Below are 144,179 nucleotides of genomic sequence, written 5' to 3' on the forward strand. Positions count from 1 at the left end.
TTTTTGTAATACATTCTCTGAGCACGTAATCAATCTATACATGCTCAGTAATTATATCACTTCTATTTACATCATCTGGAGCCGCTGTGCTCATTTTCCTAAACTCTTTAGGATAATGTTTTTGTTTAATTAACATAAAAGTAAACTATCAGAATTACTGCAGTTCGAGGAGACAGATTTTGGGCTGCTAGGCCATCTGCTCTTCTTCTACGTGCCGAGTAATAAACTCTTTCTCTCTTTGAAACCCCAGTGTCTTAGGAATTGGTAATTGAGGCGTTGGGCAAAAGAATCCACCACCTTTGTCCAGTAACACTGTTAAACACATCATTCAGCTTTTCTTCTTGCTCCCCAGGTTTCTACAAATCTATACCCCAGTTTTGAAGCAAAGTAAAAAACTGCTGAGAATATTCATCATTAAGATTCTTCCTTTGCTTGTGTTGCGTTTCCACACATGTTCAATTTTCTGATTACTGGTATTCAGCAAAGCCTTGGTGTTTGTTTCAAATCTTTTTTTCTCTTTGCAAGAAGAGATTTTATAATTTTCCAATCTTTACAACATAGTCTGCATTTCACGCACCATCTCCCACACCCACTTCTCCAACCGTCCCTGCAGATGGTCTATTTGCCCCATGCTTATCAATTACTGGAGACCTTTCTTCTGCGGCCTTCTTCTCTGCACCAGTGGCATCTTTTCTCTCTTCTCTCCTACATCCAGGTGCTCCTCTCACCGCCTCCTCCTTGCTGGCTTCCCAGATTTCCTCAAACCCATCGAGGGACGCCTGCCCCAGCCCCCCACCCGGAGTCACCTTAGGTGTGGAGATAAACCTGTTGCTCTCACATTGGAGACCTAGAGGAGGTGGTTCTCTGGGTTAAAAAGCAGCTCTGGGCTTCGCTCCCGGGCCCCACTGTAAGCCCACCCTCCAGGGCGGTGGCCCCTTGCCCGCCACCAACCCACGCCCCCCCACCCCATTCCTTTTTTTTTTTTCAAATATTAATGCTTTTCCTTTGCTTCTTCTTCTTCTTTTTTTTTTTTTTTTTTTACATTGGCAGGCACTGGGAATCAAACCAATGTCTCCAGCATGGCAGGCAAGAACTCTGCCTGCTGAGCCACTGTGGCCCGCCCCCCATTCCTTTTTAAAGATCAGCTAGGGCTACACATAACTTTTAAAAGTTTCTGTTTCCTTTATCCACTTAATACCTTCTACATTGCAGTTATAATCCTGGCTCTCCTACTTTCTGTGTGACTTTAAACGAGTTACTTAATCTCTCAGAGCCTGTTTTCTCATCTAAAAATGGGGGGGGGGGGGGGAATGGTAATAATAGTACCCGATGCTCAGAGTTAATGTAAGTGAGCAGCTTGAGTCATCTCCAGAGCCACCATGCACCACACGCACCATACATAAGCACACACACACCACACTCACAAACCACACTGTTCTCGTCCACCAAAGCTGCCAGAATGCAACTCACTGGAGACGGATTGGCTTTTAATAAAAGGGGATTTACTTAGTTAAAAAATGCATAATTCTTCAGAGGAAAGGCAGTAACTAAGGTTCTTTCTTACTTGGGAAGGCTCAGGGTAATCTCTGCTGGCCTTCTCTCCAGGCCTCCGGGTTCCAACAACTTTCCCCGGGGCGATTCCTTTCTGCATCTTCAAAGGCCTGGGCTGAGCTGAGATGAGGTATGCCGAGCTGCTTGGGCTGTGCTACACTGGGTCTCTCATTTAAGCACCAGCCAATTAACTCAAACACCATTCATTGCAGCAGGCACGCCTCCTAGCCGACTGCAGATGTCATCAGCGACAGATGAGGTTCACACACCATTGGCTCATGTCCACAACAATAGAACTAGGCGCCTTCACCTGGCCAAGTTGACACCTGAACCTAACTACCACACACAAAAAACACATATACTGCACACCAGATCTACACCCCACACCACACACAAACCACACACCATACACATACCATGCAGACCAGATACTCCACACCACACACACACACTTATACATGTAGTCACCACACACAATACTCACTCCCCCCACACACAGTTCATATACCACACACTCTTGAAACAGATCACTATTCACCCTTACTATGTACTCTGCTCTTTTCTGTCCATTTTATTTAATTTTTTTTTCCTTTTTTTGCTAATGCTGTCAGGAGAGGAGAGGGGAGAAGAGGGAGCCCCACATAGCACATAGTAAGGAAAGGTGTTGAATTGCAGGTGTGTGAACGTGCAGGCTGGGGCATAACTCTTCCTCAGGTGTCAAACCAGCTATTAAATAGGTGGAACTGTAAATACAGGGCAGAGAGAATCAATGATGTCCAGTGATTCAGATGCCGAAGTACCAAGTAGAGTTGAGAAACTCTAGAAACTACAGTTTTCACCTTGCTGTAGTAAGAGAAACATCCAAAGCTCATAGCCCGAGACTGAGTCTGCCAGATGATGACTCCGTGGGAGCTGCAACAGTTTGTTCATCTCCACCAGTTGTTTCCTGGTTAATATTCAGTCCCATCGATCATTCCCACTCTTCAAGAAGGCCCTCTTAACAATTCACTTTAGAGGCCCCCAGACCACAGTAATTCCGTTTCTCACGTCAAAACCAGTAAGGTGGCCCCTGCTCAACTCCTATGGGAACTCCTCTTCTGGAATTTTCCTCAAAGCTGCAACTCTTTGCATGGAGTCCTCTTAAAGGTATCAGGAGTTTTCTGAGCAATGGCAGTATCATCAGAAAACCCAATGTTGGTTGGATTTCTTAAAAAAAAAAAATTCCCCCTGAACTAAAGCTAAGTATTCTTAATTCGATCATTTTTTTCTGATTGATATGATTTACATGGAAATTCTACCAAAATTATAAAATAAAATTTTATTTAAATATATTTTAATCAATTGCCTTTGTTAGAAAGAATGACGTTTTTGAAATGGTACTGCCCTAGTAAATCCAGGAAGGGGAGTCACCATATATGACTATATTACAGTGTACTCTCACAGACATACAGACAGACAGACCTACCCTGGCTCTCTTCATCACTTATTTCTCCACTCACTCTAACCTGGCTTGCACCCCTCATCCACACCCCACTGGCTTCATTGTGGCTAAGACCTTTGCTGACCTTCAGGCTGTAAAATGCATCAAAAACATTTGGGTTCTCTGCTTGACCACTCAGCAGCGCTCACTGCAATTGTCCATCCTCTTCTCCTAAAAGTATCCTCTTCTCTTGGCTTCTGTTTGACACTGAACATTCCCAGTATTTCTTCTTGTCTGCCTGGCCACTTCTCAGATTCCTTTGCCAGTTCCTCTTCCTCTACAAAATCTCAATGTTGAGATTCTGTCCTAGACCCTTTTCTCTTTGCATTCTGTGCTCCCTTTGGGTCACAGGCTCTCAAGGGGAGGGGGCATGGAAGAATGAGGCAGACACTTGGTGGCTGGGGGCCAGGGACAGCAAACATGGAGTAATAACACCATAGAACCAGCCACCCCTGTTTCCGTTTCCTGGGATGCTTGAGAAAATATCATGAAATGAGTCAACTTAAACAACAGGAATTTATTAGCTTATGGTTCAGAGGTTAAGCCCAAATCAAGGCATCATCAAGGCAATGCTTTCTCCCTGAAGTCTGTGGCATTCTGGAGCTGGCTGCCAGTGATCCTTGGTCCTTAACTTGTCACGTGGCAAGGCACTTGGAGGTGTCCCCTGGCCTCTCCCATCTCTTCGGGGTTCCATTGATGTTTAGCTTTTGGCTACTCCATCTGTGGCGTTATCTCTGTGTGTCTCAATTTCACTCTGCAATAAGGGACTCCAGTAATAGGCTTAAGACCCATACTAATTGAGGTGGCCACACCTTCACTGAAGTAACCTCAGCAAAAGGTCCTACTTACAATGGGTTCACACCCACAGAAATGAATTAACTTTAAGATTGTGCCTTTTTCTGGAGTACAAACAGTTCCAAACCACCACAACCCCCAAATACCAATACCCTCCCCTCCCCCTTTCCGCAACGAGAAACCCCAAAACCTCATGCTCTCCCATGAATTCTCCTACCATCTACATGCCAAGGACTCCACAGCTTCCCATCCACTTCACTTAGACATCCAACAGGCACATCAAATTCAGGCCACCCTCTTCTCTTCAACTCTGTCTCTCCCAGGGGTCCTTGCTCAGGGCTTGGCATCTCCATTGAGTCAAGTGCTCAAGCCAAGGAATTCATTTTTATACCTCTCTTTCCACTGTCTATCCAATCGCCAAGCCCTACCGGGTCCAGTTCCTAATTATTTCCAGAACCCACCTGCTTTTCTCCACATACACTACCGGCCCCCTAACCCCCGCCACCATGATTTCATTGCAACCAGATCATCTTCTAAAACAGCAACTCTGATTCCATCACTCTCTTCCTTCAACTCTCCATTGGCTGCCCAGTCCTCTCAGAGTAAAGCCCTGAATCCTTAGCACTGCCTATGTGGAAGATTCCATAAGCTGTCTCATCAGCCTGCCTCTCCAGCATCACTCACCCCTTTGCTAATTTTTCTCCAGCTACCTTGGCTTCCTGTCAGCTCCTTGACGGCTCCATGCCCCTTCTCACCTCGCAGTCTTGGCATATGCCCTTCTCTCTGTCTGAAGCCCTCTTACCCATTCACCCCCACCCTCCCCATGCTAGTGTCTGACATTTCAAAAGGATCCATTCAAAAGCCACTTCCACCAGAAAGCCCTCCCCAATGCCCCTAACTACTGGTAATGCTCATCCTCTGTAGAACTGATCACAATTACCCCAAATTACCTCATGTAAAACTCTTCATTTACTGTCTGTCTTCACTGCTCTGTGAACTCCTCTATGGGGACATGGAACGAGCCAACTTCCTTCACTATGGGTTCTGTGGCGCCCAGCAGAGTATCTGGCACAAATTTTGCACTTGGCAAATACTTACTAAATACATTCAGATTCTGAATCAGCGAGACCCCTGATTCCCCCATGATAAACACAGGGGGAAATTGATAAAATTATGAGCTGCCCCTGGGGTGTGACTGCTGTGAAGGGGGCATGGGTGGGACTCATGCGCTGGCTATGAAAGGAATAAAACTGAAAGGAAACTGTAGGCTACTGCCCTTGCTTCTCCCCACATCAAGGCCAGGAACAAATAGTGCTGTTCCGCAATGATGCTGACTCTGACCACTGATTTTATCAGGGATAAAACCCAAGAATCTCAGAAGTTTTGTGCTCATGAGCTGCTGAAAAGACTGCTAGTTGTGAGGAAACAAACCCCGTGCAGTGGCTTCCCCACTCTGATACCTCCCCTTCCAAACCCTCAGCCCAAGAGAATCAAAGGAGTGTGTCCTTCTAAACTGCTTTTCTCTGGAGGAAAGGATGGAGAGCTGACCTAAAAATGTTGGTTCCCCGGGGGAGGAGAGATTGAAGGTGGCAATGTATGAGAGCTCCTCTTGCTCTACATCCTAACCAACACTTGTTATTTTCTGTTTTGTTTTGTTTTTTCTAATAATAGCCATCTTAGTAGATGTGAAAGTGTTATCTAATGGTAGTTTTAATTTGCATGTATTTAATGGTTAATGGTGTTGAGCATGTTTTCACATACTTACTGGCCATATGAATATCTTCTTTGGAGAAATGCTATTCTAACCCTTGGCCCATACTTCAACTGGGTTGTTTGTCTTTTGTTGTTGAGTTGTAGGAGTTCTTTATATATTTTGGATTTTAAACCCTTATCAGATTTATGGTTTCCAAATATTTTCTCCCATTCTGTATGTAGTCTCTTCACTTTCTTGATAATGTCCTTTGCTGCATGAATGTTTTAAATTTTGATCAAGTGTGTTTTATCTATTTTCCTTTTGTCGCTTTTACTTTTGGTACAAAATCTAAAAATCCATTACATTTAATTTGCCAATCTCTGCCTTTTAATAGGCATTTTAATCCTTCAGCATTTAAAGTAATAAATGAGAAAGAAGGATTTACTTTTGTCATTTTGCTATTTGTTTTCTGTATGCCTTGTTGTTTCTTCCGCACCTACCACATTATTGCCTTTTTAAAAATGTAGTTGCTTTTTTGTAGTGTGCCATTTTCATTCCCTTTTTCTTTCATTTTCTCTATATATTTTAGTTATTTTTCTTAGTGTTTACCTTCGTAATTACCATGAACATTTAATTTCGTTGTAAATTAAACTAATAACATTAAACTAATAACAACCTAGTTCAACTAGTACTAACCTAGTTTCAGTAGTATATAAACTCTCTACTCCTATATCTCCATCCCTCTCCCTTTATATTGTCATTGTCTCAGATTATATTTTTATTCATTTCATGTCCATTAACACAGATTTTAATTTTTTTAATATATATTTGCCTATAAACATCACATGTCCGGGGGAAGTCATTACAAACCAAAAGTACAATAATGCAGGATTTTATATTTACCTATGTGGTTACTTTTACCAATGTTTTTTATTTCTTCTTTGGCTTTGAGTTACTGTCTAGTGTACTTTAATTTCAGCTTAAGGGACTCCCTTTAGTATTCCTTGTCAGGAACTTTTTCTGGCATTATACTCTTTCAGCTTTTGTTTATCTGTAAATGTCTTAATTTCATCTTCATTTTTGAAAGGTAAGTTTGCCAGATATAGAATTCTTGGTTGACAGGGTTTTTTTTTTCTTTTAGGACTTGAAATATGCAATCTCACTATCTTCTGGCTTCCATGTTTTCTGATGTGAAATCTGCTATTAATCTTATTGGGATCCCTTATGTATGACAAGTCAATTCTCTCTTGCTGCTTTCAAAATGTATTTGCCTTTAGATTTTGACAATTTGCTATAATGTGTCATGGTGTAGATCTCTTAGAGTTTATCCTGCTTGGAGTTCATTGATTTTCATAATGTTATATTCATTGTTTTTCATCAGAGTTAGGGAGTTTTTGGCCATTGTTTATTCAAATACATTTTCTGCGCCTTTCTCTCTTTCTTGTCCTTCTGGGACTCCAATGATGTGTCTATCGGTGCACTTGATTGTGTCCCAAAGGTCTTTCAGGCTCTGTTCATTTTTATTATTTTTTTCTTTGTGTTCCTCATACTGGATAATTTCAATTGTCTTGTCTACAAGTTCACTGGTCCTTTCTTCTGCTTGTTCATATGTGCTCTTGAATCCATCTAATGAGCTTTTTTCATTTTAGTTACTGTACTCTATAGCTCCAAAATTCTGATGTGGTTCCTTTTCTCCATTTTTAAATTTTTAAAAACTTTTTTGTTGTATAATATAACATATATACAAAGTAAAGAAATAAAAAAGCAATAGTTTTCAAAGCACTCTTCAACAAGTAGTTACAGGACAGATCCCAGAGTTTGTAATGGGCTATCATACCATAATCTCAGATTTTTCCTTCTAGTTGCTCCAGAATATAGGAGGCTAGAAAGCTTATATGTCTTTATCACCACCTTTTTCCTTTCTTTTTTGTGAAAATGACATATATACAAAACAGCCATAAATTTCAAAGCACAGCACCACTGTTAGTTGTAGAACGTATTTCAGAGTTTGACATGGGTTACAATTACACAATTTTAGGTTTTTACTTCTAGCTGCCATAAGATATTGCAAACTAAAAGAGATATCAATTTAATAATTCAGCAATCATATTCACTTGTTAAATCCCATCTTCTCTGTATTACTCCACCATCAGCTTTGATCTTTCTATTCCTCTCTTTAGGGGTGTTTGGGCTTTGGCCATTCTAACTTTTTCATGTTGGAAGGGTCTGTCACTAATATGGGGCAGGGAGATGGAACTATCTGATGTTCTAGAGAGGCTGTGTCTCTATGTTTCAAAACTTATTTGGTCCAGGGACCCATCTGGATGTTGTATGTTTCTGGAAAGTTAACTAGTGCATGGAACCCTTGTGGAATCTTATATATTGCCCTAGGTGCTCCTTAGGATTGGCTGGCATGGTCCTGTTTGGGGGTTGGCAGGTTATGATAAGTAGCAATGTCTAACTGAAGCTTGCATAAGTGCAACCTCCAGAGTAGCCTCACAACTCTATTTGAACTCTCTCTGCTACTGATATCTTAGTTATACTTCTTTTCCCCCTTTTGGTCAGAATGAAATTGTTGATCCTGTGGTGCAGGGCCAAATTCATCCTTGGGAATCATCTCCCATGTAACCAGTGAGACTTTCACCCCTGGATGTCATGTTCCACGTAATGGGGAGGGCAATGATTTCACTCGCAGAGTTGGGCTTAGAGAGAGGCCACATCTGAGCAACAAAAGAGGTCCTCCCGAAGTAACCCTTAGACATACCTATAGGTAGTCTAAACTTCTCTGCTACCTACATAAGCTTCACAAGAGTAAGCCTCAAGATCAAGGGTATGGCCTACTGATTTGGGTGTCCCTAAAGTTTGACACAGTATCAGGGGATTCCCCTGATGATAAGGTTTAATAGTTTCATATTTTTTCTCCCATCCCACAAGGGACTTTGCCAATACTTTTTAATTATCTGCTTACTATACTCTAGGATGTATCCAGGCATTATAATAATCTATTCAGGATTAATGGACCTCTTCCTTATTCTGGGCTCCCTGTGTTTCAATTGTTCAAATGAGCTATATAGATAGACTGAGTTAGATTATGTGCTACAGGGAATTTCAGTTCCAGACCAAACAAAACTTTCTTCCTTTGGTCTCAAAGAGTATGTGTGGTTCTAAAATATAGACATTGTCTTTCTTACCCCTGTGTTCTGAATTATATTAACCCCAACCCGATTAGCTTCAATCTCATCCCTAAAATCAGGTTCAGAATATCAGGTCTCAAAACTCATCTAATGAGTTTTTTTTTTTTCATTTTGGTTACTGTATTTTGCAGCTCCATAACTCTGATGTGGTTCTTTTCTTTTCTTTTTCTTTTTTCTCTTTTTTTAAAATAATTTCCATTTCATTATTTTGTTTAGACATTTTCCTAATTTATTTAATTCTCTGTATATGGATTCATTTAGCACGTTGAACATATTTAAGACAGTTCATTTAAAGCCTTTGACTAATAATTCTAATGTATGAGCTTCCTCAGGGAAGCTTTTTTCCAGTGAATGAGTTGTACTTTGCTATTTCTCTCTGTGTTTTAATTATTTGTTGAGAAGTGGATGTATTAATCAGGTTCTCTAGGGAAACAGAACCAACAGGAGTTATCTTTAAATATTATGAGAGTTTATAAAATTGTCTCACATGAGTGTGGGGAATGCACAAGTCCAAATTCTGTAGCGCTGACTACAAGCCAGGAACTCTGATGAAGGTTTTCAGTGAATTCCCCAGGAGAAGCTGGCTGACTGAAGTAGAGATAGAAATTCTCTCTTCTGACTGCTGAAATCATCTTTTCTCCTTTGAAAGGCTTCAACTGATTGAATGAGATACTTCTCAATGTTGAAGGCAAACTCCTCAGTTGATTCCAGATGTAATCAGTGATAGATACAATCAATTTACTGATGAAATATCCTCATAGTAGCAATCAATCCAATGCTTGCCTGACCAAAAAACTGGGCACTATAACCTGACCAAGTTGACACATGAATCCAACCATCACACTAGACATTCAAGTATTCTGTTGTTATAACTCTGGAAATCTAGTTTGCCCACTCCTCTGACATTGCTAGCTTTTGGTGGTGGTGGTTATTCTTCTTGCTGAGGGCTGAAGTCATCAAGGTTTGTGACTTTTCAAAACTCTTTTGGTTCCCAAATGGGAAACAGAAAGAAAAGAGGAAAAAAATAGGTACTGCTTCTTTAAGACTCCTGTGCTGCTTTTGCCTGAGGGAGGTTGGAACAATGGCCACCCTCAGAGCCCTTCAGCAACCTAAAATAGCTGATGCAAAGCAGTGATCAGACCACAGAGCCCTGGATTTTGGAGGATTATGTCCTGACAATCTACCCTGACACCATCAAGCTACAACCAGGAGCCTGGGCTTCAGTCCTCACCACTTCTACCTTGGGGTTGGGAGGTGAAGCATAGAAATCACTACACAGAGGGCGAAATTCACCAATATTTATCACTATTTACCAGCCTGTCCCTCCAGCTCTTCCCAGGATGCTATACAGTGTACCACTAGACTCCAGAGTTTCAAAATAGTTGACTCAGACAGTTTCTGCCAGCTCAATATTTGTTTTGGTGGAGGGACTTATTCCTGGAGCTTCCCTACTCTGCCATCTTCCAATCCCCCTCCAAATTTTAAATTTGCTAGTAGCCACATTTAAAAAGAAACAGATGAAATTAATTTCAATAATATATTTTACTTAGTCCACTATGTCAAAAATATGATTTCAACATATATTCAGCAAAAAAAAAAAGATTGTTCTGGAGATAGTCTTCTCTAATAAAACCACCCAAATTACTGCTGTTTGGAGAGACAGATTTTGGGCTGTTTGGCCATCCGCTCTCCTACTATGTGCCTAGTAGTAAGCTCTTTCTCTCTTCGAAACCATGGTGTCTCAGGAATTGGTTATTGAGCATGTCAGGCAAAAGAATTCATGGCCTTTGTCCAGTAGCAATTTGGCAACCCAGATAGGATGAATGCCTGAATCTCTGGAGACCCAGCAGAGCAGGTAAGACGGGTAACCAAGCTTTTTGTGGCCACTGGAATGAATTTAGTCTAGAGGCTCAGAAACCAGGGTTTCTCTGTTCTGCCGGCACTCCAGAGACTTTTGGCACCTTGCAAAGCTTCAAAGAGAGAAACCGTTTGCAGTTGCACATCCGGACATCTGACTGGATGAGCGGGTCATCAGCATAAAAGTGGATCGGGGAATAAATAGATCAGCGTCCTGCTTCCAGAACCATCCACCTTGCTCTGACCTCTACAATTCTGATTTGGGTACCATACTGTACAGGGTTTGAAGCCCTGGCCTAATCCAACAATTGGCTGGTGTTTAATGAAATTAAGTAGGCCTATTGAAGTGTTACCTTGTGTGTTACCTAGGTATTGGTTGTTAAATTGGTGTGATAAGTGTTTTATATCTGTTTAATTGTTTAATTGATGTGTTCAGTGTGTGTTCTGTACAGGATGTGAGGTGCTGGCCTACATTTGTCTGTTGACTATACTTCTAAAAATGAGTAATCCAACAATTAATTGGTATTTAATGATGTCAAGTAAGCCTGTTTAAATGCTAGCCAGTGTGTTACCTGGTTATAGTAAGAGTTGATAATTGTAGTAAGTGTTTAAGTCCTGTTTGTTAGCTAGTGTGTTCAATCTAGTTATTAATTGCCATGTTCCTGCATTTGTATTGGTCAAATGTTCCTAACTAGTTATTGATTATGGAAATTCTTTTGAAAAGGGAACCATTGGGCTGTATTGAAAATTGAAAAGATTTTGGTTATGAGTTGTACAAAAAAGTTTTTTTCTGTAACATAATCTGGCCTCAATATGATTTAAAATGAAAATACTACCCTTATAAAGTTAAAGATATTACAGTTAGAATCCTTTTGCAAAAAAGGTAGAAATGGGATGAGATAAGGCATTCAATCCTTTACTTGTCCCTCTCAAAATTATTTCTGTGTTTCTGCTTTTTGTGTAACTAATTTTCTATTCATGTCTGTATGCATTTTCAATATATATTCTCATACCTCCAGATGGTAATAGCAAATTAATAAGAAAATTCTTAAAGAGCTTTATTTGAACTGCTTAGAAATAATTAGGTGCCTGATATAAATATACAAATTGGTAATTCTGAAGTAAAAGAGTAAAAAGAGAGAAAAAAACTAAAAAGCAAGATTCAAAACCTTGGTTTTGTAATTTCTGTAAACAAATCTGGACATTAGAAAGAAACTGCTCCTGAAATTTCCTTAAGGCAGCAGAAAATTGCCAAAGGGCTTCCTCTGGAAAAAGCAGAGAACTTTTCCAATTGTTCTGGTCATAGCTTTTGGTAAAATAGATCTGATAATTGAAATAGCAGACAGATAAGAAATGACCTAAGAAGTCCTCATAGAAGAAACGACACTTGCAAGACCTTTAAATAAGAATGCAGCATTTAATAAATAGAACTCTGAACTAGTTTTTATTAACCATAACTTAATTTTGTAAACTAACATATTCCTGGTATTATTTAGCGTTTGAAAATAGTGTTGAGAAAAAACTTGAGATTTTTTTCTGGATATAAATACCTTAAATATAAAAAAATTATATTTCAAACTTGGGGCTTTCCTGACCTCTGAAGGTAGTGCTGAATTAGACTAAGAGATTTTAGGCATATTTTAAAGTAATCATTTGTGTGCTCTAAGTATAAAGTATATAAATGCCTGGCTGTGTTCCAAACCCAAGCATAAATTTCTTCCTTCTTCCATTATTTTGTAGTATCTTTCCCCCTTCCTGAATACTGCTTTTGGAGGGAAGTATGCAGGTTCAAACGCTTTGTGGATTTTGTTTGTTTAATATTGTATTAGGGCTCTCTAGAGAAACAGAATCAACAGGGAACACTTGCGAATATAAAATTTATGAAAGTGTCTCACGTGACCATAGGAACGCAGAGTCCAAAATCCACAGGGCAGGCTGCGAAGCCAATGACTCCAATGGCCTGGATGAACTCCACAGGAGAGGCTCACCAGCCAAAGCAGGAATGGAACCTGTCTCCTCTGAGTCCTCCTTAAAAGGCTTCCCATGATTGGATTTAGCATCACTAATTGCAGAAGACACTCCCCTTCGGCTGATTACAAATGGAATCAGCTGTGGATGTAGCTGACATGATCATGACCTAATCCTATGAAATGTCCTCATTGCAACAGACAGGCCAGCGCTTGCCCAATCAGATGAACAGGTACCACAACTTGGCCAAGTTGACACCTGTCCCTAACCATGACAAATATATATTTCAAAAAAAAGAAAGCTTTTGTGTTAAGCCGGGTATTTATACAAAACTAAAGTTTCGTTTTCTCCCTGTTAAAATAATGTGGATTGTTAGTCTGCTCTGAATGTCGTTTTTAAAAAAAGCTTTTCATAATCATCCTAGTACTCTGTCTACAAAACAAAGATCTCACATCAGAATAATATTCTTGGCCTTCTGTATTTCAGAAGACAAGTTTTCTCACTGTTAAAGAAAACCAAAACTCTCCCCCAAAGTTTTCCACAGTACCCCTTGAAGGTAAGATTGCCCCTACTGAAAACCCCTTTCTTCTGCAGTTCTCACCCTCTCCACTGGACCTCCAGCCTGAGCCCCACCTCCCACCTAGAGCTCAAGTCCAACTCTCTAAACACACATCTTAGTCCTTTGGCTAGAATCCCTTATCCTGAACCTCTCATTTTTCTGCCACATCAGCCTACACCCCAGAGCCATTCATCGTTACTTCCCTTATCCTACACCAAAATCTTGAGCATTCTCACTACCCCTTATTCTTTTGCTGACTTTATCATACTCACCTTCACCCCTTCCCAATTTCCAAAGCCAATCAGAAGGGCATTATTACTCTATGATCAAGCAATTAATCAGAATTAAATGAATCTAATCTGAGGTCTAAACCCAAAAAGGTTCAGTAAATATTGTTTGCAAACAATGTAATCCTCACTCTTCCTGACCACATCTACCCAGGGGATAGACAGGAAGGGGTGTAGACAGCAGCCAAAATGATTTTGGCAACAGTCTTGGCTTCTGCCCTCTCACCCAGAGAAAGTATTAGAATTCCAAGACCAGATTCTCTCCTTGCCAGAATCACAGCTTTTCTGAACCTAAAAGTACAGGTTGCAAAGCCTCTCTAGACTTGCAAGGTTTTATGAGTTCTCCAAGACATTTGTCTTTCCGTTTCTTGCAGCTTTCCCACTGTGGGAAGCCGACTGAGTTCTCCCTGTTTGAGAAGGGAAAATCCTTGAGTGCTATACTAAGAAAAAAAAACACTGGGGCTCTCTCACAACCGTCTAGGGGCCTAAGATCAAACTGTGGCACATTGATCGGCCCTAGGTAGCCCCCTATGAGCTGCCTTCTTGGGTTTCTCCCTGGACAAACAGGATCTTCTGGGAATCCATCAGTTCCCCATGCCCAAAGATTTCCCAGTGGATGCCCATGGGCCACTGGGACACCCAAGGTAAGAAACGTGTGAAAACAGTTGGTGAGGTTGGGTGCTTTGTTTTTCTTGTCATTTGGTGAATCTACATTCGTGCAGTATCTCACTAGATGAGATTCAATTAAGCATATTCAAAATTAGTGCATTGCCTCAATTCGAAGTCTCAAGAGGCTTCACGAAATACTTGCTCCATCCGCATGTTTCGATGAGAACTGGCCCAAATCTCCTCACTGCCTTTCTTCTTTTCTTTCAAGCACTGGCTGCACCTGTTTTTCAAGCAAGCTTGGGGGGATGGTCAGATTTCATAGAGCTTCAGTAACCCTAGAACCCTGAACTTTCCCCACAAGAAGATTGGAAGTGTTAGGGTGAAAGAGGAAGGAAATGAGTAATTCTGAGAACCAGAGATGAGAAAAAGGGTCACGTGCCTATATTGGCATTGGTCACGGGTGATGGAGGCTTTTTCTCCATCACAGAAGAGCAGGAACTTGTCAAGAGGGCAACACCCTGAGCTATTAGGAAAGACATCCTGCAGCTGAGCTGGAATAAGCAACCCATCCCTGCCCTGGGCTGAGGAAAGCAGCTGCAGGAAAGATATGGTCAAACCATAATTTGGGGTTTCTCAGTGAGTTTGGGTGAGAACCCATAACTGATCACGGGCATATGCATCTAGAACCTCAGCCAGGACCTGCCAAGAGGGAGCTGGATCTGAGCATTTGATCTCAGAAATAAACTTTACCCATGAGTTGTCGAGACCAGACACCAGTCCCAGACCCCACCTAATCTGGTGCTCTTTCCACTGCTCCCAGGAGAGTAGAAAGGTGGGGATATGGATTTTATGGAGGGGAGGATCAAACCCACACCCGGTAAGATAAGCTTTCACTGAGTCACTTTCCATTCTGAAGACATTGATAAACAAAACTGTTCCACATCTAGAATGTCCTTTCCCCACAAACCTTCACAGCCCACCCCACACACCTCATTCTTAGCAGACATGTACTTCCTGCAAAAAGTAAAAGCTTTCAGATAGGAACTCTCCTAGTTTCTGCCTCCAAATCTACCCCTCTCTCTGCCTTGCTTCTTCCTGTTACCAAGGACAAAATGCCCCTGCTTCATCCTGGACTACCCCCCCCCACCCAAGATGGCAAGGACATTGCCTTCACCCCTCCCCTCCCCATTATCAACTTCTCACCATCTGTGGGGTCATTCTCAATGGATTGTAAACATGCATGACAATGCCCCATCTTCAAAATACCCACCCCTGTCCCCACGACCTGTTCTGATTACCACCCCATTTCTCTGCTCACTTTCTCAACAAAACGTCTTCAAACTTGCTTTCTTTCCCTCCTCACCTCCCTTTCCCCGCCCCCCCAACGTACTCGCTCTGCATTAATTTCCTATTTCTGCTGTGAACAAACTGTGATGGTTAGGTTCTGGTGTCAACTTGGCCAAATGATGATGCCCAGTTGTCTGGTCAGGCAAGCACTGGCCTGACTGTTGCTGCAAGGATATTTTGTGGCTAGCTGATAAACCAAAGGCTGGTGTATTAAATTATCAGTAAGTTGACCGCATCTGTGGCTGATTACATCTGCGATCAACTAAGGCATGTCTCCCACCAACAGGATAATCCAATCAGGTGAAGACTTTTAAAGAAGAGAGACTTTTTCACTACTTCTTCAGCCAGCAAGCCTCTCCTGTGGTGTTTGTCCAGACTCTTCATCAGAGCTGCCAGCTTCACAGTCTGCGTTATGGATTTGGGACTCTTCCGTTCTCACAGTTGCATGAGACACCTTTATGAATCTCCTATTTACAGATCTCTCCTTTTGGTTCTGTTTCTCTAGAGAACCCTGACTAATACACAAACTATCACCAACGTGGTGGCTTAAAACAACACAAATACATTAACTTGCAGATCTAAAGATCTAGAAACCTAAAATCAGTGTGTCCACAGGACTGTGTTTCTTCTGGAGACTCCAGGCGAGAATCCATTTCCTTGCCTTTTCTCACTTTTGGAAGCCACCAGCCATTCCTCAGCTCATAACGCCATCCTCTATCTTCAAAGCCAGCAGTGTAGCATTGTCCTGTACCTCTCTGACCTCTGTGTTCATCCTGACATCTTCTTTCCCTGACTCTGACCCTCCTGCCTCCCTCTTATAAGAGCCTTGTGACTGCACTGGGTCCCCTTGGAAAATGCAGGTAATCTTCCCATCTCAAGATCTTTATCTTAATCACCTATGCAAAGTGATAACATATTCAGAGGTTCCAAGAGTAGAATATGGACATCATTGGGAGGGTCATTATTCAGCCTCCCCCACTTTCTAACTGGGCTTCCATTAGAACAGTTCTTGCCAAGAGGTCACTGGCAGCCTCTGGGTCCCTGTAGTTACTGCCCTCCTTTTTCTTGACCCATCAGCCATATTCAGTTCAGTGGACCACTCCCTCCCCCTTGAGAAATTCTCTTCTTTTGGATTCCATGACATCCGATCTTTTGGTTTTCTCCCTTCCAACTGACCATTTGCCTCAATCTCTCTGCCTCACTTCTCTGCAGGCTCTCTAAGCATTGGCATCACCCAAGGCCCAGCCCTCAGCCCTCTTCTCCATCTACTTCTTGGGTGAACCTATGCAGCAATGGTCTAACATTTCACCTCTACAATGATGATGAGAAAATGTATAACTCCAGCTCAGACCTTTCCCCTGAAGCTCAAAATTGCATTCCTTTGTATGTCTTCATAAACTAAAAGCTGAACTAACAACACAAAGTACTTTTTCCTGAATCATTTTCTGGTGCCCAATCACCCCTGAATATTTTAGCATTTATTTCTCATCCTGTTCATGTTCTGACACCCCCTTATGGGCTTCACGACTCCCCATCTCCCACTGGCATGGGCACCTACCTTACTCTGTCCCACCTGGTGGCTTTAGAGCTCTCTCCTTGCCTCCTTAGCTCTCTCTCCACCAAGCATCAATAGGCATCTCACACTTAACTCTACAGAACACAATGTTTAGTTTCCATCCTTCACCCCAGTTAATTGTTGTTCTAGTTTGCTAGCTGCCAGAATGCAATATACCACAAACAGAATGGCTTTTTAAAAGGGGAATTTAATAAGTTGCTAGTTTGCAGTTCCAAGTCTGAGAAAATGTCCCAATTAAAACAAGTCTATAGAAATGGCCAATCAAAGGCATCCATCCAGGGAAAGATACCTTGGTTCAAGAAGGCCGATGAAGTTCAGGGTTTCTCTCTCAAGTGAGAAGGCATATGGCGAACAAAGTCAGGGCTTCTCTCTCAGCTGGGAGGGCACATGGCAGACACAGCATCATGTGCTAGCTTTCTTTCCTGTCTTCCTATTTCACGAAGCTCCCCGGGAGGCGTTTTCCTTCTTCATCTCCAAAGGTCACTGGCTAGTGGGCCCTCTGCTTCTCATGGCTATGTCGTTCTTCTCTGGTTCTCTCTGAATCTCCTATTCTTCAAAATGTTTCCTCTTTTATAAGACTTAAGAAACTAATCAAGACCCACCCAAATGAGTGGAGACATGTCGTCACCTAATCCAGTTTAACAACCACTCTCGATTACATCACATCTCCAGGGAGATGATCTAATTACAGTTTCAAACATACAGTACTGAATAGAGATTAGAAAAAACTGCTGCCTTTACAAAATGGGATTAAGATTAAAACATGGCTTTTCTAGGGGACATACATCCTTCCAAACCAGCACAATTGTCTTTTCAAGTTAATTGATGGCAGCACCATCTAGTCCAATGCTTAAGCCTGCTCAGAGAATCAACGTGACACCATGGGGCCTCTTTCCATTCCTTCCTTGACTGGTTGCTGCCCTATGGCCTTTTAGACTCCAGCATCTGCTCTTCTTCCAGCCTGGCCCTCTTGGAACTCTTGACTCCTGAACTGGCTCCTATTTTCAGGTCTTGCCCAGATTTTAGCTCAGGGAGGCCCTTCCTGACCTATCCAACTAAGTGGCTCTCCAAAGCACTCTCTAGCATACCACCTGGTTACTTTGTCTTCAGGTCACTATGAATTCTAATTTACTTATCCGTTTTGGGTCTACACATCCCTGCACCAATGGGATGTAAGACCCACAAGAGCAGGGTCTTGGCCTGGGTTGTAAACTGTGCTATCTCCAGTTCCTACGGAGGTGCTCAGTATAGGCAGGAGCTTGAATATTTACCAAGAAAATGAACGCATGTGCATTTGTTTGTTTTCTATTTTTCTGAAAAAGTCCATTTTAAAGTTTATATTAACGTTAACATTAGAATGGAAGATTAACATAGTTATGATTTCCCTTATAACCTATACTTTTTTTTATTATTCTACAGTCTTGGAGCTAACCTCTAGGGTGATCAATACCCCAAACATTTAGCTGTCCTAGGCATCATTTTATGTTCCTTCTTACCTGTATCAAACCAAACCAATACTCATACTGAGTTCTGGGTTGCAGAAGAGAATTTATTTTTTGCACCTGTCTGTGGGTCTTTGTCCATAAATTGTGCATTTGTCTTTAACCATTTTCCTGATCATGTGAGCAAACAATTTACTGTAGAAAATTTACAAAGTGAAAAGAAAATAAAAATCACCCAGACTCTCACCTGATCTTTAATCATAGATAAAGTTAACATTCTGGTATGTACATATATTGGCAAGCATATAGCACAAGCATATAGCACATGGAGTTTTGCACCCTTTCAGGGACATTTCTGCATCTTCTCTGAAACTAGTGCAGAAAATATTTTCAGTGTTGGGTGCCTTTTGTAAGGCCCAGGGCCTTGCCATTGGTTCCTATTAAAGACTTGCAGAGCTGTTAGGAGTTCTGTGCCCCCTTGACCACTGAGGCCGAAATTGATCATGACAAACATTCTTGCGCTTATTGTATGAGAGGGGAGAGGGGCCAAACAATGTTTGTTGACGTCATGGATGATAACTTTCTTTGTTTCCATCTATAAAAAGTATAAGCCATCCTCTCCGTCCCTTATTTCAGATGCCAGAAAGCTCAAAGCTGAATTGAATGCCCGTTTAAAGAACCTACGTGGTTAGTGCATTTTTTCCTTTCCCCTCAAAACGATTTTTATATGTCCATTTTAGTAACTGCGATGGTTAGACGGGACACACAATTTACCGAACGCAACCTCATATTCAATTTTGAAGTTGACAGAGAATAAATAATAAGTAAACAGATAAGTAAAGGGATAATGAGGAATTCTGTCCTTCCTCTCCATTTCCTCTCACTCCCACATCGATAGGCAGCGTGTGGAAGAAAGACTTAGGGGCAAGGGGGAGAGAACCAGCATTTCTGATTCTGATGGAGAAATTCTCTTCTTTTGGGTTCCATGACATCCGATCTTTTGGTTTTCTCCCTTTCAACTGGCCATTTGCCTCACTTCTCTGCAGGATCTCTAAACATTGGCATCATCCAGGGCCAGGAGGGGACCCAGGAGGGAACCCATTCATTCATTCACTCATTATTCATTCAATCATTCATTCCACACATTTTTCTTGAGTGTCTTCTAAGTGCCAGGCAACGTTCTAGCCGCTAAGGATACCGCATTAAACAAAACAGCCTCCAATCCCTTATCCCGTCTCTCTTTAGAGTTTACAACGTGGTTGGGAGGCAGAGAGGGGACGATAAATGTAAGCAAATTACAGGATGCGTTATCCCCGCCCCCGGCCCGCCCCCGCGCAGGCCCCGCCCCTTGCCCCGCCTCCTGGCCCGCCCCTCTGCCGCTTTCCTCCAGCTCCGCTCTGAGGCCGGCCGTGGGCGCGCGCTCCCGCGCTGGGGACTTTCCCCACCGGGTCTCCGAGGAATCCCCGCGCGACCGAGTCCCCGCGCCTTCCCGCGCCGAGTCCGACAGCCGCCATCGGCCGCTGTGCTGGCGTCTGCTCGAGGCGGGTCTCTCTCGGCCGGCGCTCGTCCGGGGGCCGTCAGCCGCGCGCATCCTGGTGGCGAGCGCCGCGGGGGCGCCGAGGGGCGGCCGCAGAGCCGGGGCTCGGGGTTGGGCCCGAGGCCAGCCATTGTGCTCGGAGCGGCGGAGCGAAGCTGCGGAGGTAAGATGGGGACGGCGGGAGGGGACCGCTAGCGCCCGCGGACAATGGGGCACAACGCCGCCTCCCCACAGCCGCTTCCCGGAACCCTTCTCCCGGTTCTCCTCCGGGACCTCCTCCCCTCCTGCTCAGAGGGTTTGGCTCGCAAGCCGCTGACCCCCTCCCGGGGGCCGCCTCAGCACCCAAACCCTCTCGTAGCCCTCCGGAGGGGGCAATTCGGGGCGCCCGCTGACTGACCCCCCCCAACGCCGGCCCGAGCGCCCTCTATTCATCACCTTCTTTCTTTGCGCCCAGCCCTGCGCCCCCCACGCCTACTGCACCCGGGATACCCGGACGCTCGGGCACGTGCCGCGCGCTGCGGTGCGTGAGGGGCGCTGTCGTTTGAGGGTCAGCTTCCTCAAGATCCGTTTTGCCTGCAAAACTGAGTTATCAGCTTCAGCCACGGGTTCAGGGTGTGGGGGGAGGTTCTCCATCCTGCCACCCAGGAATGCCCCCTCGCGCTGTGTTTTATCATACCTGGTTTTCGCGCTGCAGAGGGTCACCGGGGCAAGCGGGGCTGGAACGCCCAACGTCCACCGAGATTGACTGCCTGGAAGCTGGAGGGGTGGGGGACAAGGGGACAGCACCGCGGAAGCAGAGGGATGAACCCCTGTCCTGGGTGGGAAGCGAACGGGGAATTAGGTTTGAGTAGAGCATTAACCTTGAGCAAATCAATCAGTTAATCACTGAACTGTCAACCCACATGTTTGGCCAGAGATGGCTTTATTGAGAAACACAGGGCATCCCCCTCCTTTTTTTTTTTTGATTTTAACATTTGTTTTTGTTTGTTTGTTTTTGTTTTCTTGCTTTTGTTTAGCAAAAGGTCTGAGGAACTAAGATAACAGGCCTGACTTGTAGTAGGAGGTACAGGGGCTGGCCCAGGGGTCCTGTGGTGACCCCCTCCCGTAGCAACATGCTAACTGATTTAGGGACTAAGACCCTCAAGGCTGTCTCTTGTCCCACTGCCTGGCCAGGGTTGCCAAGTACCCCCCATCCTACTCCCTGCAACAGCCAGTCCTCCTGTTCAGCCTTGGGGGATGGGGAGGGGAGGGGAGGGAGGGCATCCCAAAATCTGTGCGGAGGAAAACTTGAAGTGACAAAATGCAATTGGATGGGACTGATAAGGCTTGGTCTGCTTGTTCCCATACGGTTAGCTGTCACTGTGTAGTTGTTTTGCAAATTTAAATCTTCAAAAATTTGCATGACTCTATCTTTATTGTATTTCTTATTAAGTTTTTTGTGTATTTTTAAAAGGTGGATGTGCTCTGACACATGGTGATTTCTCTTAAAAAAAAAAAAAAGTTGGAATAGGGACCTTAACCTGAGAGGTAGGTGCTGTCTAAAGCAGTAAACCTTTTATTAAAACATATATTCCATTCCTCCCTCTTGCACACACAGAACCATTTTGAACTCATTTTCCAGTTGCATGTATAAACCTTTAAACAGTTGGGCAGTCAATGGTATATTTTCTTCCAGTTCTTACATGTTCTGTTCCACCAGTATTCCCTTAGCTATCATCATATTTTATCAAAACTAAAACGCCTTTGGTAAAAAGATGCACTTTTACTTCATATGAACAAGTAAGACAAAACGCGGTCGATTATGCTATGACATGCCTTATGATTTCAGAGATACCCAAGCATGGAAAGGAAATGTGCATTTTATAGTCTGTGACGTAGTCTGACCCAGAGCAGAGCTTGGCAGTACTTTGCCCTAGGGTGATATTGATACTGATGAAAAGTCAACATGCTTGCGGTTTGAGGACATTGACCAATCCTGTGACACTGCGGTTTCAAAGAGGAAAAGAGCTTATTTTGCAAAGTGTGGTACAAGGAGAACAGGAAGCTTGTGAGCCTCCACTTGTATCCCAGAACTGGAGAGAATCTGAGTTTTATCATACTCTAACAAGGCAGGTTTAGGATAATGAATATAATGGCTTGAGATAACTGAAGTTAGTGATAGTATAATTATTGAGCAGGCACAGATTGACTACATGCTATTTTAGTTTGCTAAAGCTGTCAGAATGCAACACAACAGAAATGGATCAGCTTTTAATAAGGGGATTTATTTAGTTAAATATTTACAGTTCTTCAGAGGAAAGGCAGCTAGCTTTCATCTGAGTTTCTCTGTCACATGGGAAGGCACATGGCGATGTCTGCTGGCCCTCTCTCCTGGCTTCTAGTGTCCTGTGGCCTTCCCGGAGGCCTTTCTGTATCTCCAAATGTCTGGACTGAGCTGAGCTGAGCTGAGCTAAGCTAAGCTATGCTATGAGTGCTGAGATGTGGTATGCTGAGCTGATGAGCTCCTTCTGACCTCTCTCTTTTAAGCCTACAGCTGATTAAATTAGACCGCACTCATATGGAAGGCACTCTCCCTAGCTAACCACAAACGTAATCAGCCATAGATGAATTTTACATACTGATGAGTTAAGTCCATAGAAACAGAACAACAGGGCATCATCACTTGGGCAAGTTGACACCTGAACCTAGCTACCACACCTACTTCGTCACAGAATATATGTAAGAAAATGACGGTGTTAACATGATGATATTAGTGTAATGATAGATAAAGGTCGCCGACAGTTTAAGGTTTTATCTGTTGTGCATGTCAGGTGGGTCAATTCAGGTTAGTACTAGCTTTGTCTGGCAAGATAGTCTAGGAATTGGGGTGACTTAGTTTGAGCTGACTTCAGTTCCTTTGTTAACAAATATTAAGGGGCTGCCTATGTGATCATAAGACTTCAAAGTTGAAAAACAGGATATAGGGGGACAAGCAGGGCCAGTCGTGGGCTAGCATGAAGCTTTACAGTTATAAAGTAAAGATTATACGGTTACACAATAAAGCATCATCCTGAAAGTATCGCAGCATCTGGGTTGCATTTCAGGGAGTTATGATAGTAACAGATACTTGCTTCTGGCTGCATCAAACGTTTACAGGCATCTAGGTTATAGTTCAGTGGGTTTCAGTAGTTTTGGGTATTTGCTTTTGGCTATTCTATAATTTACCAGAAAGTGAGAAAGCATTTATATAATGAGGTAGTAACTAAAATCATTTAACTCTTAACTCTTGATTACAGCATGCACTCCAGGGAAAGAATAAAGGAAAAGTAGTTAGAAGAGAAGTTGCAGAGGTAGAGAAAAGAGAAGACAAAAGAGAGTGAGGGAGGATGGGGTAGTCCCAAGTTTCTGAAAATTTCTGACTATGGTTGTGCCACAAGCCAGGGTTTTACAAACTTGTGCCTAGGAGAGTCATTCTGAGGGTTTTTTTTCCTTTTAATATATTTAAAATTATAATGTCCACAACCACCAGAAATTATATTGGTGAGTCAGAATACTTGAAGGTTCTCCCTAGTAAATAGGAAAGAGGCAAACTGAATTTTACCATATTAGCTTTTCCCCTTTTTCTGACGAAGAAGTACAGGAGCAAGGAAAGGAGAGATGATTAAGAAGAGGAATGCCAGCAGGGCTGTCTGGGAGCAGGAAAAGCCCACGGCTAAACCAGAATTGGGTAAATGATCCAAAGCCCAGTGGCAGGATGAGGAGGTAGGGTGGGGTGGGATTGCAGGTTTCGCCTTACCCCTCCAACAGGCCTAGTGAATCTGTACTCTGAACATTTACCAGAAATCTCAGGGACAATGCAGGGTCCAGGTATACTGAGGAAGCCTGCATCCTGCTGTTTTGCTTCCTCCACCCAGCTCTCCTAACCCCCTGCCACCATCTAACACCATCACTCAGGCCAAAGAAACTACTGTCTTTATCCAAAACCCACTGAAGTAAGATACAGTTATACTTCACTATACAGTGAAGTGAAAAGGAGGTTTTCACTTCACTGTAGCACGGTAGCAAATGACTAACCAAGCATGAGCAAGGTGGGCAGAAATGGACATTAAAAAAGAAAAGGAGGGTAAAGCCCCAGAGAAGCTGAGAAAAAAGGACACACCCATAGAAGATGAGAGAGGAAACCACCGAAGCCAGAAGCTGAAAGCAGAGAAACCTGGGAGTGAAGGGCCAGCAGACACTGGCCATGTGCCTTCCCTTGTGACAAAGGAGTCCCAGACGCCAGCGGCCTTTCTTCAGAGAAGACTGTAAGTGTTTCAAGTCAACATGGTACATTGTTGACTTACATTATTAAGACTACATCCAGACTTCCGGGAAGATGGCGGGATAGGAAAAACCATGTTCACAGACCATCCAGTTAGTGCCGAGAGCCTTGCTGGTTTGAAAGAATTTCTGTACCCTGTTTTAATCCTAATCAGTCTTGTGGGAGCAACCGTTTGTTCTGATCCCTATTCAGTACTACAGGTTGGAAACTTGATTAGGTTATCTGCACAGAGTTGTGACTCAATGAATTGGGTATTAAACTTGATTAGATGGAGACATGTCTCCGTCCATTCTACGTGGGTCTTGATTAGTTTACTGGAATCCTATTAAAAAAAAAAAAAGGAGACATTTTGGAGAGAGTTCCTTGTAAGAACAAGGAGAGAGCTGCAGAACCATTAGAGAACCACAGAATCCACCAGCCAGCAACCTTTGGAGATGAAGGAAAATGCTATAGGGGAACTTCATGAAGCAAGAGGCCTGGAGAGGGAGGTAGTTGATGTCACCATGTTCGCCATGTGCCTTTCCAGTGGAGACAGAAACCCTGAGCTTTATTGGCCTTCTTGAACCAACATGTCTTTTCCTGGATGCCTTAGATTGGACATTTTTATAGACTTGCTTTTATTGGAACATTTTCTCAGCCTTCAAATTGTAAACTAGCAAATTCCCCTTTTTAAAAGCCACTCCATTTCTGGTATATTGCATTCTGGCAGCTAACAAAGTAGAACAGAGCCTAACATTCCCCTTTCCAAACAGAAGTCTGGAGCCCATCAGAGTGCACGGACAGGGAAGCTGGAACCAGGAAGTAAGCCAAGCCACACTCCTTAAACGTGCCACACCCACGTACACCACTGCCAATGAACCCCCATATCCCACGCCCTGTCCCTATACACCCCACACACCATAGCCCCACCCCACACAGCCCATGCACACAAGCCCCGTCCCCTGGCACCCCAAGCACCCCAGTCCAACTGCCTTACAACCCACACAACCACACTCAGCCCCGCACACATGTGCCTATCCATACCCCGCCCCATGCACGTGCACATCTACACCCTGACCCCCAACCCTGCGCACACATGCACCCACGCCCAGGACCACCCGTGCCCTGCACATACACACACACATATACATATCCCATGCCCCACCCCCCCATGTTCACATGCAGATCCCATGTTCACACCCCCTATGTCCCTGTGCTTGCACGAACCCATGCCATACCACCTTTTGACCCACGCTTTTGTGTATCTGCACCTCACACCCACACCTCCCTGCTCCCCACCCACCCATGTCCCAAACTCTGTGCCCCAATCCCCACGACTGACTCCCACCCGCCACAGGCGCAGTTGTGCCCTGCCCGCACTCCCCCCCATGCACCTAGACTCTGCCCTTCTGCTCCCCCACGCACCTGCACAGCCCATGTGATACCACCCGCGTGCCCTACCTCTGTGCCCTCTGTGCCGTGTCCCACCCCTGTGCTTTGACACCTGCCCATGCTATATCCTGCCCCCATGGCCTCCATGTCACCTCCTCACAACCCTGTGCCTCACATCCCCACCCACCAGCATAGTGCCCCCACCTGGTGCCTAGCACCGTGCCAAGCTCTGACATTGTGCTGCTGTGTCCCACCCCATGCCCTGCACCCTACCCCATGCTCATCCCCCAAATACTAAATCTTAAATTACTGAGGGAAATCAACTTGCAAAGTAACTCTTTCAAGATAAATAAATGCCTCGAAGGCAACAGAAAATCACAAAGCATATGAAGATGCAAACAGATACAGCCAAACCTAATGACCAAATTAAAACACCAGAGGAGACACAGACTTTGAAACAACTGATCAAAGATGTACAAAGATGAACAAAGATGTTCATACAACTCTAAATAATTTCAGTGGATTGGCTAGTGACATAAAGGAGATCAAGAAAACACTAGAAGAGCAGAAAGAAAAATTTGAAAGAATAAATAGAAAAATAGCAGATATCACCAAGATGAAAGAGACTGTAGACCAAATAAATGATACTGTGAATACACACAACTGCAGATTTAAAGCTGCAGAAGAAAGAATAAGTAACCTGGAGGACAGGACAATTTATTTCAAATGCGCAAAATAACATGACAAAAAAAGATGGAATAATTAGAATTGAATTTCAGGGAAATGATGGACAACATGAAGCACACAATCTAAGAATCATCAATGTGTCAAAAGAAGAGAAAAGTGCTAGGAAGATTAATTGAGGAGATAATGGGGGAAAACTTCCCAACCATATAAAGGACATAAATATGCAAATCAGAGAAGCTCAGTTGTCATGGTCAGGTTCATGTGTCAGTTTGGCCAAGTGGAGGTACCTGTTTGGTTGGGCAAGTGCTGGCCTGTCTGTTGCAATGAGGACATTTCATAGAATTAGATCACGATCACATCAGCTGCATCCACAGCCGATTCCATTTGTAATCAGCTACGGGGAGTGTCTTCTGCAATGAGTGATGCTCAGTCTAATCATTGGAAGCCTTTTAAGGAGAATTCAGAAGAGACAGGGTCTGTTCCTGCCTTGGCTGGCAACCCTCTCCTGTGGAGTTCGTTCAGACCCTCCATCCAAATCGTCGGCTTCACAGCCTGCCCTGTGGATTTTGGACTCTGCATTCCCATGGTCACGTGTGACACTTTTATAAATTTTATTGTGACACTTTTATAAATTTTATATTTGCAAGTGTTCCCTGTTGATTCTGTTTCTCTAGAGAACCCTAATACACCAGTGAACCCCAAATAGAATATATCCAAATAGGCCTACTCCAAGACACATACTAATCAGTCTGTTAAATGTCAAAGAGAAGCAGAAAATTCTGAAAATGGCGAGAGAAAAGCAATCTACTACATAGAAGGCGCAAAACACAGAAGACTGAGTTTAGACTACTAAACAGGCACCCTGGAAGCAAGAAGGCAATGGTATGATATATTTAGAATCCTAGACAAGAAAGTTTTCAAGCCAAGAATTCATTATCCAGCCAAATTGGCCTCCAGAAGTGAGGGAGAGATTCATATTTTCACAGACAAAAAAGAAAAGGAAAAGAAAAGAACCACAAAGCTCAAAGATGGGAAAATTTAAAAATAGAGATGAAAAGAGATTATAAATCTAAAGGAATAAATTGAAGACAGTGAAAACAAATTACCAAAAGGAAGTGAGTTCAAAGAAGGAACAGAATAGATACTGCTAGAATTTAAAATGTTTAGTAGAGCAAAGGCTTGATTTAAGCCCAGTTAATGCAGATTAAGACAAAGATTAAGCTAATTAGAAATAATCTAATCTGGAAGACAGAAGCAATCAGACATTAAGATAATGTGATGGTTTGAAGTTATATGGGCCCCAGAAGATCATGTTCTTAAAGCTAGTCCATTCCTGTAGACATAAACTTGTTGTGGTTGGAACCTTTTGATTAGGTTATTTCAATTGCGGCATGCCCCAGGTGAGTCTTCATCCTCTTATTGGAGTCCTTTATAAGAGGATGAAACAGAGAAACACCCAGAAGCTCAGAAAGAATGCCACATACAGAGGAACCAGGCGCTGAGAGCAGTGGGGGCTGGAAGAGAAGGGAAAGACCAGCAGACACCGGTCATGTGCCTTGCTGTATGGCAGAGGAGTCAGGGTCGCGGCCAGCCTTTCATCAGGAAGAAAGTATCATCAAGCTGGTTTTAGACTTTGCCAATGCAATGCTAAATCCCAGAAGATAATGGTTCTGAGGGAAGACTTCCAAGGAAAAGCAGTTCCTCCCAAGGGGTTATTTCACCCAGCCAAGAGGTCATTTAGTTGAAAGTCAAAAAGCAGATCTTTTCAAAAATGAAAGAACAAAAGAAATCAGCACCTATAAGCCCCTTCTGGGGGTAAAAAGCTGCTGGATAACAAAATCCAGCAAGGTAAGAGAGAAATCTAAATGAAGAATTCAGGAATGGAGAGCTTGTGATTTAAAAAAAAGTCTGTTGGTGAGGATTTACTTTGTTTAAATGGGCAATTAATTACAAGGCATCTATGCAAATTGGGGGTTGACTACAGTGGGATTGTTATAAACAGACACAAAAATACAGAAAAAAAAGGAAAGGGAGAGAAAGATGGATGGAAATGTTAGTGCTAATTTTTCTCATTTTTCAAAACATGGAATCAGTAAGTATGGTTTACATTAAAATGTGCTATGAACGTTAATTACTCTGACTTAGTGTTTATAAGTCCCCTTTTTTAAAAAACCTTAGAGGAATATTTCAGGAACTTATTTCTCGTGAAGAAAGAAAAAAATATTTCAATTTCAACAATTCCTTGAGCTTCACTTCAGCTTTTTATCATGTAAAATTAAATTTAGACAGAAACACTGTCTATATATTATGCACAGAAAGAATCTCTGACATTCAGGTCACCTGATGTTAATGATGGAATTGCCTGGATACTGGGATTTGCACTTTTACACCTTGTTTTAATATTTTTGAATGAGCGTTGTGCTGGTTTTAAGCTGTTAGGTGCCCAGAAGGGCCTAATCCAGTCTTCTGGGGGCAGACTTGTTGTAGGGTGGAATCTTTTGATTAGGTTGTTTCCATGGCGATGTAATGCACCCAGTTGTGGGTGGGACCTTTTGACTAGTTGGAGTTGTGACCCTGCCCATTCAAGGGGAGTCTTAATTAGCTTACTGGACTCCTTTTAGAGGAGAACATTTTAGAGACGGCTCAGATATAGATGTATGGAGAGGCTTGGAGAACCCACAGGGAGATCAGAGAAATGAGAACAAGACATAGACATTTGGAGATGCTAAGCTGAGAGATGAAATCGAGAGTTTGCTCTGGAAAGGCTAGGGGAGGGCCCACAGAAGCTCAGAGGGGAGGCCACTGGAACCAGGAGCTGAAAGCAACAGAAGCAGGGGCCAGCAGACATCACCATGTGCCTTTCCACGTGACAGAGAAACCTGGAAGTGATCAGCCTTTCTGGAGTGAAGGCATACCCTTGTTGATGCCTTAATTTGGACATTTTTATGGCCAATTTTTATTCATAATTTAATAAAATCCCCTTCATAAAAGCCGATCCATTTCTGGGATATTGCATTCTGGCAGCATTAACAAACCGAAACAAGCATGTAGAAGAATTTTTATAGAAACAACAAATATATCTGGAAAATAAACCAGAAGCAAATAGGTGAAGATGTTAATGATTGATTCTGGATGGTAGAAATAAAAATAATGATTACTTTCTTCTTTGTACTTTTTTTGTATTTTTAAAACTTTCTGGGAAAATATATAACTTATGCATATCATATTTATGAATCCAGTTTTTTCGTTCTTCATTGACTATGATGTGTCTGGCATCAGGCTGTGCTGAGTAAAAGAAAAGACAAAGTCATGCTCCACGCCTGTGGGGCAGCAAGGACCCTGAGGGAGGCATGTCTGTCTGTTGAAGCATTGACATTCAGAATAGAATCCCTTCACCCAGGTGCCCCCATTTGAGCTGGGACATGACAATCAGTAGTGTTTCCAAGACTGTAAATGGCAAGGCAAGTCCTCAGAAGGAGACCCCAAGAATGGAGAGAGCCAGAGCAGGGGGTGACATGTGGGCTGAGCTCAGACACATGTGCGACAGGAACTTGAAGTAAAGTTGGAAAGACCAGTGACAGCCTTGAATTCAGCCTGAAGAGTGGGTGCATTTGTTAGGAGTTGGTGAGCTACAGACAGGATTGGCTACATAATGTGTGGTGCCAGAGCAGAATGGAAATGCAGAGCCCCTTGTTCCAAAAAAAAAAAAAAAAAAGGCTGCTGTGAAAGATACCAAAACATGAAGCCTTTTCTTTTCTCTCACAGTATCTCCTTGTGATGATGTCTTCCTCATTTAACCTTTAACGTCATTCTAAGCAAGGAGAAAATAAAATTTTAAGTTTTATTTAAATGTATTGCATGTATGAATGTATTGCTCATATTGTGCAATGCCAGCTTTATATACAAATTTAAGAGCTTTTAATTCGTAGGTGGTTTTGCTAAAACTGTGCGATTTATTTTTCTGTGGCTCAGCTCTGAAGGGTGCCACCAACCAGCCTGAAACAAACTCAAGCCAGACTGGGAAAGTTGGGAGGAGGAAGAGAGACTCCCCTACCCCAGGACAGACACACCCCAAGAGACCACGCCCCCAGGCTTAGTACAGATCCGCCCAGGCCCTCTGCCCTTGTGCCTTGGTGCACACATGCACTTAGCCCAACAGGTGCCAGCTTCCCCCTGCTGCTAGCCACACCACACACCAGCCAGAAGTAGGCTCTGGAGAGATCAAGCCAGGCATTGCCCTTTCCCAAGGGACACAGCATCCCAGCCCACTGTATATACCTGAGGGTCTTTAAACCTCTTCCCCACGCACCCTAGGTAACTGGATTTGGGATAGGCAAAAGGCTTACCCCCACTAAAATACAACCTCCAGCCAGCCAGCCACAGGACAAGCCCAGGCACTGCCAGCCCATGGCAAGGAAGGCCCCACCAAGCCCCTCCTGGGGCCATAGCTGGGCATGAATGCCAGACCCCAACCCTCCCTGTGCCTGCACCCGGGAAGGCAACAGTGGAATGTGGGATTCTCCTGCCCCTGTGGTGCCAGACAGGGGACAGGGAGCAGGCTGCCAAGAAGCCATCCTGGGGAGAAAGGGGAGGGCTGAACAAGATCATTTGTGACCTGAGCTGCTCAAGCCCCAGCACTTGCTCCATTGTCCCATCAGATTTTGCTAATAAAACACAAGTTCAGAGATACAATTAAGAATTTAAAGATGGCAATGGTGGAGCATTAAACCAAGCACAGGGCCATTCTGTGTGCTGGGCCTTGTGCAGCTGCATGGTCTCATGCCCATTGTTTTATTCTCTTAGGCTGCTCCAGCAGGTACCAGCTTAAACAGTGGGAATTTATGAGCTTACCGTTTTGAGGCTGGGAAAATGTCCTAATTAAGACATGATCAGGGTGATGCTTTTTTCCCGAAGATTGGCTGCTGGCGGGTTTGGGTTTCTCTGCCACATGACAAGGCACGTGGTGGCACCTCCTGGTCTCTCCCTTCTCTTCTGGGTTTTGTTAATTTCAGCTTCTTGCCTCTGTGGCCTTCTCTCTCTGTGTCTGAATTTTACTCTCTTACAAAGGACTCCAATAAAATGGTTAAGACCCATTCTTCTTGATGTGTAACACACCTTAACTGAAGTAACCTCATCACACCTTAACTGAAGTAACCTCATCAAAAAGTTCTACTTAGAATGGGTTCATACCTATAGAAATGGATTAAGTTTAAGCATTGTTTTTTGTTTGGCGGGTGGAGGTGGGGCAGATACGTACAGCTTCAAACCACACCCATGAAGCCAACTCTGGCTGCATAGATGGATAGTAGGAAGCAATGCTCTAAGACAACGTTTTGTGATCAGGGAGAATTCAGAGGAGCTCCATTAACAACACCAGGCAGGATGCCAAGACTGGAAATTAGTTTTTCCAGGCAAGAAAGAATCTAGTTATCAGACATCTGGTGAGAAGGAGTGTATGAGTCACAGGGAACAGAACAAGGGCAGGAGGCATTTCCTAACCCAGAGGGTACAGTGGAATTTCTAGAGAATGTGTGTGTGTGTGCTTATCTGCATATATATACTTGGCTGCTGGAGGGCTGAATGTTGCTGCAGTTACAGACCAAAGGCAGAGATGTACGCCATCAGAGATAAACAGAGGGACCAAAGCCACAGAGAAAGACATCCATACAAGGGAGTCACCATGATGTGGTGTTCCGTATCTACAAACACCCAGAATCTAAGGGAGTACATGCAAACACGCTGCCTTGGAATAGCGATAGGAAATGACATCACATGTCACAGGCACAGTGGCACATATATCTAAATGGTTACAGTACTGTGGAATGGTTTGTAGGAAAAGGTGTCTCAGTGAGTCATGGGAGTAGAGTACAGTAAGGATATAGATTTTTACTTGGAATCTCTTGCATTTTTCTAAAATACCTTGCCTGGGACCTGCTTCCATATCAGTCAAGAGGACTTTTGGGGGGGATTTGGCTTTTTTTTTTTCTCAGTTAGAGAACTTGTGAGTTTATAGAACAATCATGCATAAATTACAGGATTCCCATATACTGCCCTATTATTAACACCTTGCATTGGTGTGGAACATTTGTTACAACTGAGGAAAGTTCATTTTTATATTTGTATTTTTTTATTGCGATATCTTCACACACGTACAGTCCACCCAGAGTATTCGGTCAGTGGCAGATAATTGTGTACTCATCACATGATCATTTTTAGAAAATATACATCACTCCAGAAAAAGAAATAAAAGAAAAAATAAAAACCCATACATTCCATACCCCTTTGCCACTCCTCTCATTGACCACTAGTATTACAATCTACCCCATTTTTTTTAACTCATATTTTTTTGTCTTTATTTTTTGCTTATTTGTGCATGCCCTGGATAAAGGGAGCAGTGGCCACAAGGTTTTCACAGTCACACAGTCATATTGTAAAAGCTGCGGTTTGTTACAGTCGTCTTCAGGAACACAGTTCAGCAGCAGTTTCAGGTACTTCCCTCCAGCCACTCCAGTACACCATAAACTAAAAAGGGCTATCAGTATAATGCAGAAGAATAACCTCCAGGATAATCTCTCAGCTCTATTTGAAATCTCTCAGCCACTGAAACTTTATTTTGTCTCATTTATCTCTTAACCCTTTTGGTCAAGGTTTTCTCAAGCCTAGAATGCCAGGTCCCAGCTCATCCCCGGTAGTCCTGCCCCACATTGCCAGGGAGATTTACACCCCGGGAGTCATGTCCCATGTAGGGGGAAGGCCAGTGAGTTCATCTGCCAAGTTGACTTAGGCCACATCAGAGCAGCAAAAGAGGTTCTCTGGCGGCAACTCTTTTTGATTTTCTCAAAGAACCAACTTCTGGTTTTGTTGATTTTCCTTGGTTGTTTTCCTGTCTTCAATTTCATTTGTGTTTGTTCTAATCTTTATTATTTCTTTCCTTTTGCTTGCTTTGGGGTTAGTTTGCTGTTCTCTCTCTAGTTTTTCCAAGTGAACAGTAAATTCCTCGATTTTTGCTCTTTCTTCTTTCTTAATATAGGCATTTAAGGCAATAAATTTCCCTCATAGCTCTGTCTTTGCTGCATCTCATATATTTTGATGTGTTGTGTTTTCATTTTCCTTGAGATAATTTGCTGATTTCTCTTTTAATTTTTTCCTTGACCCACTAATTGTTTGAGTGTGTTGTTTAGCCTCCATATATTTTGAATTTTCTGGCACTCCGCCTGTTATTGATTTCCAACTTCATTCCGCTATGATCCGAGAAAGTATTTATTTATTTATTTTTTTACATCAATATTTTATTCACTCTTTAATGGTCCATTCTCATGATTATGGAATCATCCCCAATAATCTACGGGCTACAAAACTGCAATACTCGCCTTTCTTTATTTTATTTATTATGTCAAGTCTGTGCTGCTACTCTGGAACCAGATTATAATATGCTATATCCATGTTATTCAAAAAATATACTCACTGCTACTTGGTGGCAAAAATAGTCCATTGATATTTCGAGGTTTGCTGTGATAAAAGATACAACTGATCTTCACACAACCAAGAGGTTGAGTTTCCCAGAAACATGAAATGCTGCAGTTTTGCTGCATTTCCATGTGTCTAAATCTGCAAAGTGGATCTAAACATTTCCCCTCTCTCCATAATGAGCACACAGTGTCACTGCCAAGGGCCTCTTCACAGTGTCGGAATCGGCACTGGGAACCCTCTTATAGTCAGGCGTGAACAGGTCAAACCCAAGTGGGAAAACTTTTCGTCATTGCAGAGAACAGTAAATAGATCTTTACACATAAGTAGTTTCAAAAGTACCTGGGGGTGCACGGGTAGTTCAGTGGTTAGAATGCCCGCCTTTCATGCGGGACTGGGGTTCAATTCCTGGTCCATGCACTCCCCCACCCCCCCCACAAAAGTGCCTGGAACTCTTAACATCTACCTTTCACCCCCTTTTTTCCTTATTCTCTTCTCTTTCACTTCTATTTTCTTCTTTCCTGTTGTAAAATTTACACTACTCTGTCAAGAAAAACTATGGCCCTACCGATGAGGATTTTTATTCCCTATAAAGAAAGATGGGAAATTTGCCTTCATAGCTGGAGGTAGGCCTGCAAATTCTGTTAAGTACTTTGTGGCAGCCAAGGTAGACTCACACTGGGTGTCTTTCATCTTTGGAGCATGCTAGAATACCGACACATTTGTCAGAGAAGAAAGTCTTTCTTGTAGTTTTAAATTCTGTAACTCTACATACCAGGGTCTGGTAGAAACTCCTTGGTGTCTCTTAAGGTTCAAGAGAATCGGGCAAAGCTGCCGGCTGCTACCAGCAGAGGAGGAGTCCAGTTTAAAGCTCTGAAATGGTCTTGTGCTAATTCCTGGACTTGGACTCCTCTCTTTCTGCCAGATACCTTGCACTAGGCGCTGATGAAACTTGTTCTGGAGAGATGGTTTGCCTTGCTGCTACTATTCAAAGGGCAAGTGGAATGTTTTGGAAGGTGATCCGTTCTCAGAAATGACAGAATGTTGAACCTACAAAATTCCGTGGCAGTTTGGAAAATGAGAGTTGATAGCTGTGAGGGTTATTTGTCAGCTCTTTAAGACCCATGAGACAACTGGCTTTTCAAGATTCCCCTGGTTGAACAAAGTCGCTCGTGCTTGACTATAAAATAATAAGTTTCTTGTCCCAGTATCTCACACCCAGAATCAGGTGATTTTATGTTTCTTGTTTGTTTTGTACTTTTTTTTCATTTTTGTGTTTTCATCTTGATGTTATTTAATTTTCAAAAATATCATCGGTTACTAGGCAAAGCACACACCGAGAAACGGATCCTGAATTTTCATGGCCATCTGAACCCCAAGGGAAAACACGCGGGCGGCTCACACAGGTGACTCACCCGGGGCCCGGCCCGAGAAAGTATTTTGAATGATTTCAGTCTTTTAAAATTTATTGAGACTTGCTTTGTGACCCAGCATATGGTCTGTCTTTGAGAATGATCCATGAGCACTTGAGAAAAAGGTGTATCCTGCTATTGTGGGGTGTAATGTTCTGAAAATGTTAACTCCAGTTAATTTATTAATATTATTCAAATTATGTTTCACGATTGACCCTGTGTCTAGATATTCTATCCATTGAAGAGAGCAAGGAATTGAAGTCTCCAGCCATTATGGTAGAAGTGTCTATTTCTCCCTTCAGTGTTTTCAGAGTTTGCCTCATGTATTTTGGAGCACTATGGCTCGGTGCATAATTGTGATTGTTATGTCTTCTTGTTGAATTGCTCCTTTTATTAATACATGTTCTAGTTTGCTAGCTGCCGGAATGCAACATGCCTGAGATGGATTGGCTTTTAATAAAAGGGGATTTATTTATTAGTTCTTCAGAGGAAAGGCAGCTAACTTTCAACTGAGGTTCTTTCTTATGTGGGAAGGCACAGGGTGATCTCTGCTGACCTTCTCTCCAGGCCTCTGGATTCCAACATCTTTCCCCGGGGTGATTCCTTTCTGCATCCCCAAAGGCCTGGGCTGAGCAGCGAGTGCTGAGATGAGGTATGCTTAGCTGCCTGGGCTGTGCTACGTTGAACTCTCTCATTTAAGCACCAGCCAATTAAATCAAACATCATTCATTGCAGCAGGCATGCCTCCTAGCCGACTACAGATGTCATCAGCAACAGATGAGCTTCACGTGCCATTGGCTCATGTCCACAGTAATAGAACTGGGCACCTTCACCTAGCTAAGTTGACAAATGAATCTAACTACCACAACACATTAATGTCCTTCTTTGTCTCTTTTAATTGTTTTACAGTTGAAGTCTAATTTGTCAGATATTAATATAGCTACTACTGCTCTTTTTTTAATTGTTGTTTGCATGAAGTATCTTTTCCTAACCTTTCTCTATCTGTCTTTGTCCTTGGGTCTAAAATGAGTCTCCTATTGACAGCATATGGATGGGTCCTGTTTTTTAATCCATTCTGCCAGTCTGTGTCTTTTCATTGGGGAGTTTATTCCATTAACATTTAGTGTTATTACTGTAAAGGCAGTACTTTCTTCTATATTTTGCCTTTTAGATATTATATGTCATATTTAGTTTTAGTTTTTTTTTCACAGTACTGATAGTCGTTTCTACACTCTTCTCCAGACCTCTCTCTGCTGCCTTTTCCTTTCTGTCTGTAGTGCTCCCTTTTGTATTTCTTGCAGAGCTAGTCTCTTGATCACAAATTCTCTCAGTGATTGTTTGTCTTAAAATGTTTTAATCTCCCCCTCATTTTTGAAGGTCAGTTTTGCTGAATATAGAATTTTTGGTTGCCAGTCTTTCTCTTTTTGAGTCTTATATCATACCACTGCTTTCTCCCCTCCGTTGTTTCTGCTGAGAAATCCACACATAGTCTTATTGGGCTTCCCTTGTATGTGATGGATTGCTTTCCTCTTGCTGCTTTCAAAATTCTCTTAATCTTTGACATCTGACTGTCTGATTAGTGGCTTGGAGTATATCTATTTGGATATATTCTGTTTGGGGTACTCTGCACTTCTTGGATATGTAATTTTATATTTTTCATAAGAGATGAGAAATTTTCAGTGATTATTCCCTCCATTAGTCTTTCTACACCTTTGTCCTTTTCTTCTCCTTCTGGGATACCCACAACATGTATATTCATGTGCTTCATGTTGTCACTCGATTCCCTGAGAGCCTGCTCATATTTTTCCATTCTTTTCCGTATATTTTCTTTTGAGTGTTGGATTTCAGATTTCCAGTCCTCTAGTTCACTAATCTTTTCTTCTGTCTCTTCAAAGCTATTGTTGTAGGTTTCCATTGTTGGTTTTTTTTCTTCATTTCTTCTACTGTGCCTTTCATTCCCATAAGCTCTATAATTTGTTTTTCAAACTTTTGATTTCTTCTTTTTGTTCACCCAGTGCCTTCTTTAAATCCTCCCTCAATTCGCTGATTTGCTTTTTGATGAGATTTTCCACGTCTGTTCAAACTTCTTAAATTAGTTGTTTTGACTCCTGTATCTCATTTGAATTGTTGGTTTGTTCCTTTGACTGGGCCATATCTTTGATTTTCCTAGTATGACTTGTTATTTTTTGCTAGTATCTGAGCATTTGATTTCCTTAATTAGGATTTTTTTCAGATTTTTCCCAGACCAGACTGGCCTCCTTTCAGGAGGAAAGAGTCGCTTGCATCAGTTTTCACTGAGGGTGAGACTTTCCTATAAAGCCTCTAGACTCTGTGCTTTTCCTATCCTGCCCAGTATGTGATGCTTGTCTACCCATGGCTTCACACCATCATAAAGTGGTGTGGTGCCTATAACTTCAGCAGACTCTTCCTGCTTTTTTATCCATTCTGCCAATCTCTGCCTTTTGACAGAAGAGTTTAATCCATTTACATTTAAAGTCACTACTGATAATGCAGGACTTTTGCCATGTTGCTATTTAGTCTTTGTAAGCCTTATACCTTTTTCATCCCTCAGTTCTGTTATTGCCTACTTTCATATTTCTTTCTTTTTTTTTTTTTTTTTAATTGTACCACATTGAGTCCCGTCTCATTTCTTTCCGGATATGTTTTTCACATATTTTCCTTGGGGTTACCATGGAGTTAAAATTTAACATCCTAAATATGTAACAGTCATAGTTGACTTGATACCAACTTGTCTGCAACAGCATATGCATATATTACTCCTATACCCCTTCATCCCCCCCAAGGTTTTTGTACTTGTTAGAAATTTTATGTTTGTACATTGCTTGTCCAAAATCATGACTTTTCATTACATTTTATGCATTATTTGCATTTAACTCTGAAAGGAAGTGAGAAATGGAGTTACATACCAAAAAAATATGATACACTAAAACGTGATGTTATGCTTACCCAAATGGTTACCTTTACTGGAGATCTTTATTTCTTTATGTCACTTTGGATCCCTGTCTATTGTCCTTTCCCTTTAATCTGAAGAGCTCCCTTTAGCATTTGTTTTAGTTTGCTAATGCTGCCAGAAGGCAATATACTAGAAACAAAATAACTTTTATAAAGGATATTTCTTCAGTTACAAATTTGCTGATTTGGGAAGGCACCTCTGCTGGGTTTCTCTTCAGGCTTCTGGGTTCAAACATTTTTCCCCAGATTGTATCCTTTCTTCACAGAACTGAAGCTGAGCTGGCTCTGAGCTTTAAGCTGTGTTGCTGCTGGGCTCTGCTGAGCTATACTGAGCTCTCTTCTGACCTTTCTCTTTCAAATCTCCAGCTAATTAAATTAAACCTCACTGATTGCAGAAGGTGGTCCCCTTAGCCTGATGCAGATTTAATCAGCCATAGGTGAATTGCTCGTGATTTAAGTCCACAACAACAGAACAGTTGGGCACTACAACCTGGCCAAGTTGACACCTGAGCCAAACTACCGCAGTTTTACTTGTAGGGCAGGTAATGAACTCTCTCAGCTTTCGTTTTCCCTCATTTTTTGAAAGAAATTCTTGCCAAATATAAAATTCTTGGTTGGCAGTTATTTCCTTTCAGCACTTTTAAGTATTTCAACCCACTGCCTTGTTGCCTCCATGGTTTCTAATGAGAAATAGACATTTGACCTAATATGATGACCTTGTACAGAACACGTTGCTTTTATCTTTCAGCTTTCAGAACTTTCTCTTTGTCCTTTGTAATTGACAGTTTCAGCCGTATGTGACGGGATGTATTTTCTTTAAGTTTATCCTGTTTGGTGTTCTCTGAGCTTCGTGGATATACATATTCATGTTTTTTGCTAAGTATGGGAAGTTTTCTGTCATTTATTTTTATTTCTTTGAATATTCGTCCTTCCCCTTTTTCTCTTCCTTCTCCTCCTAGAAGACCCATAATGCATATACTGGTACACTTAATGATCCTAGGGACTCTTAGGCTATTTTGCTTTGTATAATTCTTTTTCTTTCTGCCTCTCAGACTGACCCATTTCAAATTTCTTGTCTTAACATTCTCTGATTCTTTCTTCTGCCAATTCCATTCTGCTGTTGAAACTTCCTGGGAATTTTTCATTTTGGTTATTGTGGTCTTTAACTTCAATAGTTCTTTTTAATTCCTCTTTAAAATTAATATCTCTATTGACATTCTCATATTTTTCTTTCATTGTTTTCCTGATATCTTTTAGTCCTTCCTCTGTATTTTCCTTCATCTCCTTGAGCATTTCAAGGATCGTTTTTTAAGAAGTCTTTACCCAGTATGTCTACATTTTAGTCTTCTGTGTTGGTGTTTTCTGGATTTTTGTCCTCTTTCTTTGGGTAGACCATCATTTTCCATTTCTTTGTTTGTCTCATAATGTTTTGCACCCTGCAATTTTTTTTTTTTTTTTTTTTTTTTGCATGGACAGGCTCTGGGAAACCCTGCACATTCTAATATTTTTAGATGTAAACTCTGGGATTTATTTACTGAGACTTGTGTTTCTTGATTTGTAACCAGCTGATAATAAGGGAGAAATCTCTGCCTTATAAACAGAGATGAACGCAAAGTGCACTGTCCTCGCTGCCTTTTCTGGGTCTGTGCTTGTTGTGGCTTGTGCAACTTAGTGGCCTGGGAGCTCCCCTGTCTACAGGAGTTTGAATGCCCCCCTCTGCGTTCCAGGAACAGACCTTATCCCTCTCCTGGATGTTCCCCTGCTGGACTTCAAGCAGGAAAGCCCTTTCCCTGTCTGCCTCAATTGTTTCTTCTTTTTATACTTTTAGATTTCAAGATCTTTATTAAACCTGAACACTGGTTTCTTTGGTATCTTTTTTTTTTCCGCTCTACATATATAATCAGTAATTCACAATATCATCACATAGTTGTATATTCATCATCATGATCATTTCTTAGAACATTTGCATTAATCCAGAAAACGAAATAAAAAGACCTCAGAAAAGAATTCATACATACCGTACCCCTTACCCCTCCCTTTCATTAATCACTAGCATTTGAATCTGAATTTATTTTAACATTTGCTCCCCCCTATTATTTAATTTAATTTTATTCCATATGTTTTACTCGTCTATTGAGAAGGTAGATAAAAGAAGCATCAGACACAAGTTTTTCACAATCACACAGTCACATTGCGAAAGCTACATCATCTTCAACAAACATGGCTACTGGAACACAGCTCTACATTTTCAGGCAGTTCCCTCCAGCCTCTCCATTACATCTTGACTAAAAAGGTGATATCTATTTAATGCATAAGACGGAGAGAGCAGTGAGTTTGCTTGTTGTGTTGGTTGAGGGAGAGGCCACATCTGAGCAACAAAAGGGGTTGCTGTTGGGGGTGACTCTTAGGCCTCATTTTAAGTAGGCTTGACCTATCCTTTGTGGGGGTAAGTTTCATATGAACAAACCCCAAGTTTAGGGGCTTGAGCCTGTTGGCTTTGGTTGTCCTCACTGCTTGTGAGAATATCAAGAATTCAGCTTGGGGAAGTTGAACTTTCCCCCTTTCTCACCATTCCCCAAATGGGACTTTGCAAATACTTTTTTATTCACTGTTCCAATCACTCTAGGATTTATTGGGGCGTCACTCTGTACAAACCAACAAAGTCTCATGCCCCACTCAAGGTTCCATGTACTTATGGTGTCCAGTTAAGCTGTCTACATAAGTTATATTAGGAACTGCACTACTCAAAATATAAATTTTGTACCAAATAAACACTTTTTGCTTTAGTCTCACACATAAGTTAAAATTTTAAAATATTAATTACCATCTATTTTCAACACCCTGCAGTAATGACATTTCTTTGTTATTCATGTAAAAATATTTTTTAAATTTGTACATTTAGTCACTGTTCTAGTTTGCTAACTGCCGGAATGCAATATACCAGAAACAGAATGACTTTTAAAAAGGAGAACTTATTAAGTTGCTAGTTTACAGTTCTAAGGCCGAGAAAATATCTCAGTTAATGCAAGTCTATTGAAATGTCCAATTTAAGGCATCCAGGGAAAGATACCTTGGTTCAAGAAGACCAATGATATTCAACGTCTCTCTCTCAGCTGGAAGAGCACATGATGAACATAGTGGCATCTGCTGGCTTTCTCGTGGCGCTACCAAAAAAAAGGGACTCTCTCCAAAATGTTTCCTCTTTTGAAGGATTCCAGTAAGCAACTCCACCTTCAATGGGTGGAGACATACCTCCATGGAAATCATCTAATCAAAAGTTACCACCCACAGTTGGGTGGGTCACATCTCCATGCAAACAATCAAAATGCTCCCACCTAGCAATATTGAATGAGATTAAAGGACATAGCTTTTCTGGGGTCCACCACAGATTCAAACTGGCACAGTCACTATCATTGTACACTCTAGGCATTCTTAGATTATATCATCTCAGTCTTTATCATCTATCTTTCTTTCTGATTTCATTTGTGCCCCCAGCCCACCTCCCTCTCTCATTCTCACATTCAGCTTCCTAGGATTTTAACATAATTGTATTACAATTAGGTAGTATTGTGCTATCCATTTCTGAGTTTTTATAATCAGTCCTGTTGCATAATCTGTATCCCTTCAGCTCCAGTTACCCAATATCTTCCCTATTTCTATCTCCTGATGGTCTCCTTTTACCAGTGAAATTCTCCAAGTTTATTCACTAATGTCAGTTCATATCAGTGAGACCATACAGTATTTGACCTTTTGTTTCTGACTGATCTCACTCAGCACAATGTCCTTAAGGTCCATGCATGTTGTTACATACTTCATAACTTTATTCTGTCTTAAAGCTGCATAATATTCCATCATATGTATATACCACAGTTTGTTTAGCCACTCATCTGTTGATGAACATTTTGGCTGTTTCCATCTCTTCACAATTGTAAATAATGCTGCTGTAAACGTTTGTGTGCAAATGTCCATTTGTGTCCTTGCCCTCAGGTCCTCGGAGTAGATACCTAACAATGGTATTGCCTGGTCATATGGCAATTCTTTGATGCACAGAAGTGTTTAATTTTGAGTAGTTCCCATTTATTTATTTATTTCTTCACTGCTCGTGCTTTGGGTATAAGGTCTAGGAAACCGTCTCCTACTATAAGATTTATAAGATATTTCCCTACATTTTCTTCTAACAGTTTTATGGTCTTAGATCTAATGTTTAGGTCTTTCATCCATTTTGAGTTAATTTTTGTATAGGGTGTGAGATATGGATCCTCTTTCATTCTTTTGCATATGGATATCCATTTCTCTAGGCACCATTTATTGAAGAGACTGTTCTGTCCCAGATGAGTTGGCTTGACTGCCTTATCAAAGATCAGTTGTTGTAGAAAGACAGCCTACACAATGGGAGACAATATTTGGAAACGACATATCAGATAAAGGTCTAGTATCCAGAATTTATAAAGAGACTGTTCAACTCAACAACGAAAAGACAGCCAATCCAATTACAAAATGGGAAAAAGGCTTGAACAGACACTTCTCAGAAGAGGAAATACAAATGGCCAAAAGGCACATGAAGAGATGCTCAATGTCCCTGGCCATTAGAGAAATGCAGATCAAAACCACAATGAGATATCATCTCACACCCACCAGAATGGCCATTATCAACAAAACAGAAAATGACAAGTGCTGGAGAGGATGTGGAGAAAGAGGCACACTTATCCACTGTTGGTGGAAATGTCAAATGGTGCAACCATTGTGGAAGACAGTTTGGCGGTTCCTCAAAAAGCTGAATATAGAATTGCCATATGACCCAGGAATACCATTGCTAGGTATCTGCTCAAAGGACTTAAGGGCAAAGACACAAACGGACATTTGCACACCAATTTTTATAGCAGCATTATTTACAATTGCAAAGAGATGGAAACAGCCAAAATGTCCATCAACAGACGAGTGGCTAAACAAACTGTGGTATTTACATACGATGGAATATTATGCAGCTCTAAGACAGAATAAACTTATGAAGCATGTAAGAACATGGATGGACCTAGAGAACATTATGCTGAGTGAAACTAGCCAAAAACTAAAGGACAAATACTGTATGGTCTCACTGATATGAACCAACATTAGTGAATAAGCTTGGAATATGTCATTGGTAACAGAGACCATCAGGAGATAGAAATAGGGTAAGATAATGGGTAATTGGAGCTGAAGGGATACAGACTGTGCAACAGGACTGGATACAAAAACTCAGAAATGGACAGCACAATACTACCTAATTGTATAGTAATTATGTTAAAACATTGAATGAAGCTGCATGTGAGGTATAGGTTTTTGTTTTTGTTTTTGTTTTTTTCTTTCTATTGTCATTTTATTTCTTATTCTGTTGTCTTTTTATTTCTTTTTCTAAATCGATGCAAATGTACTAAGAAATGATGAATATGCAACTATGTGATGATATTAAGAATTACTGATTGTATATGTAGAATGGAATGATTTCTAAATGTTTTGTTAGTTAATTTTTTTTAATTAATAAAAAAAAAAAAGATCAGTTGTCCATAGATGAGAGGGTTTATATCTGAACACTCTATTCTATTCCATTGGTCAGTATATCTACCTTTATGTCAGTACCATGCTGTTTTGACCACTGTAGCTTCATAATATGCCCTAAAATCAGGTAGCATGAGACTTCTGGCTTCATTTTTTTTTCCTCAGGGTACTTTTAGCTATTCAGGGCACCCTGCCCTTCCAGATAAATTTTGTTATTGGTTTTTCTATTTCTGAAAAGTAAGTCTTTGGGATTTTAATTGTTATTGCATTGAATCTGTAAATCAATTTAGGTAGAATTGACATCTTAACTATATTTAGTCTTCCAATCTATGAACATGGTATGCCCTTCCATCTATTTAGATCTTCTGTGATTTCTTTTAACAATTTCTTGTAATTTTTCTTTGTGTAAGTCTTTCATCTCTTTAGTTAGATTTATTCCTATTTTATTCTTTTGGTTGCAACTGTAAATGGAATTTTTTTCTTGATTTCCCCCTCAGATTGTTCATTACTAGTATATAGAAACACTGCAGATTTTTGAGTGTTGATCTTATACTCTGCCACTTTTCTGTACTCATTAGCTCCAGCAGTTTTGCTGTGGGTTTTTTTGGAGTTTTCAACATATAGTATCATATCATCTGCAAACAGTAAGAGTTTTACTTCTTCCTTTCCAATTTTGATGCCTTGTTTCTTTTTCTTGTCTAATTGCTCTGGCTAGAACTTCCAACACAATGTTGAATAACAGTGGTGATAGTGTACATCTTTGTCTTGTTTCTGATCTTAGGGGGAAAGTTTTCAGTTTTTCTCCATTGAAGATGATGTTAGCAGTGGGTTTTTCATATATTACCTTTATGATGTTGAGGAAGTTCCCTTCTGTTCCTATTCTTTGAAGTGTTTTCAACAGGAAAGGATGTTGAATTTTGTCAGATGCCTTTTCTGCATCGATTGAGATGATCATGGGGGTTTTCTGCTTTGATTTGTTGATATGGTGTATTACATTAATTAATTTTCTTATGTTGAACCATCCTTGCATACCCGGGATGAATCCTACCTGGTCATGGTGTATACTTCTTTTAATGTGCTGCTGGATTCAATTTGCAAGAATTTTGTTGAGGATTTTTGCATCTATGTTCATTAGAGAGATTGGTCTGTAGTTTTCTTTTTTGTAATATCTTTGTCTGGTTTTGGTATGAGGGTGATGTTGGCTCTGTAGAATGAGTTAGGTAGCTTTCCGTCCTCTTCAGTTTTTTTGAAGAGTTTGAGCAGAATTGGTACTAATTCTGTCTGGAATGTTTGGTAGAATTCACATGTGAAGCCATCTGGTCCTGGACTTTTCTTTTTGGGGAGCTTCTTAATGACTGATTCAGTTTCTTTGCTTGTGATTGGTTTGCTGAGGTCTTCAATTTCTTCTCGAGTCACTGTTGGTTGTTCATACCTTTCTAGAAAGTTGTCCATTTCATCTACATTGTCGTATTTATTAGCATAAAGTTGTTCATAGTATCGTCTCATTGCTTCCTTTATTTCTGTGGGGTCAGGGTCTCCTCTTCTATTTCTGATTTTATTTATTTGCATCCTCTCTTTTCTTCTTTTTGTCAGCCTCACTAAGGGCCCATCAGTCTTACTGATTTTCTCATAGAACCAACTTCTGGTTTTGTTGATTTTCTCAATTGTTTTCATGTTCTCAATTTCATTTTTCTGCTCTAATCTTCATTATTTCTTTCGTTTTGCTTGCTCTGGGGTTAGTTTGCTGTTCTTTCTCTAGTTCTTCCAAGTGGACAGTTAATTCCTCAATTTTTGCCCTTTCTTCTTTTTTGATATAGGCATTTAAGGCAATAAATTTCCCTCAGCACTGCCTTTGCTGCATCCCATTAGTTTTGATATGTTGTGTTTTCATTTTCATTTGCCTCGAGATATTTACTGATTTCTCTTGTAATTTCTTCCTTGACCCACCGGTTGTTTAAGGGTGTGTTATTGAGCCTCCACATATTTGTGAATTTTCTGGCACTCTGCCTATTATTGATTTCCAACTTTTTTTTTCCTTTATCTTTTTATATTTATTGAGACTTGCTTTGTGATCCAGCATATGGTCTGCCTTTAGAATGATCCATGAGCACTTCAGAAAGAGGTATATCCTACTGTTGTGGGGTGTAATGTTCTATAAATCTCTGTTAAGTCTAGCTCATTTATTGTACTATTCAAATTCTCTGTTTCTTTATTGATCCTCTAGATGTCCTGTCCATTGATGAGAGTGTGGAATTGAAGTCTCCAACTATTATGGTAGATGTGTCTTTTTCTCTTTTCAGTGTTTGCCTCATGTATTTTGGAGCATTCTGGCTCAGTGCATAAATATTTATGATTGTTATGTCTTGTTGTTGAATTGTTCCTTTTATTAATACATAGTGTCCTTCATTGTCTGTTTTAACTGTTTTACATTTGAGGTCTAATTTGTTGGATATTAATATAGCTACTCCTGCTCTTTTTTGATTGTTATTTGCATGAAATATGTTTTCCCAACCTTTCACTTTCAACCTATGTTTATCCTTAGGTCTAAGATGTGTTTCCTGTAGACAGCATATAGATGGGCTCTGTTTTTTAATCCATTCTGCCAGTCTGTGTCTTTTGATTGGGCAGTTAGTACTTTCTTCTACCATTTTGCCTTTTGGATTTTATATGTCCTATCTAATTTTTGTTCTTTTTACCTTTACTGATAGTCTTCATTTCTACGCTCTTCTCCACACCTCTCTCACCTGTCTTTTTGTATCTGTCTTTAGTGCTCCATTTAGTATTTCTTGCAGAGCTGGTCTCTTGGTCACAAATTCTCTCAGTGAATTTTTTGTCTGAAAATGTTTTAATTTCTCCCTCATTTTTGAAAGACAGTTTTACTGGATATAGAATTCTTGGTTGGCAGTTTTTCTCTTTTAGTAATTTCAGTGTATCATCCCACTGTCTTCTCGCCTCCATGGTTTCTGCTGAGAAATCTATGCATAGTCTTATTGGGCTTCCCTTGTATGTGATGGATTGCTTTTCTCTTGTTTTTTTAAGATTCTCTCTTTCTCTTTGACCTCTGACATTCTGATTAGTAAGTGTCTTGGAGTATGTCTATTTGGATCTATTCTCTCTGGGGTACGCTGCACTTCTTGGATCTGTAATTTTAAGTCTTTCATAAGAGTTGGGAAATTTTCAGTAATAATTTCCTCCATTAGTTTTTCTCCACCTTTTCCCTTCTCTTCTTCTTCTGGGAAACCCACAACACGTATATTGTGCACTTCATGTTGTCATTCAATTCCGAGTCCCTACTCATATTTTTCCCTTATTTTCCCTGTATTTTCTTTTGCTTGTAGGATTTCAGATGTTCCATCCTCCAGTTCACTAATCCTATCTTTTGCCTCCTGAAATCTGACATTGTCGGTGTTCTAGTTTGCTAGCTGCTGGAATGCAACACACCAGAGACAGATTGGCTTTTAATAAAAGGGGATTTATTTTGTTGGTTCTTCAGAGGAAAGGCAGCTAACTTTCCACTGAGGTTCTTTCTTACGTGGAAGGCACAGGATGGTCTCTGCTGGTCTTCTCTCCAGGCCCCTGGGTTCCAACAACTTTCCCCGGGGTGATTTCTTTCTCCATCTCTCTGGGGTACGTTGCACTTCTTGGATCTGTAATTTTAAGTCTTTCATAAGAGTTGGGAAATTTTCAGTAATAATTTCCTCCATTAGTTTTTCTCTACCTTTTCCCTTCTCTTCTTCTTCTGGGAAACCCACAACACGTATATTGTGCACTTCATGTTGTCATTCAATTCCGAGTCCCTACTCATATTTTTCCCTTATTTTCCCTGTATTTTCTTTTGCTTGTAGGATTTCAGATGTTCCATCCTCCAGTTCACTAATCCTATCTTTTGCCTCCTGAAATCTGACATTGTAGGTTTCCATTGTTTTTTTCATCTCTTCTGCTGTGCTTTTCATTCCCATAAGTTCTGTGATTTGTTTTTTCAGACTTTTGATTTCTTCTTTTTGTTCATTCCTTGCCTTCTTTATATCCTCCCTCAATTCATTGATTTGATTTTTGATGAGGTTTTCTATGTCTGTTTGAACATTCTGAATTAATTGTTTCAACTCCTGTATCTCATTTGAATTGTTGGTTTGTTCCTTTGACTGGGCCATATCTTCAGTTTTCCTAGTATGATTCGTTATTTTTTGCTGGCATCTAGGCATTTAATTACCTTAATTAGTTTATTCTGGAGATTGTTTTCACTTCTTTTACCTAGGATTTTCTTGCTGGATGACTTTGTGGTCTATCTGTTCTTTGACATTCAGTTCAGTTTATTCTGGACCACTAGCTTAGGTTTTGTTAAACAGATCAGAATGTTTCAGTTCTTGTTTTCTTTTTTCTTGACCTGCCTGTATGGTGCCTTTTCCGCCCACCCTTTTGGGGGGGTCTACTTAGGTATTATAGATCCCAGCCAGATTTTCCCAGACCAAGCTGGCCTCCTGTCAGGAGGAAAGAGTCACCTGTGTCAGTTTTCCCTGAGGGTGAGACCCAGCAGGTTGAAAGACTTTCCCATGAAGTCTCTGGACTCTGTGTTTTTCTTATCCTGCCCATTATGTGGTGCTTTTCTCCCTGCAGGTCCCACCTGCATAAGGTGATGTGGTACCTTTAACTTTGGCAGACTCCCTGCTGGGGGCACGATGGAGACAAAGGAGAGGTTGTAGGCTGGCTTTAATCACTTCAAATTTCCAAAGCCTTGAGTCTGAATTCCTTGAAGGAAGGAATCCACCTGAGCTGGGCCCCACCCCTCTCCTGGGGAAGACACAGGCTCCGGACAGGCTCAAACATTGTTTCTGCCTATGCCTGCGGCAGTTGCAGCCTGACAAGTCCTGCTGCTGTATCCAGAGGCAGTCCAGCCTTTGTAGAAACACAGCCACAAAAAAGAAAGAGAAAAATCCTTCTCAGTGCAGGACCCCTGTTCCTCAGGTTTGCCAATCAAGAGCATAAGTTGGTATGTTGCTTTGTGTACCTTCAGATCCTGTGTGCCCCCTTGTTTCCTTCAGGGTCCAGACCCTTTCAAGTGTTATGTGCTTATCTGATCCAAAAAACCTCCGTTTTTTTTTTTTTTTTCTTTTTCCGTCAGCCCTGCCCCCTCATTGCAGGGGCAAAAATCAGCAACATCTGCTATGACCAGGTTTAGCTGAGCTGGGGGCCTATTTTTAGTAGTCAGAATTTGTGAATTAATTCAACAATTGAAGCTTAGTTGTCCTCAGACCCTGCTGCTGGTAAAGTCCCTTTCCTGTCCCCTCTGGGAAGCAGCCTGTCGGGGAGGGGCGCTGGCCGCCGCAGCTTGAGGAACTCACGGTTCTGGGGGGGCTTGCAGCCATTCCAGTTGGTCCAGACTGAGGTATGCTGTGTGTCCGGTCACCGATGTGGCCCCAGCAGTTGTTCTGTGCTGTTCCTGGCTATTTAGTAGTTGTTAGGGAGGACAAACGAAACCCCACACCTCGCTAAGCCACCATCTTGGCACTCTCTCAGTTGTTTCTTACTGCTTTTATTGTCTCAAGCTACTTTGCCTGGAGGGCAAATTCCGGGATGTAGGGCACACTGGAAAGGAATTTCCCAAGTCAGTCTTTAGCAGCTGAAACAAGGCCAGTGTGCTAATTTGAAACTGTTTTGTTCCCCAGAAAAGCCATTTGCTTTCAATCCTTATCCAATTATGTGGGGCTAGACCTATTGTTTAGGGTGGAACCTTTGATTCGATTGTTTCCATGGAGATTGATCCAATCAATTGTGGGTGTGGCCTTTTGATTAGATGGGCACGTGACTCCGCCCATCAAGATGAGTCTCTGTTGGTTTCCCTAAAAGGACTGCCCCCTGCCCAACCCAGGTCTTTGGGAAGTACATTTATATGTCCCTTTCTTGCACCAAAAAGCTACACCAGGGGTTGGACCCCACTGCTGCCTGCCACAAGAGAGGGAGGTAGGCTCCAGTAACCACCACACTGAGAAGGCAGTTTACTAATATTTACTGTAATTTACCAGCCTCTTCCTCCCACTCTTCCCTGGATACTCTACAGTGAGCCACTGGGCTCTGGAGTCTCTTAATCGTTGGTTCAGATGGTTCCTGCCTGTTTAATAGTTGTTTTAGTGGAAAGACTGATTCCTGGAGCTTCCTACTCTGCCATCTTCCTACTCTCCCCTTTTCAAGAGGACTTTTTATTGTTTTTCATTTGACTTGAGGCTAGATGCTGCCCCAGTGTTTAGAGGACAGGACATCCAGAATCTATTGGGTCTAGTCACTTGTGTGGGGATGTGAGGTCTGTGTGAGAGAAGGAATAAGACTTAAATTCTTCTCAGGGCGGGCCATGGTGGCTCAGTGTCATAGTTCTCACGTGCCATGCTGGAGACCCGGGTTCGACTCCCAGTGCCTGCCCATGCAAAAAAAAAAAAAAAATTCTTCTTAAAGAGTTCCTTTTTCATCTTGGAGTGAGGGAGGCTTTCAAACTGTGACTCAGAATCCTGAAACTAGAAAAGATATCTTGAAATCTGAAAACATAAAACTCAGCCCTTCTGCATGCTTAAATCAAAACAGTATAAGCAAATCAAAAAATAAGGGGAAAAAAGTAGGAAGAAAAAAATATATGATTCATATCACAGAGAAAGGGCCAGTTTCCTTCATATTCAAAAGCGCCTACAAACCAGTGGCAAAAAGACCAACAACTTAGTAGAAAAATGGGCAAAGAGGTCAGAGAGTTACAAGGCAAGGAAAGATAAAGGGCTTTTAAATATAGGAAAAGATACTCCATCTTAGAATAAAATAAGTGCAAATTAAATTAGCCTGAGATATATTTTTTTCACCTATGAATTTGATAAAAAAAATCTAAGAATTTGATGTCCTTTGTGGATGAGGCTATGGGGAAGCAGTGATTATGATACATTGCAGGTGGGTTTGTGACTTGGTATAGCCCCTAGGATGGGTGCTTTGGCAGTTTCTATCATAATTACAAATGCATGTCCCTTTGTGCCAGTTCTCTTCTGCTTGCCTCTCCAGACCTGCCTCCCACCTTCTCCCCGCCTTTGTTCTGGGAGCCTGTCCTGTTTGCACAGAACTGCCAGCACCCTTTCCCTGTGGTGTCTTGTGGACTTTGGCCAATGGGGAGCCTCAAGTAAGAGAAGGAAGGGAGGACTGAGAGGTTATTTATTCCTTAGGCCCCTCCCTGCATGGTCGCCTGGGGCTGATTATGTCTTTCAGTGCCCCATCCTCAGTTTCCTCCTTCAGGATTCTTCTGAGTTCCAGTATCAGCTCCTTCCCCCTTTCCCCTTTAAGTCCAGGTAGAAGCAGCCCCATCATTGTCAGCTCAACCTACTACATTCTCCCTTGTGGTTTTCCCTACAAGCTCACCCATTTGTGAATAGCCCCTTGACTAAAGCTTCTTCCAAATACCCTAAATTCAGTGCACTGTTTCCTGCCGGGACCCTGACTGGTACACCCTTTGCCTGGCATCCCTATTTATGGAAAGTTTCCCTACACTCACACTTGCACATGTGCTGGAAGAGACATGTCCAAGGTTATTCATGGTAGGAAAGATTGAAAACAATTCAAATGTCCACCAGTAGGGCACCAGTTAATTAAGTGATAGTGTATCCATAGAGTGGGATACTGTGCAGCTATTTTAAAAATATAAAAACAAGGAAATTCGCTCTGATGTATAAAGATTTCCCCAATATATTTTTAAGTAATAAAAGCAGAGGTAGAACAGGGAATAGTATGTGCTATTTTTTCTTTGGTAAAGGGGGGAAATATAAGATTATATATTTGTGGGGTTTTTTATGTTTAAAGAACTTCTGAAGAATTTATAAAAAACTAATAAAGATAATTTCCTAAAGGGAATGAGATTTGCCACTTTAGTTTTTTGTTTGTTTAAATTTTTTTAACCAAGAGGATATATTACCTGCTTAAAAGGTTAAACTTAAGAATTTCTCCCTAAAGAAGGAATTGGTCCAAGAAGCCAAGGTGAGGTTGCTGTTAGCACTGGGGTAAAGGGTGAGTTGGAGAAGCCAGAAGAAGCCGGGAACCAGGAATTCCTCTGTTTCCTGCCCTTCCCATCTTGTCTTTGCCTGTTCTTATCTTTGCAGTTTAGACACTTCAGAATTGTAATCCTCTAATGTTGGTTTCCTTTCAGATGTGAAAATAAAGCAATGACTGAAAATAACAAAAATGCTTTTAAGCCAGAAGGCCTCAGCCATCAAACCATTTACTTTGTATCCCTGGGGTAAGTGCTACTTTTAAATCATAGCTCTGGTGGAAAATAGTTCTCATCAGAGAGTCCTGTTGGGGAGCAGTGAGCTGATTTCCTAGAGTTAGATGGAATATGGATGGAAGCCTGTGCTGGTGGTTTGGATTCAATATGGGTTGCTGCCCTATTGTTAATTTAAGAAAAATAAACAAATAAACAGGAATGATAATGATGGGAAATATCCTCTTATGTAATTTGAAGAATAAGTTCTCTTGATACTCTCACTGTAACCCAGGGTGGAGTTTATCATTCTACTCCTGTATTTGGGAAGAGGCCAAACCCCTTATCTCCTACCAGATCCCATCAAACCGAAAAGTTAATCCTGAATAACAGTTCCAGGCCTTCATTTATTGCCAAGTTTTTCCTGCAGTCCCATTCATCAGTGCCTTTACTCGACCTTCCTTCTGATTCCATTTCAGTGTCTTCACATCATCTGTTCCAGGGTTTATAAGGAGACCCATGAGTGTGTTAGATGGGTGGTCTCTGCCAACTCAATGCTAGCACCCCACCCCCAGGCATTGTGACAACCGGAAAACAATACCTCTCTACCTGCACCCTCCCCAAGGAGTTGAGAACCACCAAATCCCATCACCAACACCCTTTCCTTCTTCCTGCCCACTGCCCTTGATAAATGTCTTTATCCCCAGAGTTCACAACATGCTTGTTCATACTCTGAGAAATTTTCCAGATGGATGACTGCTTTTCAGGATAGTCCCTCAATCAGCCTAACTTCCGTTGTGAGTGCCAGCGCTCAAATGGATCTTATTTTGGATCCAGTCTTTGGGCCGTGTGCGGCTGGTACCCTGTTTATAGGACCATTTACTTGAGCATTTTTTTTAAGTGCCAGAAAATCTCATCCTAGATCCATACATGTGTATAAAAGAACCCCAGACTCAGAGCCATGATTAGAGGTTGAATCCAGAGAAAACATTGTCACTTTTCTAATGTGTTTTTCTTCTCCCTAGTGTATATCAGCCTTCTGTTTGGTACTTCATATGCTTTGACTGGTAAGAGATTTTCTTGGTTTGACTAAGTGTTGTATAAGGATCAGAGTGTTGGGGTGGCTATTCAGAAGACCATATGGGAAATTTAATTTCTGATCAGTTGCTCATTATATCTGGAATCCTTTCTCAAATACTCTGTAAAAGGAGCTAAAACTGGCCGACTCTGATTTCTACATGTCTTGTAAAACTTGTGGGAAATGAACACTAGAGATCATTTTAAAACTCCTTAAAAGAATGTTCAACTCTTAATATTCTACTAATAGAAGGGTAAGGAGAGATAGGCTATGCTAAACACAAAAGGATCCAGGAATCCTTTCTCTTTAATTTGCATTCCACCATCTGTTGCTACCAGATAAGGGAAAATAATGTTCTTAATTAAACTTCTTATATAAATCTATCCAAAAAACTTCATTAAATGGGCTACTAAGCACTGGGCGGGGGGGTTAAGAGTTAGCAACCAAGAAACAGGCCTAAGTCTTAACATTAGGAAACTCGGATGATCTTTAAAAACCTAGCCTATGTTTTGTTACTGTGACAGCATTGAATTATGTATTTGAATGTGGTTAAAAGGGGAAATAAGAAAAAAATTAACTTAACCATATAAGGTAGAATTTGGCAAGTATACCTTTAGAGACTCATCTGCCTCAGCCACTTTCCAGCTGCAGAACCTTTCATCCCTTGACTTTTCAATTTCAACGTCTGTATAATGGGTCTACTAATAGTACCGTCCTCAGCATTGTAGGGATAATGTACCTAAGAAGTGCCCATGTGGGCACTAATTATTGCCCCCTCACCCCCACTGTGATGCGGCAGTAAGTTCTGTGGGGAATTCAGAGGAGAGGAAGCTTGCAGTGGGCTGAGCTGCATCAGGAGAGCTTCCTGGTAGAGTTGGGAGTTGAGTTGAGAAAATTGGGGTGCAGGGATACCCAGGATTACATGGGTTATTTTGGTCCAGTGCTCTGCTGATGGTCAGAGGTAACTGGGTGAGTCCCTCTGTCCAAATTCTGTTTACAGATGGCCAAGGTCCTGCCCCTCAGCTTGCCTCCCCTGATAATGCGTTCTTCTTTAATTAATTGTTATAGCTGATTTCGTGTACAGTAGAACCATTTCCTTCCCACATTTCTAAGACTCCCGGAGCTCCTGGGAAGGCTTCTGTGCTAGAGAGGCCTGGGTTCCTGATTCCAGGGCACAGACTGAACGATAGCCAAAATACAACATTTGATTTCAAATGTCAATGTTCTTGTGTTTTGTTTTCCTTCCCCTTCCCTGTTTTCTTTATGTTTTTCAGATGAAGCTTGCATTTTCAAGGTGACGTTAAAAAATTTCCGACTGATCTTATCCTGGGAGTTAAAAAACCATTCCATTGTGCCAACTCACTATACATTATGGTACACAGTTATGAGGTTGGTTCAACATTTCATTTTTTCTCTTCCTGCACCTATCAGCCTTTCTGTTATGTGGGGAGTGAAGGAGGAGATCATCTTACTTGTGATACACTAAACATTTTTGCTTTTTCTGTCTCCTCGTCTTCCCCTTTCCCCCTCCCCTCTTCCTTCTGTCCACTTCCTCCCCCCTCCTCTTCTTTTATGCAGAAATTTAAAGGTCATAGACAAAATGCCCATCCAGTTTTTTGGTGTGTTTTTTTTTTTTTATTATTGATTTTATTCTACTTCTTTGTTTGATTCTTCCCATTGCAGAAATTTTTCTGCAAAAACAAATTGCACATGGTTTTATTTGCCGTAATTTGATAGCACTTTCTGAAATACGGAAGGGCAAGTTTCCCTTTCTTGAGTTTTCACTTTTAGAATTCTGGCTATTCTCACAGAATGCCAAAAAAAAGTCTCACATTTCTTTTTTAATGTACCACATTTTGTTTATCTGTTCATATGCTGCTGGGCATTTTCCAGCTTTTAGCTGCTGTGAACAATGCTTCTGTAAATATTGGATAAGTATCTATTTATGACTCTCTTTTTACTTTCTTTGGGTATATACCTCGAAGTGGAATTGCCAGATCATAAGATAATTCTATATTTAATGTTTTGTAGTACCATTATAATCCTTTCCACAGTGGCTGCACCATTTTACATTCCTACCAGCAGTGCCCTAGGGTTCTAGTTTCTCCACATCGTCTCCAACATTTGTTATTTTCCATTTCTTTTAGATAATAGGCTTCCTTGTAGAAGTGAAAAAGTATCTCATTGTAGTTTTAATTTGCATTTCCCTCATGGCTGATGATGTTGAGCATCTTTTATGTGTTTGTTAGCCATTTATGTATCTTCTTTGGAGAAATGTCTATTCATGTCCATTGTCCACTTTTTCATTGGATTGTTTGTCTTTTGGGGTATTGTACTGTGAGTTCTTTATATATTCTGAATTTAAGCCCTTACATGATATATGTTTAACAGATAACTTTGTCCTATTCTGTAGGTTGTCTTCTCACTTTCTTGATAATTTCCTTCAAGGCAGTCCAGACTTGGATAGACGGTGTTCAAATTCTGGCTTTGTCATGAATCAGCTGTGACATTGAGCACAGATCTCAGATTCTCTAAGCCAATATCTCCTACCTAGGTGTGGCTATAAAGATAAATAACATAATAGATGGAGCTTTCTTTGACTTTCTAAGCCAATATCTCCTACCTAGGTGTGGCTTTAAGATAAATAAGGTAATAGATGGAACCTTCTTTGACTTTCTTCTTTCTACAGTCATCCTCACATGTCCTAGTTTTAATCCATTAGCCCTCGGAGCATCCTTTTGTTGATTGTTTATTTGGCTTCTAACTGTTGCTGATCCTAGTGACAGTCCCATTGAAGTTCGTCTTTGGTGTCTGCAAAGTCTTAAAATTTCTCTCACCATTGCACGGTCACATGTGTCCCCCATGTACCTTTCTGGGACTCAGGAGATCATATGTCTGTGTTCTTCCTAAAATAGCACAAGCAGGGCTGACTTAGGGCTGGATGTTGTGGTCCTCAGCCAGGAAGGGAGTGGGTTTTAAGGAATGCATTCATAATTGTCCTTCGGGACAAGGAGATCTAGGACCCCTACCAGTAAAGCCCAAGTTTTGTTCATTTGTTCATTCAGCCACTCATTCATTCATCTAGCCAATGTTTACTGCACACCAACTAATATGCCAAGAGATGCTGCCATGAGCACAAATACCCTTCTGGAGCTGACATTCTGAATGTAGGCAGAGACCTCAATAAACAAGTAAAAATATAATGTGGCAGGTAGTGGTAAACACTGTGAAGAAAAATAAAGAGGGGCCAATGTGTAGGGGGTATGGGTGGGTGCTATTTTACATAAAGTAATAAAGGGAATTGAATTGTTTCTGTGTTATCTGAGCAGAGTCCTAGAGGAAATGGGAGAGGGAATTTTGTAGATAACTGTGACTCTCATTCCATAAATGCTGAAGTTTTTCCGTCTCCGTTTCCAAGTAGTCCAGAAGATATGCAGATTGTTGAGCACTGCACAAATATCACGAGACCGTTATGTGACCTCACCGATGTGTGGGAACAGGTGCCCGAGACCTACATCCCCAGTGTTGTAGGATTCAAAGGGAGCACACAGTTGGTCACTTGCGGATACAGTTTTTTCCTGACAATGGACGGTGAGTTGGTCTCTGTTTATCTCCATCCTCTCCTCCTCATGATCTTCACCATGTGCTAATCAGGCCAGGTCAGCAAAGGTGTTTCAGACTCAAAGCTAAGTACAACTCCTGGTCCTGCCTCTCCCTCCCTCTGCAAATGTGAATTCATTACTCTGCTTCTCTGAGCCTCAGTTTTCTCATCTGAAACCATAACCCATACTTTGTGAGTTGTTACACCATGCCTGTGTAGGGCAGGCATTCAGAAAGGAGGAGCCAGTGGTCTTCTGTTTGTTTCACAGCCTGATAGGAAGTGGGGGGTCCAGCTCAGGTCACCTGTGTCCAAGCTGCCACAACCCCTTCAGCCAATGTTTTCCTTAATCCTACAACTCCATCCCCAAGTCATAAGCCATGGGTCTCGTTCCCATGAACCTGCAAGCTTAGAGGAGGAAGCCCGGAGCCTGGGATTCCATCTGCCTCTTCTTTTTGCTGCCGAAATTGCGTTCAGCTGCCTAAGGCCCTTGCGTTTAACAGCTCCAGGGCAATTGCTAACCCTCAACCAGGCTGTGTACCTTTCTCTCTGTGTGTATAGGAATATAAATATATAAACACAAAATTTGGCATTTTAAATGTTATTAAGTATACAATTCAGTGGAATTAATTGCTTTTACAATATTACCCTACCTTCCCCACCTTCCGTTATTAAAACTTTTCACCACCCAGAACAGCAACTCTGTTCCCATTAACCAACACTTCCCCATCCTGTCAGCCCCTGGTGATCTCTGATATTCTGTCTGTGAATCTGCTTCTTCTAGATATTGCATAGAAGTGGAATCATACAATATTGGCCCCTTTGTGCCTGGCTCATTTCACTTTGCATAGTGCCTTCCAGGTTTATCCCTGCTGGATCGTGTATCACAACAGCATTCTTACTAAAGGCCGAATAGCATTACATTATGGATATGCCACATATGTTTAGCCATTCCTCTGTTGATAGACACTTGGGTTGTCCCCACCCTTTTGCTATTGTGAATAAAGCTACTGTGATCAGTGGTCTACAAACATCTGTTTGAGTTTCAATTTTCAGAAATCGGGTTTATACCTAGGAGTAGTATCGCCAGGTCATATGGTACGTCTGTGTTTTGCCTTTTGAGGAATGCCAAAATGTTTCCACAGCAGCTGTACCATTTTACAGTCCCACCAGAAATGCATAGGAATTCCAGTTGCTTCACATCCTCGCCAGCAGGTGTTATTTATTTTTTAAATAATAATCATCTTGGTGGGTGTGAAGTGGTATCTCATGGAGATTTTGATTTGCAGGCTCCATTACATTTGTTCAGTTTCCTAATAAGCAGCCTGTTTTCTAAAGAAAGATGCCGCTTCAGCTCCCTATTGTGTGTGTGTGTATATATATATATATAAAAAATTCTTTTTTATATATATATATATAAAAGAATGATAGTGACAACCAAATTCCCTACAGTTCGGTCACTTATGATATTTGCTGGAATTCCCTCAAAAAGGAAAGAAAAGTACAATTTATAGATCATGGCATTCATACTATTAAAGAAAGTATATTAAAGTAATAATGAGATTGTGCTTTTTGTTAATCAAAATGGAAACTATTAAAAACACATAAATGCCCAGGTTTCAGGAGAAGGCAGAGAGTGTGATTTGGTACCACCTTTCTGAAGGTCTCTAACAGTATATAGTAAAATCCTTAATATGTCTCTCCTCTCTTCCAGAATTCCTCTGTAGTTATTATTTTTCTTAAATAATTAAGGACAAATGCAAAGATTTAGCTTCAAGAGTACTCACTGACACATTGATCATATTCAGACAAATTAGAGACAGTCTCAATATTTAAAACAGTGAGTCTGGGAAGTCATGGTATAGCCATGACTTCAAAAATGAAGATAGAGATTAGGGCTCTGCAAACTTTCTCTAAAAGGCCAGATAAAAAACATTTTACACTTTGCAAGCTACATATGACCTTTATCACATATTCTTCATTTTTTTTTTACAACTCTTTAAAAAATGGAAGCCATTTTTAACTCCCAAGTTGTGCAGAAATCCAACCTGCAGGCTATAGTTTGCCTGGCCTTGACATAGATGAGTAGTTATTGATATGTTAATGTAATATGCAGAATGTATGGGTAAAAGTGATTCTGTTTTAGTTTTTATATTTATTTGTAAGTAGATGATTAACCACATTCAGGGAGAATTTTATATCTGCATTTTCTAATGTTTCTATAATGATTATGTATTATTATTCTAGTATGGGGGAAGAGGGAGAGTCAGTTTTAATTTTGTGTTTAGAATACAGCCTGAAAATTGGGAAAGTTACTAACTTCCATCCCAGTATTTGTCGTCTATTCCTTGGGGTGATATTAAACAAATTACTTCATTTTTTATTGTTCTTAGTTTTTCACCAGCACAGTAGAAGAGCATATATTAAACTTGGTTAAAAAGAAATAGCTACAGCAAATTAGAGTTGTGTCATGACAGTGGGAGGCATTATCATTATGCAATCATTGGCTGACGTTGGAGTTTGTATCTGATTTTATTTTTAAACAGTGTCTTTTGAACCACCAGAGTTTGAAATTGTTGGTTATACACACCATCTGAATGTGATAGTGAAATTTCCACCCATTACTCCTAAGATGATAGATTATTTACTGCTTGTCATTGAAGAACACTCAGAAGAGATTGTTAAGAAGGTAAGTGGCCTCTGGTGTTAGAATCAAAACAGCCCAGAGTTGGTAAGGAATGCCCCTGACTCCCTTGCCTTCAAAATATATATATATGTTTGTAGCTGTACGATTAAAAACTAAAAGGTCTGGGCTTCAGTGCAGTCGAACTTTAGGAAAGAAGTCATCACATTTCATTCATTGCAAAAATGTTCACTTCATCCGGCAGCACAGTCGTTATTAGAAGAATAAATTATGTGCACAGCATCAGAGGACATGCAGGAAAGAGGGAGGTTTGTAGTGTGGACAGGAGAGCAGCCAAGTGCACAAGCCAAGGCAAGCGTTTCTTCGAAAGGAGTGGTTTGGCTGAGCAGCACATCTAATGCATCTGTCTCTGCCCCTCCAGCACTTATGACAAGGGAAGTGGTTCTTTCTGGCTCCTCTTTCCCCGCCTGGTTTCCTTGAAGGATCAAACTAAATGTCAATAACCTTGGACCAATCTTGCTGTCAGGCAGACCTGGACCTTCAATGTCTTGATCTCTCCTTGCCTCGGAATGCTGGAATGAGCAGAAATGGACAAACTGCACTCACCTGCTGTGCCAGCAATTGGCTTGCCTGGCCTTTTGCCATTATAAGGCCCTTGCAGCTGTACCGACCCCCAGGATATCATGGGCAGGGGTGTTTCAGCCAGGGAGCATAGGAAGACCAGAAGCCCTGAGGCTGGAGTGGGCCTCGTGGAACTGGAAAATAGCAGGGAGGGATGGCTGGGAGTGGACAATGGGGAGAGTAGGAGGAAGCGACTGGGCCAGATCAGGTAGGGGTTCTAGGGGTCCACAGTCCCCGGAAAGCACAGGGAACTCCCCTGCAGGACGTTGGGTAGTAGAGGGGCGTCATCTGAGCAAACACTAAGGGTCATCTTGGCTGCTGTGTTAAGAGCAGACACTAGGGGACAAAGGCAGAAGTAGAGAGACCAGTTAAGAGGCTACTGCTATAATCCAGGTGAAAGGTGGTGGTGGTGGGAAGTAATCAAGCTCTGCATTTGTTTTGCAAGTAGAGCCAACAATATTTTTGGATGGATTAGGGTGTGCAGTGAAGGAGAGGGTGAGGACTTACAGCTGCAGTGCTTTCAGCCTGGGCTGCTGGATGGACAGAGCTGCTGCTAACTGAAATGGGGAGACTGAATGGGGGCTGGGGGTGGTATCAGTAGTTCCTTTTTGGGGCAGGTTGAGTGTGAAATGCCTGGGAGGCATCCAGGAGGAGATATTGAGCAGAGTCTGGAATTCAGGGGAGAACTCAGAGCCAGGGAGTTGTCCCTGGGGAGTCCTTGGCTTCTTGGTGTGTTCTGAATGCCATGAGAATAGTGAGACCACCAAGAAGTGAGTGTGCAGAGAGGAGAGGAGGTTTCCAGGATGATGGGCTTGGAACACACCAAAATTTGAAGATGTAGTAAATGAAGAAGAAACAGCAAAAAAACAAAAACTGAGAAGGGGCAACCGACTTGGTAGGAGGAGAACCAGGTACGAGCAGTGTCCTGGAAAAAGTTCCAGAAGGAGAGAGTGCTCTCTGGGACCAAATGCTGTAAACGGGACAAATTAGATGAGGGCTACAAACTGATTTTTGGATTTAGTGAACTGGAAGTCGTGACCTTGATAAGAGTGGTTTGGGTGAAATGCTTGGGCAAAGACCTGCTTGGATTCAGGAGAGTCAGGGAGAAGGAAAATAAGGGACAGGAAGGAGAGCTGATGCTTCGAAGGGACTTTTCTATCAAGAAGAAGAGGGTCTTGCTGGAGTAGCTGGAGGCGATGATGGAGTCGAGGGGGGCATTTTTTAAGATGGGAGAACGGACAGCACGTCCACGTGCAGTCGGCTCTGTGGGGAGGGGGAGGGGCAGGTGCTGAGTGCTAGGTGCTGGGTGCTAGGTCCGTGTTCCAGCAGTGAGAGCAGGCGACAGTGGATGGGAGCCTGTGAGCACCCGGAGGAGGTGACAGGGGCTTGGAGCAGGACAATGCATCCCTTGGCACAGAAGAGGAGGCAGAGTTTGCAGACACAGATGCATTTTGGAGGGTGGGTGCCTGGCGGGAATTTCCATTTTCCTGGTGAAAGAGGAAGCAGGATTTCTAACTCACTCAGGTCCGGAATTCCCTGTTCTGACCCCTGGCCAGGTCTGTAGTTCCACTGCAAGGCAAGTATTGTAGTTTGCTAGCTGCAAGAATGCAATATACCAGAAACAGAATGGCTTTTTAAAAGGGGAATTTAATGAGTTGGTAGTTTACAGTTTTAAGGCCCAGAGAATGTCCCAATTAAAACAAGTCTATAGAAATGTCCAATCAAAGGCATCCATCCAGGGAAAGATACCTTGGTTCAAGAAGGCTGATGAAGTTCAGGGTTTCTCTCTCATCCCAAGAAGGCCCATGGTGAACACAGTCACAGTTTCTCCCTCATGGGAAGGGCACATGGTGAGCACAGCATCATCTGCTAGCTTTCTCTCCTGGCTTCCTCTTTCATCAAGCTACCCGGGAGGCATTTTCTTCTTCATCTCCAAAGCGCTGGCTGATGGACCTTCTGCTTCGTGGTGCTGCAGCATTCTCTGCTCTCTCCGAATCTCTTTTATTCTCTAAAATGTTTCCTCTTATAGGACTCCAGAAACTCATCAAGACCCACCCAAATGGGTGGAGACATGTCATCACCTAATCCAGTTTGACGACCACTCTTGATTAAATCACATCTCCAGGGAGATGATCTGATTACAGTTTCAAGCATACAGTATTTAATAAGGATTATTTTGCCTTTAAGAAATGGAATTTAGATTAAAACATGGCTTTTCTAGAGGACATACTTCCTTTCAAATCAGGACAGTAGGTGACCTCCTACCAGGACACTGTGGCCTGTGCCTGTCTCTAATCTTCACTACTTCCTTTCCATGCATGAGCTATTAGGTTGTTGGGTTTATAAATGATTCCTCTTCCTTCCACATAGAAACTTGCAGAAAATCATTGAAGAAGGACTAAAAGCCAAATTTATGAACTGCTAATAAGAAGATATTTTGAAAGCTATTAACATTATATAAAAGTATAACTCATGATATAACTTTCCAGTCATCTCTTTAATTCCAAAACAGGACAAAGCAACATGGAAAAGAAGAGGCAAAGGTGTATTAGGCAAGAAAACAAGAAACCTAGACATCTGCCTAAATTCTGTCACAGGCAAGCTGTGTGATCTCAGGGAAGTTACTTGACCTCTCTGAGCTGCAGTTGCCTCATCTGTAGAACAGGAATACTGCCTACCTTGCTGGCTGTTTTGATAATCAAATAAGTTAGCGTGTATGAAAGTACCTAAGGAAGTGTAAAGTAAGCACATATCTTTAATGAAATGAGATAATCTTGAAAAATAACAGCATGGAACCCTTTCCTCCTCTTTGGAACTGTTTTTCCTCATTTGTAAAATGAAGATATTAGACCCGATTCAATGGTTTAAAAATATGTGTGTGTGAGTATATGAATGTACTTGTACCTATAGTTTTGTGGTAAGTTGCTTGCCCAAAATGACTTATAAATATTCTTCCTTGCCTAGCCTATGATATTTCTGTCCCTTTTTAAAATTTGAAGACAAATCCCCCAAAAGACTCTTAGGGCCTACCTCTGAATGAAGTTTTCACTAAACGTGTTTTTTATTTTTACTCATTATTTTTACAGCATAACCTCCAAATAAATAGAAACATCACTGGAAATTTCAGCTATGTCCTGGACAAGTTAATTCCAAACACAAACTACTGTGTATCTGTTTATTTTGAGCCTAGAGACCAGGAAACAATTAAAAAATCTCCCTTAAAATGTACTGTCCTTCAACCTGGCGGGGAATCAGGTATGTTAAGTTTTTGAAAATTCATGTTTTGCTTTTACTCTGAGAGAAAGCTTATTTAAACAAAAGAATCCTAAAGGTATGCATGCTAAAGGTATTTCTTCCAATAAAGGCACATCACAGGGGCTGTTTTCTGCTAGTCAGTCCGTACGAGATGGCAGAGTAACTTAAGGATATATTATCCCACCCTAGGAGCAATCAGATATCTATCTTTATAAGGTCAGAAATCCTGAGAGGATGCAAGCGTAGTTCAGTGGTAGAATTCTCACTTGCCAAGTGGAAGACCCGGGTTCCAGGTTTGATTCCTGGCCCATGCACTTCCCCACAAACAAACAAACAGCAACAAAAAATTCAAGAAATGGTGCCGCAATAATAGGATACTCACATGGAAAAAGAATGAAATGTGACCCCACCATACAAAAAAAAAATATATTAGAAAGGGAAACTTGCCAACATGGACGAGCTAGCTGAAGAAGCCCTTCTGTTTCAAAGGTAACAGAAGGAAACAGCCTAATCCCAGACTTTCTGCCGTATGAAGATACCTGTCTGCAGTGAGAACCATCAAGCTTACGAACATTCACTACTGTTTAGTTTCTCACTGTCTTAGTTGGCCAGCTGCTATGATACATACCACGCGCTGGTTGGCTTAAGAACAGGAATTTATCGTCTCTCAGTTTTGGAGGCTAAAAGTCCAAAATCAAGGCGTGGAGAGGGCCATTCTTTCTCCCTGTAACTGGAGCTCTGGTGCTGGCTTGCTGCGACCCCTGGATTCCTTGTCTGCACCTCCGCCTCTCTCCTTATATCTGTTCTTCTGGCTTCCTCTGGCTTCTGGCTCCTCCACATGACCTTCTCTCTATAAGGCTCCAGTGTATACGGGCAATTCAGTTGACTACACCTTAACCAATAGTAACATCCTCTAGAGGTCCTGTTTACAATTAAATTCACACCCACAGGAACACAGAGTCAGGTTAAGAACATGTGTTTTGTTGAGGTACATGATTCGTTCTGCCACACTCAGAAAGTAACTAGGTCTCCAGCTATTCACCAAAAGTGAACATCCTTAAAAATCTCCCCCAAAAATGCGCTTCTGAATTTCTCAACCCCAGTGGATATTGCTATATTAGATCTTAGCCAAAAGATTGAAAAGGGAAATTTCTTTTTTTTTTTATTTATTTTAACCTTTGTTCCCCCTATTATTTATTTTTTATCCATATTTTTTACTCATCTATCCATACCATAGATAAAAGGAGCATCAGACACAGATTTTTAGATCACACAGTCACATTGCAAAAGGCATATCATTATATAATCATCTTCAAGAAACATGGCTACTGGAACACAGCTCTACAGTTTCCCTCTATCCACTCTAATGCACCATAAACTAAAAAGGGAATATCTGTATAATGTGTAAGAATAACCTCCAGGATAACCTCTCAGCTGTCTTTGAAATCTCTTCAGCCACTGATACTATTTTGTCTCATTTCTTTCTTCCCCCTTTTGGTCAAGATTTTCTCAACCCCTTGATCCACATCCCATCTCATCCGGGGATTGCTGTCCCACATTGTCAGGAAGATTTACACCCCTGGGAGTCATGTCCCATGTAGAGGGGGAGGGCAGTGAGTTCACTTGCCATGTCAGCTTAAAGAGAGAGAGAGGCCACATCTGAGCAACAAAAGAGGGTCTCTGGGGGTGACTCTTAGGCCTGATTTTAAGTAGGCTTAGCCTGTCCTTTTAGGAATAACTTTCATAGGGGTGACCCCTAAGATCGAGGGCTCATCCTATTGATTTAGTTGCCCCCATTGCTTGTGAGAATATCAGAAATTCTCTAAATAGGGAAGTTGGATATTTCCTTCTTTCTCCCCATCTCTTCAAGGAGACTTTGCAAATACTTCATTATTCACTGTCCACATCTCTCTGGGGTGTATCAGTTCATCACCCTAACATGGACGAACCAACACAATCTCATGCCCTATTCAAGATTCCATGTACTTATGGTGTTAACTAAACTGACCATACAAGTTAAATTAGGAAATGCAGTACCCAAAATATACAAACTGAGCTTTGTATATTTTTTTGTATATTGTATATTGTAATATACATTGTATATTGTAATATACAAACAGCTCAGTATCTCAGAATTTAGAATTAACAGTTACATTTCCTAAATATATGACTGCTCTAAGAGCTTACAATCTAGGACCCTTAACAATACACCCCAACCTGGTAATCCATGCTCTTGTATTTAATGCACCAAATTTTTATATTATACTTAGTGCGTATGATTGAAGCATGATGATATTTGTCTTTTTGTTTCTGACATTTCATTCAACATATGGCTCTTAAGGTTCATTCATCTAGTTGCATGCTTCACAACTTCATTCCTTCTTGTGGCCACTCAGTCGTCCCTTGTATGTGTGCACCATAGTTCCCCTTTCCATTCCTTATTCATTGTACCCTTAGGCCACCTCCATTCGTTGTGAGTCACGAACACTGCCCCCAGAACCACCAGTGTGCAAATGTCCAATCGTGTCCCGCTCAGTTCTTCCGGGTATACACTGAGCAGTGGGGTTCCAGGGTCATAGGGCAACCCCACCCCTAGCATCCTGTGGAACCATGGAGCACTGATACTGAGTAAGGGAAGTTTACAAGAAAGCATCTGCTGGAGGGTGGAGGTTGAGTAAGGGGGTTTGCAGACAGACCGATTTTAAAGGAAAAAGGATCTCAGCCTTCTGGCTTAAGTTAGTTTTCATTAAATATGGACACATCTTAGACTGCCTGTGGGCTCCTGATGCCTGTAGGACTTAGAAAAAGGTTAACTCCAACAGTATTGCAAGAAAATATCCAGTGAGTATTGTGACATGACCGGCAGTGGCTTGCTGAAACTCCCACAAGATGCAGCAGACTCCAGAGGTTCCTTGGAGGTTAACACGGTCCGTGACAAGGCAGTGGCCACCTCCCCCCTTCTTTACTTCACTGTCACTTCGGCTTTACTTAGTGTGAACACATCATTTTGCGTTTTAAGTCAACTTCCATTCTTTTATCTTTACCCGAGACAGTGCAGGTACCCCTCATTACCCAAATACTTGAGATCCAGATTTTTGCTGCTTCCTAATGGAATGAAGATGACGTGAGACCATGGAGGCCATTGTGACATGGGACCCCTCGGAGGGTTTTGAGCAGGGAGTCTCCTTGTGATCCCACCTGTATGCTGCGAGCTGGGGGCCAGGTGCCCACCAGGCTATACCCCTCAAAGTCCCGGTGGGAGGTGGGGGTACAGAGGGTCCACCGAGGGAGCAGTTAATGGGCTCCAGAAGGCTGACATTAGTCGTCAATCAGCTTTTTGACAGTTATTTTTATTTCCCATTAAAGCTCATAGTAACCAGAGATGACTTGCCTCGTTGCTCGGCCCTCTGCTTGTGAAGTTCCCTACATCTTGTTTAAAAAATCTAAACAGTAAATCTGGAGAAAGACGTTTGTCCAAATTCAAATTCTGAAGTCACAATCTAGTGTTCCCCTTGCCAGGCTGGGTGGATCTTTTCTAAACAAGATGGGTGATCGATGGTGATAACATCCAATTATAACTTCTGAGTTGAAATGATAGAAGGCTTTCTGTCTTTTCAGATTGGAATATTTTAAAATAGCATGCATGCACTAGGGTAGCTTTCTGGAAACTTAACAACCTCCAGATGGGTACCTCAACCAGAAAAATCCTGAAACCTAGAGGGCCCAGCCTCTCCAGAATCAACTAATTCCATCCCCCTATCCTGTATTATCAACTACTCCTTCCAACATGAAAAAATTAGAATTTTTTACCCCTCGAGAGTGACAGAAGATCAAAGGTGATGGTGGAGTTATACAAGAGAAGGCCAGGTTTAACAAGTGACTATGATTGCTAAATCAGTATATTGATGTTTCTTTTAGTTTCCAGTACCTTAGAGCAGCTAGAAATAAAAGCCTAAATTTGTGAAATTGTAACCTATACCAAACTCTGAAATGTGTTCTACAACTGATTGTTGCGATGTACTTTGAAATTCATTGCTTTTTAATTCTCGTGGAAGAACTCTCAGACTCATGAGAATACTGCAAGTTGAGAAGCATTTTCGTGGCTTGTTATCTGTAATTTACCGAATGTGGTTTGTGGGATGCTAAATAGATTATATATGGTCTTCTGGACTTATTCTTTAAGAAGCTGAACACCAGAATGAGTCAGAATCTCAATATCACATTGTTGCTTTTCCAAATAAATCATTTTGGTTTACCGTGTCTCTTGCAGGAGAGTAGGAATTTTGTGTCATAAAGGTACATCTTTATGTGATCTGATTCCTTAATCTGCCAGTCCCTTAGCCACTCTTGCTGGGGATGGTTGGGTTCATCGATCCTTGGTTATTTTACAGCACAGGGGTCTTTACTGATGTTTTCTCTGTTCTCTCCTTAACCTTCTAAAGACTTTTTAAGAATACATAATCTATTTTTATTTTCTTTTTTTCTCTTCTGTATCTATTTTGGCTGAGGCCATGGTCACAGGATTAAGAAAGATCTTTTTAGGAACGTTAGTTACATAGCCACCAACTTCTTCTTGGTCTGTTCAGAAAAAAAAAAAAGCTATTTTCAACCAGAAGTTTGAAATTTTCCAAAAGGAACTTTGCCAGAAAACTGAGGGGACCTTGTAATAGGAATAACCATTTGTTTCTACAGGGTCCTGATTTCTAGCCTGGCTGAGCTCCAGCTGCAGAATGACCCATTTGCATTTTTTCAGGCAGATTTCCGTTTTCTACTTCTGCCTGCCATGCATACTGACACGTGGCTGTTGAGCATTTGAAATACACTGGTGTGACTGGGGAACTGAGTTCTTAATCTGATTTAATTTACATTCATTTAAATTTAAATAGCTGCGCATGGGTGTAACTACTCTATTGGAATCAGGTTGTAAAATATAATTTTAAGTCAAAAGAAATGTACTTCAGAAACTTAGTATCATTTTTATTGTATATCATATATGTGTGTGTATGTGTGGACTATTCTCCATTCTTTTGTATTTAATAATAAAACTGGTTTTTCAAACCTTTGTTTCCTTAGTACCTTCTGCCACCAAACTGATATGATTGATTCCTATCTGTTATTATTTATTGAATTTATGTTAAATAAATAATTTAATTTCTCACCAACAGAGTCATCTGAATCTGGCAAAGTAGGAGGAATAATTACTGTGTTTTTAATAGCATCTGTCTTCATAAGCAGCTTAATAATACTGAAACGGATTGGTTATATATGCTTAAGAAATGATTTCCCCAAAGCTTGGGTATGTAGTGTTTTTTTTTTTTATTTCTATCTTTGTATTTTATTTTAACTTCAGAATTTTTATTGTACATTTAAGCATTTTCACAGAAGAAAGTCCTGTTTTCTAAAAGCACCAAGGGTTGTATTTCATCCCTATAAGCATATGTTTTGTGGTTATAAGTGTGTGCACACATTTCATGTTCTCTTTTTGTTCTTTGTCCACATATTATTTTTAATGATCACATGGTATTTCATTACTATTAATGTATCATTTTTTCCCTTAACTATTTCCCAGCAGTAGGGTATTGGGGTTGATTTCTTTTTCTTTCCTTTTCCTTTCTTATGTTCTTTTGGTCATTCTCATAGTGCAATGAGCATTTTAATATACATTATCTTCTTATTTTGGACTCCTTCTTGGGACATATACAGAAAGTAGATTTACCTTATGAAAAGATACTATCAAGGAGCAGATTTCTAATGCCAGTGACATTATAAGTGTATACATTTCTCCAAAGCCCTGCTGACAGTAGAATTAATTATTGTTACTACTTGGTTCATTTATTATGTATATAATGTCCCCCACGTAGTTGCTCTTATGTGAGTTGCTTTGATTATTAGTAAAACCAACCACTTTTCTTGTCTTCATTTCTTCTTCCTGAGGCACACGCTTTCTGTTCAGAGCCTTTGACCTCTCGTTCAGGTCTGGGTACTGACCTTGTATATATTTCTTTTTCTGTTGGTGGGGGGTGGGCATGGATGGTCCGGGAAGCGAACCCGGGTCTTCTGCATGGAGGGCGGCATTCTACCACTGAACCACTGCCTGACCTTTTATGTTTCTAAAACCTCTTCATGTCTTTTACCTCAGCTGCTTCTACCCATCATTTATCATTTTTTCTCTCCTACTGCTTTCTTTTTTTCTACTGGTTTTATAATTTTTCGTTCAGAAATATCTCATTTTTCTCTTTGAACTCATTCACCCTATTCTGTTATCTCCTATATTTTCAATATTTAACTATCCCTTCAGAGTTGATAAAATTGCACTCTTCTTGTTTTTATTTGGAAAATTTAATTACATTTAGTATTTGAACCTAACTGGCATTGGAGTTTGTGTCGTGAGTTGTGAATGGCTCTGTGTTGGGTTTTGTCCACATCATGATCCCTATCTTAGGAGAATGGATGTTATTATCCATCCGTGTAACATATCTTTTAGAATCTCACAAAAAATCTTTTCTGTTATGTTCAATTGCACGTTTACTTTGGGCCTCCATTCCTCTCCTCTGTCTGCTAGTCATTGCTTTTGCTTTGAGATCTTAGGTTAATCCCACTCTAACCCATTTCTCTTTATGGTCTTGAGATATAACGACCTTTAGGACCATACCTATTCCCTCCTTGGAACTTTTCCCATCTGGGCTACCCCCCAGCCCCCAGGTCTCCCCTAATTTCTGCCCTTCTCTGGGTGAGTCCATACTAAATGCTAATGGCAATTATTCCCTTTGTTGTGTTAAAACCCAAATAATAAGAGGAGGTGTTGTTATCTTGTGTCTCTTTTTGGCAGCAAATGACCCTAGTATTTGAATTGTTACTCTGAGGTGGGCCAGGGTGGCTCAGCATTGGAGCCACCGTGCCTGAGACCCAGGTTTGATTCCTGGTGCTTGCCCATGCAAAAAAAAAACAAAAATTGTTACTCTGTGTTTAAAAGCTGTAGGAATGTTAGAACACTTTAGACCCATTGTGTTTGTGTATGTGTTTAATCAAAAAGAGCCATTAGAATTTTTAATGGCATCTTTTTTTTCCCCTTCATTTATCAAATATTTATTGAGCATCTAATGTGTGCCAACATGCTCTAGGTGCTAGAGACATAGAAGTGAACAACAAAAAGAAACATCCTTATAGAACTTAAAGTCTGAGCTTGGGGCAGGGAGAGAGTAGGAACAGTGATTTTATTATTTATTTAAGTAAATAATTCTAACGAATCTACAGATAAGTTATTAGGATTAACAAGAAAGTTTAGCAAAGTTGTTACATCCAAATCAGTATGCAAATGATTGCATTTTAATATACTAGCAATATTCAATTTAGAAAATAAACATGAAATTGCTTTTCAACATCCAAGAAATAAATTATACAAGTCGTAGATACAGTCTGTGAGTTTCCTAAGCTGAACACACCCATGTAACTCTTACTTAGATCAAAAAAGAGAACATGACCAGCCCCCCACCCTCACCCCCAGTTCCTCTCCTGCTACCTTCTAGTCACTACCCCTCACCAAAGGTAACCACTGGCCTGATTCCTGACACTGTAGATCAATTTTACCTGGAATTATATAGTTTTTTGTTTTTTTTTTTAAAGAAGAAGATACCATTACAATAGTAACAAAAATATTATAAAAGTATCCAACGAATAATTCTAAGAGCAGATGTACAAGTCCTTTATAGATAAAATTATTAAACCTTATTGACAGGCTTTAGCAAAGACCTGATCAGATGAGGAGCCCAAAAACAGACCACCAGAAATGAAACTTGACATGTGACAGAGCAAGTACTGCAAATCACTGGAAAGGATAGGCTAGTCAACAAATGCCATCTGTATGGGGAGAGGCAATAGAATGAAATTAGATCCCTACCTCACACTGTACATAAAAAAAAATCATTCACGTCAAATTACAGACTGTAGTGTGAAAGGCAAAACTGTAAACGTTTTAGCAAGTAATATGGGAGATTCTCTATGACTTTGGGATAAAGAAGATTGTCTTCAAAGACAAAAAGCAAAAACTGTGAAGGCAAAACAATGATAAGTTCTCTTACCTTAAAATTAAGACTTTCTTTTCATCAAATGTCATCGTAAATAGATTAAAATGCTAAACCACAAGATGGGAGAAAATATATGTAACTTAAATAATCAGCAAACCATTTGTGCCCAGAAATTATAAAGAAGTCCTATGACTCAATAAAAAAAGATGAACAACCCAGTAGAGAAATCTATTGAGAAAATTGTTTGAAAATTATTTACTATATTTGAAAATTGTTTGCTAATTTTGTGTTCATTGCATGTATTCACATGCATTTTTCAAAGTGAATTAGTTCTCTAATTCTTAATAAATAATTATCTTGTTATTTTCCCTAAAATCTTATTTAGGGCTTTTACATTTACACTAATAAATGAGATTGGCTGAAAACTTTCTTTTCTGGTGGTCGTCTTATCTCATTAAATTAATTGGCAAGCCTGTTCCTTCAGTCTCTATTTTGAAGTGATGTAATGTAGAGACAATTTGTTGTCAGGAGGCTTGATAATTTTCTCTCATTAATGTATTAAGTCCAGATGCCTTTTTTGTTGTCATGCTTTGGAAATTTTATTATTTCTTCCTTGTTATTTACCTATTGAACTTCTCTATTTCTTATTGTGTCTTTCTTATATTTTGTAATTTTGTAAGTCACATCCATTTAATTTGATTATCAAATTTATTAATCTGATCCATAAAGTTGTTTCTTTCTCATCTGCCACTGTTTCTTATTTACAATTTTTCTGATTTTCAAGTTTGTGCTTTGTTTAATCTTTTTATCAATTAAAGCAAAGGTTTATCTGTTTTTTTTAGTCTCTTTGATCCCTAGTTGGTAAACTACTCTCATTATTTTGTAGTTTGTAGTAAATTTATTTCCTTTTTTCTACCTTTGTTCAGTTTCTGATCATTGTATTTATTTTCTTGATATTTTAAGTTTAATCCATAGTTTCTCTTTTTCTTTTTTAATAGTATAGGCTTTTAAACCAATAACCTTAAAATCCTAAGTCCAACTCTTTTTCAATGCCGTATTACACCCAGATATATAAATCTTGGTTTGCCACTTTGGGAATGCCAGACTTGTTCAATTATGTCCAAAGCTTGTTGACAAAGTACTTTCTGCTCTTAAAATTCTTATAAGACCCCATTACCCCAAACACCCTAAAACCCCTTTCCTTTTACACCTCTCTTTCTCCCCAAATATGTACGGTTTCAGTGTTGCTGAAGCAAGTAACTCTTTCCATAGTCCATGGGCACGCTCTCCAAGGTTGGGCCTGTGGAGACTCGGGGAAGAACCAGATTTGTCAGTGTCAGACCTGTGTGGCCACAGGATAGTAGGGGGAGGATGATGCTGGTGGCAGTTCAAGGTCTGTGAAAGGAACCTCCTCACTGTTGGTCATTGGGTCAGTCTGGGAACAGGGTCCTCCAGCTCTCCCCTTTCCTTCCGCAATCCCCAGAGTGAAAATCAGCCTGCCTCATTTTCCTGAAGGCATTTCGTACAAGGGCTGAGAAGGAGAACCCTGGTCTCCTCTTCTCATTCCTGACCCTATGCCTTGTAGAAATCTTCACATCTTTAAGGTCCTCCAGATCTGGAGACAGACATTTCCCTGGCCTCTGGCCCCATTGGAATAAGCTCCCTAGAGCCTTTCCTCACCCACAGTTCCTTGACACCTCTGAAGAAAGTCCTGGCACCTAAGGAAGAGATGTTTATTTGGTGCTAAATTTTTATTTTGGGTTGCATATTATATAATTAACTTGTATGGGCAGCTTATTCAAATGCCATGATTACATGGAATCTTGAATAAGGCATGAGATCTTGTTGGTTTGTACAGATTAGTGTGTTGCCCCCATACATCCAGAGTAATTTGGGCAGAGAATAAAAAAGTATTTGCAAAGTCTGCTTGCAGGACTGCGGAGAAAGGAGAAAATATTCAACTTCCCCATCTGGGAAATTCTTGATATTCTTGCAAGCAGTGAGGACAACCAAACCAATAGGCTGAACTCTTGATCTTGGAGTTCACCCCTGTGAAACTTACTCCTGCAAAGGAGAAGCTAAGCTTACATGCCTAAGAGTCACCCACAGAGAACCTCTTTTGTTGCTCAGATGTGGCCTTTCTCTCTAAGTCACCTTGGCAAGTGAACCCACTGCCCTCCCCTCTATGTAGGACATAATTCCCTGGGATGTAAATCTCCCTGGTAATGTGGGACAGGATTCCTGGGGATGAGCCAGTACCTGACATCATGGGATTGAGAAAGCCTTCTTGACCAAAAGGGGGAAGGGAGAAATGAGACAAAGTTTCAGTGGCTGAGAAGTTTCAGCAGAGTCGAGAGGTTATACTAGAGGTTATTCTTAGGCATTGTACAGATATCCCTTTTTAGTTTGTGGTGTATTGGGGTGGCTAGAGGGAAGTACCTGAAACTGTTGAACTGGTTACTTTAAGAATCAAGTAACCTTGATTCTTAAAGACAATTGTATAACTATATAACTTTTACAATGTGACCATGTGATTGTGAAGACCTTGTGTCTAATGCTCCCTTTATCCAAGGTGTTGACAGATGAGTAAAAAATAAGGACAAAAAATAAATAATAGGGGGCAGATAAGGGGTAAAATAAATTGGGTAGAATGAAATGCTAGTGGTCAGTGAGAGGGAGGGTAAGGGGTATATGATGTATGGGTTTTTCTTTTTTTATTTTTCTGGAGTGACACAAATGTTCTAAAAATGATCGTGATAATGAATATACAACTGTGTGATGATCTTGTGAGCCATTGATTGTATACATTGGATGGACTGTATGTGTGTGAAGATATCTCAGTAAAAATATTTCTTTAAAAAAGAATGTCTTGGCAGTCAGAACTGAAAAACCCCAGTCTAAACAGGTAGCTTTCCCCAACATCCAAGAAGGTTCTGCCACTTACTGTTCATCCATCTTGGGCAAGTTTCTTAACCTGACTGTACCTCATTTTCTCATCATAGAAAGCAGGGATAAGAATAGTAAGCCTACTTCATAGAGTGTTGTGCCTGTGCTAATATGTGTAAAGCACTAAGAACAGTGTCTGGTAAATTTTAAGCACGATTCAAAATACTATTTTTGTTATTATCATCATCACCACAACCTCATTGTCCTGCAGTGAGTCTTATTAAGTTTTACTGTGTAAAAAATAATGAGCAAAAACTTGTCATTGTTACAACCTTATTTATTTATTTATTTATTATATTTTTTTTAAGAATTTTTCTAACAAGTCAGCCTGGATATTTCCCGGACTGCCGTCGTCGGAAGCCGTGGATGTGGTGGAAGTCATCGACGTCACCAGAAAGAAGAAGGTGTGGGATTATAATTACAGCGATGAGAGTGGCAGCGACGACGAAGCAGCTCCTGACGCAGGCACGAGTGGCTACACCAGGCACAGACTAACGGGCAGGGCTCCCAGTCCGGCCTCTGCCACCTCGTCCACCTTTGTGGAGCCCGAGTTCTCAGACCCCGATGCTGGGGATGCCGAGCCTCCCGAGGGTGAGGCTGAGCCCCTGCTGGCCACAGCGTCTGAGCCAGGTTCCCAGCAGTCGGAAGGCACCCGTGAGCCCTATCAGAGGAGAGAGAGTCCGCTCCAGGACCCCTGTTCTGAGAAGGACAGCAGTGCCACCGAGGGACCCAGGGACAGAGTTATCTTCAATGTGGATTTAAACTCTGTGTGTATCAGGGTCCCCGATGATAATGATTCACAAGTCCCACCAATGTTACCGTCTCTTCCAGAGGAGACCATCGGCTCAGAGGGTCCCAATGAAACGGAACCAGGCCTTCTGATGCCCAGTGAGGAAGGGACCTCTGCAGAGTGCCAGTGGCCTGAAGAGCCATCCGATCAAAGCGACTCTTCCGAGTCGGATGTTGACCTGGGGGACGGTTACATAATGAGATGAGTCCAAAATTATTTAATGGCCTGGGACTCAAAAGTGCCTACGAGATTTTCACTCCGTTACCCTTACTTGGTCACGTGTGGTCTGGAAGCGTTCTCTAAGGGAAGGAGTAGAAAACTATAGTAACTGCCTCAGCTTTTTCTGGCAACATCAACCATGCAAATTCCCAGCGTGGAGGAGAGAGGAGGTGGGAGACCTAGTATCATCCGGGACACTGTTTACATGTTCAAAGTGACACACTTTGAAGGGAAATTTTGCAGTCAATTCCCTTGTACTCTAAAGCACTAACCAAGGTATGGGCACCATGCTTCCCAGAACAAGCATCCCTGTGGGTTTCAAGGGCGGGCCCAGGCCGTGTGATAATTCTGGGAAGTAGTTAAAGCAGGCCAGGATGGGGCGTGGGGAGAGAAAAGGAAACAACTCAGCAGGAGGAGTCAACAGTGTTTCACAAGCAGAGCTCCTCAGCTGTCTGTCCCGGCAGGGTCAAGGAAAGCCACAAAGCCAGCAAAAAAAAGAGGAGGGGAGGAGAGGGCAGTTGGAGAGCAAAGGAAGGCATGCCCACACAGACATATAAGTAGTTGGAAGCAGGCCAGCAGTGTTTCAATGAATGAACCTTGGGGACCTTCCAGATGTCATATTGTATCTACTCTACTCAGAATTCAACTTCGACCCATCTTCCAGCCTTCCGCAGGTCCAGTGGGAGAGACACACACACACACACACACACACACACGTAACTAGGACCAGCCAGACAACTAGTAGAGATAGGAGAGAAGAACAGAATCTCAGTGCCATATTTTAACATTAAAAAAAAAAAAGCAAGAGAACAAAGGTCCGAGGGCTTCAAGGTCTTTAGAAGAAATACGGCATAAAAATGCTGGAATCCCATTTAACAATTTGAGAAGTGCTGCTGTGTGTGTTGATTCCACACATCCTACATGCAAATGACAGTTCTTGTGAATCAGGATGGCGGAAGGAGGGGGCGGGACAGGAACATGTGAAGAATGCCATGTGGCAGATAGGAGAAGCAGGATTTGGAGGTCTGACCCAACTGCTGTGTGACCCTGGGTGCTTTGCTTGGTCTCTCTGAGCCCCAGTTTCTTCATCTGTGAAATCTGGAGACTAGCCTAGATAATCTCCAAGATTCTATGCTCCTAAGAGAACTATGAGAATATACAGGACTAAAAAACTCAGGGGAAGGTGCTGCAACTCTGAGAGGCTGCCACAATGAATAAAGATACAAGACTCTCCTGTCTGGCTCCCCTGGCCCCAAGAGCTCATTTCTCAGACCTTTCTTCTGGGATCATTCAAAAGGGGGGAAACAAAAAGTATATGTCCTAATTCAAGGACTTTAAATTGATTGCTTTTATAATTGCTCTAAAATAACTCAGATGAGAGGGCCGTTGTAGGGAGGCCTTTCTCAATGTATCTCTCAAATTTGGAAAGATTTCCAAATTTGGTGGGGATAACCTCTTTATGATTGCTTTTATATGTCTTTGTGTTTTTCTACATATGTATTTTTTAAATGGCTAGAGATTAGTAAAGTTAATACGAAAAAAGTACTTTTGAATTCTAATCCAGTGATGCTCTTCAGAGTTGCTTCCCATTAGAGTATTTACACGCAGCAGATTGGGGTTCTGGGGTATCCTGGTGCCAAGCTCCCTCTACCCCTGCCCTCCCCGGGCCTGCAGGAGCCAAGGGGACAGTACCCCGCCCCCTGTGCTCACAGTTCTCAGGGAGTGTCCCGTGAGTCAGGTCCCGCCACCCCGTGCAGTCATTGTACACTACCTTCCTCTGGGTTTCCCAGCTTCACCACAAGGAGAAAATTAACCTCTCTCAACAGCCTTGTTGAGAAATTACTGCTAAGTAAACGAGTTGGTTTTTTGTTTATCCCTGGGCAGAGGGAGGAGAGTAAAGACCACCTCAAACTGGGTTTGTTAGCCGAGTGCTTTCAAATCATTCTATATGGGGAGAGGGGGTTCTAGAAGCACCGTAAACGTTCATTGGAGAAAACTTGGGAAATATTAAACGGTACTAAAAAAAAGTTCAAAATTTAAAAACCCAACCACCTTCCATAATTCTGCCATCCAGATACAAGCCCCAGGTGGGCGTTTTACTTTATGTATTTTCCTGTGGGTTCCCTTCAAAGCCTGATATCTTTTTATTTTATGCTGTGTGGTGGGGGTCACTTCATTCTTTCCCTGTGAACGCCCCAGTATCGCAGCACCTTTTGTTTTGTTTTCTTTCGAGTGCATGGGCCAGAATCCAACCGGGTCCCTGGCATGGCAGGTGAAAATTCTACCACTGAACTACCGATGCACCCTCGAAGCCTGTATTTAATATTTGGGGGGCCGCATCCGGTGAGCACTTTCGCAACCAGGCTGGTCTTGGGGGATTTCTGCTCCCCAACCGGAAGCGGGAGGCCTCCGGGTCTTGGTGGCGGCCAGCGGCCTACTACGCCCAGGGGCGGGGCCACGGCGAGGGGCGGGGCCACGGCCAGCGGCCTACTACGCCCTGGGGCGGGGCCACGGCCTGCTCTGCCCCCGGTGGCGGCTTCCAGAAGGCGGGGTGGGGCGCCCCAGCGGCCTGGGGCCAATTGCGGCCATGGCGGGGAGCCTCGGGGGCTGGCTGGGCAGCTGCCTGCTGCTGACAGGTGAGGCGGCCGCGGGGAGGGGGCGGGGCGGGGCTCCCGGGGGCGCTCTCCAGCCTTGCCTGCCCGGTGCACGTCCCGCCCGCGGCGCACGGCGGGGGTGGGCTGGAGGCCGAGGCCGAGGCCCTCCGCTTGGGGCCGGGCGGCTTGGGGGCCGTCCTCTAGTGGGATCCCAAAGGCGTGTCAGAGCGCCAGGTCGAGAGCGGGGCCTCTGGGCAGGAGTGGTCAGTCGCCCAGTCGGAGGTTCCAACCCATACCCGGGTCACAGGCTGGACACTGTTCTCCGCTGGGGCCGACTCCCAGCGACTCTTTATCCTCCTCCCCCCCCCCCCACTTCCGCAGCGCCCCCTTGAAGTCTGTGGGGACTCAGGACGTTGTTTTCCTGAGAGGCCCGAAGCATCGTCCGCCGTGGCTGTCATCAGACCCTCCTGGCGGCCCGCCGCTGCACCCAGAAAGCTCGGTCCCATCCCAGCATCCCTGCCCCAAGGCCGCCTCCGGGCGTCCACTCCACTTCTCTGCCTCCCCACCCCCCACCCCAGCCAGACTTCCCGGCAGAAGAGTCCAGACCCCCGGCTCTCCACACCTTACCGCCAAGTCCTCAGCTCCCCCAAATCTGAATTCTGTCGCCGAGCTCCGCAGCTGCAAAGCCTGTGAAACGTTTACTGACCTCCTCTTAGCAGTCAGGGGTCAAAGAACACGTTTGACTACCTTCCCTCCCCACCCCAACCTTACCCCCTTTTCTTTCTGATTCTCTTTCAGAAGAGCGCAGGCTACCGGTCTTCCTCTGGGATCCTCCTGTCCCACTTCTCTAAATAGCAACATTCCTCCCCAGCCCTCTCTTCCCCTGCCCTGTCCCCTTGGGGGGGCAGCAGAACCCTCCCTTTAAATACCAGCTCTGAGCCCATAACTCGCACCTTTACATCTCTGTTGGCAGTGATAGACAGATGATGGTTTATTATACTCTTTTCTCTACTTTTATGCAGATTTGAAATTTTCTGTTATAATGAAAAAAAAGGTTTAAAATAATTTCTCCTTCTTGCTCAGATCTCCCCTCTGCTTGGGCTCATTGCCCAGCTGTCTTCCTGACAACCTTACTTGAACCTCTCTCCAGCATCTCAAACTTAAGAGGGTTACAATGGGACCAGGGGCTTAGCCTAGAAATGGATACTAGCCTCCACTTCTCCACATCAAATTTATCAGAAAGTCTAGTGTTTATACTTCTAAAAATATACTAAAATCCATTTCCACCACTCTCCTGCCTCACCTTTGCACCGCCACCTAAGTTCCCTCATCTGTCCCCACTTCACTCTTGCTCCCCAGTAATTTCTTCATATGGCTCTTCAAATAAAATCCAGCTGACAAGGCTGGACCTGATATGCCCCCTATCTCCCTCTCCAATATTGTCTCATGTCTCTCTCCCCAGCCACCCATATGACATTTTAAGACAAATGGTGGGTGGGGTGATTTTCTCAGGCATCCTTTTTAAGGAAAATGTTGCCAGTTACTTTTATTTTTACAGCATTGGCAATGGTGCCTCCTCCTGAAAATGTCAGAATGAACTCCGTCAATTTCAAGAACATTCTACAGTGGGAGTCACCTGCTTTTCCCAAAGGGAATCTGACTTACACAGCTCAGTACCAAAGGTGGGTTCTTGGCAGGAGGGCCCCGGAGGATGGGTGACCCCGACCCTGGGCTGGACCCCAGCAGAGGTTCTGACTTCTGTTGACCATGTGAGCATGGCAGGAACCTCCCCCCTGGCCTTTTTCCATCTGCCCAGAAGTTCTTGTATCATCTTTTCCTTTTTATTTTTTTCTTGGGATGGTGGTTTCTGATTTGAGGAATGATCACAGGGCTGCTGGTAGATGTAAGCATTTTATCACGAATATGTGGATCAACCAGCCACAGTGCAGAACAAAACTCACTTGCAATAATTTATGTTTTTGAAGAGAAAATATGTAGAAGTAGTAGAATTGCTAGAAGTCAACAGTTTTGTATCTGGAAACTGTCCTAGAAAACTGAGCTTTGCAAAGCAGTTAAGAAGGTTCTGGATGGCTCACCTCTATCTACTTAGCAGCAAGCCCCAGTGCCGTGGGAGTGTAGAGAATTTGCATAGTAGGTGTTCAGTGACTCTGTTGCTACATGCAATATTCTGTGTTGATCATTTGCATTTCTCTAGGGGTCTAAAGACAGCTACACATGTCAGGTGCTGTTCCCTCATGAGAGTGAGTCTCTTAAGTCACTCCTGATACCGCATGCTGAAACTGAAAGTAAGGCAGCTACTGGCTGTTAAAGACTCAGTTCTCTGAAACCAGCAGAGGCTTATGAAGAAAGGGTGTCACCAACAAGTCATCTCAGTGGTGGGATGATTTCCCCGTACCTACCCTGCCTGTCCTTCTTTACCTGTGCCTTGTGAAGGAAGTCCGTGCCAGAGTTTCCTTGGCAGCCTGCCACCTGGACTGCCAGTGACACACCTTTATAGCAAGAGGCCAAAGCCTGATGAGCCAGGAGACCTGTTTACTTTGATTCAGAAGCATGCAAAGAGGGACACACCTACTACATTTAGAAGGAAAGGTGGCTTCCTCATCCCACTGGGCCCATACTCCCTCTCATGCACCTTCTATTTTATAAACTTACCTCCAAGACCTGCTAAGTCAGAAAAGAAACAGAAAGATAAATAGAACAGTCTCTGTCCACGGGTGTCTGTGTTTGTTTTATTTAATGTCTTAGTTTGAAGTCCTTCCAAGCTAACAGAACATTTCAAAATTTCGAATATGGTACACAGAACTTCCAGTCTGTGTTCACTTCACCAATTTCTAATGTTTGCTTTGTATTCATTCTCTACCTCTCAGACGTCATGCCCTTTGCCCCTTAATAATTCAGTGTGTATTTCATAGGGACAAAGATGATAATTTACATCACATAGTACAGTTATCAAATTCATTAACTTTAACATTGGTACAATATGGTTAGCCCCTTAGTCATATTCGTTTTGTCAGCTGTCTGAGGGATCCAATCCAGGATCACATATTGCATTTGGTTGTCGTGTCTCTTTAGGCCACTTTAATGTAGAACAGATACACGTGACCCCTTTTTTTTCTTTCTTTTTCAACCGGATCATTTTTGATAAATACAGGCCAATTATTTCATAGAATACGTCTCAATTTTAGGTTTCTCTGATGTTTTCTCATGGAATAAGAGCCAGGTGATACATTTTTTAGTTTCGTACTACTCCAATAACATTAGGCCATCTCAAGATATCACATTTGGAGACACATGATGGTCCTTTGCCCATAATGATGATAATATTGGTCACTTAAATAAGGGGTTGCCCAGTTCCTTCACTGAATATTTTTTTTTCTTGGGCAATTGATAAGTAATTTGTGGGGAGATGCTGAGGCTATGTCTTATTCTTTATAATACTTCCTCAACCTAACTTAAGTAGCCATTGATGAGTTTTACCTAAATCAATTTTTACTATCATGGTTGCAAAATAATGATTTTCCAACTCTTATCATTCCTTCCACGTTTCTTAGTCAACATTCTGCTGGAAGGAAGCACATTCTTCCTCTCCCCTTTATTTATTTAGCTATTTACTGACAATAAGGATTCATGGAATCTTATTCTAGGCAGTGGGTTATAATCTGTTCTTGTCCTTTTTTATCTTTTTGTTCAAATTGTACCAGATTTGGCCCGAGGAAACATCTTCAAGCCAATATGCCATCATTTTTTTTAGTACGTCCTTACTTGGTGGCATTAGGTGTTCCAGCATCCTATACCTTTCCACCTTGGCTCTGGAATAAGCCCTTTCTCCAAAGAACCCAGTTTTTACTGGGACATTGTATTTAGAAACCAGGGTCAGGAAGCTATTTGTGCTCATTGCTAATGGGATGTCACTTTTTCTAGGTCCCCAGGAGTCTTCCTTGAGTTCCCCCATTCCAGATTGTATGTCCCACAGAGGGATGACTTAGGCTCCCAGTTACATTTGGACAATTACTCATTTGCTTGATCTTACAGTACAAACAAAACAGTTTCGGAATTACTATACCCAGAATTTTAGAATTCTTCTTCCTGTATTTCTGTGAAAAACAAACCTACTAAGGGAGTTCAAGAGTTGTTAGCAATTTTTTGTCTTTAGACTGAGAGGTTAAAGTTAATTTTCTATGATACTTTGGATGAGTTCCCTCTTTTTCCATTCATGGTACTTATTCTATGAATTTGAAATAGCTGGGTTTAATTATTTCTGTTTACATTTGGGGGTTTTCTCCCCAACCTCACTGATTTAATTTAATTTATTTTTTTTATGTAGAACATTAACGTAATTCCAAAGTCCAAACTGTGCACAGATGTTTACTCAGGGTTGTCTCACTCCCATCTCTATCCCCTTCCACCCCATTCTCCCCTCCCAAACCTCCTGTAGGTAGCCAACTTCATGAGTTTATAATGTATCCTTTCTGTGTCGTGTGTGTGTGTGTTTTACTAAACTGAGCAGATACACCTATGTTTCCTTATTTCTCATTTCCTACCGAAAAGGTAGCGTAATAGATATATTTTTTATATTTTACTTTTTTTTAATTATCTATATATCCTGGAAATCAGTCCATAACAGTTCATAGAGAATATCCTCTTTTTTTTTTTTTACAGCTGCTTAGTAGTCTCTTGGGTATGTGTGTCAGAGTATATTCAACCAATACCCTGTGTTGCCCAGATGTTTTCACTGGTGGAGTAGGGCTCTGGTTAATCCCCTGCACCAATTGGTAAGGATACTAGAAGATTTGAGGGGTGTCATTCTGTGACTTCTTTTTGTCCTGAGGTGTATTTTGTAGTGCTGGTTGGTTGTTATTTAATCTCTGTGTGTTCTTCACTCAGACTTGATCGTTCCAGAGACCTCACTATGGAAAACTAACTTCTCACTCTATCTGCCTGTGGTTTATTTTCTGTTGCTTCAGGCCTGTATCTTTGCTGTTATGATAGAGGGAGTTGGTTTTCAGAGTTCATCTTTGAGATGAGAGTTTATGGTGACTTCGTGGGGTAGGAGACAGTTATGAACTGTCTACTTACCATAGCCTGGGTTCCCGTGGTTTCCTTGGCATAAAAGTACAGATCCAGCATGGCTTGTACCAGAGAAGACATGGCACGCGCTGGGTGTGTCCTTTGGTCTCTGAATATCTCATTGTTCTTAGGTGGTTCCATAAAATACTTGTTTAGAATTTATACCAAACAGTGGCATAGCAGAAAACTCCCTCTGTATGTGCGTGGGCATGGCCAAAGGCAGAAAGCACTCTTGAGGGTAAATTGGCTACTTTAATATGGAAACGTTTAGAAAAAAAACAACTATATGCAAATATGTGGAGTGAATCGTATTATCTATTTCATGGGAAGAAAAATATTTTAATGCAATGAAAATGATCAAGTGAAAATGAAGGTATTGCATGACGACTTGCGATGTTCTCTGGTTCCAGCCAGTCATGGCATTCTTTTAAGTAAAAGAAATGGCCACATGTGAGAAAAAACCCTTAATGAAATGACCCTTGAATTTTCCATTTATAGGATGTTTAACAGCCATGAAGAGTTCATTGATTGTAGAAACATTTATGTGGTGGTGGGGCGGGGGGGGTGGGGGGTGGTGGTGGAGCAGATTGTAAAATAGTGTGATCCCAATGACTTGTCTCTACATTTTCTGAGGGATTGTTCTGAGCATCACTATAAATGGGGTGAGATGTGAGCCTAGAACAATGGGCTCTGAAGTCAAACAAATAGGGCAAATTATAGTTCCTTCCTGGGGTTGTTTTGCACATTCAGTGATAAGGCACACTGATGCAAAAGTGCTCAATAAATGTTGGCTTTTATTCTTATAACCATCATCTTTTTTTTTTTTAACTTTTTTTATTGTATAATATAACATATATACAAAGCAAAGAAATAAAAAAGCAATGGTTTTCAAAGTACTCTTCAGCAAGTGGTTACAGGACAGATCCCAGAGTTTGTCATGGGCTACCATACGATCTTCTCATATCTTTCCTTTTAGCTGCTCCAGAATATAGGAGGCTAGAGGGCTTAAATACTTTTTTTATCATCACAATTGACTTTTTTCCTTCTTTTTTTTTGTGAACAATCATATATACAAAAAAGCTATAAATTTGCAAGCACAGCATCACAGTTAGTTGTAGAACACATTTCAGAGTTTGACATGGGTTACAATTTCACAATTTTAGGTTTTTACTTCTAGCTGCTAAAAAATTTCACAATTTTAGGTTTTTACTTCTAGCTGCTCTAAAATACTGGAGACTAAAAGAGATAACAATTTAATGATTCTGCATTCATATTCATTTGTTAAATCCTATCTTCTCTGTATAACTCCACTATCACCTTTGATCTTTCCGTACGTCTCTTTAGGGATGTTTGGGCTATGGCAGTTCTAAATTTTTGATATTGGGAGGGTCTGTCACTAATATAGGGTAGGAAAATGGAACTGTCTGATGTTCTGGAGAGGCTGGGCTAGTTTTCAGGACTTATCTGGCCCAGGGACCCATCTGGAGGTTGTAGGTTCCTGGAAAGTTATTCTAGTGCATGGAACCATTTTGAATCTTATATATAGCCCTAGGTGTTCCTTTAGGATTGACTGCAATGTCAATTCTGGTTGGGGGTTGACAGGTTATGATAGGTAGCAAAGTCTACCTGAAGCTTGTGTAAGAGCCACCTCCAGAGTAGCTTCTCGACTCTATTTGAACTCTCTCTGCCACTGCTTAGAGAGACTGAGGCCTCATCTGAGGAACAACAGAGGTCCTCCAGAAGTAACTCTTAGGCATGCCTATAGGTAGTCTAAGCTTCTCCGTATAAGCTTCACAAGAGTAAGCCTCATGATCGAGGGCATGGCCTATCGATTTGGATATCCTAAAGTTTGACACAGTATTAGGGGATTCCCTAATGGTAAGGTTTAATATTCCATATTCTTTCTCCCCTCCCTCAGGGGACTTTGCCAATACCTTTTAATTATCTGCTTAATATACTCTAGGATGTTTCCAGGCATTACTGTAATCTACATAGAATTAAAGGACCTCTTTCTTTTTCTTTGCTTCCTGTATCACCATCATCTTTACCATCGCCTCCAGGGGCAGCTAAATTAGGAGGGGTCTTTGGCATCAAATGAGGAGGGCACACTTGGGAACCACTCAGATAGACTCCTCACGCTTTGCAGGTTGAGTGCCTTGGCTTCCTTAGGTGAGGTGGAGCTAATTAAGGCTGTTGTGAGCTTAAGCTAGCAAGATGGAATTAGCTTAGCACTCGTTGGGTTCTCCAGAAAGTCATTTATTTTCTTCTCCCCTTTCTGGTTGCTGCCATCCTCTCTTCGGTAGTTGGTGTTGCGGGCTAGAGATCTGGGAACAATGTATCATTTCATAATTTCCTCCAGAGTGATTGCAACTATAGTTATTTAGAGGATATTGTTTGAAATTATTGTAGTATACTTATTTTGGGTAATTTGTATGTGTCAGTATTTCCCAGACTGTGTTCCACTGCTCTTAGAAATACACAATCAAGGCACAAAGCTTTCTTGGTCAAATATGTGGATTACTAAACTCCTTTATGGAGAAGCCCATGTTCATTAGGAAATTACAGTCTCTGAGCAGATCTCTAACAAAGAAACCTACTTAACTATGTTTAAACCAGTTTGTGTCAAAATTATTTAACCACGGGGTAGATTATTTTTGAAACACTTTATAATATCTCAAGGATCTTAGGGTTGTGTGGAGGACAGTTTGGAAAATGCTGATATAAGTACTTTTTTTCTCCACCAAAATGAGTGGTTAAGAACTGGCTTGATTTTTCCCTCATTGCACCCACCTTTGGTAGGAGTAAATACCTGTCAGCCTCAAAGGGACTGGAGTTGGAAACCTCAAGATTTTATTTTTCTGATTTTGTAGCTATCGGGGATTCCAAGACACATGCAAGAGTGCTGCCTTGACGGAATGTGACTTCTCAAGTCTTTCCAAATACGGTGACCACACCTTGCGTGTCAGGTCTGAATTTGCAGATGAGCACTCAGACTGGGTCAACATCACCTTTTCTCCTGTGGATGACAGTAAGCCATTTTTTTTTCCTCATTTGATTATGATGTTGTCATCTTGCCTAAGAGTTTTTCCCCCACTGCTTAGTCAATCAACAAGAAATTTTTGAGCAGTGATGAAGTTTATAAGGAGCTTAGGCAATAGAATAAAGAGGGCTGTGACCTTAAAGAAGTTCATGGGAGTGACCAGAAAGGAAAGGTATAGCAGCAATAAAGTAATTAGATATAAATTTAATAACTTTAGTGAGTTATTGAGAGTTCTTTCATAACTTTAATGAGTTAGTGAGAATGAGTTGAGGCCAGCATTATTTACAGGAAGAATTAGAGGATCAATGTCATCAATTTTCTGGGAGAGATTTGATTCAAAATATGACCTAATATGACTTCATAGGCAGAAGGTTATTCTAGGTAGCTGTCCACCTTGGGTGATAGTTTGGAGACAGAAAGACCAGATGCAAATAGCCATCTTGCCCAAAGCAAAGGATGGAAAAGATTGGGTATAGCATGAGCTGATGGCACATGGGTTAGGCTGACTGGTAAGCATCAAAAACAGTGTCCCCAGGTTAGAGCTGTAAGGTCATGGGACCCTCCGGAGGTCATGAGATAAACATAATTAGAATGTTAGGAATTGAAAATGAATTAGACCACCATAGAGCAATTGAGAAAGTGAAGAGGGCAAGGGATTTCCAGACCCTCATTAACAAAAAAAGTACAGCCCTCCAAAGGGTGAGCAGAAGTCAGTACCAGAAGGAATGTCTCCATATGAGGAGGGGTCTTTATACCCAGGGTCCCCTGCTCTGGGCCACTGTGGCTCCCACTGTTGCACCCCTGGTGCTGGGGCACAGCCTTCAGCCAAGCAGCTTCCAAAACAGGACGCAACACGAGAGGTCAGGCTCAGATCATTTTATTATGCTGCACAGCAGGGCACAAAGCTTTGCAGGTGCCCTTGCAAGTTGGGACCAAGAAGGTACAAACAGCTGCAGATTTTATACATAGCAGGATGTGGAAACATCCAGTTAAGGCATCGTGGACCAATCATAAGGCAAGTTAGAAACGAACCCATAATTGGGGCTAGCTGTAGACATATTGTTATTGATTTATTGACCTTTATACTGTGTATGTGTGAGGGACTTTCCAGCTGGTGTACATGTCTGCCTTGCTTGGGGTCGATGGCTGCCAACTGGTTATGGCTCGTTTTGATAGCCTGTTGTAGGCTCCACACAATTTCACCTTCCCTGGTTGAGAGTGAGGCTAGGGTACCCACTTCCCTTTCCTAATTCTGTCCATGCTTGGTCAAAAACTCTTATTTCTGGAATCAGAAATTATCAACTCATATTAACTTTTATAAAAGTATCCTCATAAAAACTAAGAAAAAGTGAACATAAAAAATACACGCAGCTCAACTTAACAATAGCCAAACTTCCAAAACATCGTTTTGAAATGATCAGATATCTGATCCTATAATTGACAACTGGCATACCTGGTCCTGACTGGTTCCAAATCCTATTTTACGTCCCATCTAAGGAGTTTGCTTTAGAAACTGAGGTACAAAGTGTTCAAGCGGCTTCCCCAAATGTCACACAGGTGATGAGTGGCAGACCTGGGATTTATACCCAGGAAGCTGTGTTCATGCTCTTAGCCACCATTACCCTATATCACCTCTTAAAGTTTGTAATTTTAATGATAGAAAAGAGCTTTAGGATGTTATGCTGGACCTATTTACCCTTGCTTTGGAAAAAATCTGATAGGTTTTATTGTCTGGTTTTAAACTACTAGCAGATTAGAAATGGGATAGATTTCTCGAGGCATTAGCAACCCCAGAAAAGTGACAGCAGCCACAGAAGAATATAGGATATAACTCGGACAGCACTGTTACCAGTTCAGCAATTACTGTGGAGCACCTGTGATGCACTGGATACTACTGTTAGCACTGAACAGCACAAAATCCTGCCCTTATGACGTATATACTCTAATGGGGAAAACGCTTGTCTTTGTTTTGTGGATACTATGACAAATACCACAAAATGGGCTGAGCAACAACAGGAATTTATTAGCTCATAATTTCAGAAGCTAGAAGGCTTGCTTTTTCCTGGGATTGGAAGCATCCTGGCTAGCTGGCAGTTCCTTGGGTTCGTTGGCTTTCCCATCACATGGTGATGTCCTCTCCTTTCTCTTCAGTTTGCTTCCGGCTCATCTCTGTGGGTTTCTCTGTTATAAGGCTTTCAGTACTAGTGATTAAGACCCATTCTGATTCATTTGGCTTTAAATTAATATAACATCTTCAAAAGGTCCTTTTTACAATGGGTTCACACTCACAGAATAGGATTAAGAATATATTTTTTCCTGGGGTACATAATTCAACTACTACAACAGGTAATAAACAAATATATACGTATTTTATGACAGAGAGTGACTGTGACTGTCAAAAATAAAGCAAGATAATAGGGCAGAAAGTTCTGGGAACTGCTGTTAAGTGACAGTCTCTCTGAGGAAGTGATGTCTGAACAGAGACCCAAATAAAATGAAGAGGCCAGTTACATGAATATATGAGTAAAGAACGTTCAGGAGGGGGACAGCTTTAGACTTTGTAAGAGCAGTGTATAAGGCTAATTATATATGTTAAATATTTAAGGGCAGCCTCGAAAAGTAATATCAGTATCATCTGTATCTTCCAACCCAGCAAAATAAACAAAAACGAAATTTTAAAAATTCCATACAACAGAGAGCAAAAATGAAGAGAAGAGAAAGAGAGAAATAATTTTTACAGGAAACACAAAATAATGTGGTTGTAATAATTCCAAATATATCAGATATCTCAATAAATATAAATGGACTATATTCAATAAAGACAAAGAACACCAGATTTTTTTCAAAGAAAAAACCTAGCTATCCTCTTTAGCTGTATGAGTCATAACAATTGTATATCAAAGAACAGCAGTGTACTTCAATAGATTACTTGTTTTGTACAACTAAGAAATATAATGTTGAAGTGAAATTTTTTAAATATGATTTTTTAATTTCTCATTTTGCTTTGTTTTCATTCTTAGCCATTATTGGGCCTCCTGGAATGCAAATAAAAACACTTGCTGATTCTCTACATATGCGATTCTTAGCCCCCCAAATTGAAAATGAACCTGAAACATGGACCATGAAGAATATTTATAACTCATGGGCTTATAATGTGCAATATTGGAAAAATGGCACAGATGAAAAGGTAAGCTTGGATATTCTTATGCATTTCAGATTTAGGCTCCCATGTTCTTCACTCAGTATTGGTCTGAGGCCATGATGATGGAGAGAGAAGGCAAGGAGGTTTTTCCAGGCAAGATCTTCTAAGGTGACAGTACCTTATGGCCCAGAGAATTTAAGGCCTGATCTTCTGAAAGGTAAAAGCTCTCTAATCTGAAGGATGACCAGTATCTCTGGCTCAGGTTCAGGCTTCCCAGATCCCTAAGAGGAATGTGTAGAGCAGACTTCCAGGGTCCTAGTAGCACAGTGAAAGCAGGGCTTTCTCTCCCTGAGGGAAAATTGCAAAAGGAGGCGGAACTGAGTGAGCAGCTGGCTGGGGGAATTTGCATCTGCTGAATAACTACTATTTCAAAGCATCAACCCCTGGGCCCTACACCATGAATCAACCAAGGCCAAGGTCAAGGTAGCACCACCTTCAGAAGCTGGATGAACAGTGTCGCATTTTATCTTCCTAATAACTGCCCTACTTTTTCCCATTGTTCAGGAAACAATTGCTTTAAAAACATTAGCTTGGAGTCAAAAGCTCTGGTTGGAATTCTTCTCTGCCGCATGTAGTTCCAGTCACATTTGTGACTTCAGTCTCTTCAAGCCTAGAAAATCGCATAATAACCTACTTCATTAATAAAATGGGGACAATAACCTACTTTGTAGGATTATGGGAATTTAATGACATAATAAAAGAAAATACACTTGTCCCATTGCCTGGATCAGTATCTGTGATCAATTCATGAGGTTCCCTTCCACTTATGTAGACATGCTATGGCTATTTTCATTTGCCTATGATTAAGTTTTAATCTTATCCTTAATGCTTTGGGCCTGAAAGCTGTTCATGGCCCTAACTTGACTTACATATATATCATGTAAGCTGGGTGACATACATGTTTTCTCTTCCACATTAATTGATCTTCTCACTTCATTTTCAAGCATTTGGAGGCAGGGGCCACCCATGTTAATTGTTTTAGGAATGATGTGACTAGATTTATATATACATACTAAATAACCCTGAAAAAAACTCAAGATTTTTTTGCCCCTAAAATGCTCCATTAACTGATAGACTATCTGCTTTCTTCACAGAATAGATGATTTTGCTATGTTAAGACCCCAGAAAATGTATGCCTGGAAGGCATTACAGAATAATCAATTTAATAATCATGTTTCAAGTATAGGTATCTCTGCTAAACCCTGAGAAACATTAACATAGTCAGATAACTGCCCTCAAGTTATTGGCAGTACACCCTAACTCAGGACCCAATTCCCTAGTTTCCATGCCTGAGTGCCTCATGGGCCATGCATGAAATGTGAAAAACATTTTATATTTAGTTTCTTATCTAGAGTATGGCCCAGCCTGGGCAGCTAGTTACACATTTGTTCTCTCACTTCAGCCTCAGCTGTGTGAACCTGCAGAATGATCCACAATTCCTCCTTTCTGATACTTGAAATGGCACCATTACTATTTTTAGAATAGTAGTTCTTCCTGAGAGGACTCCATATTAGATCTCTGAAATAGCACCAAAGAATTTTGGGAATTCCATTTCTTCCTGATGGGAGAAAGTGATAAGATCAAGCCAGAAGGTGTCCCAAAGTGAAAAAGGAGTAGAAAAGACAATGAAAGGGAACTTGAGGAGGTGTCCCTTCGCTTCTCTGCCACCGTCTTCTCTGCTTGCTGTTTATAGGTTGACCTCTGACTTTAGTCTGTGGGGAGAAAAATAGCATTGTAAGGCTTTAGAGGCATTAGATTTCTAGAAAGCTAGGGTTTTAAAAAGTGTGTTTATGAGAATTTACATGATAATCTCCAGTGTATTCAGTAGCTATAATCCAGTTATTGCCTTCAGTGAATTTAGCTTCTCATACAATAAAGGAATATGGGCAAGACATCAACAATCCCAACCTCCAAAGAAGGATAACCAGCTATAAAAAGTAAAAACAAACAAACAAAAGAGTCCATGCTCTCTTTCTGATTTAAGCTGCTATTCACATAACAAATTTTACATAGGATTCTTCTATAACAATGTTGGAAATATGGGCAGTATACACTCTTTAATTTCCTTTATTTTGCTAGGAATGACTTTAGTTTCTCAGATTCAGGGATATATTATCAATTATATTATAATTATATCTTATATTCAAGATAAATAAAATGAGTCAGTAATGCCAGGCCCCGGAGACAGAATATGGTTCTTGTCCTTGAAGTGAGAAAGGGCTTCCCCAGGAGGGCAGCTGAGGTACAAGGGCAGAACTCATGTGCTCCTGAGTTAGAGGAAAATCACACGGAGTCTAATGCATATGACCCATTTATTTTTTTAAAAAAGGAAGTGGTGGTGTTTGTGTGTCGTTTAAACTAGAGAATTCAGGAAATGAGCTAGTTTATCAGAATCACAGTCAGTATTTTACCAGTCCCTAAGAACCATGGTGAAAATGAATTTAGGATGAGCTTCTGCCTCCTGTTCCTTCCGCGTTTAAGCATGCAGCAGAGATTATAACTGGTAGGTGTGAAACTAAATGATGTCACCCCTCACCACAGAGACATTTTCTTATTTTCGTCTTTGCTGCTAGTTTCAGATTACTTCCCAGTATGACTTTGAGGTACTAAGAAATTTGGAGCCATGGACAACATATTGTGTTCAAGTTCAAGGATTTCTTCCTGATCGGAACAGAACTGGGGAATGGAGTCAGCCTGTGTGTGAGCAAACAACCAGTGATGGTGAGTCATGAGAGACACAATTGGTGACTCTTCCTTCCATGAGCATTTTAAGTACATGGTAGACACCCCAGAGCATTAGGAGTGAAAGCTCCTTAGACATCATCACATCCAGCTCAAACTCCAACCTAGTTCAGAAATCTGCATCACCCCGACATATTTCTGTCAGCCCTGATTGATCAGCTTCATTTTGGGGAGGAGATTACCGCCTTTGGAGGCAGCTCATTCCATGCCCTTAGACCAAAGGGATTGATGGAAACATTTTCCATTGAATAAGCCAAGATCTGCTTCCAAGAGCCAACCACAGTTGTTCTCATGCCATCCTCTCAGGCTCCATGGAGAAATAGTCTTCTCATTCTTCCCAGCACCACCAAGTAAAGGCTGAGCCCTGTCACACTCCCTTCAGCCTTTCCTTCTCAGGCCTCAAGCTTCCAGTTCCTTCTAACACATGACAGCACAGGAAGTTTGGAAACCTTTACTGCAGCCTTTAGGGTCCCTCTTAAAATGTGGTACCAGGACCTAAACATAGTCATTCACATATGCAAACTGCAGTGTCTAGCAGAACGCCTTAGTACCTGACGTTCCACATGTGGACCTCAGCATCAAGCAACACCTCCAGGTCATTTCAATTTATGTCTCTTCTCTCTCACACTTTATGTCATGAAGGCTTAATGCAAGGCTAAACATTTAACATCTGCTCAATTTTTTTTTTGTTAGTTTTGATTCATTTCTTACTTGTCAAGTTTTTCTTGAATATTGATGTTTGCTGTGGAACCTATTTATTGTCCAACTTTAGCTTTGTCTTATCTACTTATTTGCTAGGAAAAACTAAAGGATCCTTATCCAGTTGGTCACTTAAAATGTTGATGTGCTCTAGGACACACCTTCCTTTAGACAGCTTGACTAGTGGTTAAACTGGTCACCAATCCATCTAAATAAAGTGTGCTATTATATAAGCGATTTTGTTTTGTTGTCCACAAAGTCATCCACAGGTTTGTTAAACCCTGCCTTCTCTATATAACTCCACCATCACCTTTGATCTTTCTATCCCATTCCTTAGGAGTATTTGGGCTATGGCCATTCTAACTTTTTCATGTTGGAAGAGGCTGTCAGTAAATATGGGGTAGGGAGATGAAACTAGCTGATGTTCTGGAGAGGCTGGGCCCTCTAGGGTTCAGGACTTATTTGGTCCAGGGACCCATCTGGAGGGTGTAGGTTTCTGGAAAGTTACCCTAGTGTATGGAATCTTGGTAGAATCTTAAATATTACCCTAGGTGTTCTTTAGGATTGGCTGGAATGGTTTGGTTGGAGTTTGGCAAGTTATGATAGGTAGCAATGTCTAACTGAAGCTTGAGTAAGAGTGACTTCTCGATGCTATTTGAACTCTCTCAGCCACTGATACTTTATTAGTTACACTTCTTTTCCCCCTTTTGGTCAGGATGGAATTGTTGATGCCACAGTGCTAGGGCCAGGCTGGGCGGGACCTTTTGATTGTTCCATGGCAACGTGAGCAGAACAAAGAGACTCACTGTTACACTGTGAGTAGGTAGAGTGAATCAGAGATCTTGCTTCTTGCTTCTTATTCTTTTAATGCATATTAGCAATAATAGCAGGACCCAAACTCTGAGGAAGATGGGAAAACGGTGACACCCATTGGCAACCCTTGTACCCTTGGGCCACTTTTTGTTTTTCTTCCCAAATGCCTTCTGATGAACAAATAAGCCCTGAGTTCAGGGATTGCCATTGGATTGTGATGGTTAGAATGGTGTTAAGATCTCTGTGACTGAACCCATGTGGAACAGGAACACAGCACATTCCATTATCTTTGCAGAATCGATACCCTCCTGGATCGTCGCTGTTATCCTCATGGCCTCGGTGTTCGTGGTCTTCCTACTGCTCCTGGGCTGTTTTGCCTTGATGTGGTGCATTTATAAGAAGACAAAATATATCTTCTCACCTGGGAATTCTCTACCGCAGCACCTGAAAGAGGTAGGTAACATGTAGTAAGATAGGGTTTGGAAAATCCTGATTGGAATGAGTTTTCCTTTTTGAGTCTCCTTTTTTTTTTTTTTGGTGGAGAATTACACATGTCTTGCATGCTGGTTCATCCCCTTGGATTTTGCCCACTTCAGGGAAGCCTGAGGTCAAGGAACAGCCCTAAGGAAGGAGGCAGAGGAGGCAAAGGTTTGTTCCAGAAGCTGTCCTTCTCACCTGGACTCTAACTCTCCTCTGGCCGTTTCTGCCCAAAGCCTCAGGTCCTCATGGAGCAAAGGTAGTAGTTCTGGTACAGGAAAGGAAAAAGCAGAACTCAGAGTGGAGAAGATTAGAAAGCAGAAACTTTATGATGAGAGGAGGAACAGGTGCATTTTCAGTTTGAGAATATTTAAGAGTGATTGAAATTCAGGGACAGACAGGTAGCCTAAACTTTAGGAAAGCTATTTTCAAGAATTTAGAAAGAAGAAAGGACATATGTGTCTAGAGACTATAGGACTAAAGAGGCCATAAGAAATAGGATTCTGGAAAGACATTAAAACTAGAAAATATGCCAAGCCCGGACCCAAAAAGACTTATCTTTGGTCTGATTCCCTAGGAAAACAGGCTCTAAGATGGAGATTTACATTCAGAAGGCTTAATGGGCAGTACCCCTGGGAATAATAGCTATAAAGGAATGAAGGGGACAGGTTTGGGCAGAGAGATGGGTTGAGCTGTGACACTGCCATGACAGAGGCATCAGCCAACCCCAGGGTGCGCTCTGGAGCTGGGATGGCCCTTTGGAGTCATGCAAGATGAGGTAAGGGGGCCAGGCTTTGGAACACCGTATTCCCCAGTGATTGGATGTGGGCTCTCTGGAAGGGGCCATAGCAGAGGGTGTCAGGTGAAATTTCTGGAGACTAAACTGTAAGACATCAGCAGCCAATGCTCCCACTAGCTAGGAGAGTGAGTGCCTCGTTCCTGAAGGAAGATCTAGGTGGCAAACCACAGTATCCACTACAGTCCATCCCTTGTACTACTTGGATACACTAGAAGCAGCTCTTTCAGGATTAGAATTGATCTTTTCCTGATGAAAGTTACAAGAGGAAGGTTAGTGGAACAAACTCCAAGCCCCGCCACTGCAGCTGGCATCCCTCTGCTATCCATTCTGGATTCCCCTCTTCCTTGGCTAGCCTCTGCTGGCATGGGCAGCCTACCTGATCCTGATATTTGAGCTCTGGCCCACCATGCCAGGTGATGGCTGATACCTGGTCCATTTCCATCAGGATTGGGCATGGGGACTGTCATGAGATGCCCAGTGGCCCATTGGGTGCCTGACATTATGGAACAGCAGCCTTGTCTCCTCTGATGATCAGGGTCAGTGGCCTCTGCCAGTGTGGTAACAACTTTCCTTGCCTACTAATTTCTTGACATATAGAGTCTAAAGTGGGGAGATGGCAGCTATCGCTCCAATGGGTCTCTTACTGGGTCTCTGCTAAAAACACTCCACCTCTGGGAACCCTCCAGGCGAGGCATCAGCAGACTTTTTCTTAAAGGGCCCAATAGTAAATATTTTAAGCTTTGCAGGCCAGGAGATAAAATTAAGACATTATTTATATAGGTGCTTCTGTAAGCATTTTTAGTATAATCATTTAGAAATCTTGACTCATAGGCCATAACAAAATAAGCAGTGGGCCAAATGTGGGCCATGGGCCATAATTTGCCTATTCCTGACTTACAAAATCTCACATTGCATGGACAGGAAGCACAGATTCCCCAAGTGGGTCATTGAGAATGATGCTAATCAGGGTCCTTCCTACTCCAGCCTTTGGTTCCTGAACACATGTATTCTACTACTGGGGACACAGCATCACATGATGGTCACTGATTTCAGGTACAGACTAAGTACTAGAAGGCTATGCCCCATACTCACAGGGTATTATTTCAAGCTGGCACTTCATCTGCACTCTCAACAGGCTATTCCATTATTCTGCCAGGCTTGGCAGCTTCTGGATGGGGCAGTGTGGTAGGATTGGTGGACCCCACAGGCATGTGCCCATTCCTTTGCTATGATTGGGTCTCTTGGTCTGACATAATGTGGTGAAGTCATATACAATGGAGCAAACACTCTCTAAGGACTCAGCAGGGCTTGCTGAGGCCCTGCAGGACAGTAACAGTAGACCATTCCTGAATTAAGGGTCAATTCCAGTCAAGATACATCACTGCCCCTTCCAGAGTGCAAGTGGCATGATATAATCAACTCACCATCATATGGCTGGTTGGTCTCCTTGGCGGACAGTGTCCTTTGGGGATTGGGGCACAGCACTGATCTCATGGCAAGTAGGAGCCCCTGCTCCAGGGCCCAGGCATCTCCTCCATCCTGGCTATCATGGCTACTCTGTTCTTGAGCCCATGGTCCACACACCAGGCACCAGAGTTTCTGGACAACATCAACTGGCTGAGATATCCTGAATTCCCATCTGTTTAGTTCCCCTTCCTGGGAGTTAACATGTGACACAAAGGGCAGGCCACAGTGGCTCAGCAGGCAGGAATGCTTGCTTGCGATGCCAGAGGACCCGGGTTCAATTCCCGGTACCTGCCCATGTGAGAGAATAAAAAAGTGACACAAAGATCTCTACATTTGAAGCCCCTCCCATAGCTCCATCCATGTGCCTCTTCCTCAGACTTTCTTGTCTCTTATCTTCTAGTCTTTCTTCTTCCAGGCCTCTGACCAGCCAGCCTTGCCATTAGCCACTGCCTGGGATTCAAGGATAGCTTGACCTCAGGCCACTTCTCCTTGCACATAAAGTGGGGGCCGCCAAGTTGGGGCTACTAGAGTGCAGCAGTGAGCCATTTCAGCTTTGTACCCACATCACCATGCTAACCTCCTTGGGAACCAAGTTTGGCCTTTCCCTCCTTTTTCAGCTGGTCATAAGGACCCTGACCCCTACATGATCATAGATATGAACAGAGGAGGCCCTGTTGCCACCATGGTAGCTCAAGCCCTCTTCTCCTGCAGCTGACCATGCCCTCTGACCCAGGCTGAGGGCCACTGGGTCTGACACACTGTATTATGAGCAATTCTGGTGGCAGGGCCACCTGTTATCCCATGGTCATAGGCTTTGTCTCTACCACCCGTGATCCCATGGTCATAGGCTTTGTCTCTGCCAGGTCCCATAGCACTTCAGGAGCCATTTTTTAAATGGGGCATAATTCTTCACTGCAGATGACCTCCCCTGGCCCCACGACTCAAGGGGTCTGTATTGTGAGTCTCCTGTTAGGGTTTGCCATCAACCCCACCCAGTATCTCTTCTCACCACCATTACTTGAAGGATGTTAGTTATACAAGCTGTTCTGTGTTCATCAGACTTGGCCAGCATGTTGTTATTGGTAGATAATGTCAGGCCTTTGTGCCCCCACATCAGCCAATCATGAGAAGTGGTAGATCTTGCATCAGCACCAGTACCTTCTTCAGAGCCCTTTCCTGCTCTGCCCCCCACTCAAAGCTGGCAGTCCTCTGGATCCATCATTAAATGCATTGGAGCAGTATTCTTGAGTGTGAAATATGCTGCCTCCAGAATCCAGAGAGGCCGACCAAGCATAGTGATTCCTTTTAGTGTTGGGAGCACAGGATAATTTGACCTGGGGGAACTATTCCTGCCATGCCCTACTTCATGGATCCTCCAAAACTTCAATCATATGGGCAACCCCTGAATCTTGGTAGGGTGGGTTTCCCACCCTCTGATATGCACATGTCTTACTAAGGCTTCTGAAGTGCTTACCACTTATTATTCTTCCAGTCCTAGTAATATTGTTATTGACAGGTAGTGTCAGGCCTTTTGCACTGACCTGTCAATTGATACAGGCTGACCCTGGGAAAAGCATGTAGTCCCTCACGGTGAGAGACTCACTGTGAGCCAATACTGCTGCCAGTGTTCCTGGAAGCTGGGGCATGAGTGTCTCTGCCATGAAGGAGGATCTAGACAGCACAGCACAGCATCCACTAAGGATAGAATATGGGACATATGATAAGTGTTTCAGAGTGCTAAGAACCTTCTAAAAAGGAGTGCCAGCCAGATGGCAGCTCCAGAATGAGCTAAGACATGAATCTAGAGGTGAGCCTTTGAGAAACCACAATAGCAGCAAAGAGGGAAAGCCCTTCGCATTGGTTGGAAGGTATATCGTTAACTGAGAACCAAGAGGAGGCACAACTATTCACCCTGCTAGTTTTCTCTTATTTAGAGAAGTTGTGGGTTTACAGAACAATCGTGCATAAAATACAGGATTCCCATATGCCACCCTGTAATTAAAACCTTGCATTGGTTGGTACATTTGTTATAATTGAGGAAAGCACATTTTTATAATTGTACTATTAAATATAATCCCTGGTTTACCTTAGAATTAACTGTTTGTGTTGTATAGTTCCTTGGATTTTTTTTTAAAATTTATTCTAGTGACATTTATGCAACCTAATGTTTCCCCCTTTTAACCACATTAAAATATGTAATTCAGTATTCAGTGCGTTCATAATGTTGTGCTACCATCATTACCAAATTGCATTTTCATTGTTCCAAATAGAAACTCTGTACCTTTTAAGCCTTAACTCCCTATTCCCTACCCCAGCCCCAGCCCCTGGTAACCTATATTCTGGATTCTGAGTCTGTGAGTTGGCTTATTCTAATTATTTCATATCAGTGAGACCATACAATATTTGTATTTTTATGTCTTGCATATTTCACTCAACATGATATCGTCATGCTTCATCCATGTTGTTGCATATATCAGAACTTCATTCCTTTTTACGGCTAGATAATATCCCATTGGGTGTATATACCACATTTTATTTATCCATTCGTCAGTTGACAGACAGTTGGGTTGCTTCTGACTTTTCGGCAGTTATGAATAATGCTAATATGAACATTGGTGTGCAAAGATCTGTTCAAGTCCCTGCTTTCATTTCTCTTGAGTATCTACCTGAAGGTGGGATTGCCCGGCAATATGTTAATTCTATACTTAGCTTCCTGAGGATCTGCCAAACTGGCTTCCACAGCTGCTGTACCATTTTACATTCCCATCAGCAATGAGTGAGTGTTCCTATTTCTCCACATACTCTCCAATACTTGTAATTTTCTGGGTTTTTTCGATAGTAACCATTCTAGTGGGTGTGGAGTGGTTTGATTTGGAGTTCCCTAATGGCTAATTATGTTGAGCATCTTTTCATGTACTTTTTGTCTATTTGTATGTCTCTTTGGAGAACTGTCTATTCAACCCTATTTTCAGTTGGGTTGTTTGTCTTTTTGTTGTTCATAGGATTTCTTTAAGTATTCTAGATATTAAACCTTCATCAGAAATGTGGCTTCCAAATATTTTCTCCTATTTGTATAGGTTATCATTTTACTTTCATGATAAAGTCCTTAGATGCACGAAAGTTTTTAATTTTGATGAGATCTCATCTATTTTTTTCCTTTTGTTTCTTATGCTTTGGGTGTAATGTCTAAGAAATCCTTGTCTAACACAAGGTCCTAAAGATGCTTCCCTATATTTTCTTCTAGGAGTTTTATAGTTCTGGCTCCTATATTTAGGTCTTTGATCCATTTTTTTGTTGATTTTTGTATATGGTATAAGGCAGGGGTCCACCTTCATTTTTTTGCAAATGGAGAGCCGGTTTTACCTGTACCATTTGTTAAAAGAGGCTACTCTTTCCAAGTTGTGAATGGTCTTTGCCCTTTTATCAAAAATTAGTTGGCCATAAATATGAGGGTTGATTTCTGAGTTTCATGCAGTTGCATTGGTCTATATGTCCTTGACTCAGTACCCTGCTGTTTCAATTACTGTGGCCTTGTAATAAGTTTTAAAATTGGGAAGTATAAGTCCTCCAATTTCATTCTTATTTTTCAAGATGACTTTGGCTATTTGGGATCTCTTACTCTTCCATATAAATTTGGTAATTGGTTATTTTTGCTACTGGCTTGTCCAGCAAAGAGACAAGTCAAATAGGAAAGGACAGATAGAACAACATGCTTACAAGGAAATCAAATCTGGAAACAAAAGTGATCATAAAGAGGCTCATTGGAATTAGCTCTCACCTACAAGGCTAGAAGATTTTGCAAACTCAGCTGCCAAGCCAGCATCTATATCTGAGAAACCAGGGTGAAAGGGGGCTGGAGAAGGGCCAGCTGAGTGAGGGCAAAGGTAGCTCCAGGAAACAGCAGAGCAGTTTGGGGTCCTCAACTCTTAAAACTCTTCACTTGAACTCATAATATATAGACTCTGTTAACCATGACTCAGGAATCATTCTGAGCTTAGGGAAATTTGCTGGGACTGGAGACTTTTAGTTGACTTTCAGTTGAGTGGGGAAATTTCTTCAGCACTGATCCACTGAATTGGCTAACCAACCACTAGCTGCTCTGAGTGTATCCAGCCAGAAGACTCAACCTGACATTAATTCTTAAGATTTAATGCAACTTCTTTTGCTCTCCTCACTTCTCTCCTCTCCCAACAACATCTGAAGATTTGAGAGGTTCTTCATTCTCCCTAGTCTCCTCTTTGGCCCATAAGGGATCAGACATATTTCCACTTGCCCTCTCCCTACTCCATTCCATCAGCTTGTGAAGACCCGGGAAAGGGAATGCTGATGGCTCCACACCAGTAGAGTGCAGTTGCCCACAGGTTACATTCAGTCAAATTAAGTCATATCCAATTTCACTTGGATATCCTATAGACATCCCATATTTAGTAACCCAAAGGAGACTTAATAATCTCCCTAGCTTCCCCATTTCAGTAAATGATACTGTCACTCTCCATCAGTTACTCAAGTCAAATCCCAAGAGTTGATTCTTCTTCTTCCCTCACTTTTATATCCAAGTTTTCCCTCAGTCTTATCTCCTCCCACCTACTTCTCTTCAATTCCACTAGCATTACTGCATTTCAAACCATCTAATGCCATAACCTCTGGTCTCCCTGCATTCGCTCGTCTCTGTCTAATCCCTACTTCCCACTACCCCTAAACCATAATGATGCTAACTCCTCATAAAATCGTTGCTTCCCATTATTCTGAGTATCATTACTGCGGCCTTCAAGGCTCTGTGTTTCCCAGTCCCTGCTTACCTCTCCAACATCATCTCAGAACATGTTTATCTTCACTCACTCTGTTCTATCTACACAGGGCTTGTTTTTGATTCTCAAATACCCTAATCCTTTCTTCAATTCAGGGCCTTTGCATTTGCCCTCTCCTCTTTCTGGAGAGTCCTAGAAGGTTCTTGCTTGGGCTCTTTCAAGGGCTTATTCATTATCATCTTTTAGCTTGTAGCTTAAATATCACTTCTTCAGAAGAGACTTCCTTGACCCATCAAAGCCTATATGAAGTCATGAGTTGTTCAGCTCCTAGTTAATGATTTATCTCCCTACTATAATGTAAGCTTCCACTGAGAAGAGTCTGGAATGAGAGGCAGGAGAATGGTGGTGGCAACAAGTAAAAAGGTCTCCTCAGATATAAGAGAGGGGTGGCCAATAGAGAAGGCGTGGATAAAGCATGTACCGTTTGGCAGATTTGGTTTAAAGATGACAAGCACATAGAACACATTCATTATGCTGGGTGCTGGGTGTGGCCTTGTACCTTTGGTCCCACAATGCGATCCAGGTACTGAACAAAATTGGTGATGGTAATGGGAGATACCTGAAATCCAGGCCACTTTGCTACCCGAGCCATGAACCTGTGGGGACGGCACCCCCAGGTGGCATGGGTTTAAAGTTCACACAAAGGCTAGCCATTGTCCTGCCAGAAGTCCAAAGCTTCTGGAGAATGATCTTGCGTTCAGGATGTTCTTAGGCTAAATCCACACATTGTTACATTATAAAACGCTTCACAGAGTAGGGGATTTTCAAGCTAAATCCTAAATGACTTATAGGCATAAAGACAAGTAGTCTAAACATCCTAAGCAAGAGAACAGCATGTGCAGAAGCGTGAAAGTGTGACATGTGGTGGTTTGCATCAGGCACTCCAAGATATTCTGAAAAGCTAGAGAACTGGGTGCAGAGAAGAAAAGGATGGGAGAAGGCTAGAAAAAGAAGTGATCAAGAAACTACACTAAGGAGTTTGGTCCCTACCTTCTAGTCTGCAGAGCCACTGAAGGGATTTCAGCCAGGCAGTAACCTGGGTAGCAATGGAGACTAGACTAGAAAAGAACAAGCATGGAAGCAGGGAGACTAGTTAGGAAGCTGGAGCAATAGTTCAGGTGGGGGCTATTGAGGGCCTGAACCAAAGCAGTGACAAAGGCAACTGAAAGGAGAAGACAGATTTAAGTGACATTTAGAGGATAAAATAGACAATTTGGAGACTATTGGTCCTAGTTAGCATAAGACAAGTTTGGTTGTTGTACTGGCTTAATTATTAGCACCCTCATATACTTAGAAAAGTGTCCCAATATGGGTAATAAATTATACATTCACCCTAACTAAAGGGCATGAAGGAGAGGGAAGAATCTAGAATGTCAATTAGGATCTTGTGTGGACAACCACCAGGATGATGTTTCCAAACACTAGTTTTGAGAATATAAGAGTAGCAGGTTTAGATCAGAAAATATCAAGATTATCACATATTGGCTTTAAGAGGCTTGTGAGACATTTGAGTGAAATTGCCAAGTAAGTAGTTTGAAACAGTATTGCATTTTATTTCTTAAGAGAATGGAACACTGCAACTAAAAAGATTTCAAAATTAACTGTCATTGTTATACAATAAAAAAAAAATAAAGTCATATCAAAAGACTGAGTGTGGGTTTGGGCAGGCCACGGTGGCTCAGCAGGTAGGAGTGCTTGCATGCCGTGCCCAAGGACCCGGGTTCAATTCCCGGTGCCTGCCCATGTAAAAAAAAAAAAAAGACTGAGTGAGGACAGTACATTCAGAGGGCAGCAGACTGATCAGTGAGCGATGGAACAAGGAGTATACAAAAATGCAAAGCTTTAGAGAATGTTTCTCCATCTATACCTGATGATGGAGGGTACTTCCATCTAGGAAGATGAAAAGTGGAGAAAATTAAGAAAGTTAAGTCAGCAGGTATTTCAGGAAACATATATGACATCTTGATGGTTCAAAGAGTTGGAGAGACAAGGATAATTCTTATGGTTCCTGCCGTTAGTAAACCACTCTACTGGGAGATACACTGAAGAGTCTGTATCCATTAAATGTGCTGAGACAGCACTGTCTGATAGAGACATCTTAAAACCACGTCTTTTGAATTTGCTAGTAGCCACATTTTTTAAAAAGTAAATATAAGCAGATGAAATTAATATTAATAATTTATCTTATGCAATCTACTGTATCCAGAATATTATTTCAACATGAAATCGGTATTTAATGTTTAATCGGTATAAATGTCAGTATTTAATGTAATATTAATAATTTATCTTATGCAATCTACTGTATCCAGAATATTATTTCAACATGAAATCGGTATTTAATGTTTAATCGGTATAAATGTCGGTATTTAATTTAATATTAATAATTTATCTTATGCAATCTACTGTATCCAGAATATTATTTCAACATGAAATCGGTATTTAATGTTTAATTGGTATAAATGTCAGTATTTAATTTATCAAAAAAATTATTGATATTCACATTCTATTTTTCACACAAAGTCTTAGGAATTCTGAGGGCATTCCATACTTATAGCACAGGGTAGTTTGAATTAGCCACATTTCAAGTGCTGAGAAGCCACGTGTGACTTTTGTTGGACTATACTAGATATAGATAGCACAGTGCTTGCTTGGGGCTGAAATTGAGGTGTCACGGGGATGCAGGGGAAGCACCATAGGAGGTCACATAACTCAGCCCATGGAGGCATGGAAGGTTCTTATTTATATTTATTTCCAAGACACATTTATCTAGTGCCTTCAAAGCATCTCTGCTTCCAGAGAAAATAGCTCCCAGGCCATGTCAGCTGAGCAGCATCATGATCGGGCAAAAAATCTCCCGCCTGGTTTAAAAGAGGAATCATCAGAGTATGACCTTCAATCACTCAGCAAATTGGGTGTGGTTTATCTTCACATTTTACAGTGGTGTTTTCTAACCAATATATAATCTTTTCTGGGCCCAGAAAAAGAAATGGGGAAAGTTTGATAATTAGCTTACTGTGTTTTCTCCCACAGTTTTTGGGCCATCCCCATCACAGCACGCTGTTGTTTTTCTCCTTTCCACCTTCCGACGAGAGCGAAGTCTTTGACAAACTGAGTGTCGTTACGGAAGACTTTGAGGGTAGCAAGCTGAATCCCGGTGACAGCTGCAACCTTGGGATCCCATCTCAGCGGGAACCTCCAGAGCCAGTCGCTGAGGGAGAAACGCCCTGCCCTGGGCCAAGGGACCCCCAGATTCTCATATCTGCCTCAGAGGATGATAAGAGCTTCACACAAGAGCCAGTATCACCTATGCAACCCCCAAATCAACAACCCTCAGACACCAGACTCATCTGAATAGCCAAAGAGCTATATTTTAAATTAAGGCTCATTTTGCAAAAATACTCCATCTTGGAAACTTGCTGCTTTATAAAGTCTTTAGTGACTATGAAAAGAAGTTGACCTTTAAGGGTCTAATTTTCAGTCACTTCTCTTATGCTCACTAAACTGAAGAACAAGTTTTAATTGTGAGAAACAGAAATATTTAAAATGAGCATTAGAGAGATGGTGCAAAATCCTTCCAGATTTCTGAAAGATGGGTTCGAAAAACAATCTCAACTCCAAAGTCGTCTGTACAGTGCTGTGCAAGCACAAGCTGTTTTGATTCTCAGGGATGCTTTTACTGGATTTATTGTTCTGCCTGTGTTTTGTATTACTGCTGGTGCTCTGTTAATTTTTACTGTATGACCTGTACATATAAATGATACTAGATTTGTATAATTGTCAGATATTTAAGAAGGCTCCAATTGACTATTTTTGATGCCCATTCACCGAACAGGTAGTTCTTAGCACCTGCCCTGTCAACCAGGGACTGTCCTAGGTACAGGGTCCTAAAAGCTCTGTAGTATAGGCAACTCCAGAAACTAGAATTCCAACTTAGATACTTACCAGCCTAAGACTTCTTAATTTTCCCATCTGTAAATGGAGATGATAAGGCCTACGATTAGTAAGCATAAAAAATGCTTGCCACAGTGCCAGCACTCAGTTGGCAAACGATGACTGCTGTTCTTTGTACCAGCAACCCCATCTCATGGGTGTGACTTAACTCCACAATTGTTAGGTTAGCAAGAAATGTCCCTTCCTCTTTGCCAGATTGACCAATAACGCAGATTCATCAAGGGCCAATAGTTAAACATTTTTTAAAATGAAGCGCCATGTGGGGGTTGGGGGGTGGGGGGAGATCAGAAGTCTGGTGGACTTCCTTACGTTCAGTTTACCATTTGGTATTTTAAAATCATTTTCAGGGGTGGGCCACGGTGGCTCAGCAGGCAGAGTTCTAACCTGCCATGCCGGAGACCTGGGTTCGATTCCCAGTAACTGCCCATGCAAAAAAAAATGTTGTTTTCAGTAACCTATTGGAAGGGAGTGGTCAATATATTTTAGTTTTTTAGTGCCTCTAAAGGCTTACTCTGGTCTGAAGCTCATTGTATGATATGAGAGAACTTCATCAAGTCTATTCCCCAGTCAAGGTTTTCCCCTGAATATGGGGTTGACCAAAGGGCTGTCTTAAGTTCTACACCCCATGGATGCATCTGTATATTCACATTTAGGGAAAAAGAAAGAGATAGGCCATTATGAATCCTATCCCACCAGTGGGCATTTGACATTCTTGTTGCCTGTCTTGCATCTGAATCTCCTTCATATGTTTGAGGAATCTCTCACTTCCAAGTGAGAACCCCTCTCCCATTTTGGTTTTTTTTTTTTTTCTCTCACTTTAGAGGCTGAAAATGCACATAATTATTTTCCCAGCCTCCTTGCTGCTAAAATAGAGGCACACAACATGGGCTTCACCCCAGCCTTTGATTAGAAACCAGATGGGCATCAGCAAAGGTAGGGGTTTTTGCAGTAGCATCCAGTGTCATGCGGATATCCTCCCAAGTTGGGTCTGATTTGTACGTTGTTCTGTCTATGTCTCTCCAGGGCTGTTTCTCCAAACCTTCTGGAGATTCTGTGAGCTCCCCAATATCTCATTAATAAATACTTTTTCTATTTAAATCTGCTAGAGTCAGTTTCTGATGTTTGCAATTAAAACCCTGAGCAGAGCTCAGAGAGCAAAATGGAGTGGGTGGGGATTTCCCAGCCCTAAATATTCACGCATTTAGCTGTAGGAGTAAGACATGAATGAGGTCACTCCTCTGCTGTTTCCTAACAGAGGGAGTTGACGCAACAGCTTCCCTCCAAAAGTGGGAGGTCCTGAAGGCTCAAGGGAGAACAGCTGAAACCTGAGATCGGTTAGCTGGAGGCTGGGGTACAAACAGCCTCCCGAACAAAAATGGGAGATACCATAAGGGGTTAAAAAGGAAAGAAAAGCGCAGCCCTTCTGGAATAGAGAGGTTAAGATATATGAAGGATAGAGTAAGATGATCCATAACTCACTAATCAGAGCCTTAGAGGAGAAATTAGAAGAATGAGGCAAAAGCAATATTTGAACAATTGAAAACATAATGCTGAATCCAGTCCACAGGTCCAACAATCCAAGAGATCTTATATGTGGACAAATAAGAAATCCACATTTGGACACATCGTGGTGAAACTGGAGGACATTAAAAACAAAAAGCAAGCTACCTTCAAAGGAATAACAAACTTAGATGATTTCTCAGCAGTAATGGAACCCAGAAAATGGTAGAATACCTTTCATGTACACCAAAAATCTCTGTTAACCTAGAATTGTAAATTCTGCAAAACTATCTTTTGCAAAAAGGGACAGAATAAAGACTCAGGCAAACAAAAGCTAAGGGAGTTTGGCATCAATATGCCTTTACTAAATAAAGATCTAAAGAATGTATTTTGGGCAGAAGGAAACCAATCCCAGATGGAAGTTGTGATAGGTGAGAAGAAATAATAGGAAAGAAACTGGTAAATATGTGGATAAGTCTAAACATTGACCATATAAAACAATGATGTATTCTGGGTTTAAAAAAAAAAACATTAAATTGCAGGAAAGGGGACATGTGAAGGGAAGTGTTTAATTTTTGTGTGTGTTTGGGAAGATAAAGACACTGGTTAATTTGAGGCATGGATAAATTAAGGAAGCATGTTAAAATTTTTAGAGTAATCTCAGTATTAGAGCAGTGGTTCTCAATGTGTGTGTGGGGGGGGTGGATTTTTAACCCCCAGGTGACATTTGGCAATGTTTGAAGATTTTTTTGGTTGCAGGGGACACTAGATGCCCCCACAACTGGAGGAGTCGCTACTGGCAGCTAGTGACTAGAGAACGGGAATGGTGCTGCACATCCTACTGTCCTCAGAACAACCCCCACACAACAAAGAATCATCCCACCCAAAATGTCTAGTATTGCTGTGGTTGGCAAACTTTGTACAAGAGGAGAAAGTAGAATAAGAAAAGTTATTCAGTCAAGAGATGACTCCAATTTAAACAAACAAAAAAAAAAAAAAGGAGAGAAAAGGAAACTTTAAAAAGGCAGAACAAATAGAAAGCACTATAGTAGAAATGTATCCAATTGTAAATGGACTAAGTGATCCAGTGAAAGACAAAGGTTGTCAGACTATTTTTTAAAAAAATAATAAAACTTTAGTTGTTTTCAAAGGATTAAGGAAAAATTAGAAGTAAAAAGAAGACAAATGATATGCCAGGCAAATTATAACCAAGAAAGCTGCTCTTTCTTTATCAATATCAGAAAAAAAAATAGACTTTAAGGCAAAATATATTACTAGGGTAAAGAGGACCCTCACATAATGATAAAAAGGTTCAATTCACCAGGAAGATAAAAGATTTCTAAACATGCACCTAACAACATGCCTTCAAAATAGATTATGACAGACCCACAAGGAGAATGAAACAAATTCACCATCATATTAATATAAATACAAACAGTTGCCTTGCATTGACAATGAGCCAGAAATACTGTCTTTTGAGCCAGATATACTGTCTTTACTCATTCTGTTGTCCAATGAATCGAAGATACCATCAATTTTTTTCTTTTTCTTTCACTTATTTATCTTTGTTTTTTTGATATCATCAATTTTAAGATGCAACATTAGTATTTGAGCCACTAAAGACAAATAAAGACAATGTCACTTAAACTACGCCTCACTATTGATTGTAAGACACATCTAAATTCAGAGTTATTAAAATGTGTGTGCACATGTAGAAAGGGGTGGGAAGCAAATGTGGCAACGTGTTAATAGTAATTCTAGAAAATGAGTACTTGAACATTCAACTTTTCTGTAAAAAGTTTTCAAAATAAAAAGCTGGGGAAAATTGTAGTGAATATACAAACGCTTAAAAATAGTCATCTTTCCGACATATATTCAGTTACCATATGTGTTCAAAACATACTATCTTCTCAAACAAGCTGGAAATAAGTCTTTGTCTCAGAAAAAAAGTCTTTTGGGGCATTTCACTTTCATTCTGCTGTATACCTTAGAAATCACTTTGTCCCAGGATCTTTCCTTCCTTCTGATAGGTAATATTCCACCCCACTTGGCAAGGAGGGCGTGGTTGGGAGACATCCATGTGAGAGGTTGCTGCCAGTGCTAAGAGGGACCCTTAAAACAGCCGAGAAATACTGAGCCCTGTACCTCAGTGTACAGGGTGTCCACGCTGGCTGATGAGTGAGTTGAACTGAACCCATGTCCCCAGTCAGCCTTTGTGTGCTGTTGTGGGTTGAATTATGTCCCACAAAAATATATTTGCAAGCCCTAACCCCAGGTACCCTGTTTGGAAATGGGATCTTTGCAGATGTAATTTGTTAAAATTAGGTCATACTGAATTAGGGGAGAATTGAACTCTTGGGTACAAAGAAACCAGAAATTGATGTTCTGGAAAATTCTGGGCTTCCAGGAAGGCAGACCCCAGGGAATGGTGCCTCATGTGAGGATTTAACTAAATGTAGACCCAGTCAGCCATTTCAGGAAAAGCCAGGATTGGAGATGGAGTTATCCAGGAGGGATTTGTGGAAACTGCTTCTGTCTGATGGGCATGATACTTGCTTACTATATAGAAAGCTAACAAGAGTGCTGTGGGTATAAATGGAACCACTGCCAGTCTTGATTGGGGACCTCAAAAAAGGGATAAAGTGAAGGTAAAAATAACCTCAGAGGCAGAACTATGGAAGTTAAAGTCTGAAGTCAAGAAACCATGGACCAGGAGAGCAGACCTACTCAAGCACTCGAATAGGGTGAGTTTGCCCGGAAGGCTGAGAGTGGGCATTCCACCTCATTGCAGTGGAAGAGCTGTGCCGCCTGACGCACTGGAGAGGACGGAGCACATTCCTTGGGGATTAGAGACAGCCTGGCTGCCACCACCTGGAGGGGTTGAGCATGTGCCCTGGAGAGGGCAGAGAGCCTGGGTGCGGCCCCAATGCTTGGAGAGGGTGGAGCTGAGAAAAAATGTGTTCTCCCCAGTGTCCCCCAAGGCTGTATCTGGAGAGAGGCAGACACTGCTAGGCCCTTAGAAAGGGTGGGCCTGGCGCTTTCTAAAGCTCCGAAGAGAAATGACTCTCAGATTATGAAATCTAGTGGAGTTTGCCCTGCAGGTTTTCAAAACTGCTTGGGTCCTGTGACCCCTGGGTTCCTTCCAATTTCTCCCTATGGAAATTGAGATAGTTATCCTATGACTGTCCCTCTTTTGTATGTTGGCAGCAAATAACTTGTTCTGAATTTTATAGGTCTAGAGCCAGAGGAGAATTTTGCTTAGAACAGACCATGCCTGTAACAGACTTTGATGAGACTATGTACTGGTTTTAACCTTGTTTGTATTTGTATTGTTACTAAAATGGTTTAAGACTTTTGTGATATCATGATAGAGTGAATGTATTTTTTTGTCTTTTGTGTTTTTTTTTTTTTTTTTTTGCATAGGCAGCCTTCAGGAATCGAACCTGGGTCTCCAGCTTGGCAGGTGATAATTCTTGCCACTGAGCCATATTGCACCACCCAGAGTATACGGAAAAAACATGTCTTTTTTAGGGGCCACCGGGTGGGATGTGCCAGCTTGAAAGGATTCTGTTCCCTAAAAAGCCATGTTTTAATCCTGATCCATCTTGTGGAGACAGCCATTTCTTTCCATCCCTATTCAGCACTATAGGTTGGAAACTTGATTAGGTTCTCTCCACAGAGATGTGACACCCACTTGTGGGTGTTAACCTTTGATTAGAGGGAGATGTGCGAAACCAGGGACAAGGCTGCAGGTCTTCAGGAACATTACGCAGAAACAGAAGAAACCCGCGTTGAGGCTCGGAAGTTTCAGGAAGGAGGTTTTTATTCATTTATGGCCACAGGGCTCAGCTGAGTAGCCTCTGAAAGTCTGAGCCCCGAACAAAATGTTAACATCAGTTTTTAATAGACAGATCACACGTTAAAGACAAGGTAAACAATTGGCTGGTTTAAATTGGGGAAGGGCGCAAAGCTGGGTTTACAGAAGCGGAGGAGTGGTTAGGGGAAGGGTTTCTTTACAGGCATTTTGTCTTATCTTGCCTACGTGCAATTTTACCTGTTCTAGGGGCAGGCATCTTGTTTACGTGTAATTCTGACTGCTCAGAAGAATTTGAGGAATTTTAAAGAGGTAGTTTAAATGTGCAAGGAGGGTGAGGGGCCTGCCTGCTGCCAGGGGGCCTGCCTGCTACATGATGTCACCCATTCCAGGTGGGTCTTGATGAGTTTACTGGAATCCTTTAAAAGAGGAAACACTTTGGTAAGAGCCAAGAAAACCAGGAAAGCCCAGGCGGCCAGAGACCTTTGCAGATGATGAAGGAAAACGCTGCCCCCCCCACCCCCCTCACCACTCTCACCACTTCTTCACAGCTAGTCTGCACAATGCTTGTGCTCCTTTGCACAAGTAGCCCCTTTGACCCAGAAGCATTTCTCCGCTTTCTCCTTCTTCTCCACTTAGTAGATGGGTCAGCTCCAGGACGCATCCTGGGAAAAACCCTCCTAGACCTCTAGCCCGTCCTTGCCGGGCACCTACTCTGCACAGAGGCAGGTAAAGAGAGGGAATCAGTTCCATGCCCTCCTCTCTGCAATCACATTCCCAAGTTCTGAGTCTGACCCCCACCTCCTGCCCCAATCACTGAGCTTTCTTCATTCTTCCCCTTTCACCAAGCCCTCTGCCCCTCTTCCCTCCTGGAAGCTCCCCCCCACCCTCTGGTAAGTGTCCCTCCAGCCTTCCGACCCTGAGACTGAAATCCAGTCCCTCCCCCCACTTCCTGTCCCCACCCCACCTCTAGTGGATGGTTGGGTAATTGCTTAAGATCTTAATTTGTGTATCTTCTTTTCCCCGAGGTAAAAGCAACAAATAGGATGAGAACTGGCTGTGTTTGGATTTCTGTATTTTTACCCTTCCTTCAAGAGAAAGCCCAGTGACTTTGAGGGGGTGTGTTTTGATGGCTACCCCAGTGGACTGGAGACTGGAGTGCTGTCAGCCACCAAGTTTCCTTGGCCCAGAATCCTTGGGCCACCCTGGGAAAGGACCAACGCCCCATTCCCCAAGTCAAGAGATTGGATTTTCTGCCACACTAGCAGGATGGGACCCAGAGTCAGATTTCATTTGATTTAAAGAAACTATAGTGATGTGTCCCGAGCTGGGGGATGAAATTCACAATTATGACACAAACTATTATTAACAAGAGGTACCATTTATCGAAGGCTATTAGGCACCAGGCACTGTGCCAGGGGCTTTTTATGTGTCATCTTTAATAGTTCTGCAAGAACATGACAGAAGTATAACTCAGTTCTAAGTCAATGCTCCTAGGACTTGCTGGAAACCACATGGTATCACGATAGATTTTCAAAAATGTATTTCAAGTAAAACAAAAAACGGAGGAAAAACATACAGGGTGGTAGAATGAAAGAAGATAAAAACCAGGATAAGTAGGGGAAAAAAAGAGCAATTGAGTTTTAATTATAGAGTAAATAGCAGGGATAATTTAAATTCTTTAATGTCAATATTTAATTTTGAATCATTCAATACTAATTGAGGCCACAGCATAGGAAACAGCTGAAGCATAAATTTTAAATTATGTAATGATCATTACATTTTGACAAAAGCCCCTGAATTAATAACTAACATCTCTGATTACATTGTAACTGAGAAATTGGGATTTAATGGATGATTTTGATTACTAATCGTTATATAGATATTTCTTTTTGCCTTCTGGTATATTGTAGTAGACTGAGGGGAATACCTGAAATCTCTAAATTGTAATCCAGCTTTGCCTTGATCTCTGATAATAATTGTAAAGCCTTTATCTTATGCCTCTGTGATTGTAAAAACCTTGTGATTAACCTTCATTTGTAACCATTTATCCAGTTTTTCAGCGTTAGAGTCCTGGTATCACATAAGACAGCCACTAATGTTCATTAATGAAGGGTCTTGGGTCAGCCCAGAACTAACTCATCCCAAGTCCAAAGCTATCTTGATAACCAAATCTGCATCTAACTAAAATGGGCCTGCCTGACATGTGCTGTACCTTCATCCTACAAGTCACCTGTACCTCCTTGTAATACTGAAAGTCACATCCGTCATCATATTAAGGCCACCGTTTTCTTACATATGTTCTGCAACTAAGCATGTAATCAATCAATCTGTGCATGCTGAATAATCAGATCACCTCTAATTACATCAGCTGGGACCACTGTGCTCATTATCCTGTCTACCTATCTTTTAATTCTATAAAACTATCAGGATTACTACAGTTCAGGGAGACAGATTTTGGGCAGACAGGCTGTTCTAGTTTGCTAGCTGCCGGAATGCAACACACCAGAGACGGACTGGCTTTTAATAAAAGGGGATTTATTTTGTTGGTTCTTCAGAGGAAAGGCAGCTAACTTTCCACTGAGGTTCTTTCTTATGTGGAAGGCACAGGATGGTCTCTGCTGGTCTTCTCTCCAGGCCCCTGGGTTCCAACAACTTTCCCCGGGGTGATTTCTTTCTCCATCTCCAAGGGCCCGGGCTGAGCTGCAAGTGCTGAGATGAGGAATGCCAAGCTGCTAGGCTGTGCTACGCTGCGATCTCTCATTTAAGCACCAGCCAATTAAGTCAAACGTCACTCATTGCAACAGACACGCCTCCTAGCCGACAGCAGATGTAATTGGCAACAGATGAGGTTCACGTACGGTTGGCTTATGTCCGCAGCAACAAGATTAGGTATGCTTACCTGGCCAAGTTGACAACTGAATCTAACTAACACACAGGCCATCTGATCTTCTGCTATGCACCTAATAATAAACTTTTTCTCTCTTTGAAACCCCAGTGTCTCAGGAATTTCATTTGAGGTAGAAAAATCCACCGCCTTTGTCCAGTAACAACAGTGCTAGAAATTGTATCAATGTCAATGCCAGATATTAAAGGAATAATTGTTTTCACCATTGTCAACACTAACAGTTGTTTCTTTCTTTCTTTCTTTTTTATTAGAGAAGTTATGGGTTTATGGAACAATCATGCATAAAATATGGGATTCCCATATGCCACCCTATAATTAACACATTGCATTGGCTTGGTACATTTGTTACAATTGATGAAAGCACATTTTTATAATTGGACTATTACCATAATTCATGTTTAACTCAGGGTTCACTGTGAAATTTCTTTTATTTAAAAATAAACATTTATTCTGATCTCATACATAAAAATTATTTCTCCTTTTACCCCTATAATATACATTAATATACATTATATATTAAAAATATGTATCCAGATGTAATGCAATTATGTTAAAACACTGAATGAAGCTGCATGAGGTATAGGTTTTTTGTTTTTGTTTTTGTTTTTGTTTTTTTTCTATTATTGTTTTAATTCTTATTCTGTTGTCTTTTTCTTTTTCTAAATCGATGCAAATGTACTAAGAAATGATGAATATGCAACTATGTGATGTTATTAAGAATTACTGATTGTACATGTAGATTGGAATGATTTCTAATTGTTTTGTTAATTCTTTTTTTAATAAAAAAAAAAAGAAACTACGGTTTCTGAAAAAAAAAATGTATCCAGATATATATGTCACTGTTGTTCATTACAGTCACAAGGTTGTGCTACCATCATCAACATCCAGTATCAAAATATTTCCATCATTCCAAATCGAAACTCTGTGCATCTTAAGCCTTTACTCCCTATTCCCCAGACCCTAAGCAGACAGAACTTTCCTACAATAGTGCAAGGGGATGAACTGCATTGAGTTTTTTGATCTGAACATGTGGGCCAGCAGAAAAGAAAAAGAAACCTGAACCACGGGAGGAAAGGATCAGGTGGAACCTGTCCCCTACCCAGCATTGGCAGCAAGTCTGCCGGCCCCTCAGCACCAGGAACAGCAAGGCTTTTTGTCCCTATGTGCCTTGTGATTGCTGGTACCCTGGCACTGTAACCTGTCCTACTTGCCAGGGCAGTGGAGAAATCCCCCAACAGAGACCGACTTCAGTAGCCCAGCCCACCCCCACCCCCCAGTCCTGCTCTGGGGCAGGGGCAGCAGGCTGACGTTGCTTTATGGGTCCCTCAGAGAGGGTGGCACAAGGAGCATTTGTCATGGATCCTTCTTGGCCCTCCCTTTCCCCCTGCAGGGCTGGGGGAAAAAAAACTAAATAAGTAAATAAATAAAACTTTGTTTTAATATTAAGTGCTATCTTTGAGCCCAAGGACCTATGATGGAATTTTCTACCAATGAGGCTTTAAAATATAGCACTGTGGTCCGCGTTTGACCTTAGAGGCAGAATTGAGGGGAGGAGGAGCTCCATGTCCCAAGTTTGTTTCCTCAGAGACTGGCTGTTAGGACCCCAGCCAAGGTAGGGTCTCAAGGCTACAGGCATCGTCAGGAGATGGCTGGCTGCTTTCAGAGTCACCAGAAATGTCACTTCATGGGTCACAAGTTCATGCACCCCAAAAGGTAAGGAGGAAGAAAGAAATGGAGAGCCATGATAAGACCGGGACACATACTTTGGAAGAAAACATAAGAAAGAAAATAGATTCCTTTCTTCTTCTAGCTTTTCAGTAATTCCATATTTTAAAAAGTGACCCAAAAAGTACATTTGCAGGGGGCAGGGGGTGGGGTGCAAGGGTAGCTCAGTAGTAGAATTCTCACCTGCCTTGCAGGAGTACTTGGTTGGATTCCCAGCCCATGCACTTCCCCAAAAAACCAAACAAACAAAAATCAACAAATGGTGCTGCAATAATGGGATACTTCCATGGAAAAAGAATGAAATGTGACCCCCACCATACAGCATACAAAAAAGAAATTGCATTTGCCAAATAAAATGCCCTATCATGCTCAGGTGGTTTCTATTCCAAAGGGAGAGGAAGCGTTTGCGGCTGCTCCCAAGGCTGAGCGGTCTGCACCCTTTCGGCGCCGGCACCTCCTGGAAACTGAGCACATCTGTTGGTGTGATGAGCTCAGGAAGCTCTCTGAGCATCCACAATCCGCGGTCCTGCCCTGCCTTCCTGTGTGAACCACGATCTTAGTTCTTTTCAACACTGTCTTCTTGCAGCGTCTGTCCTTCCTGTTTGTTACAAGAGCAGAGACCAGGTTCTAGTCCTGACCTTATCTCCTCTGCGCTGAGATCAATGAAGGTGCTAAAAGATGTCTGATGTTCTCTTGCTTCCCTGCCTCTATGACCTTCATACTCATTGTGAAACAGAAAGATTTCTTTTTAAAGCTTTTCATACTTTTACTTCCCTCTCCCCATGATGTTAACTCCATGTGACTTTTTCCTTAATTAGTCTACTCCCCGCTTCCTATAATTTCTTCGGCTGGTCCCCAAGCTCTCAGGATTTCCCTGATGGGGGCAGGAGGTTGGGGGAGGGGGTTAAAGGGTGCAAACAGATTTGTGTTCAGGCTTGCTTGGAGCAGTAAGGGATCTGGAGGGGGAGAAGGAGGGACCTCTCAAGAACTCTCTGATCCAGTGGATTCAAAAGATATATTTGCTCAATTCTGCTGGGAATGGGGCTGAAAATAAACACTCAAAGAGACGAGCAACTAGTTAGCCAGCAGAATATCTCAGTGTCAGATAAACCTCCCTATTTCTGTTTTCTTAAAAACAGCTTCGTTGAGATATAATTCACATACCATACAATTCACCCATTTATAGTATACAACTCAGTGGGTTTTAGTATATTCAGAGTTGTGTGACTGTGATGACAAAGCCAGTTTAAAAGCACCTTCATCACCTCAAAAAGAAACCCCCATGAAAGGAACTGCTCCTAAGGCTTTAACCCAAGGGACTTAACTCTGCCACAGTAAGAGCAATCAACCCGAAAAGGGCAGAAGCCTCCTAATCTGCAAGCTGCACCGCATTTCATCACATTCTCCTGAGGAATAGAAAACAAAGGCTGTAAGTACTGAAAGAAAGCTGGATATCTGGAAGTGAAGCAAAAGCCAGAAGTGGGAACAAAGCTTCTTAAGATCTATACAGAATCCCCTAAAGAGTGGGAGAAAGATCAAAGGTAATGGTTGGAGTTATACAGAGAAGGGAGGGTTTAATAAATGAGTAAGATTGCTGAATCATTATATTGATACTTTTTTAGTCTCCGTATCTTAGAGCAGCTAGAAGTAAAAAACTAAAATTGTGGAATTGTAACCCATACCAAACTCAGAAATCTGTTCTACAACAAATTGTTGTGATGTGCTTTGAAATTTATTGCTTTTTTATGTATTAACACACACAGTACTTCTAGCCTCCATGTTTTGGAGCAGCTAAAAGGAAAACTCTGAAAACAGTGGAATGGTAACCCATAACAAAGTCTGAAACCTGTTCTGTCACTGCCTGTTGAACTTTGAAAATCATTGCTTTTTCTTTATTTTCTTTGTATATATGTTATATTTAACAATAAAATCGTTTTAATTAAAAAAAACAAACTATGCCAAATCACATTAACTGCAAGGTGGGGGAGGAATGTGTTCTGCGGGAGCCCCAAGTGGCGGGGAGAGAAGACAGGAAGCCTGTGCAGGCACCTCAAGACCGTCCCCTGCTGACTGTTTAATAAACTATAACTGCGAATCAAAAAAAAAAAAAAAGAAAGCCCATATACTCCTTAACTACTACTTCCCCTCCCCCACAAGCCTCCCTCCCTCCCTAAGTATGTAGTAGTCCACTTTCTGTCTTCATAGATGTCCCTATTGTGGACTTTCGTATAGATAGAATCATATAATATGTCGACTTTTGTGACTGGCTTCTTTCACTTAGCAGAACGTTTCAAGGTTCGTCCAAGTTGTAGCATATATTGGTACTTCATTCCCTTTTTTTTTGTATATATATTTTTTCTTTTTGTTTTTTCTCTCCTTTTTTAAAAAAAATCTGGTTTGTTGTTGCTGTTGTTGTTGTTTTTGGTACTTCATTCCTTTTTACACCTGAAGAATATTCCATTGTTTGGATATACCACATTTTGTGTATTCACTCATCAGTTAATGGACATTTGGGTTGGTTTTTACCTTTGACTATAAGGAATAATGCTGTTATAATTATTCAGGTACCTGCTTTTAGGTGGATATATGTTTCCATTTCTCTTGGGTATATACTTTAGTGTGGAATTGGTGGTTCATATCGTAACTCCATTTTAATATTCTGAGGAACTGACAGGTTGTTTCCCAAAGTGGCTGCACCAGCAGTGCGTGAGGGTTCCAATTTCTCACATCCTTGCCAACACTTGTTTTTATCTGGCTTTTTTATTCTAGTCATCCAAATGGGTATGGAAGTCATCTCATTGTGGTTTTGATTCACATTTCCTGAATGGCTAAGGATGTTGAGCGTATTTTCATGTACTTACTGACCCTTTGTTTATCTTCTGCGGAGAAATATTTATTCAGATCCTTTGCCCATTTTTAAATTGGGTTGTCTTTTTATCATTGAGTTGTAATAGTTCTTTATGTATTCAAGATACAAGTTCCTTATCAGACATGATTTGCAAAAATTTTCCTCCATTCCTTAAGTTGTCTTTTCGGTTTCTTGATAGTTTCCTCTGGAGCACAAAATTTTTAAATTTTGATGAAGTCTAATTTTTCTATTTTTGTTGTTGTTGCTCATGCTTTTGATGTCAGATCAAAGAATCTTTTGCCAAATCCAAGATCATGAAGATTTACCTAGTGTTTTCTTCTAAGAGTTTAATAGCTACAACACTTACATGTAAACCTTTGATATATTTTGACTTAGTGTTTGTATATGGTGTAAGGTGGGTTCCAACTGCACTCATTTGATGTGGATATCAAGTTGTTCCAGCACCATTTCTTGAACATGCTGTTCTTTCCCTACTGACTGGTCTTGGCCTACTTGATTTTTTGTTTTTTAAAAAATATATTTTTATGGAGAAATCTTCACACACATACAGTCCATCCACAGTACACAATCAATGGCTCACAGTTGTATATTCATCACCATGATCGCTTTTAGAACATTTGCATCACTCCAGAAAAGAAATAAAAATAAAACACTCATATATCCCATACCCCTTACCCTACTCTCTCATTGACCGCTAGTATTTCAAGCCACTCAATTTTTTTACCCCCAACCTCCCATTATTTATTTATGTTGTATCCTCATTTTTACTCGTCTGTCCATACCCTGAATAAAAGGCGCTTCAGATGCAAGGTTTTCACAATCAAACGGTCACATTGTAAAAGCTGTATCGTTATACAATCGTCTTCAAGAATCAAGGCTACTGGAACACAGCTCAACAGTTTCAGGCGCTTCTCTCCAGCCACTCCAATACATCAAAAACTAAAAAAGAATGTCTATATAATGCACAAGAACAACCTCCAGGAAAACCTCTCAACTCTGAAATCTCTCAGCCATTGAAAATTTATTTTGTCTCATTGCTCTCTTCCCCCTTTTGGTCTAGAAGCATTTCCCAATCCCATGATTTGGCCCCCTTGTTGAAAATCAGTGGACCATATATTTAGCCTGAGTCCTAGGGTTCCCTATGGCTTTTTCAATAAATGTTTTCATCCTCAGCAAATTCCCCTAAACGCAAAATAATTCCCTGGGTCATGGTTAACAGAATCAAACTGAGAAATTTTGTCATGTGAGAACATTACAAATGTCATTTCCTTGAGGTCCTTCACCTTGACCCTGCTGGCCCATCTCCACTGCCATCCCCCCTTTTCTGCAGTCAAGTCTGCAAAGTCTCCTAGCCTTGGATGAGAGAGCTCATTTCAAGTGGATACTTTACTATTTTAATTCTTTTTCTTTTTAAAATTTTCTTTGTATATATTTTTTCTAATTTGGTTTTTGTCAAGTGGCCATTTTACTATTGCTTGTCTGGCTTTGATTCACCGGTAAGTATGTTTGTTCCATTTGTCCTTTCCTGTCTGACAAGTCTCTTTGATGGCAAAGCCAGAAGCAAAAATAGCAGGGGAATTGTTTTCCCTTCAGTTAACAAAACAGCTTTTGACCAATGCATAAAGGCCTGCTCTTCTTTGTTCTCCTGCTGCAGAAAAGGCTCATCACTAGAGAAGTCTTGGTGCTGCCGTCTGGCCAGCTCTCACCTTCAGAAAGGGGTAAAAAGCAAGATTCAGGAAACCATAACCTATTAAGATCATTACTGGTTCATCAATAAACATATGTAATTATGCAGCTGCAAAAAGGAACAAAGTCGTGAGGCATCCAACAAGGTGAATGAAACTTAGGTACACTATGCAGTGAAAAATAAGCCAGAAACAATAGAACAAATATTGGATGATCTCTTTTAGAAAATACCTATAAGAAAATTGGGGCCTAGATTGTAAGCTCTTATGGCAATCACATTTAGTCTGGAACTGTAAATTTTATTTCAAGATTTTGAGATCTGTGCTATATATGTAGAACCTATATCTCCCTGGAACTCTGGCTACCTAGGTGACACCTAAGACCCTGGGTAGGAGTTCTGCACCTCTGAAAGTCAGCATTGCTACATACAACAACTGTTAAAGAAACCAAAAAAGAGATCAGCCTTCAATGAGAGACAAGAACAAAGTCAACTGAGTCGGGACTAAGGTAAATCATAATACAGGGGTAAAATGACCTTGTCTGTATTTTAGAACTTCACCACTGTATGAGTCTAAAGGAAGAAAGGTTTATTTTGTCCAAAACCTAAATTTTCTGTAGCACGTACCCTAACTAAACCTGTCTGAAGAGTTCATTTAAACAACCCAAACACATACAGCCCAGAATGGAAATGAGGGCTTGTAATTCTGTACATCTTAAGGTAATAACCAGATACATCCCAGAGTATGTTGGGCAGATAGCTCAAAAGTATTGGCAAAGTCCCTTGGGGGACAGGAGAAAAACTATGCAACAATTAAGCTTTACCACCCTGATACTGTCTCAAATAGGGACTTCCAAGTCAATAGGCCATGTCCTTAATCTTGAGGCTTGCTCTTATGAAGCTTATTTCTTTAGCAGAGAAGCTTAGCCTATCATAGTTATGCCTAAAAGTTACTTCTAGAAAACCTCTTTTGTTGCTCAGATGTGGCCTCAATCTCTCTAAAGCCCAGCTCTGCAAGTAAAATAATTACCTTCCCCCTTTACGTGGGACATGACTCCCAGGGATGAGCCTGGCCCTGGCACCATGGGATCGACAACACCTTCTTGACGAAAAGGGTGAAAAGAAATGTAACAAAATAAGGTATCAGTAGCTAAGAGAGTTCAAAAAGATTAAAAGGCTATTCTGAAGGCTATTCTTTTTTAACATATGGATGAGATTTATCAATAAAAATATATTTTTTAAATCAATTGGCCATAGATGTGAAGGTCTATTTCTAAACTCTCTGATTTCATTGGTTAATATAACTATCCTTAAGTCAATACCAAGCTGTTTTGACCACTGTAGCTTTGTAATATGCTTTTTTTATTGTTCTTTTTTTTACTTTTTTATTGTATAGTATAAAATATATATACAAAGCAAAGAAATAAAAAGGTAATAGTTTTCAAAGTACTCATCAACAAATAGTTACAGGACAAATCCCAGAGTCTGTCATGGGCTACCATACAATCCTCTCATATTTTTCCTTCTAGGTGCTCCAGAATACAGGAGCCTAGAGAGCATAAATACTTCTTTTATCATCACAATCGATTTTTTTCCCTTCTTTTTTTTGTGAAAAATTACATATAGACAAAAAAGCTATAAATTTCAAAGCACAGCACCACAATCAGTTGTAGAACATATTTCAGATTTTGACATGGGTTACACTCACAATTTTAAGTTTTTACTTCCAGCTGCTCTAAAATACTAGAGACTAAAAGAGATATCAATTTAATGAGTCAGTATTCCTATTCATTTGTTAAATCCTATCTTCTCTGTATAACTCCACCATCACCTTTGATCTTTCCATCCCTCTCTTGAGGGGTGTTTGGGTTATGGCAATTCTAAATTTCTCATATTGAAAGTGTCTGTCACTAATATGGGATAGGGAGATGGAACTATCTGATATTCTGGAGAGGCTGAGCTAGGTTTCAAGACTTATCTTGACCAGGGACACATCTGGAGTTTGTAGGTTTCTGGTAAGTTTCTCTGGTGCCTGGAACCCTTGTGGAATCTTATATATTGTCCTAGGTGTTCTTTAGGATTGGCTGGAATGGTCCCAGTTGGGGGCTGGCGGGTTATGATAGGAAGCAAGGTCTACTTGAGGCTTGCATAAGAGCAACCTCCAGAGTAGTGTCTGGGCTCTATATGAACTCTCTCTGCCACTGATTCTTTATTAGTTACAATTTTTTTCTCCCTTTTGGTCAGGATGGAATTCTTGATCCGATGTTGACAGGGAGACTTTCACCCCTGGATGTCATGTCCCCTGTAACTGATTCTTTATTAGTTACAATTTTTTTCTCCCTTTTGGTCAGGATGGAATTGTTGATCCCACGTCACCAGGGAGACTTTCACCCCTGGATGTCATGTCCCCTGTAGGGGGGGAGGACAATGATTTCACTTGCAAAGTTGAGCTTAGAGAGATTGAAGCCACATCTGAGCAACAACAGAGGTCCTTCAGAAGTAACTCTTAAGCGTGCCTATAGGTAGTCTAAGCTTCTTCGCTACCTACATAAGCTTCACAAGAGTAAGCCTCATGATCGAGGGCTTGGCGTATTGATTTGGGTGCCTCTAAAGTTTGACATTGTATCGGGATTCCCTGATGGTAAATTTAATAGTTCCATATTCTTTCTCCCCTCCCTCAGGGGACTTTGCCAGGGATACCGGTTTATGATAGAATGACTGTTTTCTACAGTTCAACTAAATTGAGTAAACTTTTTTGAGCTCCTGATTATGCTTCACATATTATTTGAATAGCAGTATTTGAAGATAAAATATTAAAGAGCAGAATCAGGTTATCTGGCACAGGATAATTAGGGTAAAAGGAAGATATTGAAGGTAACCAGAAGAATCTAGTGATCAAGAACCCTGTCATGAGAATAAAAACCAAGTCTCAGAACATCAGAAGGAAGTGAAACTGGAAAGGCAGCATATTTGAGGGTTTTGGCCATGAAAAGAAGGAAGAAAATAGAATGATGACCACAAAAGAACAGTGTAGCTAAGAGATTTCTTTGGAAATTGAGATACCCAAGTATACTTTAGAAAACTTCTAATGAAAGTAAAGGTGAAGAAAATTAATTCATTTGACTTGGAAATGAATTTTTTAGACCAAGTGGTATCTTAAAACACCAGAAACCCTATCTCTTCAGTGTCCTAGCCCCATCTCTAATACTATATGTGTTCCCAAGAGAAAGAAAACCAATAAACACACCCTTGCTGAAGGCTATTTTTATGCAAGCTTCAGCTACATATTAATTACCATAGTTTGCTAAGCTCCAACCAAAACCATTCCTGCTAACCCTAAAGAACACCTAGGGCTCTCTGAGATTCTATAAAAGTTTCATATACTAACATTACTTTTCCAAAACGTACAACCTCCAGAAGGGTTCCTAGACCAGCTAAGTCCTCAAACCCAGAGGGCCCAGCCTCTCCAAGACCATCAACTAGTTCCTTTTCCCTATCCCATATTATCGACACCCCTTTGCAACATGAAAAAAGTTAGAATGGGCATAGGCCAAATACTCCTAAAGATTGGGACGATCAAAGGAGAAGGAGGATTTATAACAGAGAATATAGGATTTAACAAATGAGTATGACTGCTGAATCATTGTATTTATATTTCTTTTAGTCTCCAGTGTCTTGGAGGAGCTAGAAAGAAAAACCGAAAATTGTGGAGCAGTAACCCATACCAAAGTCTGAAATCTGTTCTATAACTATTTGTTACAAGGATATTTGTATTTGGATATTTATTGCTTTTTTTGTATATGTGTTATATTTCACAATAAAAATGTTTTTTTAAAGAAAGAAAACAAATGTAATATCTAGAATTGACTATTACATGGATCATTGTGAGCACTATGTCAAGATGACCTTATTTCTTTTTATTGATGGGGGAACTTGTGCAGTGAATTAGTGAAATATTATAGACTAGCTTTTCCCTCACAGTGTTTCTCATAGCCCTAGCATTTCTTAAAATGGTAAACCAAAAAAGGAGGGATTGATTAGTCAAGGAATTTTGTGAATCATTGTGTTAAACAAAATTAGTTTCAAAATACATTTTTATTGTAGGACTTTTTCATTTTTTCTTATTAATTTTTTAAAAAATATAACAGCAAACACAAACATTCTTAATATATGCTTATTCCGTTCTACGTATGTAATCAGTAATTCACAATATCATCACATAGTTGCACACTCATCATCATCATGATCATTTCCCAGAACATTCGCATCAATCCAGAAAAAGAAATAAAAAGACAACAGAAAAAAATTCATACATACCATACCCCCCCACCGACAACCAGCATTTCAATCTACTAAATTCACTTTAACATTTATTCCCCCTATTATTTATCCATTTCCAATCCATATGTTTTACTCAACTGTCCATAAGGTAGATAAACGGAGCATCAGACACAAGGCTTTCACAATCACACAGTCACACTGTGAACGCTACATCACTGTACAATCATCCCCAAGAACCACGGCCACCGGAACACAGCGCCACGCCTCCAGGCAGTTCCCTCCGGCCTCTCTGCTACACCTTAACTAGAAATGATATCTAGCCAATGCCAACGCAGGACTTTTAAGAGCATGTTGTGGTTAGCACGCATAGAGAATTTTCGTGAGGGGAAACATAGTATACATCAGCTTTAAACATGTGATATTAAGGCCCTTGTTCGGAAGAATACCCATAAATATCTGGATAAATATCTTTGAGAAACACGGTTTGGGAAATGCTGTCATTGACATTGGGTATCTAACTTTCAGCAGACCATGTAACAAAATCTTAAAGAAAGCCATGTGGGAGATAAGAGGAATTATTGCCTGTATGGTAACACATTTAGAAGGATTTGTGGCCAAAGACACAATGGGTTAGCCACTTCACCCAGCACTTCACTTATTTAACCATTGTTCTAGTTTGCTAGCTGCCGGAATGCAACACACCAGAGACGGATTGGCTTTTAATAAAAGGGGATTTATTTTGTTAGTTCTTCAGAGGAAAGGCAGCTAACTTTCATTTGAGGTTCTTTCTTACTTGGGAAGGCCCAGGGTAATCTCTGCTGGCCTTCTCTCCAGGCCTCTGGGCTCCAACATCTTTCCCCGGGGTAATTTCTTTCTGCATCTCCAAAGGCCTGGGCTGAGTTATGAGTGCCGAGATGAGGTATGCTGAGCTGCTTGGGCTGTGCTACGTTGCAGTCTCTCATTTAAGCACCAGCCAATTAAGTCAAACATCATTCATTGCAGCAGGCACGCCTCCTAGCCAACTGCAGATGTAATCAGCAACAGATGAGGTTCACGTACCATTGGCTCATGTCCTCAGCCACAGAACTAGGTGCCTTCACCTGGCCGAGTCGACAACTGAATCTACCTACCACAAACCAGCACACTGACTGAAGATCTGGAAGCTGTTCCATTCCAGTCTGCAGAGAAGACAAAGCTAAGATGAGCAATGAGCATGTTAAAAGACAAAATGGCATTCAAAGAGGCTTGATGAGCTGCGATGATGGACCAAAACTGACCAGCAAGCCCTGGCGGAGCTGAATGTCTTGAACAGAGGTTTCACATGCACAAATGCCAGAGAGAAGAGGACAAGAATTGAAAATGAGCTGGAGATTGCATTTGATTGCCCAGACTCAACTTATGGGAACCATGCATGCCATGTCTCCTAAAGAGCTATGCACCATGTGCCAGCCTTCTCAGGAGGATCAGATCCTCCAGACACAGCCTGTGTTCACGTGTCCTTTTTTTATTTTTTAAGAAACACTCAGTGCCAAGTTGGTGCACCTAGGTTCTGGGTACAAAGGAGTTCTTTGTACAATTCTTACAACTTCTCTGTAAGTTTAAACATTTCAGAATAAATGTATGACATAAAAAAGCAGGGGAGGGCAGTGCGATTGTGGCTTAGCAGGCAGAATTCTCACCTGTCATGCCGGAGACCCGGGTTCGATTCCCAATGCCTGCCCATGCCAAAAAAAAAAAAAAAAGAAAGAAAGAAAAAGAAGAGGAAACACTGTGTATAGATACCACACTAGAGGCCATGGCAGAGCATATATTGAAAATTATATTTAGGTCCTGACACCACACTGAATGCCTGCAGCACTTTCTGAAATGGGTGGCAGGACAGGGATTTTTTTTGTTTGTTTTATTTTGTTTTGTTTGGCTTAAACAACAGGAATTTATTGTCTTGTGGTTTTGGAGGCTTGTGGTTTAAAATCAAGGTATCGGTGGACCATGCTCTTTTCTGAAGTCTGACGTTCTGGTGGTGGCTTGCTGGCATTAAGTCTCTACCTCTGTCACATGACAACCTGTTTCCTTCAGTCTCCTCCTGTGGCTTCTACTTCTGCTTCCAGATTTCCTTTGCTTCTAAGGACTCTAGTGACATTGGATTGGGGCCCATTCTGCTTCAGATTGGCCTCATTTTAACAGGATAAGATCCCATTTACAAATGAGTTCACACCCACAGGATGGAGGGGTAGGACCTAAATATGTCTTTGGGGGGACATGATTCAATTTACCACAATTGGCCTGACTCATTCTTCTACCCATCCCTTCTTGGTTTACTTAATGTTCTTAATTTCCCTTAGACTATACCCTTGTAAAAAGTCCTGTCATTGAACTCTCTCCTCTTTTCCCCTGTTTGAGTATATCATCTCTTCCCTGCCAGGACCTTAACTGACATAGGTACTCACCTCCTAACACATATGCTGTACACACACAGAAACATGCATCTTTCCTGTCAAAATCGACCCTGACTTTCATGACCTAATATAGATGCTACTTTCTACGTGGAATAATATCTAATTTCGATAGGGATGTTTTTAAAGAAACGGGGGCTAGGGGGTTCTTGTGGAAGACTGATGAGAAGGTAGAATGAGAAAAGCAGAGTTGCTCATGGAAGCAGATCTCAACTCACGGAACAGAAGTTTCCATCAATACTGTGATGCGGGACAGTCCTACACAACTTTCCCTGGGACCCACAAAAGCCTCCTGTGCTCAGGACTGGATGTATATACCTTGTGAGATAAAGCCCAATCCACCAGTAGATAAGGGTCTCAGCATGTGTAAGCATCCCTGGACACAGTCCAACTCTGGTGAGATATGTTTTACAGCATCTGGCTCACACCCTGCGTTTTAGTTTGTTAAAACTGCCAGAATGCAATATGCCAGAAATGGAACAGCTTTTAAAAAAGGGAATTTATTAACTTGTGCATTTACAGTTCTACAGCTATAGAAATGTCCAAACTAAGGCATACCTTAACTCCAAAGAGAGGGCAGGTAACAGTTGGGGTTTCTCTCTCAGCTGGGAAGGCACATGGTGACGTCTGCTAGCTTTCTCTACTGACTTCACCTTCAAAGGACTTCCCCCAGGGTGTTTTCCTTCTGCATCTCCAGAGGTCTCTGGTTGTGCTGGCTCTGTTGGCTCTGAAGCTCTTTCCAAAATGGTTCCCTCTTAAAGGGCTCCAGTAAGCAACCCCACCTTACACCTTACTGAACGGGTGGAGACATCTCCATGGAAACCATCTAATGACAAGGTACCACACACAACTGTAAACAATCAAGATGATCCCACAAAGCAATATTGAACGAGGAGTAAAGAACATGGCTTTCTGGGGTACAGAACAATTTCAAACCTGCACACCCTGTAGTATATCTGTTCCTGGAGGGGAGCGAATGGGGCTCCTCCACCGCAGCACACGCACAGGAGAAAGGGGTGCTGCACCTAGGACATCTCCCTGTCTTGGCCACTGGTTGAGACCTGCCAGCCAGGGGTAACCTATGCCCACGAGTGAAACTTGTTCTTCTCTAACTCTTCTCTATGCGAATGAAACTTTGACCTAGCCAGTGCTGCGGGGTCTCGTTTCTGTTGGCCACCCCGGTGCCAACAAACGGTGGAATGGGGTGGTTCCCTTAGGTCTGAGTTCTCCGTGGCAGGTGTGGTGATACTCTTGCCACCCTCCCTGGGCTGAGACTCCACCGCTGGAGGTGGGAATAGTTGTCTTTTTCTAACCAACACATCCCTTCAGCCTACGGCTGAGACTTGAGCTGCCTCCCAGGGTGGGTGGTCTCCTCTTCACCTCATCTTAGAGCTGCTCAGTCCGAGCTGGTAGAGCATGTCCGGGTGACCCTGACTTCCTAAATGGCTTGGAATTCAGAGCCATAAAGAGGAGCGCTTTGCAACTAGTGAAGATGAAAATGCGAAAATGGACGGCAGCGAAAGCCTCGGTGGTTTTAATGTTATCATCTCTTCTTGGTGCTTGGAAAGGGGAAGGAGGAAGAGGCCAGAGGTTATGTCAGTTCACTATGTGGGCATCTGCTAACCTCCTCTTCCCAGCAAAGGATTAACCGCACGATCGGCTGTGCACGCTGACCAGCCGCCTCATTTCCTGAACCCTCTAGTTCTGACAGTACACAAGTCAATTCACTTCTTTAAAAACAAAGTGGAAAAGAAAAAAAAAATGTAGCTCAAGGGAAGCGGCAGGAAGCCGCCGGAGGAGGGGCGGCGGGCCGAGGGGCGGGCGACTGGTGCGGGCCACGTGGCCGTGGAGCGGGCACTACCCGGCTGGGCAGGCGGGGGGGCGGCCGGGCGTCACTGCGCTTTTCCGCCTCGTCCTTGCGCACGCCCAGCGCTGTGTCGGGGCGGCCGGGTCTCCTCCCCCGGCTAGGCTGCGAGCGCCCCGCTTCTTCGGCACTCGGCCCACGTTGGTGTGCTCGGCGCCCAGTCCCGCGCTGGCTTCGGTGGGAGACACAGATGACAAACGCGAAGACCTCAACGAGGCAAATCCTTTCTCCTTTAAAGAGTTTCTGAAAACCAAGAATCTCAACCCGAAAAGAGAGGCCACGACCAACAGAAGGATTTATTCAAAGGAAGCCGCGGGGCACGCGCTGGGGCTGCAGCACAACCTCCCACCTCCCCAACCCCACCCCGCGCCCCGACGGCGCGGCCCGCGGGGCATGGCCTGGGGAACCAGCAGCCATTTTTCCTAGCCCGGGACAGGGACCGGCGACCTCGTGGCTGGGGACGAGGAGGACGCGCAGAACGGGCGCCCTGCAGCGCTCACGTGACCTTCTTCTCCAGCCCATCGGAGCAGGCAGAGCCCGAGTCTGTCCCCGCGAGGACGCGGAGTGACACTGACCCGTGCGCCGCCGCGGGGTTCACCGCCCACGGGGAGTCTGCGGGAGACCCGCGCCTGCTGACGCTGCAGCTAAATTAGGATGCGCTGAAAGATGACAATTCCAAACTAAGAAGAAAGCTGGATGAGGTTCAGAGCTACTCGGAAACTTACACCGAAATGGCGAGGACGCTGGAGCGGAAATTGGAAGGGAAGCCGCTGAAGGAGGAGGGTGACTGCCATGACCTGGAGTTGGTGGCCCAGTGGGTGGTGCAGGACCTCGGGCTGCTGACCAAACGGCCTATTTAAGCAGAAAGTCACGCCAGGAAATGGAAACAGGAAATAAGTTTGCCCCAGGCTCAGGTCTCCAGTGTTCACCCAGGGAACGAGACCCTGTGGTCTGGCCAGGGCGCCAGCTTGACCGCGGTAAATCAGGACACCCGTGTGGCCTTGCAGAACCTCTGCGTCCTCTCGATCGACGCGCACTCATCCGTCAAGCAGCTGGTTTCTGGAGCGGAAACTTGACTCTTGTCGCTGAAATCCTGAAACCCATAGAACTTCTGAGATTAAGAGGAGGAAAAAGAGTCTTGAGAACCGAAAAATGCTTCTAGCCAGAAACTCTGTTTATGTCCTGAAGTCACTACTCGCTTATTTAGAAATGCGATTGTGTCTGTAATTATGCAGTCTTCCCCTATAGTAAAAACATTTATCGTAATTTCATGACCTAAAGCAGTATCATTAGCCAGTTGCGATGCAGGGGTAGCCGTGAATACTAGTTGCACTGATAGTTTATATGAAAGGGGGTAATATAACCAACCTTCTTTAGCATTTTCTGGGTGCCAGGCACTGTTTTCAGTCCCTCTACATGCTCATGGAATTCTCTGGTCTTACCATGTTCCCTATCATCCAGCAACTGTTGGCAGAATGGTGGAATGGCCTTTTGAAGAGACAACTATGGTGCCAATTAGGTGGTGTGCTGGTTTGAAAAAGGTTATGTACCCTAGAAAAGCCATCGTTTAACCCTAATCAACCTTGTGGGAACGTTTTCTTCTAATCCCTATTCAGTACTGTATGTTGGAAACTTTGATTAGCTTATCTCCATGGAGATGTGACTCAATCAAGTGTGGGTATTAAACTTGATTAGGTGGAAAGTGTCTCCGCCCATTCCAGGTGGGTCTTGATTGGTTTTACTAGAATCCTATAAAAGAAGAAGCGGTTTGGAAAAAGCTAGAGAACAACAAGAGAGAAAGCCACAGAATCAGAAAGCAGAGAGTCCATGAGCCAGCAATTTTTGGAGATAAAAAAGGAAAACACCTCCTGGGGAGCTTTATGAAACAAGAAGCTGGAAGAGAAAGCTAGCAGACCTCGCTATGTCATCGGCCTTCTTGAACCTAGGTATCTTTCCCTGGATGCCTTAGATTGGACATTTCTATAGATTTGTTTTAATTGGGACATTTTCCCAGCCTTAGAACTGTAAACTAGCCACTTATTAAATTCCCCTTTTAAAAAGCCATTCTGGGAGGGCCATGTGGCTCAGTGGCAGAGTTCTCTCCTGCCATGCCAGAGACGGTTTGGTTCCCGGTGTCTGCCCATGTTAAAAAAAAAAAAAGCCATTCCATTTCTAGAGTACTTCATTTCAGCAGCTAGCAAACTATAGCAGGTGGCAATACCTTGCAGGGTTGGGGACAATATTCTCCAGGAGGCTGTGCATGCTCTGAATCAGTGGCTACTGTATGGTGCTGTTTCTCCCATAGATAAGACTCACAGGTCCTGGAATCAATGGGTGGAAATGAGAGTGGCACCACTCACTATCACCTGTAGTGATCTACTAGGAAAATTTTTGTCTCCTGTCCCTGAAACCTTAAGCTCTGCTGGTCTGAAGGTCTTAATTCCAAAAGAAAGAGTGCTTCTACTAGGAGACACAACAATGATTCCATTGAACTGGAAGTTAAGACTGCCACTTGGCCATTCTGGACTTCTCATACAAATACATCAACAGGCATGAGCGGGGATTACTTTTCTTACTGGGGTGATTGATCCTCACTATCAAGGGAAGACAGGACTGCAGCTACACAACAACTACACAAGGGTAAAGAAGAGTTTTCCTGGAATACAGGAGATCCCCTAGGGCGTCGCTTAGTACTACCATGCCCTGTGGTTAAAGTCAAAGTCAATGGAAAATTGCAACAACCCAATTCAGGCAGGGATACTAATGACCCAGAAACTTCAGGAGTCAAGGTTTGGGTTACCTACCAGGCAAAGTACCACAGCCAGCTGAAGTGCTTGCTGAGGGTAAAGGAAACATGGAATGAGTAATAGAAGAAGGTAGTGATAAATATGAATTACATCCACATGACCAGTTACAGAAACGAGGACTGTGACTGTATGAATATTTCCTTTTATTATTAGTATGTTTGCATTTATACATAAGCAAATATCTTATTTTCCTTTTATCATGTGACGTAAGTTGTATTGTTCCTGTTACAGTATTTAAGCCTTAGGATATGAGGTTTAAAAGTGAATGTTCACCAGCCTCGACAGCCTTGCCACCCTCACCTTTCCTCCTCCAGAACAGCTACTGGGGGAGTGGAGATAATACAGAGCAGCTCCCGGAGCCACGAGGGAGATCAAAGGGACGGCGTACCCCATCCTGGAACGGCTGACTATCTGGGAGAACCAGCTCCGGTGAGATCACCAAGGGGCACGGGCTTTCCTGGGTGGGACGGCAAGCGACCGGAGTCCCTCCCTTCCACCTTCCCAGGCCAGCTGGTAGAATTGGACAGGCGGTCCCCTTAGGCCGTGGCGGCTGGTGCCCCCACCACGCGAGGCCCCCCGGACCAACTGAGAGAGTTGGGTCGGAAATCCCCAGACTGTGGAGAACAGTGACCAGGGGATCCCTTCCAAACACGTGACTCCCCCGTCTGGCTGGGAACAGTGCACTCTCCCGGGCTGCGACAGCTGGCGCCCTCCCGCCACGCTTGGCGCCCCGGGCCGACTAGCTAATTCGGCCGGATGCTCTCCCGTGCTGCGGCGGCCGGCGACCCTCCCCGCATTCGGAACCCCAGGCCGGCTGGCACTCTTCCAAGACGCTTCGGCTGCCGAACCTCCCCTACGGCGAGAATTTTCCAGAGTTAAAGGACCCACAGCAACTTTCACTGGTGGAACCCGTAGACAAACGTGTGCCACGAGAGCCACCTACTGGGCAGGATAAGAAAAACAGAACCCAGAGATTGCACAGAAAAATCTTTCAACCTGTGGGGTCGAACACCCAGGGAAATCTGACTAAATGCCCAGACGCCAGCAGAAGATAACGGATCACGCTCAGAAAATTGAACATATGGCCCAGTCAAACGAAGAAACCATATTTCAAATGAGATACAGGAGCTGAAACAACTAATGCTGAATATACAAACAGAAATGGAAAACCTCTTCAAAAACGAAATCGATAAATTGAGGGAGGACATGAAGAAGACATGGGCTGAACAAAAAGAAGAAATAGAAAAACTGAAAAAACAAATCACAGAACTTATGGAAGTGAAAGATAAAGTAGAAAAGATGGAAAAAACAATGGATACCTACAATGACAGATTTAAAGAGATAGAAGATAGAATTAGTGATTTGGAGGATGAAACATCTGAATTCCAAAAAGAAACAGAAACTATCCAGAAAAGAATGGAAAAATTCAAACAAGGTATCAGGGAACTCAAGGACAATGTGAACCATACAAATATATGTGTAGTGGGTGTCCCAGAAGGAGAAGAGAAGGGAAAAGGAGGAGAAAAACTAATGGAAGAAATTATCACTGAAAATTTCCCAACTCTTATGAAAGACCTAAAATTACAGATCCAAGAAGTGCAGCGCACCCCAAAGAGATTAGACACAAATAGGCGTTCCCCAAGACACTTACTAGTTAGAATGTCAGAGGTCAAAGAGAAAGAGAGGATCTTGAAAGCAGCGAGAGAGAAGCAATCCATCACATACAAGGGAAACCCAATAAGACTATGTGTAGATTTCTCAGCAGAAACCATGGAAGCTAGAAGACAGTGGGATGATATATTTAAGTTACTAAAAGAGAAAAACTGCCAGCCAAGACTCCTATATCCAGCAAAATTGTCATTCAAAAATGAGGGAGAAATTAAAATATTCTCAGACAAAAAGTCACTGAGAGAATTTGTGACCAAGAGACCAGCTCTGCAAGAAATACTAAAGGGAGCACTAGAGTCAGAACCGAAAAGACAGAAGAGAGAGGTATGGAGAAGAGTGTAGAAAGAAGGAAAGTCAGATATGATATATATAATACAAAAGGCAAAATGGCAGAGGAAAATATTATCCAAATAGTAATAACACTAAATGTTAATGGACTGAATTCCCCAATCAAAAGACATAGAATGGCAGAATGGATTAAAAAACAGGATCCTTCTATATGCTGTCTACAGGAAACACATCTTAGACCCAAAGATAAACATAGGTTGAAAGTGAAAGGTTGGGAAAAGATATTTCATGCAAATAACAACCAGAAAATAGCAGGAGTGGCTATACTAATATCCAACAAGTTAGACTTCAAATGTAAAACAGTTAAAAGAGACAAAGAAGGACGCTATATACTAATAAAAGGAACAATTAAACAAGAAGACATAACAATCATAAATATTTATGCACCGAACCAGAATGCCCCAAAATACGTGAGGAATACACTGCAAACACTGAAAAGGGAAATAGACACAAATACCATAATAGTTGGAGACTTCAATTCCCCACTCTCATCAATGGACAGAACATATAGACAGAGGATCAATAAAGAAATAGAGAATCTGAATATTACTATAAAGGAGCTAGACTTAACAGACATTTATAGGACATTAAATCCCACAACAGCAGGATACACCTTTTTCTCAAGTGCTCATGGATCATTCTCAAAGATAGACCATATGCTGGGTCACAAAGCAAGTCTTAACAAATTTAAAAAGATTGAAATCATACACAACACTTTCTCGGATCATAAAGGAATGAAGTTGGAAATCAATAATAGGCGGAATGCCAGAAAATTCACAAATACATGGAGGCTCAACAACACACTCTTAAACAACGAGTGGGTCAAAGAAGAAATTGCAAGAGAAATTAGTAAATACCTTGAGGCAAATGAAAATGAAAACACAACATATCAAAACTTATGGGATGCAGCAAAGGCAGTGCTAAGAGGGAAATTTATTGCCCTAAATGCCTATATCAGAAAAGAAGAAAAGGCAAAAATGCAGGAATTAACTGTTCACTTGGAAGAACTGGAGAAAGAATAGCAAACTAATCCCAAAGCAAGAAAAAGGAAAGAAATAACAAAGATCAGAGCAGAAATAAATGAAATTGAAAATATGAAAACAGTAGAGAAAATCAATAAGACCAGAAGTTGGTTCTATGAGAAAATCAATAAGATTGATGGGCCCTTAGCAAGATTGACAAAAAGAAGAAGAGAGAGGATGCAAATAAATAAGATCAGAAATGGAAGAGGAGACATAACTACTGACCTCACAGAAATAAAGGAGGTAATAACAGGATACTATGAACAACTTTACGCTAATAAATACAACAATGCAGATGAAATGGACGGATTCCTGGAAAGACATGAACAACCAACTTTGACTCAAGAAGACATAGATGACCTCAACAAACCAATCACAAGTAAAGAAATTGAATTAGTCATTCAAAAGCTTCCTAAAAAGAAAAGTCCAGGACCAGATGGCTTCACATGTGAATTCTACCAAACGTTCCAGAAAGAATTAGTACCAATTCTCCTCAAACTCTTCAAAAAAATCGAAGTGGAGGGAAAACTACCTAATTCATTCTATGAAGCCAACATCACCCTCATAACAAAACCAGGCAAAGATATTACAAAAAAAGAAAACTATAGACCAATCTCTCTAATGAATATAGATGCAAAAATCCTCAATAAAATTCTAGCAAATTGTATCCAACAACACATTAAAAGAATTATACATCATGACCAAGTAGGATTCATCCCAGGTATGCAAGGATGGTTCAACATAAGAAAATCAATTAATGTAATACACCATATCAACAAATCAAAGCAGAAAAATCACATGATCATCTCAATTGATGCAGAGAAGGCATTTGACAAGATTCAACATCCTTTCCTGTTGAAAACACTTCAAAAGATAGGAATACAAGGGAACTTCCTTAAAATGATAGCGGGAATATATGAAAAACCCACAGCTAATATCATCCTCAATGGGGAAAAATTGAAAACTTTCCCCCTAAGATCAGGAACAAGACAAGGATGTCCACTATCACCACTATTATTCAACATTGTGTTGGAGGTTCTAGCCAGAGCAATTAGACAAGAAAAAGAAATACAAGGCATCAAAATTGGAAAGGAAGAAGTAAAACTATCACTGTTTGCAGACGATATGATACTATACATCGAAAACCCGGAAAAATCCACAACAAAACTACTAGAGCTAATAAATGAGTACAGCAAAGTAGCGGGTTACAAGATCAACATTCAAAAATTTGTAGCATTTCTATACACTAGTAATGAACAAGCTGAGGGGGAAATCAAGAAACGAATCCCATTTACAATCACAACTAAAATAATAAAATACCTAGGAATAAATTTAACTAAAGAGACAAAAAACCTATATAAAGAAAACTACAAAAAACTGCTAAAAGAAATCACAGAAGACCTAAATAGATGGAAGGGCATACCGTGTTCATGGATTGGAAGACTAAATATAGTTAAGATGTCAATCCTACCTAAATTGATCTACAGATTCAATGCAATACCAATCAAAATCCCAACAACTTATTTTTCAGAAATAGAAAAACCAATAATCAAATTTATCTGGAAGGGCAGGGTGCCCCGAATTGCTAAAAACATCTTGAGGAAAAAAAACGAAGCTGGAGGTCTCGCGCTGCCTGACTTTAAGGCATATTATGAAGCCACAGTGGTCAAAACAGCATGGTATTGGCATAAAGATAGATATATCGACCAATGGAATCGAATAGAGTGCTCAGATATAGACCCTCTCATCTATGGACATTTGATCTTTGATAAGGCAGTCAAGCCAACTCACCTGGGACAGAGCAGTCTCTTCAATAAATGGTGCCTAGAGAACTGGATATCCATATGCAAAAGAATGAAAGAAGACCCATCTCTCACACCCTATACAAAAGTTAACTCAAAATGGATCAAAGATCTATACATTAGGTCTAAGACCATAAAACAGTTAGAGGAAAATGTTGGGAGATATCTTATGGATCTTACAACTGGAGGCGGTTTTATGGACCTTAAACCTAAAGCAAGAACACTGAAGAAGGAAATAAATAAATGGGAGCTCCTCAAAATTAAACACTTTTGTGCATCAAAGAACTTCATCAAGAAAGTAGAAAGACAGCCTACACAATGGGAGACAATATTTGGAAATGATATATCAGATAAAGGTCTAGTATCCAGAATTTATAAAGAGATTGTTCATCTCAACAACAAAAAGACAGCCAACCCAATTACAAAATGGGAAAAAGACTTGAACAGACACCTATCAGAAGAGGAAATACAAATTGCCAAAAGGCACATGAAGAGATGCTCAATGTCCCTGGCCATTAGAGAAATGCAAATCAAAACCACAATGAGATATCATCTCACACCCACCAGAATGGCCATTATCAACAAAACAGAAAATGACAAGTGCTGGAGAGGATGTGGTGAGAGAGGCACACTTATCCACTGTTGGTGGGAATGTCAAATGGTGCAACCACTGTGGAAGGCAGTTTGGCGGTTCCTCAAAAAGCTGAATATAGAATTGCCATACGACCCAGCAATACCATTGCTGGGAATATACTCAAAGGACTTAAGGGCAAAGACACAAACAGACATTTGCACACCAATGTTTATAGCAGCGTTATTTACAATTGCAAAGAGATGGAAACAGCCGAAATCTCCATCAACAGAAGAGTGGCTAAACAAACTGTGGTATATACATACGATGGAATACTATGCAGCTTTAAGACAGGATAAACTTATGAAGCATGTAATAACATGGATGGACCTAGAGAACATTATGCTGAGTGAGTCTAGCCAAAAACTAAAGGACAAATACTGTATGGTCCCAATGATGTGAACAGACATTCGAGAATAAATTTGGAATATGTCCTTGATATCAGAGTCCAGCAGGAGGTAGAAACAGGGTAAGATAATGGCCAATTGGAGTTGAAGGGATACAGACGGTGTAACAGGACTAGATACAAAAACTCAAAAATGGACAGCACAATAATACCTAATTGTAAAGTAATCAGGTTAAAACACTGAATGAAGCTGCATCTGAGCTATAGGTTTTTGTTTTGTTTTGTTTTGATTTTACTATTATTACTTTTATTTTTTTCTCTATATTAACATTCTATATCTTTTTCGGTTATGTTGCTAGTTCTTCTAAACCAATGCAAATGTACTAAGAAATGATGATCATGCATCTATGTGATGATGTTAAGAATTACTGATTGCATATGTAGAATGGTATGATCTCTAAATTTCTTTTTTTCCATTAATTAAAAAAAAAAAAGAGAACAGGTAATTGGAGCTGAAGGGATACAGACTGTACAACGGGACTGGATATAAAAACTCAGAAATGGACAGCACAATACTACCCAATTGTAATGCAATTATGTTAAAACACTGAATGAAGCTGCATGTGAGGTATAGGTTTTTTGGTTTTTTTTCTTTCTATTATTGTTTTAATTCTTATTCTGTTGTCTTTTTATTTCTTTTTCTAAATCGATGCAAATGTACTAAGAAATGATGAATATGCAACCATGTGATGTTATTAAGAATTACTGATTGTACATGTAGATTGGAATGATTTCTAATTGTTTTGTTAATTCTTTTTTTAATTAATAAAAAAAAATTTTAAAAAAAATGGAGTAAAGTCCCTCAATCAAGGATTCCAAGACTGGAGGTACTTGTGCTAGGAATGCAGATATGCATATGAACATGGCTGGCCTGGAGGAGACTGAGGTCTTGGCTGCATTTCCCTCCAGATAATTGCAATGCACTGGCTATACATCAAGCCTTGTAATTGCCTCTGGTCAGGCCTGAGAGATCACACATAGGATTTTGGCTTGGCATTGGACTCCTCAAAAGAGATGCAAAATAATTGAGGAATAAAGTCCCCTTCCCCTTTCCAATATGCTGGTGGATGTAAAATCTGGATACCAGGAGAGAGATAGAAGCTGAAGACACATTTGAGATTCATCAGCATAAGTGAGAGTCAATGAACTCTTAGAAGAAGGGGAACAGAGGACCAGGGGAGATCACTTAAAATGAGAAGAGAAAGGGGCTAGGACGAAGTAATGAGGGCCACCAATAGTCAAGAAACAACAGTGGAATGAGTTTGCAATAGAGACTGAGAAGAATGGTCAGAGAAACAGAAGGAAACAGCAAGTGAGAGTGGAATCATGAAAAGAAGGGAAAAGGGAATGATAGTGACACCAAATGCCATTGAGGAGTCACATAAGCAAACACTATAAAGAGTCAAAAGGGCTTAAATACTAGAAATTAGCTGGTGATCTTGGAGAGAACAATCGCCAGTAAGCACAATGGTAGGGACAGAAATCCAGATCTAGTAGGCTGAGAAATAAGTGGAAGGTTGACCCGACCAGCGGGACAGACGAACTGGACCTGAGGGAGGGAGTGAGAATGGGGGGACAAAAGACACAGAGAATGGAGACAAGACAGGATTCTGATCAAGTCTCGTTTATTGAGGGCGAATCCAGGGTATTTATGCAGCAAGGAAGGGGAGGTGACTTGTATCGGACGTTAGCAGAGGTTGGGCGTTACCCTGCAGTTAAGCAGCCAATCAGCAGATACTAAGTTGAAAAAGGCAGATTAGCTAGGGCTGGTCAGCTGATTTCCGGGAAGGGCAGAGCAGAAGTGAGGAAATAGAAACTTAAGTTGAGTTAGTACCTAAGATGGCATCAGACCACAAGATGGCCGGCACATTGCCGGTGCCATAAGCAGTTTCCCACAGAAGGTGAGGAAAGAAAGATAGGTGTGGATAAATGTAGCTGTTTTAGTTTGTAAAAGCTGCTGGAATGAGATACACCCAAAATGGAACAGCTTTTACAAAGGGGATTCAGTAAGTTACAAGTTTTCAGTTCTAAGGAAGTGAAAGTATCCAAATTAAGGCACCAACAAGAGGTTACCATCACTTAAGAAAGGCCAAAGGGTCTTTTCCTATCTCAGCTGGGAAGTCACATGGCTGGCGTCTGCTGGTCCCTTGCTCCTGGGCTCCATTGCTTTCAGCCTCTGTGTTGTTCTTCCTCACTTTCTTCTCTGGGGCTGGCCTTCATATCTTGGCTTTCCTTGGCTTGCTCCAGGTTCTGGCTTACTTAACATCTTATGGTGACATCTGCTGGACTCCAAGCATCTCCAAATATCTGTGTCTTTGTTCTCCAAGTGTTGGCATCTGTGTCAGCTTTGCTCTGAAGTTTCTGTTGGCTCTCTCTCTATAGGCTCTGAACTCTCTCTAAAATGTTTTCTCTTTTAAAGGACTCCAGTAAACTAATCAAGACCCACTTGGAATGGGTGGAGTCACATCTCCATCTAATCAAAAGGTCAGACCCACAACTGGGCATGCCAAAACTCCATGGAGGTAATCAAGTCAAAAGTTTCCAACCTACAGTATTGAATCAGGATTAAAAGAAATAGCTGCTCCCATAAGATTGGGTCAGGATTAAAACATGCTTTTCAAACCGGCACAGTAGCCAAACGTGGCTACGAAGAGTAGAAAAGAAGGAAAGAAGAGAGGGAAACAGGGAGAGACAGACAGATGGAGAGAGGAAAAGAAAAAAGAGAGAGGGGGAGGGAGGGAGGGAGGTTGGGTGCAGGTGTAGGTGAATTTGAAGTTTTGGCAGTGAGAAACTGAGACCTGATCTGTTGATTGCTTCTGTTTTCCAAGAAAGAAGGGGTTGTGTGAGAGAGTATCTGTTGAAAGTAAGAAGTGGTGGGGCCAGTTTGAAGCAAGTACAGAAGGTTTCAAATTTCAGCCCAGTTGAGGTTAGAGGCTGTGAAGTTATGATCTTTGGGGCTATGTGATGCTCTGGATTTTCTCTAGCAGAACTGGATCTCTTCTTCCTCTTGAGCCTTTCTGAAACAGGAAAAAACAATAGCCACAGTGATCAGGGGAAAAATAGCCAATATCGACTGAGCACCATGTGCCAGACTGAGCTCTTTACCTGCATGATTCAGTGTAATCCCCATCACAGCACTGAGATAGAGATGTATTATGGTCCCTGTGAGGAAAAGTATTAACTAGATTAACTTGCCCTAAGGCTCACCGTGATAGAACTGTGATACCAACCCAGGGCAAGCCAATTTCAGAACTCCACTCTGTAACTGAGATGTTAGAGTTTAATAAATGATTATGATTACTGAATCAGTATATCAATATTCTTTACTTTCTAGTATATTGGAATAGCCAGAAAGAAATACCTGATATTATTGAACAGTAATCCAGCTGCCTTGGTCTTTGATAATGATTGCATAACTATACATCTTTTATCTTGTGATTGTAGAAATCTTGTGGTTGACCCTCACTTGTACCCCCTTATTCTGTTTTGCAACTTTTATTAATGAAGGGCTTTAAGTCCGAACTAACCTAACCCAATTCCTAAGCTATCTTACTAGACAAAGCTGGATCTAATCAAAATTGGCCCACCTGATATGCACAGTAGCTTAAACTTTAACCTATAAGTGACCTATAACTCATTATGATACTAAAAATTGCACATATCATCATATTAAGCCACCTTTTCTTAAATATGTTCTGTGGCTAAGTATGTAATCAATCTGCTTATGCTCAATAATTAAACCATCTCTGTGATAGTTAGATTCAGTTGTCAACTTGGCCAGGTGAACGTGCCTAGTCCTGTTGCTGTGGACGTGAGCCAATGGTACGTGAACCTCATCTGTTGCTGATTACATCTGTAGTCGGCTAGGAGGCGTGCCTGCTGCAATGAATGACATTTGACTTAATTGACTGATGATTAAATGAGAGAGCGCAAGGTAGCACAGCCCAAGCAGCTCAGCATACCTCATCTCAGCATTCACAGCTCAGCCCAGGCCTTTGGAGATGCAGAAAGAAATCACCCTGGGGAAAGTTGTTGGAACCCAGAAACCTGGAGAGAAGGCCAGCAGAGACCATCCTGTGCCTTCCCACGTAAGAAAGAACCTCAGTGGAAAGTTAGCTGCCTTTCCTCTGAAGAACTAACAAAATAAATCCCCTTTTATTAAAAGCCAATCCATCTCTGGTGTGTTGCATTCTGGCAGCTAGCAAACTAGAACAATCTCTAAGCTCATCATCTCAAGCCATTGTTCTCATTATCCTAAAATTGCCCATCTTTTGTTACTATAAAACCATCAGAGTTACTGCAGTTCAGGGAGACAGATTTTTAGGCCAATAGGCCATCTGATCACCTGTTTCCCACTTGGTGATGAACTTTCACTCCTTGAAACACTGATGTCTCAGGAATTGGCCATTTGAGTGCATCAGGCAGAGAATCCACTGCTTTTGATGGGTATTATCTTTACTGGTGGCTTAGTGTTGTGTTTCTGAGATGATTATCAAATGGGAAGGGTGTATGGCTATCCTCCATGATGTCATTTCAAGGCAGACATCTTTCTTTCCCTGTAGGCAGTCAGTATGCAGCCAGCCTCACTCTTGACTAAAGCTATGCTGAACATTGACCTTCCAATATGCTTTGTTACCCTCTTCTTTTCCTGGCTGCCTCTTACTTACACTCTAAGTCTCCACTTAAGCACCTCTTACTCCAGATAACTTGCCCCAATCCTTACCCCTCACCACTAAATGGTAAATGCTCAGCTATTGACACTGAGCTTTTCTCTACCAACGTCTCTGCCCAGAAAGAAATAATGCACCCTTCTAGAAGGTTCTAGAGCAGTGGTTTCCAAACTAGAGTTTACCTACCTTAAGGTTTGCCCTGGAATAAAGGGTGCGCTGTGGCACGGTGAAACTCTATTTGCATTTTAAAATAAGAAAGTAATCTTTACTTATATTTGATCTATGTAAACACTGCTACCTTCACTTAGTCCAAAAGTCAAGGAATGAGATATGCCTGAGAGCAGGTGGGGAGTCACAAGGGATGAAAATGGTGAGTGATGCAATTACTTGCTCATTCTTGGAGGTTTGTGACTATGTCTAGCGGTTTACTTGGCCTGACAGCATTTACAGATTATATTATCTAGTTTTAATTAAATTAATGCTCATAAAATGTGACAAGATTTCTGCAAATGAATCAAGAATCAGAGATAATACTATTGATGCAGGTGAATAAGATAGTGGCAGAACTGATGCTTCTCCTGTGGTGAGTATGAACTATTTTTTGCCACATTACAATAATAAAACAATGACAATCTGATCAGATTCTTCAAGAAGTCAGTACAGAAAAAGGAAACGTTCACAAAGACTTTTTGTGAACCGTCATTAACTCATTGTCATCAACCATTTACCTCGCCCTAAATTTTACTGTGGCTTCAGATATCAGCTAATGACAGAATCAAGCCATCATATTAGGAAAACATTTTCCATAAGAGCCACTCGCTACAATTTTTTTCAAGATGGTTTGAAGTCATGTGATACTCATTCACTCAAGTTCTTTACAAAATTTCACTACAGTTCATAACAGTATTTAGAAGCCTTTTTTGAGGTTCTTAATAGCAAAAGAAAAAAACATCATAGAGAAACACTTGTTCTTGCAACAAGATGATAAAATAAAACATGTTCATTTGTCAGCAAGTAAAGCATAGAAAATATGCTTGAGGATTTGGAGAACCAAGAGCTAAATTTCAGAGCAGGGTAAGTTTGCTATACGAAGTGTAGATGTTTCTAACATATCTGTTTCAAAAGTGAAATACATGAGGAACTACTTTTTTTGTTAGCCACTAAAGAAGAAATATACACTCAGTAATTTTAAAAGTTTTATCTCCCAGATCTTGGTTTCTAAATACCATTTCCACAAAAAGGAAGCAAATACCCTTGGTGAAATGGCCTATTTCAGCCCTGGGGCAGGAAAAGTATAAATAAGCCTGGAACATCTTGTGCTAGAAGGTGCTAGGGAAAAAAAAAAAATTCATGGAGACACATTAGCAGAAGAGCAGCCAGCTTGAAATGGCTCCTACTGCCCAAATCTGGGACAATTTGAGCATGAAGTATAACTGCTTGAATAAAATAAGAGCCTATGTGTCCACACTGATAATAAAAAGATGGGATGAGAGAAAGTTTTTACTATAATATGTCAATTAATACTTGTAGTGGGAGAGGAAGGGTTTAAAAATTACCATTTTACCACTCTCACGGGAAACATGTGATTGGTCCAGGCAAGAATCATCAATGGATGCTAATTCTAGAGAGAGAAATTTGTTGAACAGGGTATTTGCCAGCACTTAAGAATCTTTCTCCACTGATTATTTGCAAGAGGGAAAAACAGTAACTACATTGTTACAAAAAAAAAATAATGCCTTGACTGCGTGACCAAAATTAACCTCACTTATGAGGGGCTGATAAATATCTCGGGCCTCCAGATGGGATGTCTGAGTACAATATATATATATATAGAGAGAGAGAGAGCAAATATATATATATATAGAGAGAGAGAGAGAGAGAGAGAACAAATGTAGCAAAATGTCAACAATATGATAATGTGGGCAAAGACTATGCAGGAATTCTCTTACTATTCTTGCAACTTTTTTGTAAATTTTAAATTATTTCAAAATAAAATTTTAAAAGAGTCTTATGGAAAAACTGCAGGAGGAACCTGATGGATCATTTTGACTCAAATAAAGGAGATAAAAGGAGGTTCTGTGATAAAGTTACAGAGGTAACACCACACAGCCAATGAATTCATTGCCTCATTCACAGACAAATTATTACAGCAAATAAATTGAAATCAAAGTGCACATAGTACTACAGAGTATCACACCTGCGGTACATTTTATTAAAACACAATCCAAATCTATTAAAATGCAATCCAAATCTTTACAATACTTTGTAGTAAAATGGGGAAAGACCATGATAATCTTTTGTGTCAAATGCTGTTAATTTAAAGATGAATTATGTATTTAACAAGTGACTGACATTAGCATGTTACATAGCAGATATTGAAAAACAAAACAAACCTTTAAATCCCCTAAAAGGTGACAATTTTATGGAAACAACATGAAAATCAAAGAAACCCTTGCATTTTTAATATATTTTGAAACATTTCCATATAGCTGTGATTTTCTGTTGCCAAAAATGCTGCGTGCATCTATGAAAACTTGCTGCTCACTAAATATGCAAAAAGATAATCCAAACTGTTTAAGAGTCTTTCAAATGAAGTGTTATTTCGTTTATTTTGTAAGCATAAAAACACAACATACTCCAACTAGTTTACGAGAACAGCTTTTGGACAGTTGTAAGCGGAAATTTGAATAAAAACCTGAAGTCAAAGAGTTGTTTGTAAAGCTGCAAAAGAAATATGATTCAATAAGTATAGCACGTAGCTTGTGGGGTATTCTTCCAGCTACAACTCATTAAAATAAAGCACTAACATACTCCAAATTCAGAACCAAACTTAAAAATTGTTAAATCACAATGTGAGAAGCCAAGGTTTGGAAAAAGGAGATATACTAACTGGATAAATCATAGTTTATTTAAAGGGGTAAATTTTGTGGTAAATTATACCTGCAAAGTTTTTTTTAATGAGGCATATTCAATCACATCACTCGCTACAAATATTCATTTACCATATAATGGATAGA

General features: G+C 41.5%; 1 protein-coding gene, 1 long non-coding RNA gene and 1 pseudogene across 10 annotated transcripts; 2 read left to right on the forward strand and 1 right to left on the reverse strand.

The window, feature by feature from the left end:
- The first annotated feature begins 19,949 nt into the window (after positions 1–19,949).
- Positions 19,950–105,808, forward strand: LOC143648618 (interleukin-10 receptor subunit beta-like). 8 transcript variants are annotated; one of them, XM_077118868.1, is made up of 13 exons: positions 19,950–20,058; positions 51,802–51,891; positions 52,881–52,922; positions 54,208–54,322; positions 56,352–56,524; positions 59,078–59,220; positions 62,883–63,051; positions 79,183–79,306; positions 85,583–85,740; positions 88,773–88,939; positions 91,528–91,675; positions 93,504–93,661; positions 103,790–105,808. In XM_077118868.1, the coding sequence occupies exons 2-13, from the start codon at positions 51,837–51,839 to the stop codon at positions 104,108–104,110; spliced, it is 1,773 nt and encodes a 590-aa protein (XP_076974983.1). In that variant the 5' UTR covers positions 19,950–20,058; positions 51,802–51,836; the 3' UTR covers positions 104,111–105,808. The 8 variants fall into 8 exon arrangements, 7 of the variants coding, with proteins under 7 accessions (XP_076974983.1, XP_076974976.1, XP_076974978.1 ...); XR_013158672.1 differs by lacking the exons at positions 79,183–79,306; positions 85,583–85,740; positions 88,773–88,939; ... (1 more) ...; positions 93,504–93,661; positions 103,790–105,808 and adding exons at positions 68,217–68,347; positions 74,330–75,306; positions 75,387–75,741; XM_077118861.1 differs by lacking the exons at positions 79,183–79,306; positions 85,583–85,740; positions 88,773–88,939; ... (1 more) ...; positions 93,504–93,661; positions 103,790–105,808 and adding exons at positions 68,217–68,347; positions 74,330–75,741.
- On the reverse strand, positions 88,694–95,715 carry LOC143648620 (uncharacterized). 2 transcript variants are annotated; one of them, XR_013158674.1, is made up of 4 exons: positions 95,577–95,715; positions 93,202–93,652; positions 90,352–90,666; positions 88,707–89,242 (listed from the first exon to the last, which is right to left on the reverse strand). It is a non-coding gene; the product is annotated as an uncharacterized LOC143648620 (long non-coding RNA). The 2 variants fall into 2 exon arrangements; XR_013158673.1 differs by having other exon boundaries at positions 88,694–90,666.
- A 21,642-nt stretch (positions 105,809–127,450) lies between the features above and the next one.
- On the forward strand, positions 127,451–128,990 carry LOC143647727 (endosome-associated-trafficking regulator 1 pseudogene; annotated as a pseudogene).
- Positions 128,991–144,179: the final 15,189 nt, after the last annotated feature.

This window comes from Tamandua tetradactyla, chromosome 10, assembly GCF_023851605.1.
Source record: "Tamandua tetradactyla isolate mTamTet1 chromosome 10, mTamTet1.pri, whole genome shotgun sequence".
NCBI classification, from domain to species: Eukaryota; Metazoa; Chordata; class Mammalia; order Pilosa; family Myrmecophagidae; genus Tamandua; species Tamandua tetradactyla.

Coding starts and splice junctions, on each gene's coding strand:
- LOC143648618 (XM_077118868.1), top strand. CDS start 51,837: ATGCTTTTAAGCCAGAAGGCCTCAGCCATCAAACCATTTACTTTGTAT. Junction 59,221..62,882: donor CAGAAGAGATTGTTAAGAAG/GTAAGTGGCCTC, acceptor TTATTTTTACAG/CATAACCTCCAAATAAATAG. Junction 91,676..93,503: donor TGAGCAAACAACCAGTGATG/GTGAGTCATGAG, acceptor TTATCTTTGCAG/AATCGATACCCTCCTGGATC.